This window comes from Eschrichtius robustus, chromosome 2 (genome assembly GCF_028021215.1).
Source record: "Eschrichtius robustus isolate mEscRob2 chromosome 2, mEscRob2.pri, whole genome shotgun sequence".
NCBI classification, from domain to species: domain Eukaryota; kingdom Metazoa; phylum Chordata; class Mammalia; order Artiodactyla; family Eschrichtiidae; genus Eschrichtius; species Eschrichtius robustus.
The window spans coordinates 165,366,113-165,510,291 of NC_090825.1; the positions used below are offsets into that span (position 1 = coordinate 165,366,113).

General features: G+C 39.4%; 4 protein-coding genes and 2 pseudogenes across 4 annotated transcripts; 2 read left to right on the forward strand and 4 right to left on the reverse strand.

Annotated features, from left to right (window-relative positions):
* Positions 1 to 9,546: 9,546 nt before the first annotated feature.
* Positions 9,547 to 10,515, reverse strand: LOC137758716 (heterogeneous nuclear ribonucleoproteins A2/B1 pseudogene; annotated as a pseudogene).
* Positions 10,516 to 33,936: 23,421 nt separating this feature from the next.
* ZNF14 (zinc finger protein 14) lies at positions 33,937 to 60,526 on the forward strand. Its single transcript, XM_068534711.1, has 4 exons — positions 33,937 to 34,027; positions 57,414 to 57,540; positions 58,469 to 58,529; positions 58,910 to 60,526. The coding sequence occupies exons 1-4, from the start codon at positions 33,989 to 33,991 to the stop codon at positions 60,387 to 60,389; spliced, it is 1,707 nt and encodes a 568-aa protein (XP_068390812.1). The 5' UTR covers positions 33,937 to 33,988; the 3' UTR covers positions 60,390 to 60,526.
* A 20,157-nt stretch (positions 60,527 to 80,683) lies between these two features.
* LOC137758718 (olfactory receptor 7A10-like) lies at positions 80,684 to 81,626 on the reverse strand (annotated as a pseudogene).
* A 10,889-nt stretch (positions 81,627 to 92,515) lies between these two features.
* LOC137758720 (olfactory receptor-like protein OLF4) lies at positions 92,516 to 93,484 on the reverse strand. The gene has a single exon (XM_068534712.1). The coding sequence runs from the start codon at positions 93,482 to 93,484 to the stop codon at positions 92,516 to 92,518; it is 969 nt and encodes a 322-aa protein (XP_068390813.1).
* An 8,937-nt stretch (positions 93,485 to 102,421) lies between these two features.
* Positions 102,422 to 103,147, reverse strand: LOC137758721 (olfactory receptor 7A10-like). Its single transcript, XM_068534713.1, has one exon. The coding sequence runs from the start codon at positions 103,145 to 103,147 to the stop codon at positions 102,422 to 102,424; it is 726 nt and encodes a 241-aa protein (XP_068390814.1).
* Positions 103,148 to 119,792: 16,645 nt separating this feature from the next.
* LOC137759031 (olfactory receptor 7C1-like) lies at positions 119,793 to 120,776 on the forward strand. The gene has a single exon (XM_068534953.1). It carries the CDS (start codon positions 119,814 to 119,816, stop codon positions 120,774 to 120,776), a length of 963 nt encoding a protein of 320 aa, XP_068391054.1. The 5' UTR covers positions 119,793 to 119,813.
* Positions 120,777 to 144,179: the final 23,403 nt, after the last annotated feature.

Consider the following 144,179-nt stretch of genomic DNA (forward strand, 5'->3'; position numbering starts at 1 on the left):
AAGGAAGAGCATTCAAGAAACAATAGTGCAGCCTTGGGGCAGGGTGCCTCCTGAAGGAATATATATAACAATATTGTTGAGTTCTTCTGCAGGAACTAAAGACCCCACCCAGGTGGAGGATGGTAACTTCAGCCTGAGCACAAGATTCCCATAACAGCGCACTGTTAACCACCAACCAACCAGAAAAAGTCACAAACCCTGCAGCCCTAGATTGGAATTGACATATATACACTAATATGTATAAAATGGATAACTAATAAGAACCTGCTGTATAAAAAAATAAATAAAATAAAATTCAAATTTTACCTATAAAAACTTCTCCCTGAAAACCATGTGGGAATTCAGGGTTTTTGAACATGAGCTACGCATTCTTCCTTGCTTGGTCCTGCAGTAAGACTTTCTCTGTTCCAAACTCTGGCGTTTCAGTTTGTTTGACCTGACTGTGCTTCAGGCACAGGAACTTATGTTCGGTAACAATAACATATCTTGTTCTGTTCTGGACTACATTTTGAAATGACAATAACTCGATTTCTTTGGTTAAATATAGATGTGATAGAAACAAGGGTCCCCTGTGTGGGTTTACTTTCCTTAATGTGTGTTCTCCAAATTTTAAAATTCCATAGGTCACATTGTTCTCTTTCTATTAGTGTTAGCTGGATAAAGCCATGGATGACAGCTAATTTTTTGTGTCAACTTGATTGAGCTGTGGGAAATCCAGATTGCTGGTTAAGCATTGTTTCTGGTTGTGTAATTAAGGATGTTTCTAGAAAAGATTAGCATTTGATTCCACAGACTGAGTAAAGAGATCCACTGTCACCAATGTGGTTGGGTGTTATGCGATTTGCTCAGGGCCCAAATGAAACAAAAAGTGAAGGAAGGATGAATGCATTCTCTCTTCCTGAGCTGGGACATCCATCTTTTCCTGCCTTTGGACTTCAGAACCCCTGGTTCTCAGGCATTCAGACTTGGAATCAAATATACTACTGGCTTTTCTGGTTCTCCAGTTTGGAGATGGTAGTTTCTGGGACTTCTCCATCTAATAAGCCTATGAGCCAATGCTTACAAAAATTTTCAGATATATATGAAACATTATGGTGAACAGATCAGATTTATGTTTTAAATGGATCATTGTGACTAGAATCTCATAACTGAATTAGTAGAGAAAGGATTAGGAATCTTAACCTGTCATTGCTAATTTACTAGAGGAGGTCACTCAAAAGATGACATCTTACATAAGTATAGTTAGTGGATGGATTTTAAATATATCAGGAGGTAAAGTTTTAGTGTTTGAATAATTTATTCTGTAAATTGGTCTGGATTTGGTGCTGGACAATGACCTTCTGCTTTCTGTCTTTGTCTCACATCAGCTTTGTAATGTCCCAGAATCCCTTTCTCAATGTGTGATGCCTGTACCAGCTGCATCAACATCACCTGGGAACCTCTTAGAAATGAAAATTCTCCATTCCCACCCTAGATAGACTTGGATTGACGTCTAGAAATCTGAGATTTTAAAACCCTCTAGATGATTGTGATGCACTCTAAATTTGAGACACATTTCTCCAGGGAGACAAAAGGGATAGAATATCCAAATGAGCTGAGACATTCGCCATGGATGGTGGTCTTTGTCCTCCATTTTATTCAAATTTCACATTTTAATTTTAAAAAGAAAGCTCCAAACAAATGCTGGAGAGGGTGTGGAGAAAAGGGAACCCTCCTGCACTGTTGGTGGGAATGTAAATTGATACAGCCACTATGGAGAACAGTATGGAGGTTCCTTTAAAAACTAAAAATAGAACTACCATACGACCCAGCAATCCCACTACTGGGCATATACCCTGAGAAAACCATAATTCAAAAAGAGTCATGTACCACAATGTTCATTGCAGCTCTATTTACAATAGCCAGACATGGAAGCAACCTAAGTGCCCATCGACAGATGAATGGATAAAGGAGATGTGGCACATATATACAATGGAATATTAGTCAGCCATAAATTGGCTGGGACATCTGATTCCCCCCAGAGAGTCAAAACAGGTCACTTCCCAAAGTCCTATGGTCACTTTCAAAGGCACTGTAGAGATCATAACCAAAGGACAGGTTGGGGAGTAGGTGGGGGTTCTTGTTGATCTCCTCAGTGGCCAGAGAGAGAAAGGCCAGAACATATTGGTAGTTCTTGAAGAACCGCCTAAACAGAGGGGAGAGTATTAGGCAGAATGGTTTAGTAATTCAGGGGTGAATCCTAAGCCAAGTTATGGGAAAAGAAAGGTTTTAAACTCGGGTTTCCCATTCAGGGATTCTCCTGTCTTGTCATATGGAGATGGTGTGAATACTGTTCTGAGGGCTCTGGAAGACACTGGCAAGGCTCTCTTATTCTAAGGAGGCAAATTGTGGCTGATCCACCTAGAGAGGGTTATAGGGCACTGTGAGTGGGGTGAGGTCATATTTAGCTGGATGATAGAGCTGTCAACGGGACAGATTTTCATGAGCTCTTTAAAGGTGAGGTGCACCAAGATAGCAAGATAAGGGACCTCCCTGGTGGTCCAGTGGTTAAGACTCTGTGCTTCCAATGCAGGGGGTGCTGGTCCGATCCCTGGTTAGGGAACATGCTGAGCTGCATGGACAAAAACTTTTTTTAAAGAAAGATAGCAAGATAATTCTCCTCTAGGTATGTGAATAAGGAGTGCACAGCCATCTCATAAACCATTTTTCAAAGATTTATTTGAGTCTCAAATGTCATATTCTTTTTCTTAGGACTGAAAGCCAAGATGCAAGCATTCCCCCTTCACCATACTTGGATTACTTTAAATAGTACCTGACTTAACCATTCCTAAAAATTTTGGAGAATTACTTTCTGACGCCATATTCGCCTGAGGCATTTCAAGGGATTTTCACTCTTATTTTCTATTCTAATTAGTCAGCTCTTATGAAGCCAATTTTGTTAAATTATATTTTCCTTAAAAATATACTCTTCATCCATTATTATAGTTTATATTCATGGATTTCAGCAAAATCTTTTCATATTTTTTCTTCTATAATTTATCATTTTATATGTGACTATTTTATGTTTCCTTAATTCCATTTAATAAATATTTATTTGATATTTAAAATAGCTCTTACATTTTTGTATTTCCTAAAGAATTAATGTTTGCTTTTTTTCTTTGTTAATCTTTGTCTTCTTCTTTCCTTGGAATTGTATTGGTGTTTTTCTAACTGTGTGAATTTCAAGGTTAATATAAGCACATTTAAAATCAACACTTATTTGTTAATACATTGTAATAAACTCAATATTTTCGTGTAAACAGTGCTTTGGCTGTTTTCCTGTGTTTTTTTTTTTAATTTAATTTATTTTATTTATTTATTTTTGGCTGCGTTGGGTCTTTGTTGCTGTGTGCAGGCTTTCTCTAGTTGCGGTGAGCGGGGGCTACTCCTCGTTGCAGTGTGCAGGCTTCTCATTGCGGTGGCTTCTTTTGTTGCAGAGCACGGGCTCTAGGCACGTGGGCTTCAGGAGTTGTGGCTCATGGCTTCTGGAGCACAGGCTCAGTAGTTGTGGTGCATGGGCTTAGTTGCTCTGCGGCATGTGGGATCTTCCCCGACCAGGGCTCGAAGCTGTGTCCCCGGCATTGGCAGGCGGGTTCTTAAGCACTGCGCCACGAGTGAAGCCCTTTCCTGTGTTTCTTACATGTTTCCAATGTTGGCATTTTCTAGATAACATGCAACTTTATTTTGGGTGAACTGTTTATCCAAATATTGTGAGATATTTTAAAAACAGTTCCCAAGTAGTGGCTTAATATTTCTAATTTTTAAAAATGTCATTACATTCTGCTCTAATAATTTTATGGTTTCTTTTTTTTTACTTTAGAATTTGAGTATTTTTCTGTTTTCAAAACGAATGGTCAGTTTTTCCCTCTCCATTAACTTTTGAAAGAAAACTGTATATACATCAAATAGCTCCTCCACACTGACGGTGTTCTTTAGAGATCTCTTCTTAATTTCAAGTATTTGAGCTGTCATAAACTGGGAAAAGTGAGTTCACTATTTTTTTTACTTTTAAGATTTACCTTATATCTTACTTTTATCCTTATGAAAGGATTTTTTTTGGTATTTGCTGTTGACGTATAACACTTGAGTCAGCTTTAAATTCGATGTATTTAATTATCTCTTACTTTAATTTTAACCTCTGAGATGATAAGCTCATCATCACAAACAAATGGGTAGAAAACCTGAAGAGATCATAAACATCAACAAAGTTAGATCTGTAACTTAATTTTAAACATAGCACACAAAGCCCCCGATATAGTTTGCTTAAGTCATCTCTCTGTAAACTTTAGGAAGCTTCAGGGTACATTTAAAGTGCAAGTCATAACATTTGTGCCAGAAAATAAAACAGAGGACTCCTCCAACCAACTCTCTTAAGGCTGAGGAACCAGTACACAAAGTTGGATATTGAGAAATCAATTTCTGTCCCATCCCATGGACAAATCTAAATGTAATTATTCTACACAAAATTTTACCTAATAAAATCCAGCAAGGCATTATAAAAGACAAAAAAAAAATTGTATGACATAGGACAATATGTCACAGCACCCAAAGTTTGGAAGAAAGGAAAATCTATGACTTCTCCCAAACATTTCATCTAGAGATCAGACCAGTTCTTTAAAAACTCTTCCAGAAAAGGAAGAAGATGTAACACTTTCAGAGTCATTCTGCACTACTTGCATTACCATAATAACAAAACAAGACAAGGATATTAGAAGAAAAAAATACTGCAGATGAATTAATCATAACTTATTTATTGTTACATAAAATTAATGAGAACAGCTACATAAATATTCCATGTCTATAATAATGACATTTGTAGACATTAACTAATAATGCAAATGTACATTTACTTATATTAAACTATGTTCATGATAAATTGTTATGTATGAGAAGCAGTTCACAGAACGAAGTTGACAGTATATGCCCACAGAGTAACCCACACAACTTAAGAAAACATTAGAGCTTGACAATTACATGATGCCTGCAGCTCCTCAGCCCAGAAAGGAGATGTCCATGTATTTCTCTGGCTGCAGTACAGAAAGTAGGCTGCAAATTTTGGCCTCCAGCCTTGTGACATTACTAAAGACTCTCACCACTCCCACCACAGTGACCTCATGGACAAAACAGGTTCTCTCTTTCCTAACACAGTGCCTGAGATCAGAGAGGTGCCTTCACTGGCTAATGGTCACTTCCTGCCACCCTAGCCTTGGTAGAGAGCAAATAATCAGTAGCTTCCACCAAACCAGAGAATGTACATACCTGAAATAATTTTCATAAAACATTCCACGTTATGTTTTGGTAAAAGATACAGAAGCAAACCGAGAGGAAAGGAAATATGAAATGAGACAGCTGGAAGGGACAAAGATTGGGCAGGCAGAGATCCTCTCACAGATGAGAGAAAAGGTCAGCAGCCCTCCACTGCAGCAGCACCTGCTCAAATGATCAGTGTTAAGGCATTCCAAAAGGAACCAGTAAGGAAACAAGCACATAGGTTCTAAACGTCTCTTCACTCTTCTGAAGACATGGGCATGTTGAGAAATGTTGCAGAAGCACTGCTTACTCTCTAAACCAACAAAGCACGAACAGAACATAGGATGCCTGATGTAAACCCATTTGTTAAGCATCAATACTGTAACTCAACCAGAGATATGCATGCCACACAATTAGATAAAGTCCAGATTTTAATACAGTGTCCATTTTTCCTGGAAAAGTTAATGATATGGATAAATATGAAGGGCTTTAGCCTCTTCTAAAATATTATCTACTTTTCTTCTTTTGGCTTCTAGGATATTGGGCTAAATACCTCATTCTTGATGGGACTAAATGAATGATATTTAGAGGAACTTACTTTTTAGGGTGGTGAATCAAAGCCATGTAGGGTCTCTCCAGGGGGGCACATTTCAGCAATGTCTTTGTCAGCAGTGAGCTTCAGGCTGAGCCACTTTCTCCTACGAGTGCCCTCAGGCCAAGGGGATCAGTGACTCAAAGGGATTGTGTGCTTCAGTCTAAGGGCCCTGGCAGTAGGAGGGGCAGGGGTTCAGCAGTCTCACTAATTCTAAGTCTTCCAAGAACTGATCTTGGGTATCCTGCTGATGGAGTGGACAGGAAAGATGCATAATTCTGTCCTCTGTCTTAAGAAAAGTGAGGAGAGGAGCTTCCCTGGTGGCGCAGTGGTTGAGAATCTGCCTGCCAATGCAGGGGACACGGGTTCGAGCCCTGGTCTGGGAAGATCCCACATGCCGCGGAGCAGCTAGGCCCATGAGCCACAATTGCTGAGCCTGCGCGTCTGGAGCCTGTGCTCCGCAACAAGAGAGGCCGCGATAGTGAGAGGCCCGCGCACCGCGATGAAGAGTGGCCCCCACTTGCCGCAAGTAGAGAAAGCCCTCGCACAGAAACGAAGACCCAACACAGCCATAAATAAATTAATTAATTAATTTTAAAAAAAAAGTAAAGGAAAATAATTAGCATAGTTTAAAAAAAAAAAGAAAAGTGAGGAGAAAAAAATTTTAAGGTAGTAAAGAGACAAAGAAAGGATAGAATATTCAGAATCCCACTGGTCTACATTTCTGACATTTCTGTGTGCACCTTAGATCATTTTCAGGGGGATGAAACACACACACACACATATGCAAACAAGAACTTACAAACTGGGTGACAGTTGTTTTGGCCTTCTCAGGAAGGAGAGCTGGAATTCGTCTGCTTCCTGATTCATGAAATAAAGGGGAAAAACCCACTCACTACCAGATTCCCATCTCTGTAGACACTTGGCTTCTAGTATAGCAAACAGTCCTCAAAATCCACTGTGCATGCACTGTGTAAAGGCTGCAGGAATAGGAAAAGGCAAATCAGAGAGAATGACATGGCACCACAGAGAGACAAAACCCTGTGTCTAAGCTGAGCTGAGGAGAAGATGGATCAGGGGCGAGTCTACAGGCTCTGCTTTAAGAAAGGAAAATTTCCCCTCGTGTACACCACAGCCTATGCCCACTACCACTCTGTCTCTCAGCCTGTGGAAACACTGCAGAGCATGTGCCAGGCTGGTGTGCCAGACAAGGGCACAGTCAGAATCATAAAGTAGGTATTTATAAGGGAGTCACAGTGCAGAGACCTCACCCTCAGTGTCACTGTGACGGGAGCAGCCTGGCTTCCCCTTCTTTTTACTGCTTCATATCAGTCCCAACAAGGACCTCTGGGAATGCTCCTGTCCTGGGGCTCTGCACCTGTCCCCCTCCATCTTGGAGAAAAACAATGAGAAAAAGATGTTTTTTCCCCTTGCCTCTATGATTTCATCATGAGTGTGACCACAAGACTTCATGGATGGGGAGGGAGTGGAGAGGGAGGTGTGGAGGAGACAAGCCCATCCTGACCCTGAGAGCTCTGTCATCCTGTGTCCATGATTGATGTCCCTGCAAGGAGCTCCTGGTGGTTGTGTCAGACACACCAAAGGGGAACTTTGTGCACGCTTGGTGAGAATGTCAATTGGTGCAGCCACTTTGAAAAACAGTATGAAGGTGTGTCAAAAAATTAAAAATAGAACCACAGTAGGAACCAGCAATTCCACTTCTGGGTATATATCTGAATAAAATAAAGCCACTGTCCCAAATAATCGTCTACACTCGCATGATCATTGCAGCATCACTTCCAACAGTCAAGACATGAGAAAATGACCTAAATATCTATCAAAAGCTGAGTATATCAAGAAAAAGTGATTTCATGGGACTTCCCTGGTGGTCCAGTGGTAAAGAATCCGCCTTACAATGCAGGGGACGCAGGTTCGATCCCTGGTCAGGGAACTAAGATCCCACACGCCGCAGGGCAACTAAGCCCATGCACCACAACTACCGAGCTCGCATGGCTCAACTAGACAGCCTGCGTGCCACAAACTACAGAGCCCACATGCTCTGGAACCCGTGCACCACAACTACGGAGCCCACGCGCCCTGGAGCCTGCGCGCCACAACTAGAGAGAGAAAACCCGCACGCCACAACTAGAGACAAGACCATGTGCCACAACTAGAGAGAGAAAACCCACACGCCACAAACAGAGAGAAGCCCGCACGCTGAAACAAGATCCTGTGTGCCTCAATGAAGATCCCACATGCCGCAACTAAGACCCAATGCAGCCTAAAATAAATAAATAATAAATAAACCTTTTAAAAAAGTGATTTCATATTTTATACATATGTAAATGTCTGTGTATATATACACACACATATTTTATATACAGATACAGACACATATATATATATATACACACATGCAATGGTATACTATTCAGCCATAAAGAAATCCTCCATTTGAAACAACATGGACGGCAGTTCTGATAAGTGAAATAAATCAAAGACAAATATTGTATGATCGTATTTATTTGTGAAATCCAAAAACAAAATAAACTCATGAAAAAAAAAATCATGCATCGTGCTCATGGTTCCCAGAAGCAGAGAACTGGTGGGAGGAAATACAGAATGGAGGTTGTCAAAAGGTACAAACTTCCAGTTATAAGATAAATAAATACAAAACAGGTAATGTACAACAAAAACTCATATACCACAATAGCAAATAATCAAACTATAATATGGACTAAGGAACTGAATAGACATTTATCCAAAAAAGATATACAAATGACCAATAGGTACGTGACAAGTTACTCAACATTACAAAAGATGTAAGGTACAGGATGACCAAAATTAGCACAGCTGTAGGGTGTATATCAAAGTTGTTAAGGCAGTAAATCCTACAAATATTCATCGCAAGAAGAAAAACTTTCTTCTGGTAATCATTTCATAATGTGTGTAAGTCATATCACTACCCTGCAAACTCTGATATCATAAAACAAGAAAAATATTTAAAAGGTAAAAATTAAAAGTGCAAAATTATCAAAGAGGACAAACTACTACTGCTTTACCTTTAGAATTATTTTATTAAATCTTAAAGGTGCAACAGTTTCTTAACTCTGCACATGAACTAATTTTCTTTAGAAGAATGATGTTATGTCTCATTACACCATGATTCTAGCTAATAGTTTTTCAAAATTTTGAGAAAAGTCTTGAAAAAGGATTCAAATATCATCCAAAACTTTGAAATTTAACATTATCAAAGAGGGGATGCTTCCACATTCTTACAGAGACCACTGGAGAGACAACAATTCAAAAGCTAAGAAACGGTCTCAAAAGCATTTTTTCATACAGTCTTTCCTCCACAGGAAGGTATTGTTCTTACATAATCGAGTCTACTCACACAATGGCTCTCTGTACCTGCTCTGGTGTCTTCTGCCATATCACTGCATATTTATGCATGACTGAGATAAGAGTTTCCTGAACGCTGTTATTTCGATAACCTAAAGCTCTTCTGTTACCTCTGGGCTCTCAACGTCTCCTATTTACACAGTCAAGCCCACGGCAAATAGAAGCTCAGAATTGGCTGGTCACTGCATAACGCCCACGTCTTCCACCGCCTCCTGGACCATAGTTTCCTCCACCGTATGATCCTCCCACGTTCCTGCTACCACTCATTTTCCAGTCTTCAGTAAATCGTACTTAGAAGGTTTCTGCTTATAATTTCCCAAATCATTGTAATTACGACTTCCATAATTTCTTCCTCCATAGCTGTCAAAACCACCTCTGGATCCCCCATCCAGGTCGCCATATCGAGATCCTCTACCACAGTATCCTCCTCGTCCTCCTCCATAACCAGGGCCAACCCCCAAATTGCCACCTGCAGATCCTCTTCCACACCCATGATAGCCATCCCCAAATGTATGTCCTCTTCCATATCCATCAGATCTTCCTCCAAGTTTCCTTCCTCGTCTTGGTCCTGCTCCAACATTTCCACCGCCACCAGGAGGGTCTCCAAAACCGACGTTGCCTCCTCTTCCACCTCTAGAACTTTGGACTCCCTGCATTTTAGGTCGAGACAAGGCCTTTCTTACTTCTGCATGATGACCATTGATGCTATGGTCTTTCTGCAACACAAGCTTATCCACGGGATCATGGTCATTAAAAGTAACAAATCCAAAGCCTCTTTTCTTTCCAGACTCCCTATCGGTAATTATCTCAATGGCATCGATTTTTCCATATTTCTCAAAGTAACCTCTAAGGTGATGCTCCTGAATATCTTCTTCAATTCCACCAACAAACAACTTCTTCACGGTGACAAGAGCCCCTGGCTTTCCATAGTCCTCTCTTGGGACAGCACGTTTGGGCACAACAGTTTTCCCATCAATGGAATGAGGTCTGGCAGCCATGGCAACATCCACCTCAGCCATGGATGAAAACGTGACAAAACCAAATCTTCCTGGTTTTTGGCTGGCAGGATCCCTTATTAACACACAGTCTGTAAGGTTTCCCCGTTGCTTGTAGTAGTTCCTCAGACTTTCTTCCGTGGTTTCAGAGTTTAAGCCACCAATAAAGAGTTTACAGAATTGTTCCTTTTCTTTCTTATTCCTCTCCAAAGCAACAGATGTCGAAGTTTTCTTCATCGCAGGCTTACTCGCTTGAGCCATTTTCCCGAAGCTGAGGGGGATGAGGGAGATCTCCGGAGACTAACATGAACCGGAGGGTCCCTGCCCCGCGGTGAGAACCGAACCTCCGCTGCTCCAGCAACAACACCTGTAGGAGCACCTCCACCGGGGACCTGGTGATGTGCTACTGCTCTGGAGCCGCTGCCGCCCTTGAACCAATCTTGAGCAACTTTCAGTTTTTCTGCACAACATCATTTTGAACCGAGTGACCTTTCCTGATCCAGTAATCAAACTTTTTATTACATTTCCTCTACATTGATTTTTTTTTCTGAACTTTTAATTTTCTCTGCATTGTTATCTCTTTTTGATACAGTTTTCCTCACTAAATTGGATATTCAATGAAGAGATCACTAATGTGGACTTTAAAGTTTTACACCAAAATACTTACCTATTGCTTTGCCCTTAAAATGAGTTCAGATATCTTTTTTGAAAGAAACTATTCAGACTACAAAAAGGATTTTTCTAAATTTTACAAATAAATTCACTTAACTACAATCATGTAATGATATAATCTCTTTTGTGGTAGACTGCAATCAATTGTCATTAGGATTCCAAATCCTTTCTCTGTCTAATCCACAAGACTCTATAATCAAAATAATATCTTTAAAATTTACATTTAATCAGTACACCTTTCCTCTTAAGTCTCTTATCTGTCCTCAAAGATATTTTTTAAAGGGAAAATCAGTTCATTCCTTTTCTTCTACCATAATTATTAATACTATCCTTTTCATTACTCAAGATATCCCAGTTTTCAGGGAAAAATTACTTGATCCTCCTAATGATAGAGCACCTAATATACGCGAAGTTGTGTCCAAAAACCCAGGGTTCAGAATTTCACTTAACAAAGTCATTGCCCCAGTTTATTTGGATCTTGGTGAGAGGAGAGGGGTAATATACTAATGAATGTCTAATCTAGTGTTAGGTATAAGAAGTGTTGTGGTAAATAGTAAGGTCCACATTGAGACAGAGAATGAGGGAAATATGGGGGAAGTGAAATAAGGGATAAAGGGAGGAAGAAATTAAATAAAATTACTGATGATGAAGAGCTTAGGGAAAACCTAACTGAGGACATATATGAGAAGAAAACTTAATTTCTAAAAAAAGAAAAAAAGATCAAGCACAGTGTGGCTAAAGAATTTTTCAGAGAACAACAGAGCAGAGACAAATATACTTCCACTTCCTAGTGATGTCAATATATTTTTTTAAATCTCTCCTGTTATTCCAAGAAAGCTTCAAATACAAAAATATACAAAACCTTGAGTATTTTGTAATATTAATACTTAGGATATAACTTTCAATAACATAACTTCTTTTAAGAGCTAACTTAAATAGATTTTACCAAAAAAAAACAAAAAACAAAAAAAACAAATGAACATTCTTGCCTCAATACAGATGCCACACTCACCAGAACAGGTTGATTTGTGAAAGAGGTCAATGCTAGTTCCCCCGGTTCCAAGAGCTGTCCTGTGACGCACTCCTGAGATGCAGACAGCCTGTGGCTTGCAGACAAAAGCAATGACTTCTGCCTCTGATTCCCCTTTTATAGAGCGAATGGGTAATCCAGTCCGTGGGTAATTCAGAGACACACCCTATCTCATATCAAAGGGATTTGAGAGATTCCTCAATCTTTATATACTAATGCAAAAATATGGGGTTATTAACACTGTCAGAAAGTATCCAAGGTGAAAAAATGTAATACATCTGTGTATGGGGTGGTATTTGCAGTTTCTATCAACGTGTTAACATTTCCTTTTCTCCCACTATGGACACAGTCAACAAAAATAGGAATGGAAATTCTATATATAAAGCTTTCCAGAAACGGATGTTTTAATAGCAAAAAAAAAAAAAAGAGAGACTGTTTAAATGTTTATCAATAATAGAATATCCACAATGTTTGTTGACAAGTCTGTAATGTCTATATCACACAGCCATTCTAAAAAACAAAAATTAATGTTTTGTGCATTTACCTTTCAACTAATTCCTGGTAAATTTGACATGAATTCAACTACCTTACTCTTTCCTTACCCTTTGACCTAAATAGTCTCTTCATTCCCTTTACTTCATTGACTAGGGTTTAACTCTTTTATTAATCCATTTTTTCTCTTGAAACTTGTTAGTCGAAATTATATACACATCATTGTGTAGTTATATTAGTGATTAAATGATGAATCCTTCCCTTAATAATCTAATACAGATAATTACTTTTAGCACCTTTCCCAAATGCTAATACCTTAGAACACTTTCAATACCATTTTAACTTTCCTGCATTTCTATTACTGTTGTCTTGCATTTTAATGCCACAAGTATTTTAATGTCCATGAGATGTATCTAGAATTGCTTTATAAAACAAAATTTATTCATATTTATTTCTAAATGAGCCTTTCCTTTCCTCTTCATTTCTTCCTGCATTCCTGGTTTTCAGTCTGGGATTATTTTCCTGTGGACTTAATAACTCACTCTAGTATTTTGTCTAATGCAATGCTGCTAACAATGAAATGTTTCATTTTACATTTTTTAAGACATCTTTATTTGGGGCAATATTGATGCTGGGTATAGAATTCTGGTTTGTCAGGAGTTTTTTCGGCACTTCAAAAATGGTGCCCTGTGGATATCAAATTTTTATTTATGTTTAGACATCACCAGTTAGCCTTTTTTGTGCTTATCTGGTCTCTGTAGTCTCTCAAATCTTTTACATTAATGTTGGTTTTTAGACCATAGTGTAGCATATCAATTCTTGTGTATTTACTTGACTCAGGGAATGTTGAGTTAGTTGCATCCGTGGGTTGATGTCTTTCATCAGTTTGAAGCACACTCATGTATTTTCACCTCTGATATCTGTTCCTCCCCCACTTTCTCTCTATTCCCCTTTTAATCACATCCCACTTCTCTTTTAGCTCTGTTCTTAGTTTTCCTATATTGCTCATTCTTGGCTTTTGCTGGCATATTTGCTCTTGAACTATCTTGCAGTTTAGTAATCTGGTCTATCGCTGGAATCAATACCTTCTTAATTACTAAATTCTTAATTTTAGTTCTAACAAAAACACTATACCCAGCTTTAAGTTTTGAAAAAGATAAGTTTTGTAATGAGGAGAAAATATATTCCCTTTAATACAATAAAACTCAAATACATAGGGGAAAATTGTAACTTAGATCATATTAAGATATATTAGGAATCAGTATTTATCAAAATTCACAAGAAGGACATAGGGGGTGGAAACCCTGTGTGTGGGGAGAGGTAAGCATTACATACATCTGGTAATATACATGAAGTCAAATAATGTAAATACAGTAGTTCTGTCAAATGAAACACACGACTGAAAACCCCCTGGAAAAATAGGTCAAACTCTATAATAAGTACTCCATAAAAGAGGATAAACTAATACTCTGTGTGAATGTTCTCTTGCAACTGTAAATCATATGAAATCTCCATAGAGATCAAATAAAACTGGGTCAAATTTAACTTTTAAATTGACATGTGCTGTAAGCATAAAACACTATATTTCAAGGCTCAGAAAGAAGAAAGGGATATAACATATCTTGTTCTTCGTTCTGATGTGGACTACATTTTGAAATGTTAATATATCAGTTTTTTTGGTTAAATATAAATGTTATAAAAACTAGTTTCCTCTGCTTATGTTTATATTCTTTAATGTGGGTTCTATAAAATTTTAAACTACGTAGGTCACTTTGTTATGTTTCTATTGGTGTTGGCTGGATAAAGCCATGTGTGATGGTCAGTATTTTGTGACTGTGCTAAGGGATACCCAGTTAGGTAATTAAGCATTATTTTGGGTGTGTTCTTGAGGGTTTTCTGGAAGAGGTTAGCATTTGATTGGGTAGACTGAGTAAACAGATCCACCCTGTCCAATATGAATATGTTTCACCCAGTTTTCTGAGGGCCCAAATGGAACAAAAAAGGTGAAGGAAGGGCGAATCCATTCACTCTTCCTTAGCTGGGACATCCATCTTTTCCTGACCTGGGAAATCAGATTTCCTAGTTCTCATGACTTCAGACTTAGACTCAATTATACCACCAGCTTTTCTGGTTCTCCAGCTTGGAGATGGCAGTTTCTGGGACTTCTCCACCTCATAACCCTGTGACCCAATTCATGTAATAAATTACCAGATATATACAAAAACTTTTGTTGAACTGATCAATTTTATATTTTAAACAGATGATTGAGACTAGAATCTTATAATTGGATTAGGTGGAGAAAGAATTTGGAATCTTAAGCTCTATTTGCCAACTTACTGTAGTGTATCACTGAAAAGATGACAGCTTTGCATAAATATAGGTAGCAGATGGATTTTTAAATCTTTGAGAAAGTAAATTTTAGTCTTTGAATAATTTATTACATAAATCTGTCTGGATTTGACCAGACACTGGATGATGACATTTATCTTTCTGTCCTTGTCTCACATCCGCTTCATAATGTCCCAAAATCCTGGTCTCAACGTGTGGTGCCTGTTGTGCTTCAACATCACCTGGGAATCTCTTAGAAATGAAAATTCTCCATTCCCACCCCAGACCTATTTGAGTTGAGGTCCAGTAACCTGAGGTTTAAAAACCCTCTAGACGATTGTGATGCACTCTATACTTTGAGACACATTTCTCCAGGGAGAGAAGAAGGGCAGAATATCCAAATGAGCTAAGAACATTCTCCATGGATGGCAGACTTTGTTCCCATTTTGCTCAAATTTCACATTTTATGTTATTTTTAGAAAGGTCAAAAAAAATGCCCCAACTTCACAGAGGATACAAAAGACCATGAAACTGAGGCAAAGCAGAAAAACATGGTTTGAGTTCTAGACACCTAGTAAGGCTGATGAGCTGCAGATTCCAGAGGTCAGTTAATGGAATAATTTCCCAGACCAACTTTTGTAGCTTTGATTTTGGAACCTTAACAATGGTCATACTCCAAGGAGGAGTGTTTTCCACTTGGAGAACCTTGACAGGAATCTCATTGCCTTCACTGCCACACTAGATCCAGAGTCAAGGAAATTCATTGACCTGGCTCACAGCATAGAACACAAAATAAACATGTTTACTCAATAAATGTTTACTCAGTAAACATGTGATAAGTGAATAATTGGTGGCTTCTTAATTCACAGAAGCCAGACAGAGAGGTAGCTTCACTAGGTCAGGAAAGCAAAGAATTCCTTTATATTTGCAATGTTTCATTTTTTTAGTATTGTAATGTGAACAGTTAGTATAATATTTTATTAAAATTGCATTCTGAAAATTTTTCAAAAACCTCCAAATCTGAAAGTATAGAAAACTAACTTCTGTGAACCCACCACTTCCTTCAAATATTGTCGACTAATCAACAGTCTGGCCTTGTTTATCCTTACATCCACTTCCCAATAATTAACAAGCTGCTTATTGCTGAGAGCACATCAGCAATATTTCACTGAAATATTTCAGTTTCTCTTCCAGATGAGAACTTTTGGAACACAAGCACAACAACATTATTGCACACAAAAATAAAAATAAGTTTTTTCCGTAATCAATCATCTAGTCAGTATACAGAGGTTCTAGTTTTTCAACGTTGTTTCTTGAGTTTACATTTTATCAACATTTGAGTCAGGATTTTATTAAAACCCATATCTTGCAATTGGCTGATCTGTTTCTGAAGTTATTTTTAATGTCTGTAGTTCATAATTCTTGGAGTACAGCTGGGATATCTGTGTGGGTGTGCACCAATGTGTGAATTATTAATTGAAGGAATCAAGGTGTCTTGCAAAGTTTACTGTAGTTTGGGTTTTGGTCCTTGCCACCCATTTACCTTTTTCCTCTGCCATTCACCATCTCATGAAAGTCATTGTTGAAATTAGAGGCTCATGTTCAGTTTGGGGGTTTTAGCTATATACACTCATATGTGGTGTTACAGCCATTCATCAGAAGACAATACAATGTCTTCATTGCAGTTTTTAAATTTTAGGAATTCCTGACAGTTTTACACATTTCCTAGTTCCTTGCTGTTCACAAACTGAAACATTCAAAATATATTATCCTATCTCCCTTTTTTATGTAGAATCACTATGTTCTTTTTAATTTATTTTATTGAAGTACAGTTGATTTACAATATTGTGTTAATTCCTGCTGTACAGCAAAGTGGTTCAGTTATACATATATATATATATTCTTTTTCATATTCTTTTCCTTATGGTTTATTACAGGATATTGAATATATTCAATAGTTCCCTGTGTTATACAGTAGGACCTTATTGTTTATCCATTCTCTGTATGATAGTTTGCATCTGCTAATCAGCAACTCCCAATCTATCCCTCCCCCACCCCCACTTCCCCTCGGCAACCACAAGTCTGCAAGTCTGTTCTCTATGTCTGTGAGTCTGTTTCCATTTCCCAGATAAGTTCATTTGTGTCATATTTTAGATTCCACATATAAGTGATATCATATGGTATTTGTCTTTCTCTTTCTGACTGACTTCGCTTAGTATGATAATCTCTAGGTCCATCCATGTTGCTGCAAATGGCATTATTTCATTCCTTTTTATGGCTGAGGAGTATTCCATTGTATATATGTACCACATCTTCTTTATCCATTTGTCTGTGAATGGACATTTAGGTTACTTCCATGTCTTGGCTATTGTGAATAGTGCTGCTATGATCACTGGGGTACATGTGTCTTTTTGAATTATAGTTTTGTCCAGATATATGCCCAGGAGTGGGATTGCTGGCTGGAATCATTATATTACTTACGCCTTCAAACTTCCATATTGGAAGCACATTAATCGCATAATACATACCCATAAAAATGGCCACAGTGAAAATTGCTGACGATACTAAAGGCTGTTTAAGCCATGGAGCAACTGGAGCTCTCATCCATTGCTGGTGGGAGTGCAAAATAGTACAATCACTTGAGATATTGGTACAGTATTTTCTTTTATACTATTATATCACACAACAATTGATGCAACTTTCCCACTCAAGATAGTTGCTTTTCAGGAATAAAAACTTACATTCATGAAACCTGCAGGTAGAAATGCTTCTTAGAAGCTCAATTTATAATTGCCAAAACCTGGATGGTACTCCAACATCCTTCACTGCATGAATGGATAATCAACAGGACCCGTTACTACAGTGGGATACCCCTCAAAAATAAATGCAACGTGGTTTTCTTTAAATCTAATTTCAATTTTAACAAGTGTAAATTTACTGTATGTATTGGAAAAATTATAACATGTAAACAATAATAATATTGGATTGGCCAAAATGTTCATTCTGTTTTTTCCATAAGATGGCTCTAGTAGCACTTGGTTGTCTTTAACTTCATTCAATACAGTTTTGTTAGATTGTATTGTGAAAGCCGTTATATCAGTGTGCATTCAAAAAAAACTTAACAAAATTGGTGAATTTTTGTGTAGCCATTTTAATATTGAAGATGGAAGAAAAAAGCAATATTTTCGGCATATTATGCTTTAATATTTCAAGAAAGGTAAAAAGCAACTGAAATGCAAAAAAAAAAAAAAGATTTGTGCAGTGTATGGAGAAGGTGCTGTGACTGATCGAACATGTCAAAAGTGGTTTGCAAAGTTTCGTGCTGGAGATTTCTCGCTGGATGATGCTCCAAGGCTGGGTAGACCGGTTGAAGTTGATAGTGATCAAATCAAGACATTAATTGAGAACAATCAATGTTATACCACGCAGGAGATACCCGACATACTCAAAATATCCAAATCACGTGTTGAAAATCATTTGCCCCAGCTTGGTTATGTTCATCACTTTGATGTTTGGGTTCCACATAAGTTAATCGAAAAAAACCTTCTTGACCATATTTCCACATGCGATTCTCCACTTAAACATAATGAAAATGTTCCGTTTTTAAAACACATTGTGACAGGTGATGAAAAGTGGATACTGTACAATAACATGGAATGGAAGAGATCATGGAGCAAGCGAAATGAACCAACCACACCAAAAGCCAGTCTTCATCCAAAGAAGGTGATGTTGTGCATATGGTGGGATTGTAAGGGAGTCCGCTATTATGAGCTCCTTCTGGAAAACCAAATGATTAATTCCAACAAGTACTGCTCCCAAGTAGACCAACTTAAAGCAGCACTTGTCGAAAATCGTCCAGAATTAGTCAACAGAAAATGCATAATCTTCCATCAGGATAACGCAAGACCGTATGTTTTTTTGATGACCAGGCAAAAACTGTTACAGCTTGGCTGGGAAGTTCTGATTCATCCACCGTATTCACCAGACATTACATCTTTGAATTTCCATTTACTTCGATCTTTACAAAATTCTCTTAATGGAAAAAATTTCAATTCCCTGGAAGACTGTAAAAGGCACCTGGAACAGTTCTTTGCTCAAAAAGATAAAAAGTTTTGGGAAGATGGAATTATGAAGTTGCCTGAAAATGGCAGAGGGTAGTGGAACAAAAAGATGAATACATTGTTCAATAAAGTCCTTGGTGAAAACGAAAAATGTGTCTTTTATTTTTACTTAAAAACCAAAGTCACTTTTTGGTCAACCCAATAGTAATAATAAAATCCCGAGTATCTGTATCCGTGAAATAAAGTATATTTTGTATCAAAAAAAATTACTAGGGACAAAAAAGCACATTACCTGATAATAAAAAGTCAATCCACCAAGAACATAGTGATTACAACAGAGAATCAAAATATTGGGTTGGCCAAAAAGTTCCTTCGGGTTTCTGTAAGCTCTTATGGAAAAACCTGAACGAACGGCCAACCCAATACATGAAACAAAAAAATGATATATCATGATATTGTGCATCTTAAAAAGAAAAGAAACCACATCGTGCAACCTAAGTAATATAATTTTAATTTGTCAATCCTACCTTAATAAAGCTGGAAAAAAAGAGTGAGACACATCAAAACATAACATGCTTTCCTTGATATATTGTTCATAGCTATGAGACAAAGCAAGTATTTAAAATGGTAAAATCTATGTTGTGAGTATGCAGGTGTTCACCTAAAATTCTTTGAGGTTTTCTGTACTTTTGAAAATATTCACGATAAAATCAAAATCTAAAAAAATAACTGACATAACTGAAAGTAAAAATAGAGTAATCCAAAATTATAACTGGGGACTTCAGTACCCCCCCCTCAGGAAGTGACAGTGTTACTCAACAAAAAGTCAACAAGAATATAGAAAAACTGAGCAACTATCAAACATCAGTATCATGTTGACATTTATAGAACACTGGATTGAAATTTATAGTACACTCCATTCAACAACATCAGAATACACGTTACCGTCAAGCCCCCATAAAACATCCACCAAAATAGAACATATTCTGGGCCATTAAAAAAACACTCAAGAAATATAAAAGAATTGAAATCATACAGAGGATGTTCACTGACCATGATGGAACCAATTTCAAAGCAATAACATAAAAATGACTAGAAAATCTCCAAATAATTGGAAATTATTCAACACACTTGTAAATAACCTATGGTAAACATTGAAACCCTCAAAAAAAATTTTTTTTAAATAGACAAAAGTAATGAACATGAAAATACAGCACTTCAAAGTTTGTAGAATGGAAATAAAATAGTGCCGAGAGGGAAACTTATTGCATTATATGCTTATGTTAGAAGAGAAGAAATGTCTGAAATCAATAATCTGAGCTCCGCCTCAGGAAATTTTAAAAAGAAGAGAAGAGTAAATTTGGAGGATTGGAAGGAAGGTAATCATAAAAATAATGACAAATCAATGAATTCTAAACAAATACAACAGGGACTTCCCTGGTGGCACAACGGATAAAGACTCTGTGCTCCCAATGCAGAGAGCCTGGGTTCAATCCCTGGTCAGGGAACTAGATCCCACATGCATGCCACAACTAAGAGTTTGCATGCCACAACTGGGGAGTCCATGTGCGGCAACTAAGGAGCCTTGGAGCTGCAACTAAGGAGCCCACCTGCCGCAGCTAAGACCCAGCAACCAAATAAATAAATATTTTTAAAATAAATTAACAAATACAATAGAGAAAAGGAAACACATTATGATGAAGTAATATGGCAGGAAATAAAATCCCTGATTAAGTAGAGATGTACCATCTTTATCAATGGTTACAGTATTGGAAATAGCTGATTTTCACCCAAAGTATTTGATTTAATGTAATATAGTTAAAACCATAATGTAATTTTTAGAAAGTAAAGACGTAGATTCTCAAATTCACAAGGAAGGGAGTTTTTCAAGGAGAACTAAGACATTTTGGGTGGGGGAACATGAGAGAGAATATGGAAAATAGTAATATACCAAAATAATCTCCAGAGTTCATTATCAGAGGAAAAAACCAAAATATTGAATAAGAATACAGAGGCTCTATAATCAATCCCTTGTTAGTATAGAGGCTTACTATTTGATAAAGTTGCCATTTCGTTTAGAATCTGCCTGCTTTGCATACCCTGTGAAACTGCACACAACATGTGATACCATAAAAAAGATAAACCCTGTGGCTGTAAAATGCCTTAATCCCTGCTGTCCTTTAGAGCTCTCTAAGACAGAGATCCCCACGAGGCTGCTGACTGACATCAACTAGACATGTAAGTTTCCTCACTGACCACCTCCCCTCTCTCTAGTGACAGTTCCCTTGCCCTTCTACCCTTCTGAGTAGTGATTTCCGTGCCATAACCTCTTCAAAATGTCATGCTCCCAGGTACCTCCCCTGCACACATACTGGTCCAAGTGTTGCCTAGTAAAGCTTGTGTGTGCTACTGCCACCTTGTGTGTGGTCATATCTTTTTTCTTGCTCAACCTTGAAATCTTTCAAAACCTTTATGCTGGGTTGGATTGGCATGGGAACATATGAGAAATAGGTAGTCAGGAAGAACAACTAGTCTTGGCTTGAGCCCATTTCTTCCTCCTACCAGGGCAACTTTGAGGACACTCCTGGACATGTTTATCCTTCAATGCCTCATTTGAGAACTTGCCTGAGGAGCAATTTGCCCACTAACATTTTTTTCCAATTTACCCAATTTTCTCATTTAATAAGACTTACTTTATGAATAATTCCTTTCAAGTATAGTTTTATTCAAGAGTATATTTAAAGCAAGCAAAGCCAGATTCTGTTCTGGCATCATTAAGGGTCAATGTCATAATAAAAAACAGGGGGGAGGGAGGTGAGGTTCTGAGTAGGACTAAATCAAAAGACACTAAAAAGTCAATAACCTAATTGATATAGGAAGGTGGATTGAATCCTAGTTTGAAAAAAGCCACCTACAAAAAGGAAATATTTGAAGACAGTTGGAATACAATAAGTCCCCTAAACACGAACCTTGAAGTTGCGAACTTTCAAAGATGCGAACATGGGTTTGCGTGTCCAGTCATGTAAGTTAGTTCACGTGTCTGGCGTACATTGTCATGTGCGTGTATCCTCTACAAGTGGTTGCGCTTTTGTGTACTTTACTGTACAGTACCGTATACAGTACAGTAGCACAGCATCTTTATTTCAAGCCCAGGATGTCTGGAAGCAAGTGTAAAAGCAGCGGTGATGTAGCTGGTACAGTGAAGAAGCACCAAGGGATAACAATGGAAAAAAAAGTGAAAATAATTGAGAGAGTGGAGGCAAAAAGACGTTTTTTATGTATTATTTGTGTGAAAAGTATTATAAATCTATTACAGTACAGTACTATGTAGCCAATTGTGTTAGTTGGGTACCTAGGCTAACTTTGTTGGACTTATCAACAAATTGGACTCCCCAGTGGCTTTAAGGGAAGTGTTTTATAGATAAAGTGAGGAAGAGGGTCACGCTGCACAATTCTCTGATTGGTGGATGGTGAGGTAACAGGGTGGTATTTCAGGAGTTAACAGCATCAACTTTCTGGTTCCAGCCACTCTGAGGTCCATGTGTTTGTGGTCAGCATGCAGTTAACTTCTTCCACCTGGTGGGAGTTTTATTATCAGAAAAACAACTCAAAGATACAGCTCAGATTATTATATATACCCTTGAGGAGGAACTCAGGTCCTTGACTTTGTTTTCTGGCTAAACTATTATTATTTTGTCTTGCTTGACCCTTTTCCTTTGTTTCAGCATTCTCCCCCTTCTCTTATTAAATTTGCTCTTTGGAACTCCAGGAAAGTCTAGGAGGCTAAAGATTTTCTACAATATAAACATCAGGTGGGGGATACAGGGGTCTGTCCCCTGTAAAGTCCCCACAGGCTCTGCTTGGCTTGATACGGACTGAATATTAGATGATACCAAAATAGTCTCAACTTTTGAAGCGTGGTATTGGTATTATGGTTACACAGGACAATGTCCCGATTCTGGGTGATTCATGCTGAAATATTTAATGGTGAAGTGTCATGATATTTTCAACTTTCAAATGGTTCAGAAAAAAATTATATCTACATCTACATGCAGTCAGTTCTGCTATAATGCTTGTTTGAAAACATGATATTTTTCTGGGTATTGATAAATTTGGAAACAATTTGAACATAATGTAAATTTCATGTTTGCTTATGTGCAATTACACCTGCAAGGCACACAAGAGAAACTGGAGTTAACTGCAGAAAACTGTACCCAGGTGCACCTAGCTGCTCAGAAATACACAGAACACATGCGCACAGCTCAAGACACCCCCAGCTCATTCAGTGCCTCTCAGGTGTTATGAGGGATCGCTATATCCATCTGGGTTCTGAATTTCTGTCTGATTTTAGGTAACTCTCCTTCCACCTCGTCATTATAACTCACAAGTGTCAATCCTTCTGATGATCACTTCTACAAGCAAAGGACAGGCCTCTTTCAAGGTAAAGTGCTCTGTTTCTTGTAGTGCTTTTGTATTTCTTAACCATTCAATATATGTAAAATGCTGTTTTATTAGATTCCTTTTTTTTTTTAATGTCAGTGACAAGTTTTGAGTGTTGAACCCCACCCAATCCCATTTTTCCCATAAGTCCTGTGGCTTTCACCGTGTGATTATGCATAGTATTGGTTAGGAACACCTATGAAAAAGTCTTGTTTAAAAGCAAACTTCCCTGGAGGGGGCAAGTTCCAGCCCACTGGCTGAAACTCATTATGTTCAACCACGTGACCTTCTGCCCTGTTGTCACTCAGGGAAAGGGGGTGGGTTCTCATGAATTGTCCAATCAGGGGCGCAGCACGGGAAGGTGGGTGGGGCAACACTTAGCCGACCGCTTAGAGGCTCCTGTAGGTGCTCAGCGTCGCGTTTCATCTGCTCTCCCGGTTCCCGGGTGTCTCTCTGCAGCGTATATGATGCTGTGAACTGCAGAGGCGGCAGGAGTGGAAGGGAGGACCCCAGGGGGACCCCAGAAGCCAGCAAATGGTGAGTTGAGGGGCCAGGTGTCCCAGACAGGGAGGAGGGGTTGAGTCGGAACCTGACACTGTGGGACCCGGACCCTGCTGCGGTCAACTCCGGAGTCTGCAGACCCAAGTCCGCCCGGGGCTCAGCTCAGACCTAAGCCCCCTCCAGCTCTCAGCGCGGGGGCTGGGCCAGCAGCCGAGACTTCGGGCGTCCTGTCCCATCACTGTGCGTGGTGACTTTGGCCGCGGAGCCTCTCTGGGCAGCTCTGCGCCCGCAACCCGTCTCTCCTCAGATTGTGCATTGACCTCGGGTAGAGTCTTCAGACTCTGTGTCTGGTCTTTAAGTGTGGGTGGAGCTTTAGTCTGTGGGGACCCCAGTGCCACCTTTCTCCCCAAGAGGACCCGTTTTCTCCGCAGTTTTCCAAATGTTTGGGGAAGCAGAGTCTCAAATCCACGAACCTGTCGCCCCAGCCTAGCTCTTCCTAGGGCTGGCATTCAATCCATAAATTCCAGGTCCCTCCCCGCCTTCCCAAAGCCAACTGCGTCTCTAATTCACAGCATCATTATCAACTATTTGTCCTCCGTGGTGCATGTCAAACAGACGCGGTATTTCTTTTTCCAGGGAGGAAAATTTATGCGTTCATTTATTTAATAATAAAATCAATAGTATTATTAATGGAAATAAAAAGTATTTAATGATCACCATATATCACGGACTGTGCAAACACCTTACCCAGATCTCATTTAATCCTAACACCTAATAAACATTAAGCTCACTTTTTAGAAGCAAACATTGAAGGATCCAAGAAGTTAAATCCTTACACAAGGTCCCACAGCTACTCTTTGGCAGAGGGGGATGCAGAATTTTGTCATTTTCCCACAGCCAATGAATGGCTCATGTTTAAAGGTGTAGTTTTTGGTTTGTGGATACTTTACCATGAGAGGAAAGCAGAGAATAACCACCTGTAACTAGGCTGTATGAAATCCTTGGGTGTCTCCCCCCAGAGTCTTTCCTGGGCACAGACATCCTGTATCCTATGGGAAGCCCATGGGCGTAGCTACCCCTTGAGAAATGTTCCTGCTTCTCCATGGGTTTGTCACCCTAAAAAGTTTTATTCACTTTTTAGTCACCGTTTTACAGTAACTGTAAACTAAAGAAAGAGGTGAATTTCAGAAAAGTAAAATGTAACATTAGTACATGGCCTGTGTTAAAAGTTGTATCCCTTTTTTCCTGCCCTTAGTGGGTGTTTCTGAAGTCTATTGCTTACTTTTGGGTGCTTTCGAATGTATCAATAATTCCAGGGCTTAGGCTTGCAGAGCAGAAGTGCTCAAGTATGATTGTTTACAAAGCAGTTTCTTGCCATGGAAATAATAACCAGCATCATTATTTTCTGGAATCAATAGATACTTGTGGCTTTTCTTGTTGAGCTAGCAGAATGCCTTACAATCTTCTTTTTTTTTTCCTTCTTCATTTTCCACGAAGTGTTGTGTTGCTGTCTTTGCATTTGAAGAAACAGTCACCTCCTCCAGTTTCTACTGACTGGCTTTGGGAGAGAAACACCTCTACCATTAAACCCAGATAGGATATTCTGAGCTTCTCTCAGGCTTTTTCTGTGGATACCCACTTCATGCCTCTTGTTCCCTCTTTTGGACAGAATTCTTAAGATTCTATGCCTTTCCTTGATCCCTCACATCCAGGCTGGATGCTGTGTTTGCTTCCCCTGAAATGCTCACGTTTGTATGTCTTCCCAATCCCACCTAGTCAAGCCGGCTACATGCGTGTGCTTATGAGCTACATGTGTGTGCTTATGAGCTACATGTGTGTGCTTACTGTGCAGTCTTGTGCTCGTTATCTGGGGGTCATGTGAGGAGCCAGACATAGGGTGGGGGTTGACATATATGGAGCACTGGGTGTGCCCATGGCCAGTTGGAAGAGTCTGCAGGCAGAGTATCCCAAGCAGCTGGTGTGCAAGGCTCCTGATGGATGCAGAGAGCAATTAGTAGGGTCTGCAGCCCTTTTTTGGATTTCCAAGCCCTGGTTGGTGTGAGTCCTCATGACTTCCTGGTACCAGCCTTCCAGCCACTCATCCATGCTGACCCCCTTGGTATTCTTTTTTTTTTTTAATTAAGTAATTAATTTTTGGCTGCGTTGGGTCTTCGTTGCTGCGCGTGGGCTTTCTCTAGTTGCGGCGAGCGGGGGCTACTCTTCGTTGCGGTGCGTGAGCTTCTCATTGCGGTGGCTTCTCTTGTTGCGGAGCAGGGGCTCTAGGGCACGTGGACTTCAGTAGCTGTGGCTCACGGGCTCTAGCGCGCAGGCTCAGTAGTTGTGGCGCACGGGCTTACTTGCTCCACGGCATGTGGGATCTTCCCCGACCAGGGCTCGAACCCATGTCCCCTGTATTGGCAGGTGGATTCTTAACCACTGTGCCACCAGGGAAGCCCAGCTTTGTGTTTTTTTTTTAATCCACTGTGACAGGTTTTATTTTGTTTCACTTATTGTATTTAGACCACTGATGTTTAAAGTGATTATTGATATAGCTGGATTAATATCTACCATATTTTTAACATTTTTTATTTGTTGCCCTTGTTCTTTGTTTCTTTTTTGTCTTCCACTTTTCTTCTGTCTTCTCTACCTTTTAGGGGACATTTTACTTGATTCCATTTTTTCTCTTCTATTAGCATATCATTATAACTTTTACATTTTAAGTCATTGCCCTTGAGTTTGTAGTATACATTTACAACTAACCCAACTCCTCTCTGAAGTAATACCATAGCATTTCACTGGATGTGCAAATTCTCTCCTTTGCCCCTTGTAACATTTCTGTCATTCATTTCACTCATCCAAAAGCTATAATTACTGAATATGTTGCTGCTGCTATTATTTTCAACAAAATGTTATGTCAGATTAATTAAGAATAACAAAAACAAATGATTTAATTATTACCTTCATTTGTTCCTTCTCTAACACTTAACCTTTATCATTTACCTTCTTCCTGATGAATTTCTTTTAACTTTTTTTGCAAAGCAGGGGTATTGGTGACACATTCCCTCAATTTTTTTGGAAGTCTTTATTTCTCCCTCACTTGAAAGATAATTTTGCTTGACACAAAATTCTAGTTGGGTGGTTTCTCTTTCAACACACTGTGTTTCACAAAACTCTCTTCCTGCTTGCATGGTTTCTGAAAAGAAAAGTCCAATTTACTTCTTATCCTTGTTTCTCTGTAACTAAGGTTTTTTTTCCCTGACTTCTTTCAAGATTTTTTTTGTTTTTGGTTTTTCTTGAGTTTGAGTATATATTTCTAAGTGTGCATTTTTAGGGTTTTTATCCTGTTTGGTGACCTCTGAGCGGCCTAGATCTGTATTTTGGTATCCATTATTAATCTGGGGGAAAATCTCACTCATTATTATTTTACGTATCCTGTTTATTTCTTCTCCTTCATGTATTCCCATTTTGTATATGTTACACCTTTTTAAATTGTCCCAAAGCTCTTGGATTTCTGTTCTGTCTTTTTACCCTTTTCTTATCTTTGCATTTCAGTTCAGAAGGTTCTAGTGACGGCTCCTCAAGGTTGCCGATTCTTTTTTCTCACACATTTCCACTGTAATGATAAGGTCCCCCCCAAAAGGAATTCTTTATTTTTGTTCTGTTCTTTTGGTTTTTTAAAATTTCTTTGATTTCCCTTTGGTTCTTTTTTAGAGTTTCCAGCTCTGCACATGTTACCTATCTGTTCTTGCAGGTCATCCATTATTTCCATTAGAGCACTTAGCATATGAATCATGGTTGCTTTAAATGACTGGTCTGATAATTCCAGCATATCTGCTACATCTGAATCAGGTTCTTTTGCTTGTCCTAATCCTGGAGATGTGTTGGGTTTTTTTTTTTTCTCTTTTTTTTCCCCCCTCTTTTTTTTGTTTTTTTTTTTTTAGGAGATGTGTTTTTTAAGTCTTTTATTGTGCCTTTTAATTTTTTGTTGAATACCAGACCTGACGTACTGTGAAAAGGAACTGAGGTTTTTAGGCCTGTAGTATGAGATTTTAGGTTTATCTGACTAGGGTTTGGACTTGTTTATTATTTGCTGTGGCTGTCAGAGACTAAAATATCTTCAGGTGTCCTTGCTTTTGTCTCCCATGTCATCTTTAGGAGTACTATAGAGACTTGTAAATAAGTTCTGAAATATACAGTTCTGTCGGTGTCTTATACTGTTATTAGGTGTCTTCTTGATGTGGTGGTACGTTGAGGGTGGAAAGGAAATGTTTTTTAGTCCCATAATTGGGTCTCAGTATGTGACCATGGACTGTGGCCCTTCTGTGGTATAAGAAAGATATTTGGTCTTTGTTCATTGTTCTTAGCAAAGACCTCCTAAAGCCCTTGGAATTTCCCATGTGATAAGGGTGATAGTAGCATCTTATGTTCTAATGAGGCAACTGTTTCCAGACCCATAGATGATTTCATGATGGGGGATGGTTACCAGGAAGAACAAGCTATGATTAGAGGCTTAGAACTTTCAGCTCAGCCCACCCTCAAGCCCCCAATGTTGAAAACTCCATCAAAACCCCTAAACCTCGGGATTCAGAGATACCTGAGTTGGTGAACACATCACTGTGCTGGGAGGCTGTCATGCCAGGAGAGGGCATGGAACCTTCCTACCCCTGTTCCCCTACTTTGCCCTGTGCACGCTTTCCATTTGGCTGTTCCTGACTTGTATCTTTTAAAATAAACTGATAATAATAAGTAAAGCATTTTTCTTAGTTCTAATAGTCATTCTATCAAATTAACAAACATGAGGGGTTATAGGGAACTTCCGAATTTGTAGCCAGCCATCCAGAAATGTGTGTGGCCTGGGCCTTGCATTTGCAGCTGGCATCTGACATGGGAGCAGTCTTGTGGTGTTGCAGGAAGGGGGACCCCTTCCTGGGCCTGAGAATGGGCTCCTGTCTACCACTCAGAAATGAATTGTCCAAGGAGACACACGTGCTGACAAAGTGAGAGATTTCATTGGGAAGGGGTGCCCAGGTGGAGAGCAGCAGGGTAAGGGAACCCAGAAGAACTGCTCTTCCACATGGCTCAAAGTCTCACGTTTTATAATAATGGGGTTCGTTTCTGGGTTGTCTCTGGCCGATCATTCTGACTCAGGGTCCTTCCTGGTGGCACGCCCATCACTCAGCCAAGATGCATTCCAGTGAGAAGGATTCTGGGAGGTTGGTAAGATATACGGACTGGCATCTCTTTCTCTCCTTTTGACCTTTCCCGAATTCTTACGGTTGGTGGTAGCTGTTAGTTCTGCATTCCTTACCAGAATCTCCTGTTGTAAGATAACTCATTGCAAGTGGTTACTATCATGTCTGGCCAGGGTGGGCAGTTTCGGTTAGAGGTTCCCCCAACAACAGGACTGGGCCCTTCAACTGTGGAATTTGATGTTAACTTTGGTTAGTGGTAGAATTGAGTTGTAAGACACCCAGTTGGAATTGGAGAGCTGGTGAAGTGGTTTCAGAAAACACACCACGTGTTTGCTGTTGGGGTTTAAACAAAACAAAACTCTCAACCTCACAAGTCTTTCTGAGGTCTCTCTCTCCCTCAACTTAGGTCAGGCAGAAAGGCTAGAGGGGACTCAAGTTAGCAATTTCCCCTGTTGCCAAAAAAACCTTGGCTCTCTGTGCACTGATGCTGAACAGAAATATGGAGACAGAGTTTTTGGAGGAAACGAAAGATAGCTTTTAATTCTTTGCCAGGCAAAGGGGAAAACACAGCAGGCTAGCACCTCAAGAACTGTGCCCTCACTTCCCGAGGAATCAGAGGAGATCTTATAGGTGGGGCTCGAAGTCCGGGGGTGTATGATAAGGATCGAAGTCATGAAGGTCTTACATTTTTCTTCTTGCATTATTTCAAAACAGTCACAGCTGGCGTCAGGCGGCCCCGCCGGTAACTGGGCCTGTTTGTCTCTGGTTTATTGGCCTGTGACCTTCTTTCTGAAATGCAAAAAGCGACAAGGGGTGACTTGTTACAAGGGAGTGCAGGGAGCTTAAACACCAGGTGCAGGATGTAATTTACATCACACAGAGTTAGGCGGTGATAGGTGCAGAATGTAATTCACCTAGTGAATTTGCTCAACTTGACAAACACCAGCTGTCTGGCCCAGGGGCCCATCTATCTCCTACTTCACCCTCCCACCATGTCAGTTAGGCACTGGTAAAACAGAATCTTTTGAGGACAGGCATTGTTAAGAGCAGAATATTGTGGGCATATTTCAAAATTGTTATTTTACTGTCTCTCCAATTTTGGAGACAGCAGTCGGCCCTGTGATTAATGGTTTGATAGATCCGAGTCGTTAATTTTAAGTTTGTTTGCTTTTTTCTGGTGAGGATTATAGGAATGTCACCTTCTAAGCTCTTTACATGCCAGATGAGAATCTAGAAGTCTGACTCCATTTTTTTATGTTTGACTGCTGACAACTTTTAAAGCCTCATCCTTCCTTCTCCTGGTGCCCCACATCTGTAGAAGATGACAAGAAGCCCTGGGTGCTTACTTCTTTGGTGCTGGTAAGAGATTAAATCCTTGGTAGCCCCTGCCTTTAGGTGCAAAATCTCATGCTAGCCCACCTCCTAATCTCAATGAAAACAAACAAACAAACAAAAAAAACCCTCAGGCCAAAATTTGCAGCAACATGGATGGACCTAGAGATTCTCATACTGAGTGAAGTAAGTCAGACAGAGAAAGACAAATATCATATTATATCGCTTATATGTGGAATCTTAAAAAATGGCACAAGTGAACTTATTTACAAAACAGAAATAGAGTCACAGATGTGAAAAACAAACATGGTTACTGGAGGGAAAGTGGGGTGGGGAAGGTTAAACTGGGAGATTGGGATTGACATATACACACTAACATATATAAAATAGAAGGACTTCCCTGGTGGTCCAGTGGTTAAGACTCTCCACTTCCAATGCAGGAGGCACAGGTTCAATCCCTGGTCCGGGAACTAAGATCCCATGTGCTGCATGGTGTGGCCAAAAAAATTTTTTAATTAAAATAAATAAAATAGATAACTAATAGGGACCTACTGTATAGCACAGGGAACCCTACTCAGTACTCTGTAATGACCTATATGGGAAAAGAATCTAAAAAAGAGTGGATATATGTTTATGTATAATTGATTCACTGTGCTGCACAGCAGAAGCTAACACAACATTGTAAATCAACTATACTCCAATAAAAATTAAAAAAAAAACAAAACAAAAACAGAAAAAACTCAGGCCAGGCTCCTTTCCTTGTTTTGTCAAGGCACTGCCCACCTGCTTAAGAGGCCTTCCCTGCCCTCCCCAGACACTTCCATTATGGAAGTAGTAAACTCTTTCATACGTTCCTGGCAGTAATGTGTTGTCAATCAAACCTAGGGTAGGGACCCCCCTAACACAGTAGGTTACCATAACAGTTATAGAAGGGGGTAAGGTATTGTCAACTGAAAAAAATATTCACAACCTGAAAGTTGAGAGTTGTGTTTTCTTCAGTGGACATACTGAGGACTTCAAGTCCGGGAGGCAGCATTTCAAGTAACCCTGAGAAAACTGCTCTGAGGAGGCGAGGCGGGGAGCTAGGATATATAGGAGTTTTGCAACAAAGGGCAGGTAGTAGGAACAAAAGATTACTGTTAATAAAAGAAAACTAGATACAGTAAGTCCCCTACATAAGAATGAGTTCTGAGTTCTGGTTCTGAGAGCACGTTCATCAGTCCAATTTGTTTGTAAGTCCAACAGAGTTAGTCTAGGTATCCAACTAACACAATCGGCTATATAGTACTGTACTGTAATAGGTTTATAATACTTTTCACACAAATAATACATAAAAAAACAATAAATAAAACATTTTTAATCTTACACTACAGTACCTTGAAAAGTACAGTAGTACAGTACAACAGCTGGCATACAGGGGCTGGCATCGAGTGAACAGGCAAGAAGAGTTACTGACTGGAGGAGAGGGAGGAGGTGGGAGATGGTAGAGCTGAAGGATGGTCAGCAATAGGAGGTGGAGAGCAAGCTGCAGTTTCACTCACGCATAACGTTGATGGAACGCTCATTTGCATCTTTGAAAGTTCGCAACTTGAAGGGTCATTTGCAGGGACTTACTGTATCTCAAGTTAAGTAATTTAGCACTTTTCTATGTATGGGAAGATGCAAGAGTCTGGGCTCACTGAAATCATTCCTTTGATATGCACCTCAGCTGTCTGGGGCCAGTATCCTGTGTTTTCACATCCTGAGTTTCCTCCGGGCTCACCGGCTTACCGTTTTGGCGCTGCAATCGCTGATGACTGTGACATCCTTTGCTTACTGATATGGCAGGCAATATTTTATTTCTCAGTATCTTTATCAATACACTTTGCTTAATTGTTCTATTGATAAATACTCCAGATTTTTACATATCAATGCATGCCACCCTTTATTTTTAAAAGGTACATATGATGATGAACTTATGTAATCCATTTTTTCTAAACATTGGGTTGGCCAAAATGTTCGTTTGGGTTTTTCCATAAGGTGGAAAAACCCAAATGAACTTTTTGACCAACCCAGTAGATACATGGCTTGTTACTGTGGATGAAAAATGCTGCCTGCCACATCAATAAACAAAGGATGTTGCAGCCATCAAGTCATCAGCCATCAAGCCATCCCCACTGTGCACCCTGAGGGGATTCAGGGTGGAAAAAAGGATACTGGCCCTAGATAGTTAAGGTGCATATCAAAGGAATGTTTTCGGTGAGCCCAGACTCTTGCATCTTCCCACATGTAGAAAAGCGCTAAATTCATTAACTTGAGATATCTGGTTTTCTTTAATTAACAATAGTCTTTTGATGTTCCACTACCTGGTTTTTATCGCAAAACTCCTGTATATCCTGGCTTCTCCCTTACCTCTTTGGAGCAGTCCCTCAGAGCTACCTGAGAGACGGCCTCCCAGGCTTGAGTCCTCAGGAAGTCCGCCAAATAAAACATAATTCTCAACTTTTATATTGTGCATTTTTTTCAGTCGATATTACTAATTTTTGCTGCCAAAACCATGAATGAAAACTCAGATTGCCACCTTACAGGGCAAACAAACATATACAAATTAGGTTATTTTCCAAACTGAATTTCTTCCTAAAATTTTTATCATAAAATATATTCAGGGAAAAAATGTACAAAATGTTTTGTGGTAAGATTTAGTAATAATATACACATCCTTGGAATCATCATGAAGATTCTTAAATGGCCTATGGGCAGTGGTGAGAGTGTCCGGACGTTCCCATCCCTGACTCATCTCCATCCTGCCCCATTCATGACCACTGTCCTGAGTTTTTTGCCTATCTACATACCCTTACCATCTAAATATTATTTTTCACTCAGCAGTGTTCTTTCAGTTTTACCTCCTTTGACCTTTCGACAAACGAGTATTAATGGAATTCCATTGAAAAGGTTTTCCGGTGGTTTCTCTGCCTGTGTTTCACACATGCTAGTGTCTGAGGCTTCAGGGCTGGTCTAGGACTGTGGGGTTCATCCTCCCACCAGAGCCAAGTGCCCCTGAGGCCAGGGGACTTTTTAAAGTACCACATGAGTAGGGGTGGGGAGGGAGGGCCAGAATTCTCCTAAAGGAAATGGTGAAAGATGAAAGTGGAACAGAGTCTTTTTTTGGGGGGGTAGAAGCTGCTCTGCGGGGCTTGCGGGACCTTAGTTGCCAGACCAGGGATCCAACCCGTGCCCCCTGCAGTGGAAGCACGGAGCCCTAACCACTGGACGGCCAGAGAATTCCTGGAACAGCCTCATTATTGCCGAATAGTGAGGACACAAAAGTGCCCATGTTTGTGGAGGGTCACAGTTCTGTGCCAGGCCTCAGTGGCCTTATGGTTTGACGATGTGTCCTTGGAGAGAACATTTCCCACCCACTGCCAGGACAAGGTCGGCTCAAAGACGCGACCTCCGACCTCCTGTCACTCAGGCACGGGGGGGCGGGGCCTTGTGAACTGTCCAATCAGGGGAGTCGCCGATATTTTACGTGGAGGCGCTGCTCCGATGACACCGGAGGCGTGGACTGCGTGCTCAGTGCGGCTGGCTCTGGCAGTGGCCGCCTCAGCTCCTGCTGCCCTTAAAGGCTCCAGGTGGTTATGCCGCATTCTGTGTCGCTGTGACCGGCACTTGCCGCGGCGGTCATGGGGTGGACAACCGGAAACTCCAGAAACCGAAAAATGGTGAGTGTGCGGGGTCTGGTGTGGGGAGAGGGGGGCGGTGGGACTGATGGAACCGGGCCTCCCCCGCGGCCAACTCCAGAGTCTGCGGACCCGAGTCAGCTGGTGGCGCGCCACACAGCCTAGGGGCGGGGTCGACAGCCGGGACCCCCGGGTGTCCTGTCCTGTCCCTGCGAACCCGAGTCTCCCCACACGGCGCGGTGGCCATAGGGAGGGACTCGGGGCAATCGTGACTCGGTCTCTGGGGTACACGTGTGGGAGCCGCTGTGGTCTGGGGGTGTCCGGTTCCCCCTTTCTCTCCAGGGGAATCATTTTACTCTCACTGTTTTAAATGTTTGAGGAGCAGGATCTGAAGTCCACAACCCTGTCCCCCCAGCCTAGCTCTTCCTAGGGCTGGCAATAAATCCCTAAATTTACAGATGTTTCCCCGCGTTCCCAAATCCCGTCATCCTCTCTGCAGTTCATAGTATCACTAGTAACTGTTTTTCTCCGTGGTAAGTTTCAAACGGATGCAGTATTTTAATTGTTTAATCATTTATCAACAGAGCCATGGATGGCTCTTTTAAAGATTTACTGTTATGGCTATTTTACTTGAGAGGAAAGCAGAGAACCACCACCTGGGATATGTTATGTGGAATGCTTGTGCCTCTCCTCTCAAAATCTTTCTTAGTCACGGACATCCTGTGGGAAGACCTTTGGGTGGAGGATCCTCTTGAGAAACTTTCCTGGGTGATCTTTTTTCAGCACTGCCTCCATTCCTGAGTTTCTCTCTTTGAAAAGATTTATTCACTTATTTGAGACTCAGTTTTTCAATAAGTGTAAATTTTATTTAAATTTACAATATTTAAATATACAATTTTTAAATTTATTTAAATTTACAGTAAGTGTAAATTTTATTTAAATTTAGACCTGGGGAGACAGTATAAAGTTTTTCCAAAGAGGCAAGAAAGGTGAATTTCAGAAAAAAATTTCATTATTACATTCCGTGTATTAAAATTTTTGTTTCCTTTTTTTTTTTTCCCCCACCCTGAGCGGATGTAGTAATATTCTGAGGTCTTTTGGGTGATTTCCAATGGCATATCAGGACTTCGACTTGCAAAATCTAGAAGTGTTCCAATACGATTGTTTACAAATCAGTTTCTTTTTTTGGAATTAATTCATTGACATCTTCATTTTCCGATAGGACTAGATGTTTTGGGATTTTCCTGTTGAACAAATAAAATTGCCTTACAGTCTTCTCTCTTCCTTTACACATAAACACTGGGTTGAGTGATTTTTCTGGATTATTGAAACACTGGGTTTATGTCATTTAAATTATCATTGGTGATCCAAAGTATTGTGACTGGAGCAGAGGCCTGAGGCCAGTGACTCCAAACTAAAGTTTCCATCTGGAGCCGGCAGTGGGGGGTTTTCTTTGGCCTAGATGTTTTATGTTTGAGTTCTGCATCCATGATATAGGTGCACTCGGAGTGTATTTTGTGTATTAAAAAAGTCTGTGGTCAGGAGTTCTGTCTCCTGGACAAAAAGTTTATGAATTTGGGAGTTTAAGTCGGATCTTAAACTGAATCTGCCTGAGAGTTTCCTCACTTGTGAGAATGTGAGGAGAGTTCTCTCCAGTGACTGCTCAGGTGTCCCTACCCTCCTTCACCAGGGACTGACCCACCTTAGGGGTTATATCTCAACCTGGGTATCTAGACCCCAAGCTTGGGAATGTGTTTAACTTTCTGAATGAGGGTTTTCATTCTTAACTGTGGGCAAGCAGGCTTCTTATCTGAGCTGATTTGAATATTTGTGTTTCTTTTCTTTAGATGCCTTTATCTATTGGATATTTCAGTCCTTTAACTCTAGTTTCCCTTAGCAGTTTACAATTTTATTTCCTTGGTGAGTGTATACGATTTTTGATTTCTTAGGCTTTGAAAAATATAAGTTGATTGAAAAATATTTGTGTAAGGCAAGAAAATCCTGGAACCAAACAGAATTTCTGCTCCTTTTAGGCACCGGAATCTTAAGCTGTGAGATGGGTATGTTTATGTTCTCAGGCACACTTTTCATTTTTAGATCAGTTTTTGTACGTGCTTGTCCCTAGAGAACTTTGTTATTTAAAAGGCTGTACAATTCTTAAGGCAAGTGAATTTCTACTTGTATTGATGAGTGAAAAAAACTATTGAATTTCTGTTTTAATTGATATGAGAAAAACTATTCAAACTTAGGAAATTCTTTGAAAATCCTAGTAGGTTTCTTCATGGATTAAATGCAAACCCCTAATGCATTATAATATGCTACTCATTCCTGACCATATCCTGAGTGTGAAATATAGTGGAGGGACAAACTATGATGTCGTTTGTCCTTTTAGTTAGACATTTGAAGTTTTTCACTTTCTACAGTTTGCAGTTTTATACCCAATAGTGTTTAAAGAATTAAATTTAGAATGATTTCCTATGTAGAAAAATTAAAATAAATTTAAAGTAGCAAAAGTTAATTACAAACAGACTACTAGGTAGGAAAGTATGGTGTATATAAATTTCTCTCAATTTTAAATAATGCTTGTAAAGGATTTAAAAAATTGTAAGGTATGAAACAGTGAGATTTCCGTTTTTTAGAACATTTTAGGCTTACAGAAAAATTGATCAGAAAGTACAGAGGGTTTCCACTTGACCCCTCTGCATCCACACAGTTTGTACTATTTTTTTACATCTCATATTATTATGGTATATTTGTTACAATTGATGGATCAATATCAATGCTATAAAGTCCACTGTTTATATTAACCTTGACTCTTTGTGTTATACAATGTAGGGATTTTGGCAAATGTATAATGACGTGTCCATCATTTCTGTATCATATAGAATAGTTTAACTTTGCTAAGGATACCCTGTGCTTCACCTGTCCATTCATCCCTCCCTCAAACCCCCAAATCCTTCCCAAGCAAAGATCTTTTTACTGGCTCATAGTTTTATCTCTTCCAGAATGTCCTGTACTTGGAATCATACAGTATGTAGCCTCGTAAGAGTGTCTTCTTTCGCTTAGCGATATGCTTCTAAGTTTCCTGTTTCGTTCAGGCAAATTATGCTCAGAGACTGAGACTGTCTTTGCCAGTAATTTATTTAACACAGGTTCACTGCGGGAATTATAATTTATATTTCACAAGTCAATAGCAAATAGGATAATGTCTCTTAATAAGCCCGTAAAGACATAACATACCTCAAACCAATGATAGTTTAATTACACTGTTGTTCCAGCCAAAGGGAAGATGAAAGAAATAAAGTCCAAATTTAGTTGAGTTGCACCTTTATATGAATTGGTTCTTGATAGCGTCAGTCCTTCCAACTAAAAGCTGGGTATCAGATGCCCGCTTAGATCCCTCCCTGCTGGGCAAAGGCACTAGTGTTGGCAGGCAAGGTAGGCTGCTTGGTCCAGGGGCCATTTCATGGCTTGCACCACTGCCTATGAGGAGTAGGCTCGCCAAGGCAGAAACAAATATGTCTCTTCTCTTCCTGAGACTGCTGCTTGGTTTAACGCCACTGCTATCCAAGAGTAACCTGGCCACAGCAGGAGCAAGTGTCTCATAATCTTCTGAGAGTTTTTTAGATTAGCAAAGAGTAGCCTTACCCAGACTGAACACTCAAATTAAGTCGTCACAAATTCTTGGTGTTTAAAGTTTAAATAAATGTCCATCATATAATTGTCACTCCTCCACATGTTCATAATGATAAGCACAATTTTGATGGCGTCATCCTGACATGGCCTCCCAAAGTAAACAAATTCACTCTTGGACCAAAATATCTTTACTTGACCCATAAACAAGTAGATCAAAACAACTTCACTTAAGCCATAAATGCATAGATCTGAAATTATAACAAACCAGTACACATCAGTTTCCTCCTTGTCTGTTCATGGCTTGATAGCTCATTTCTTTTTATCACTGAACAATATTTCATCATATGGATATACCACTGGTTGTTTATTCATTCTACTATTGAAGGATATCTTGCTTAACTCTAAGTCTTGACAATTATGCGTAAAACACCTATAAACACTGATTTGCATATTTCTGTGTGAAGACAAGTTTTCAACTCATTTGGGTAAATATAAGTATACAAGGAGTATAATCTAGGAGCTAGATCCTATGATACGGGTATGTTTAGTTTTGTGAAAAAACCGCCTGTCTTCCAAAGTAGGCATACCATTTTCCATTCCCATCAGCAATGAGTAAGGATTCCTGTAGCTTTACATCTTCATCAATATTTGGTATTCTGAGTGTTTTGTATTTTACCTGTTGTAATAAGCGTTTAGTGGTATCTGTTTGTTTTATTTGCAATTTTCTAATGACATTTGATGTTGAGCTTCTTTTCATATGCTTATTTAACATCTGTATATCTTTATTTTATTTTATTTTATTTATTTATTTGTTTATTTATTTTTGGCTGTGTTGGGTCTTCGTTACTGTACGAGGGTTTTCTCTAGTTGCGGCGAGTGGGGGCCACTCTTCATCGCGGTGCGCGGGCCTCTCACTGTCGCGGCCTCTCTCGTTGTGGAGCACAGGCTCCAGACGCGCAGGCTCAGTAGTTGTGGCTCACGGGCCTAGTTGCTCCGCGGCATGTGGGATCTTCCCAGACCAGGGCTCGAACCCGTGTCCCCTGCATTGGCAGGCAGATTCTCAACCACTGTGCCACCAGGGAAGCCCTGTATATCTTCTTTATTGATGTGTGTGCAAATCTTTTGCCCATTTTTTTCCTCATGTTTGGGACTTTATTTTTTTTCCCCAGGGATTCTTGCTTTATTTTCAATTTTGGCCCTTTTTTTTTTTTTTTTGGCTGTGCCACACAGCATGTGGGACCTTAGTTCCCCAAACAGGGATCAAACCCGTGCCCCCTGCATTGGAAGCGTGGAGTCTTAACCACTGGACCACCAGGGAAGTGTCCCGAATTTTGCCCATTTTTAAACTGGATTGTTTGTCATCTTACTGTTGCATTTTAAGAGTTCTTTAGATATGTTGGATACCAGTCCTTTGTCAGATAAGTGTTCTGCAAAGATTTTTTTCCCAATCTGTGACTGTCTTTATATTCTCTTACCACTGTCTTTTGTAGCACAGGGGATTTTAATGAAGTGAAGCTTATTGTTTTCTTTCTTGGATCTTGCTTTTGGTGTTGTATCTTAAAATTCATCAGTTAACACAAGATCACCTTGATTTTCTTCTATGTTATCTTCTAGAAGTTTTTTACTTTTGCATTTTACATTTAGAGCTATGGTCTATTTTAAGTTTTGTGTAAGGTCTGTGTCTAGGTTTACTTATTTGTTTTTGCATGTGGATATCCACTATTTCCAGCACTGTTTGTTGAAAAGACTTTCTTTTTCCCATTGAATTGCCTTTTAGTCCTTTATTGAAGATCAGTTGGCTATATTTCTCTGGGTCTATAAGAAAGCAGTTGACTTCTGTATTCTCAGTCTTGCTATACTCTCATTAATTCCTGGAGTGATCTCTAGTGTTATGGTTTCTTTCAGATATTTTACATAGAAAATCATGTCATACACAACAAAGACAGTTTTATTTCTTTCTTCCCAATCTGTATACATTTTATTTCCTTTTCTTGCCTTATTGCATTAGCTAGGTCTTCCAGTACAGAGTTGAATAGGAGTGGTGAGAGGAGACTTCCTTACCTAGTTTCTTATCTTTCAAAAAAAAAGCATCTAGTTTCTCACTATTGTGATGTTGCCTGCAAGTTTCATGAAGATGTTCTATCTCAAGAGCCTGAACTCCCCTCTATTCCTAGTGTGTTATCATAAGTGGATGTTAGATTCTGTCAAATGCTTTTCCATTTTACTTACACTCCTTTCATTCCTGATATTACTAACTTCTGTCTACCCTTTTTTCTCAGTTAGCTTGACTAGACCTTTATCAATTTTACTGATTATTTCAAAGCACACCAGCTTTTGGTTTTGTTGATAGTCTGTATTTCTGCAATTTTTATGTCTTCCCTAATTATTTCTTTTTTTGGTCATTTTACTTATTTTTATTGAGATATAATTGATATATTACTTTCAAGTGTACAACATAACGATTTAATATTTGTATACATTGTGAAGTATTACCACAATAAGTCTAGTTAACTAGACTAACATCATCACACATAGTTACAGTTTTTTTTTCTTGTGATGAAAATTTTTGAAATTTCCTCTCAGCAACTTTCCAATATGCAATAAAGTATTATTAATTATAGTCACAATGCTGCACATTATATCCCCTGACTTATTTTATAACTGAAAGTTTGTAACTTTTGATCTGCCTTCACCTATTTCACCCACCCCTCAACACCCCCCTCCCCCACACACACACCTTCACGTCCCACCTCTGGCAGCCACCAATCTATTCTCCATATCTGTGAACTTGGGTTTTTTGGGTTTTTTGTTTGTTTGTTTTGCTGCGTGGCTTGCAGGATCTTAGTTCCCTGAACAGGGATTGAACCCAGGCCCACGGCCGTGAAAGCACCACATCCCAATCATTGGACTGCCAGGGAATTCTCAGGGTTTTCTTTCTTTGTTTCAGATTCCATATATAGGTGAGATCATATAGTATTTTTCGTTCTGACTATTTCACTTAGCATAATACCCTTAAGGTCCATCCATGTCACAAATGGCAAGATTTCCTTTTTAATGACTGACTAATATTCCATTATATATATATGTGTGTGTGTGTGTGTGTACACATTTTTAAAATCCATTCATCCATCATTGGGCACTTAGGTTGTTTCCATGTCTTGGCTATTGTAAATAGTGTTGCAGAGAACATGGGGGTGCAAATATTGGGTTGACCAAAAAGTTTGTTTGGATTTTTTAATTTTTTGAGGAACCTCCACACTGGTTTCCATAGTGGCTTCATCAATTTACATTCCCACCAACAATGCACAAGAGTTGCCTTCTCTGCACTTCCTCACCAACACTTGTTAGTTTTTGTCTTTTTGATAATAGTCATTCTAACAGGTGTGAGGTGATATCTCATTGTGGTAGTAATGTTGAGCACATTTCATGTACCTACCGGCCATCTGTATGACTTTGGATGAGTATCAGTTCAGATCTTCTGTTCATTTTTTTAAATCAGATTGTTTTTGTGCTGTTGAGTTGTATGAGTTCTTTATATATTTTGGATAGTAATTCCTTATCAGATATGATTGCAAGTATTTTCTCCCACTCAGTAGTTTGCCTTTTCATTTTGTTGATGGTTTCCATTGCTGTGAGAAGCTTTTTAGTTTGATGTAGTCCCACTTGTTCACTTTTGCTTTTTTTGCTTTTGTCTTTGGTGTCAAAACCAAAAAAATCATCTCCAAGACTGATGTCAAAGAGGTTACTGCCTGTGTTTTCTTCTCGGATTCTTATGGTATCAAGGCTTATGTCAAGTCTTATGCCATTTAAAAAATTTTTTTAATTGGAGTATAGTTGATTTACAATGTTGTGTTAGTTTCAGGTGTACAGCAAAGTAAATCAGTTATACACATATCCACTCTTTTTTAGATTCTTTTCCCATATACGTCATTTCAGAGTATTGAGTAGAGTTCCCTGTGCTATACATACAGTAGGTCCTTACTATCTTTTTTTTTTGAATAAATTTATTTATTTATTTTTGGCTGTGTTGGGTCTTCGTTGCTGCATGCGGGCTTTCTCTAGTTGCAACAAGTGGGGGCTACTCTTCGTTGTGGTGCACGGGCTTCTCATTGCGGTGGCTTCTCTTATTGTGGAGCATGGGCTCTAGGTGTGCAGGCTTCAGTAGTTGTGGCACGTGGGCTCAGTAGTTGTGGCTCACGGGCTCTACAGCGCAGGCTCAGTAGTTGTGGTGCATGGGCTTAGTTGCTCTGTGGCATGTGCAATCTTCCCGGACCAGGGATGGAACCTGTGTCCCCTGTATTGGCAGTCAGATTCTTAACCACTGCACCACCAGGGAAGTCCTCTATTTTTTATATATTAGTGTGTGTATGTCTATCCCAATCTTCCAATTTAGTTAATCCATTTTGAGTTGATTTTTGTGTATGGTGTAAGATAGTGGTCCAGTTTCATTTTTTTGCATGTAACTATCCAGTTTTCCCAAACCGTTTATTGAAGAAACTGTCCTTTCCCCATTGTATATTCTGGGTTCCTTTGCCAAAAATTAATTGACTATATAAGCATGGGGTTTTTCCTTAGACTTTTTATTCTGTTCCACTAATCTATATATGTCTGTTTTATGCCAATACCATACTGTTTTGATTACTTTAGCTTTGTAATATAGTTTGAAATCAGGAAGCATTATGTTACCAGATTTGTTCTTTCTCAAGATTACTTTGGCTATTCAGGGTCTTTGTGGTTCCATACAAGTTTTAGTATTGTTTGTTCTATTTTGTGGAAAATGCCATTGAAATTTTGATAGGGATTGCATTGAATTGTTCATTGCCTTGGGTAGTATGGACATTTTTGCAATCCAAGAGGGCAAAATATCTTTCCATTTATTTGTATCTTCAATTTCTTTCATCAACACCTTATAAATTTCAGTATACAAGTTTTTCACGTCCTTGGTTAAATTTATTCTCGGGTATTTTATTCTTTTTAATGCAGTTGTAAATAGGATTGTTTTCTCTTTTTTTTTGTCATTGAAGTAGAGAATTTTTTGGTTTTTTTTTTTTACAAAAGATAAAATTTAAGTTTAGACTGATGTTTCCACAGGACTACAGGATTTTAGTCTGTCTAGTAAATGTGTATCTCTTTTCTCTCAGACTGAAATTCCTGGTTTTCAAGAGTTTGATCTAATTAGAATATGATCTGATTTGCTAATTACTAGTTTGCTTTTTTTTAAATTGAAGTATACTTGATTTACAATGTTGTATTAGTTTCAGGTATACAGCAAAAGTGATTCAGTTATATATAATCCTTTTTCAGATTATTTTCCATCATAGGTTATTACAAGATATTGAATATAGCTCCTTGTGCTAAATAATAGGTCCTTATTTATATCTATTTTATATATAGTAGTGTGTAACTGTTAATACCAAACTCCTAATTAGTATAGTTTTCTTAATTTCTCTTTTTGATAATTCATTGTTAGTGTATAGAGATAGATTTTTGTATATTGTTATTGTATCCTGCAGCTTAACTGAATTTGCTTATTGGTTCCAACAGATATGATGGAGTCTTTAGGGCTTTCTATATATAATGTCATGTCATCTGCAAATAGTGATGGTTTTACTTCTTTCTTTCCAATTTGGATGCCTTTTGTTTCTTTTTCTTGCCGAATTGTTGTAGCTTATCATCCAGTACTATGTAGTGGGCATCTTTGTCTTGTTCCTGATCTTAGAAGAAAAGCTTTCAGCTTTTCTGTATATTAATTTTGTATCCTGCAACTGTACCAAATTCATTAATGAGCCCTAGTAGTTTTTTGGTGATGTCGCTAGGATTTTCTATGCATAGAAATTTTACTTCTTCCTTTCCAATTTGGATTCTCTCTCTCTCTCTCTCTCTCTCTCTGATTGCTGTGGCTAGGACTTCCAATACTATGTTGAATAAAAGTGGCAAGAGTGGGCATCCTTGCCTTGTTCCTGATCTTAGAGGGAATACTTTCAGCTTTTCACTGATGAGTATGATGTTAACTGTGGGCTTGTAATATATGGTCTTTATTATGTTGAGGTACATTCCCTCTATACCCACTTTATTGAGAATTTTTATCATAAATGGATGTTGGATTTTGTCAAATGCTTTTCCTGCATCATTCGAGATGACCATGTGATTATTTTCCTTCATTTTGTTAATGTGGTGTATCACATTGATTGATACGCAGCTGTTGAACCATCCTTGCATCCTTGGAATAAATCCCACATGAACATGGTGTGTGATCCCTTTAATTTTTTGTTGAACTTTGTATAATAATAGTTTCTTCAGGATTTTTATATCTACATTCTTCCTGGCCTGTAATTTTCTTGTGGAGTCCTTGTCTGGTTTTGGTATGAGCAGAATGTTGGCCTTGTAAAATGAGTTTCAAGTGTTCTGTCCTATTTTTTGGAAGAGTTTGCAAAGGATTAATATTAGTTTTCTCTAAATGTTTGTTAGAATTCACCAGTGAAGCCAGCTGGCCCTAGACTTTTCTTTGATGGGAGGTTTTAGATTACTGATTGCATCACCTTACTAGTAATTGGTCTGTTCAGATTTTCTATTTTTTCATGATTCAGTCTTGGGAGGTTGTATGTTTCTAGGAATTTCTTATAGGTTGTCCAATTTTGGGGGTGTGTAATTGTTCATAGAAGTCTCTTCTGATCCTTTGTATTTCTGTGGTACCAGTTGTAACATTTCTCATTCCTGATTTTTTAATTTAATTAATTAATTAATTTTTAAATTTATGGCTATGTTGGGTCTTGGTTTCTATGTGAGGGCTTTCTCTAGTTGCGGCAAGTGGGGGCCACTCTTCATCGTGGTGCGCGGGCCTCTCACTATCGCGGCCTCTCTTGTTGCAGAGCACAGGCTCCAGACGTGCAGGCTCAGCAATTGTGGCTCACGGGCCTAGTCGCTCCGCGGCACGTGGGATCTTCCCGGACCAGGGCTCGAACCCGTGTCCCCTGCATTGGCAGGCAGATTCTCAACCACTGCGCCACCAGGGAAGCCCTTCATTCCTGATTTTATTTATTTGGATCTTCTCTTTTTTGTCTTCGTGAGTCTAGCTAAAGGTTTTCCAGTTTATCTTTTATTTTTTTAACATCTTTATTGAAGTATAATTGCTTTACAATGTTATGTTAGTTTCTTCTGTATAACAAAGTGAATCAGCTATATGTATACATATATTCCTGTATCCCCTCCCTCTTGCATCTCCCTCCCACCCTCCCTATCCCACCCCTCTAGGTGGACACAAAGCATGGAGCTGATCTCCCTGTGCTATGTGGTTGCTTCCCACTAGCTATCTGTTTTACATTTCGTAGTGTATATATGTCATTGCCACTCTCTCACTTCATCCCAGCTTACCCTTCCCCCTCCCCGTGTCCTCAAGTCCATTCTCTACGTCTGCTTTTTTATTCCTGTCCTGCCCCTAGGTTCATCAGAACCTTTTATTTTTAGATTCCATACATGTGTGTTAGCATACGGTATTTGTTTTTCTCTTTCTGACTTACTTCACTCTGTATGACAAACTCTAGGTTCATACACCTCGTGACAAATAACTCAATTTCATTTCTTTTTATGGCTGAGTAATATTCCATTGTATATATGTGCCACATCTTTTTTTTCCATTCATCTGTCGATGGACATTTAGGTTGCTTCCATGTCCTGGCTATTGTAAATAGTGCTGCAGTAAACATTGTGGTACATGACTCTTTTTGAATTATGGTTTTCTCAGGGTATATGCCCAGTAGTGGGATTGCTGGGTCGTATGGTAGCTCTATTTTTAGTTTTTTAAGGATCTTCCATACTGTTCTCCATAGTGGCTGTATCAATTTACACTCCCACCAACAGTGCAAGAGGGTTCCCTTTTCTCCACACCCTCTTCAGCATTTATTGTTTGTAGATTTTTTGATGATGGCTATTCTGAACGGTGTGAGATGATATCTCATTGTAGTTTTGATGTGCATTTGTCTAACGATTAGTGATGTTGAGCATCCTTTCATGTGTTTGTTGGCAATCTGTATATCTTCTTTGGAGAAATGTCTATTTAGGTCTTCTGCCCATTTTTGGATTGGGTTGTTTGTTTTTTTGATATTGAGCTGCATGAGCTGCTTGTATATTTTGGAAGTAAATCCTTTCTCCGTTACTTTGTTTGCAAATATTTTCTCCCATTCTGAGGGTTGTCTTTTCGTCTTGTTTATGGTTTCCTTTGCTGTGCAAAGGTTTTTAAGTTTCATTAGGTCCCATTTGTTTAATTTTGTTTTTATTTCCATTTCTAGGAGGTGGGTCAAAAAGGATCTTGCTGTGATTTACGTCATAGAGTGTTCTGCCTTTGTTTTCCTCTAAGAGTTTTATAGTGTTTGGCCTTACATTTAGGTCTTTAATCCATTTTGAGTTTATTTTTGTGTATCGTGTTAGGGAGTGTTCTAATTTCATACTTTTACAGGTAGCTGTCCAGTTTTCCTAGCTCCACTTATTGAAGAGGGCTGTCTTTTCTCCATGGTATATTCTTGCCTCCTTTATCAAAGACAGGGTGACCATAGGTGCGTGGGTTTATCTTTGGACTTTCTATCCTGTTCCATTGATCTATATTTCTGTTTTTGTGCCAGTACCATATTGTCTTGATTACTGTAGCTTTGTAGTATAGTCTGAAGTCAGGGAGCCTGATTCCTTAGCTCCGTTTTTCTTTCTCATGATTGCTTTGCCTCTTCGGGATCTTTTGTGTTTCCATAGTAATTGTAAAATTTTTTGTTCTAGTTCTGTGAAAAATGCCACTGGTAGTTTGATAGGGATTGCATTGAATCTGTAGGTTTCTTTGGGTAGTATAGTCATTTTCAAAATGTTGATTTTTCAAATCCAAGAACATGGTATATATATATCTCCATCTGTTTGTATCATCTTTAATTTATTTCCTCAGTGTCTTACACTTTTCTGCATACAGGTCTTTTCTCTCCTTAGATAGGTTTATTCCTAGGTATTTTACTCTTTTTGTTGCAGTGGTAAATGGGAGTGTTTCCTTAATTTCTCTTTCACATTTTTCATCGTTAGTATATAGGAATGCCAGAGATTTCTGTGTATTGATTTTGCATCCTGCTACTTTACCAAATTCACTGATTAGCTCTAGTAGTTTTCTGGAAGCATCTTTAGGATTCTCTATGTATAGTACCATGTCATCTGCAAGCAGGGAGGGACAGTTTTACTTCTTTTCCGATTTGGATTCTTTTTATTTCTTCTTCTTCTCTTATTGCTGTGTCTAAAACTTCCAAATCTATGTTGAATAATAGTGGTGAGAGTGGGCAACCTTGTCTTGTTCCTGATCTTAGAGGAAATGGATTCAGTTTTTCACCGTTGAGAACGATGTTCGCTGTGGGTTTGTCATATATGGCCTTTATTATGTTGCGGTAAGTTCCCTCAATGCCTACTTTCTGGAGAGATTTTATCATAAATGAATTTTGTTGAAAGCTTTTTCTGCATCTGTTGAGATTATCATATGGTTTTTATCCTTCAGTTTGTTAAAATGGTGTATCACATTGGTTGATTTGCGTATACTCAAGAATCCTTGCATTCCTGGGATAAACCCCACTTGATCATGGTGTATGATCCTTTTAAAGTGCTTTTGGATTCTGTTTGCTGGTATTTTGTTGAGGATTTTTGCTTCTATGGTCATCAGTGATATTGGCCTGTAGTTTTCTTTTTTTGTGACATCTTTGTCTGGTTTTGGTATCGGGGTCCTCCCCTCTGCTATGTTTTGGAAGAGTTGGAGAAGGATAGGTGTTAGCTCTTCTCTAAATATTGGATAGAATTCCTCTGTGAAGCCATCTGGTCCTGGGCTTTTGTTTGTTGGAAGATTTTTAGTCACAATTTCAATTTCAGTGCTTGTGAGTGGCCTGTTTATATTTTCTCTTTCTTCCTGGTTCAGTCTTGGAAGGTTGTGCTTTTCTAAGAATTTGTCCATTTCTTCCAGCTTGTCCATTTTATTCACATATAGTTGCTTGCAGTAGTCTCTCATGATCCTTTGTATTTCTGCAGTGTCAGTTGTTACTTTTCCTTTTTCATTTCTAATTCTGTTAATTTGAGTTTTCTCCCTTTTTTTCTTGATGAGTCTGGCTAATGGTTTATCAATTTTGTTTATTTTCTCAAAGAACCAGCTTTTAGTTTTATTGATCTTTGCTATCGTTTCCTTCATTTCTTTTTCATTTATTTCTGATCTGATCTTTATGATTTCTTTCCTTCTGCTAACTTTGGGTTTTTTTTTTTTTCTTCTTTCTCTAATTGCTTTAGGTGTAAGATTAGGTTGTTTTATTTGAGGTAGGATTGTATTGCTTGTTTCTTGTTTCTTGAGGTAGGATTGTATTGCTATAAACTTCCCTCTTAGAATTGCTTTTTCTGCATCCCATAGGTTTTGGGTCGTCGTGTTTTCATTGTCATTTGTTTCTAGGTATTTTTTGATTTCCTCTTTGACTTCTTCAGAGATCTCTTGGTTATCAAGTAGTGTATTGTTTAGCCTCCATGTGTTTGTATTTTTTACAGATTTTTTCCTGTAATTGATATCTAGTCTCATAGCATTGTGGTCGGAAAAGACACTTGATACGATTTCAGTTTCCTATATTTACCAAGGCTTGATTTGTGATCCAAGGTATGATCTATCCTGGAGAATGTTCCTTGAGCACTTGAGAAGAAAGTGTATTCTGTTGTTTTTGGATGGAATGTCCTATAAATATCAATTTAGTCCATCTTGTTTAATGTATCATTTGAAGCTTGTGTTTCCTTATGTATTTTCATTTTGGATGATCTGTCCATTGGTGAAAGTGGGGCGTTAAAGTCCCCTACTATGATTGTGTTACTGTCGATTTCCCCTTTTATGGTTGTTAGCATTTGCCGTATGTATGTATTGAGGTGCTCCTATGTTGGGTGTGTAAATATTTACAATTGTTATATTTTCTTCTTGGATTGATCCCTTGATCATTATGTAGTGTCCTTCTTTTTCTCTTGTAATAGTCTTTATTTTAAAGTCTTTTTTGTCTGATATGAGAATTGCTACTCCAGCTTTCTTTTGATTTCCCTTTGCATGGAATATCTTTTTCCATCCCCTCACTTTCTGTCTGTATGTGTCCCTAGGTCTGAATTGGGTCTCTTGTAGACAGCATATAAACGGGTCTTGTTTTCGTATCCATTCAGCCAGTCTGTGTCTTTTGGTTGGAACATTCAATCCATTTACATTTAAGGTAATTATCAATATGTATGTTCCCATTACCATTTTCTTAACTGTTTCGGGTTTGTTTTTTAGGTCTTTTCCTTCTCTTGTGTTTCCTGCCTAGAGAAGTTCCTTTAACATTTGTTGTAAACCTGGTTTGGTGGTGCTGAATTCTCTTAGCTTTTGGTTATCTGTAAAGGTTTTAATTTCTCTGTCTAATCTGAATGAGATCCTTGCTGGGTACAGTAATCTTGGTTGTAGGTTTTTCCCTTTCATCACTTTAAATATGTCCTGCCACTCCTTTCTGGCTTGCAGAGTTTCTGCTGAAAGATCAGCTGTTAAGCTTATGGGGATTCCCTTGTATGTTATTTGTTGTTTTTCCGTTGCTGCTTTTAATATTTTTTCTTTGTATTTAATTTTTGATCGTTTGATTAATATGTGTCTTGGCATGTTTCTCCTTGGATTTATCCTGTATGGGACTCTCTCTGCTTCCTGGACTTGATTGACTTTTCTTTCCCATGTTAGGGAAGTTTTCAACTATAATCTCTTCAAATATTTTCTCAAACCCTTTTTCTCTTCTTCTGGGACCCCTATAATTCGAATGTTGGTACATTTAATGTTGTCCCAGAGGTCTCTGAGACTGTCCTCAATTCTTTTCATTCTTTTTTCTTTATTCTGCTCTGCAGCAGTTATTTCCACTATTTTGTCTTCCAGGTCACTTATCCTTTCTTCTGCCTCATTTATTCTGCTATTGATTATTTCTAGAGAATTTTAAATTTCATTTATTGTGTTGTTCATCGTTGTTTGTTTGCTCTTTAGTCCTTCTAGGTCCTTGTTAAACATTTCTTGTATTTTCTTCATTCTGTTTCCAAGATTTTTGGATCATCTTTTCTATCATTACTTTGAATTCTTTTTCAGGTAGGCTGCCTGTTTCCTCTTCCTTTGTTTGGTCTGGTGTGTTTTTACCTTGCTCCTTCATATGCTGCATATTTCTCTGTCTTCTCGTTTTGTTTAACTTACTGTGTTTAGTGTCTCTTTTTTGCAGGCTACAGGTTCGAGTTCCCATTGTTTTTGGTGTCTGCCCCCAGTGGTTAAGGTTGGTTCAGGGGCTTGTGTAGGCTTCCTGGTAAAGAAGACTGGTGCCTGTGTTCTGGTGGGTGGGGCTGTATCTTGTCTTTCTGGTGGGCAGGGCCGTGTCCAGTGGTGTGTTTTGGGGTGTCTGTGAACTTAGTATGATTTTAGGCAGTCTCTCTGCTAATGGGTTGGGTTGTGTTCCTGTCTTGCTAGTTGTTTGGCATGGGGTGTCCAGCACTGGAGCTTGCTGGCTGTTGAGTGGAGCTGTGTCTTAGGGTTGAGACAGAGATCTCTGGGAGAGCTCTCGCCGATTGATATTACATGGGGCCGGGAGGTCTCTGGTGGTCCAGTGTACTGAACTCGGCTCTCCCACCTCAGAGGCTCAGGCCTGGCACCAGGCTGGAGCACCAAGACCCTGTCAGCCACCTGGCCAGGTACGTGGGGAGTTTCTTGCCCTCTGGGAAGTCTGAGGTCTTCTGCCAGCGTTTAGTAGGTGTTCTGTAGGAGTTGTTCCACATGTAGATGTATTTTTGGTGTATTTGTGCGGTGGAAGGTGATCTCCACATCTTATCCCTCTGCCATCTCTACTGGATATCTGTCTTATATTTTAAAAGCTCTTAGTTTCATTGATTTTTTTTTTTTACTCTCTTTTTAGTCTTTTTCATTTATTTCCACTATGATCTTTGTTATTTCCTTCATTTTATTAACTTTGGCATTTGTTTTTTCTTCTTTTTCTAATTCCTTGAGGTGTAAAGTTAGGTTTTTTGAGATCTTTTTTGTTTCTTGATTTATCAGTGTCACTATGAACTTCCCTCGTGGAAATGCTTTTGCTGCATCCTGTAAGTTTCAGTATGTTGCACAATAGTCCCCCTTTATCTGCAGTTTTGCTTTTTACAGTTTCAGTTACCTGAAGTCAACTGTGCTCTGAAAATATTAAATGGAAAATTACAGAAATAAACATTTTTTAAATACTTTAAACATTTTTTTAAATAAAGTTTTGAATTGTGCATTGTCCTGAGGAGTGTGATAAAACTTTGTGCCATCCTGCTCCATCTTGCCTGGGATATGAATCATCCCTTTGTTCGTTGTATCCACACTGTGTGTGCATGTGTATGTATAGGAAAAAACATTATATTTGTGGGGTTAAGTACTATTCATGGTTTCAGGCATCCACTCAGTGTCTTGGAATGTATCCCTCACAGATAATGGGGTTCTACTATATTTCCAGTTCATTTGTCTCATGGTACTTTTTAAAATTTCTCTTTTGATTTCTTTAACGTATTGGTTGTTCAGTATCATGTTTAATCTCCACATGTGAATTTTCCAGTTTTCTTCTCATAATTGATTTCTAGTTGTATTGCATTGTGGTCGGGAAATATGCTTAATATGACTTTAATCTTAAATTTATTAAGACTTGTTTTGTGGCCTAACATATGCTCTCTCCTGGAGAATGTTCCATGTGCCCTTGAGAAGACTGTGTATTTTGTTGCTTTTGGCCGGAATGACTGGCCTAATATGTCACTGAAGGCCAATGTTTCTTTATTGATTTTCTGTCTGAATGATGTATCCACTGATGAAATTGGGGTATTAAAGTCCCTTTCTGTTATTGTATGGCTTTCTACTTCTCCCTTTAGATCTGTTAAATTTTGTTTTTTATATTCAGATGTTTCTATTTTGAGTGCATAAATGTCTACAAATGTTATATCCTCTTTTTGGATTTACTCCTTTATCATTATATAATGACCTTTTTTGTCCCTTATAACAGTCTTTGTCTTAAATCTATTTTGACTGTTACAAGTATAGCTACCCCAGCTTTCTTCTGGTTTCCATTTGCAAGGAATATATTTTTTCCATTCTTTCAGTCTTTGTGTGCACTTTTATCTCAGGTGAGGTTTTTGTAGCCAGTATATAGGTGAGTCTTTTTTTCTTTAATCCATTCAGCCACTCTTGTGTTTTGATGGGAGAATTTATTATTTCTTTTACACTTAAAGTAATTATTGATAGGTATGTCCTTATTGCTATTTTGTTCACTGTCTTCTGGCTGTTTTGTAATTCCTATTTTCCTGTCTTCTTCACTTGCTTAGATTCCTGTCTTTTTCGGTATGCTTAGATTCCTTTACCTTTATGTTTTGTGTATCTACCACAGGCATACCTCAGAGATATTGCAGGTTCAGTCCACTGCAATAAAGCAGTTATCACAATGAAGCAATTATCACATGAATTTTGGTTTCCTAGTGTATATAAATCTATGTTTACCCTATATTAAGGTCTATTAAGTGTATAATAGCATTATGTATAAAAAGTGTACATACCTTACTTTTAAAATACTTTAGAGCTAAAAAATACCAACCATCATCTGAGCCTTCAGTGAGTCATTGTAGTAACATCAAAGATCATTGATCACAGATCACCATAACAAATAGTATAATAATTTAATAATTTGAAAGGAGAAAGGGGAATCAAGATGACAGGGTAGGGGGATGTGGAACTCACCTACCCCTACAAACACATCAAAAATACTTCTACAGTTCTCACAGAAAATTAACTGGAACCTGGCAGAAGAACGTTTTTGGTTTTTTTTTGGCCCACGCCGCACAGCTTGCAGGATCTTAGTTCCCCAACCAGGAATCGAACCCATGCCCCCTACAGTGGAAGTGCAGAGTCTTAACCACTGGACCACCAGGGAGGTCCCCAGAACTTCTGTACAACCAAAGCTGCAAGAAAGATCTCCATGTAACTGGGTAGGACAGAAAAAAAGACATCAGGTTGGGATCTGTGCTCCTGAGAGGGATCTGAAAGGAAGAGAAGGTCCACACGGGCAGCCCCTCACCTTGGGGAGCAAGCAGGTGGAGGCACAATCTGTGCGTCCCAGTCCTGGCATCCTGTGGAGAGGAGACTAGCCCCCTTGGCTGTTCGGAGAACTACTGGGACAGTCAGAAGGGCTGGAGAATCCAAGACACTACTCGCAAGGAGTGTGCACATGCTGACTTGTCCACAATCAGGGCAGAGAGAGCCTGGCACTGGCAGCTGCTGCCTCACCACTCCCCAGTCTGAATCGGGCGAATACCCCGGCCCTGCACACTCCACGCCACAGCCTGGTGGGAGATATGGGCCAACTGGGCCCTGGGAAAAGACTCGGTCTGGACACAAAGATCAAGGGTCTTGAGTGTGATCTTGGTGGGGCAGCTGGAAGCAACCATTGTCCTTGTGCACACAGGGCGGCACCCCAGGAATCCCGGGCAGACAGGCCCTGGGAGAGGACTCAGTCAAGCTGTGCAGAGACAGCCCGGAGAGCCCGGGGTGTGATCCGGTAGGGCAGCAGCAGACATTGTCATGCGTACAGGAACATGCAGCAGCTCATCTCTCGTTGCCCATAACTGGCGATTCCCTATGCATAGGGCAAATGAGAACACCCACATCAAAGTGGGTGGAAGCTGAGGCACAGTCTTACCATAACCACCCCCCCTCCGCATGGCACTCCACCTTCAGGAAGGGACTCAAAACTCCAGGCTTCTCCTTGAGGAGCAAAGGGTTTAGATCCCACACTTGGCACCCCAGCTTTTACGAGTCACACATGAAGACAAGCCCCCCAAACATCTAGCCTTTCAGGGGTCAGGGGCACAACTGCACAGCATGTGGGATCTTAGTTCCCTGATCAGGGATGGAACCCGTGCCACGCCCCCTGCAGTGGAAGGGCAGAATCCACTGGACCACCAGGGAAGTCCAAAAACATCTAGCTTTGAAAACCAGTGGGGCTTGTGTCCATGAGACCAACAAGGCTATAGTGAACTGAGAACAGTTCTTAAAGGGTCTTTTCTAATGTTTCACCTGTTTATATCTTTTTCAGACATAGCTTATTTTATTGCAATTCACTTTATTGCACTTTACAGATAATGCATTTTTTGCAAGTTGAAGGTTGGTTGTAACCCTGTGTGAAGCAAATCTATTGGCACCTTTTTTTCAATGGCATTTGCTCACTTTGTGTGTCTGTCACATTTTGGTAATTCTCACAATATTTCAAATTTTTGTTACATTTGTTATGGTGGTCTGTGATCAGTAATCTTTGATGTTACTGCCACCACTTGCTGAAGGCTCTGATGATGGTTAGCATTTTTTAGCAATAAAGTATTTTTTTAACATCTTTATTGGAGTATAATCGCTTCACAATGGTGTGTTAGTTTCTGCTTTATAACAAAGTGAATCAGTTATACATACACATATGTTCCCATATCTCCTCCCTCTTGCATCTCCCTCCTTCCCACCCTCCCTATCCCAGCAGTAAAGTATTTTTAAATTAAGGTATGTACATTGTATTTTTATACATAATGCTAGTGCACACTTAACAGAGTACAGAATAGTATAAATATAACTTTTACATGCACTGGCAAACCAAAAAATTCATGTGATTTGCTTTATTGTGGTAGTCTGGAACTGAACCCTCATTGTCTCCAAGGTATGCCTGTACCTTCTAATGAATTTCTTTTACTGTTTCTTGTAAAACCAGGTGTATTGATGTCAGAGTCCCTCAACTTTTCTCAGAAAGTATTTCTCTGTCACTTTTTTTTCCTGAGATGCAGCAGTCCTAGAGATTATTTTTTTATTACAAAGGCTTATCGGCTTTTTACATTTTTTTATTGAAGTTTAGTTGATTTATAGTGTGTGTTCATTTCAGGTATACAGCAAAGTTATTCAGTTATTATATATATATTCAGTTATTTTATTTATATATATATAATTATTTTCCAGATTCTTTTCCCATATAGGTTATTATAAAATATTCTCCCTCACTTTTTTTTAAAGTATTTATTTATTTACTTATGGCTGTGTTGGGTCTTCGTTTCTGTGCGAGGGCTTTCTCTAGTTGTGGCAAGCGGGGGCCACTCTTCATCGCGGTGCGCGGGCCTCTCACTATCGCGGCCTCTCTTGTTGCGGAGCACAGGCTCCAGACGCGCAGGCTCAGTAATTGTGGCTCATGGGCCCAGCTGCTCCACGGCACGTGGGATCTTCCCAGACCAGGGCTCGAACCCGTGTCCCCTGCATTGGCAGGCAGATTCTCACCCACTGCGCCACCAGGGAAGCCCCTCCCTCACTTTTGAAGAATAATTTTGCTTGACACAGAGTTGTAGGACGGTGTTTTTTACCTTGTGCACTTTAAATATTTCATTCCATTCTCTTCTTGCTTGCATAGTTGGGGTTTTTTTGTTGTTTTGTTTGTTTTTGGTATGTGAATGTTTACAGCAGCTTTATTCATAATCACCAAAACCTGGAAACAACTCAGATGTCATCTGGTGAATGAATAAATTATAGTGCATCTGTACAATGCAATCCTACTCAGCAATAAAAAGTAATGAACTATTTAATATATGCAACAACATGGATAAATCTTATATATATATTTATTGCTAAGTGAAAGAACCCAGATTCCAAAGGATAAATACAGTGTGATTCCAGTTATATGATATTTCTTGCTTGCATAGTTTTTGAAAAGAGGTCTGATTTAATTCTTATCCTTAAGTAAAACTAAGGTTTGTTTTTTCCCTCTGGCTTCTTTCAGAATGTTCCCTTTGTCTTTGATTTTTCTCCAGTTGAAAATGATGTGCTTGGCAGTGCAGTTTTTGGCGTTCTTTTTTTGTTTTTCATGTTTTGTGTTTTTCTTAGCTTCCTGGATCTGCAGTTTGCTGTCTATCACTAATGTTAGGAAAATCTCAGTGATGATTGCTTCACTTATTTTTTTGTTCCTTTCTGCTTTTCTATCAGGTATTCTCATTGTGTGTATTTTACACCTGCTGTCATTGTTCCAAAGTTCTTAGATGTTGTATTCTTTTTTGTCTTTGCATTAGGCCCTGGTGGAATAGTCTCTTTTGAGGATAGACCTTGTTAAGAATAGCTGTTTCAAAATAGCTTCTTTCTGTCTTTCCAATTTTGGAAACAGTGGTTTGCTCTGTGTCTTCAGTTCTTTGTTTTTTTTTCTTGTGAGGTTAGGAATGATGGTTTCTAAGTTCATTATACAATGAACAAGAAAAGAGAAGTCTCTGTCTCCAGTTTTTTATGTTTGACTGCTGACAGCTTTGAAGCCTCATCCCTCCTTCCTCCTCTTGTGACCCACATGTATCCATGATGATAGGAAAGCCTTAGTTATCCTTCCTTTGGCAGTGACAAGAGATTCAATTCATGCCTGCTCCTGCCCTTGTACGTGAACTCTCTCTTCAGTCCACCCACAACATCAACTAAAAAATAAGTCCATGTACTTTTCCTTACACTCTCAAGCCATTTCATGCCTTCTTGAGAGGCCTGCCTTACTCCCCAGAGACCTCAATTATGGAAGTAATAAACCCTTTTGTACACTATTGGCAGTGTGTGGTGTCATCAACTTACGTATTCCTATACTCGGGGCTGGGCTGTTATGCTTCTGTGCACCATATGGGAGCTCAGAAATGAGAGATGTTGGGAGGATTGCCTCTGGAGTGGCTGGCCAGGAAACTTCCACCTGAAATTAGAGAATGGAGGTTTTACATTCTTTGGAGGAAAGTGCTGTGAATCCTTTATGTGTTATATAATCATGGGCAGATTCACCATCAGACCTTTGTGGAGTGTAGTGAATTCCTGTGCAATATGCAGCTCTTAACCTGTTCCTCAAGGTTATTTAGCAAGGGCTTTGACCAAAAAGAAATCTTTTAGCACTTTATCATTTCATTATGTGTGCCTGTGTGTGCTAAAAACTGGTGAGAAGCAGCCCTGAGGCTCATTGTGTATAGGGTTTTGTGGAGGTCTAAGTAATTTTGTCTTTTTAGCATGTCATATCATGTGAAGTTGTCTGAGCCTTAAGTTCTGAATATTCCTAGCTCCATGAATGGGACAGAGAGAGAATGGAGAAAATGAGTCTGCAATAAATTTTACACAAGCTAAAAGTACTACTTCTTTACAAGAATATTTTAATCTAGCCAGTTGCACCTGGCTATTTCTAATCACCTGGAGTAATTCTCAGGCCAGTATGGCAAACTGATCCTTGTCACAAGTTGGATTTCCACAGGCCTCCTGGACTCTCATGTTTGGTGATGGGAATAGAAGAAAAAGCTTCCAGTTCTTCACTGTGTTTTATTCCTTAAAAACTCCTGCAGATTTGACCTCATACATCAATGGAGTGTACTGAGTTAAATGGTGTGTAATAACAAAGGAGATGAGTTTTTTTCACAAGAGACTGATTTGTTTAAAATGATATTTGATTCATTTGTGTAGCATTTCTCTCATTTCTCCAAGGTGCTCTAGACCCTGACATCAGAGAGCAATAACATTTAAAGTGATCACAGTGAAAATGAATAAATAATTTGCATGTGTTCATTATGCTGTTAAATTCATGAAGAAGTAAGTAAGGACATAGAGTCAGTTTCTGATGACCAAGACATAAAATAAATGTTTGAAGGTGACAGAATCATATGTAATCTTCCTGTAAATTGAGTATAAATCCCCAGTTCTGTCAGACTCGCATGTCTTACTGGAAACATATTTGGGATGTTTTAGGACCCAGTGACCTTCGAGGATGTGGCTGTGAACTTCACCCAGGAGGAGTGGGCTTTACTGAATCCTTCGCAGAAGAAACTTTACAGAGATGTGATGCAGGAAACCTTGAGGAACCTGGCCTCAGTAGGTAAGCATGACAACATTCCTTCACTTCTTCAGTTAGGGAACAAGTATTTCTTGCCCATCAACACTGTTCCAAGATGTGGAATATGGAAAAGGAATACAGTAGTCCCCCCTTATCTGCAGGGGATACATTCCAAGACCACCAATGGATGCCTGAAACTGCAGATAGTACTGAATCCTATACATACATACCTATGATAATAAGTTTAATTTAGAAGTTTGGTGCACAGTAAGAGATTGATAACAATAAGTAAGACTAGAACACGTATAATAGACATGAACTTAACAGGCCTAAGTGTTAAGTGTCCATAACTTTTGCAGTTTGAGATCAGACAGCAAAACTAAGATCAATTTCTTTTTCCTTCTTCACAATTTCACGATAGAAGATTCATTTTTCCTATAGATCTTAGCAACATCAGTGTATGATTTTTTTCTTCCCTCAAATTAAGAACTTTCATCTTTTCACTTGAAGCACTTTATAACTTTTCTTTGGCATATCCTAATTACCAACATCACTATTCTTGCACTTTGGGGCCATCATTAATTAAAATAAGGATTACTTGAACACAAGCACTGCAATACCACCACAGTGATCTGAAAACTGAGATGGCTGCTAAGTGACTGATGGGCAGGTAGCATATGCAGCATGGATACACTGAACAAAGGGATGATTCACATCCTGGACAGGACAGAGCGGGACGTTGCAAGATTTCATCATACTACTTGGAAGGGTGCACAGTTTAAATTAATATTTTCAGACTGCAATTGACCGTAGGTAACTGACACCACAGAAAGCAAAACTGTGGGTAAGGGGGGACTGCTGTACATTGGTAAATAAACTAAGCATGGTCACAGCTCATCGTGGACCTAGAATCTAATATTTTTCTATAATTTCCAATAATTTGCATTATTTTTCTGGGTTTGCATTTTAGGAAAAAAATGGGACAATCATAACATTGAAGATTGGTACAAAACCCAAGGGAGAAAACTAAGGTGAGTCACACACACAATAGATAGCAATGTGCCACATGAGAATCCTGGTATGTCATAAACTTTTTAAAATAAGCAAAAAAACAACCCCAGCTTCAAAGTTATCCTTAAATTTTTTTCACCAAAAACATTTACTTAAACATGACATAGATGTCCAGTGTTTTTGGAAACAATATTAAGAAACCCAATATATTAATATTATTGTTTTCATAATAGCTATGTCAAGTCCTCTTACAGAGCTTTCAGTATAAATCACCCTCAAAAAATTCAGAAGAGCAAAAAACCTTCCCTTTTGCTATAAAATATAAAAATGTAATTCTAATACCCTACTAATAAATGTGAAATTGTTAAAGAAATCATTAATAATTTCTCATTTTTTACAGAAGTCATATGGTAGAAAAACTCTGTGAGAGCAAAGAAGGTAATCAAGATGGAGAAACTGTCAGCCAGATTCCAAATCTTAAGCTGAACCAGAAAACTCTTCCTGGAGTAAAACCATGTGAATGTAATGTGTGTGGGAAAGTCTTCATGCGTCATTCATTCCTTAATAGGCACATCAGATCTCACAGTGGACACAAAGCATATGAGTATCATGAATATGAGGAGAAGCCATATAAATGCAAGGAATGTGGGAAAGCCTTCAGTTACTGCAAATCTGTTCACAGACATGAAAGGACTCACACTGGAGAGAAACCCTATGAATGTAAGGAATGTGGGAAAGCCTTCACATGGCTCACAACCTTTCGAAGACACATGATAACACACACTGGAGAAGGACCCTATAAATGTAAGGAATGTGGGAAAGCCTTTAGTTGTTCCACTTCATTTCGAGCACATGAAAGAACTCACACTGGAGAGAAACCCTTCATATGTAAACAGTGTGGTAAATCCCTCAGGTCTCCTCTAGGTTTGCGAATACATGAAAGAAGTCACACTGGAGAAAAACCCTATGAATGTAAGCAGTGTGGTAAAGCTCTCAGTTGTCCCAGTTCCTTTCGAAGACATGAAAGGATTCACACTGCAGAGAAACAATATGAATGTAAACAATGTAAGAAAACCTTCAGTTCTCCTCTAGGTTTGCGAATACATGAAAGAATTCACACTGGAGAGAAACCCTATGAATGTAAGGAATGTGGTAAAGCCTTCATTTCTCTTTCAAGCATTCGTACACACATGATAACACACACTGGAGACGGACCTTATAAATGTAAGGAATGTGGGAAAGCCTTCATTTGTCCCAGTTCGTTTCGATCACATGAAAGGACTCACACTGGAGAGAAGCCATATGAATGTAAACAGTGTGGTAAAACTTTCAGTTGGCCCAGTTCCTTTCGAATACATGAAAGAACTCACACTGGAGAGAAACCCTATGAATGTACAGAATGTGGGAAAACCTTCATTTATCGCACAACCTTTCAAGGACATGTGAGAAAGCACACTGGAGAGAAACCCTATAAATGTAAAGAATGTGGGAAAGCCTTCATTTCTCCCTCAAGTGTTCGAACACACATGATAATGCACACTGGAGATGGACCTTATAAGTGTAAGGAATGTGGGAAAGCGTTCAATTTTCCCAGTTCATTTCGAATACATCAAAGAACTCACACAGGAGAGAAACCCTACGAATGTAAACAATGTGGCAGAGCCTTCAGTTGTTACACATCCTTTCGAACACATGAAAAAACTCACACTGGAGAGAAACCTTATGAATGTACAGAATGTGGGAAAGCCTTCATTTATCGCACTACCTTTCGAGGGCACGTGAGAATACACACTGGTGAGAAACCCTACAAATGTAGAGAATGTGGGAAAGCCTTCAGTCGACCCAATTCCTTTCGAAGGCATGAAAGATCTCATACTTAATAGAAACCTCTTGAATGTAAGCAATGTGGGGAAAACATCAGTCGGTCTTCATTCTTACATGTGAAAACTCCCACTGGAAAGAAACCCTATATGTGTAAGAAATCTGAGAAAGCCTGATACAAATTAATCCATGTATAATGTTCCAGAAAAAAATAACATGAAAATAATTCTTAGAGTTATATTGTTTTTATCAGTGCCTCATTCTTAAAGGGGATCTCTCGACTGGATATTTACTACTTACGTTCCGAAATGAACACTGAAGTGAGAGAATACTGTGAGTACTCTGTAAGCAGTACTACATAATGATTAACAGGTATTGTTTTGCCCTTAAATCAGTTAACATTTTTTTCTTTTCATTTTGAAGCCTGTTTGATCCATGGTTGAATTGACATGTATTTCTAATATGCAGGTTGGTTTAATTTTTATGTTTTGATTGTTTTGTGTGGGGATATTGATAAATGACATTTTGGTACTTGTTGGGATTTTCGTACTGGCCTCCTGTAGTGTCAGGTATTGGATATTCCTTACCCATATATAGTCCATCCTCCTTATGAGAAAATCTACTCTTGTTTTGGCCAGAAGAGCCTTATTTCATTTTCCTTGCTAGTAAAAGATGGCATAAATTTGTAAATATCATAGTGTATATAGTCTCATGTGAATTATTTCTATGTTTTGCCCTTTGCTCTTTGTCATTCCTTCTGGCTAGGATTTGAATAATAAAGAGTTTGCATTAACACATCATTGACCAGGGGATTTTTGCAGAAACTAACACCTGTGGCCGGTGATTTGTTATGTAAATGAATATTGAAACACCCACGTTTGAGTAAATATCAACAACTTTTTTTTGCACTTAATGTATTTATTTGAAACTTCGTACCTGTCTTACTTAAAGCAGTCTAATATTTCTTTAGAGTGTGATAGGCAGTATAGCAAGCACCTCTGTGCAGGGGAACAAAACATCTATTACAAACATAGTGTGTTTCACTGCGCTTTCCCCTGGAAGAGCAGACTTTCTGGCGGCATTTTTTTTTTGGTCTTATGGGTATTATTTTCTCTAAAATATGTTCTTTTATTTTACCTGATAGTCAACAGGTGGATCTTTGCGGGGTACTCTTTTAAAAAACGCCACAAGAAGGACCAGGTGCGGGACTACCGCTGCATTCACCAGAATGGTCAGTTACCCATTCTCTAGCTACTGCTAACAAAAATTGCTTGTAAGTCATTTTATTCTGTGCATTAAGGCTACAATAAATTTTAAATGCATTGAATAAACCACAGTTACTCAAATGGAAACCCACTTTCTTATACCATTTTCAAGTTTTCCAGAGGATATTGAAGTTTGCCAGATACTGATCAGATCGATCAACTCCTTTCATATATTTATTATACTCTAATATACAAGTGGGCTTAGTTATCTGATGGCCAGTCCTCCTGTCTTCCTTTCCTGTAGATGCTCTGATGCGTCATGAATAGTTGTCACCCTGCGGACTAGCCTCTTGTCTTTCCATGTAAGAAGAATCACTTCTCCTTTCTGTAAGAATGTCATTTTTCCCCTCTGTAGATTTTTAGATTTCTCCTTTAATTGGTTTGGTAGACCATGATTCTCTCTTATAGTGCCACAAACTCTGGTTTTAGTTTTCAACAATATTTCAGATGTGGACACACTGTTGTAATAATTGTCTTGGTAAATATGGTGCCATGAACCAAGATAAGGTTGTAGGACTGATAATATTGTTTCTTGCAGTTTCTTTACTTCACCCATGTAAATCTCAAGGTTGCATATATACCCAGTTTCACTTTCACTAACAATCCTGACCAAAATTCCATATTTTGTAAGTTTTCCAGGATTTGAATCTGAGTTGTCCTTTCCACTTTATCATTCTCTCATCAAGTTATAGCTCTTGTTTGGGTATACAGATTGATTGAAATTTTGGTAGAAAATAGTCCAAAAGAGGTTTAACTTTTGAAATTCTGCAGGAAGTGGAATTTTCCGAATTATCATTAAAGTAAACAAATGTCATTATTTGTTCGAATCTTCTTCTCATCATAATCTTTGGGAAGATAGGTGTTTCAATTAAGGGATCAGTTGACCAATATTCTTTCCAGTGAGATTTTCTTATTTGTCCCATCGAAAGTATTAACCCAAGAAACTTCTTCGTGTCACTATTGGTTACATCAGTCCATTTTAAAGTCTTATCATAATTTTTATATGATTTTTCATTCTGTTGGTGATACAAGTTTGTTTGAGAAGGAACCAGCTCAAAAAAGTTGTTACCAAAAATTAATTCTGTTATTTCACTAACGCTTTGTGGGTTATTTGCACCTGGCACACCTGTAAAGTCTTCTGATTTTTGTGAAATGTTGTCTTCAATCCACTCTTCTGTAGAAGCAAAGGAGCATTCTCCAGCACTGTGAGTTTCATTTTCATTTCCTGTATCAGAATCAATCACTAAAGTTTTTTGTCTTTTTTTGGTCTAACATTCACATTGTCTGAATCAGAACTATATTCTGAGACAGTAGTATATATGTCACGTGGACAATCAGAGAAAGTATCTGCATAAAATTCACCAAAAAATTCTTCACTCAAAATCTCACGATGTGTCATTTTTGAAAATTTTATGGTCATAAACTTGCATTTATAATATATACAAGATTGGAACAAAAACCTAACGGAGCGGGCTTCTCTGGTGGCGCAGTGGTTGGGGGTCTGCCTGCTGGTGCGGGGGGCACGGGTTCGGGCCCTGGTCTGGGAGGATCCCGCGTTTCGCGGAGCGGCCTGGGCCCGTGGGCCACGGTTGCTGGGCCTGCGCGTCTGGAGCCTGTGGTCCGCGGCGGGTGGGGCCGCGGTGGTGGGGGGCCCGCGCGCCGCGGTGGGGTGTGGCCCCCACTCGCCGCAGCTGGGGGGGGCCCTCGCGCAGAGGCGAGGACCCGGCACAGCCATAAATAAATAAATAAATACATACATACATACATACATACATACACCTAACGGAGCAAAATGTGAATGATAATGACAATCACAAGTTGTATAATGAACCTTGATCAATTTTAAGCTCTAACAACTTTGCACAGTGCTGTTAATTGTATCACTGTCTAAAAACTTATTGGTACACCTCTGGTCAATAACATTCAGGTAACGAAAGATGTATTAATACATCTCCTGTCAATATTGTGGACTTCCCTGGTGATCCAGTGGCTAAGACTCCGCACTGCCAATGCCGGGGGGCTGGGTTCAATCCCTGGTCAGGGAACTAGATCCCACATGCTGCAACTAAGAGTTCACATGCTACAACTAAAAAAAAAAAAATTCCAGATGCTGCAACTAAGATCCAGTGCAGCCAAATAAGTAACTACTAAAAAAAATAATTGTTAAGACAGACCTGTCACTGAACAATAAAATGTAGAATTGGAGTTGGCTCTCCAGATTGTTTTGTCACCTGGGTAATGTGACATTTTCTATAATCCATTTCTCTTATGGTTCCATGTGAGAATTCACATGTAGCCTCACTCGCATGGGATTTGGAATTCAGAAATACAGGAGGCATTAGTCAGATTTCAGCACCGTGCAGGGAGACAGACATGTGTAGGAACTTTGAGAACACTTGTTCTAGCCTGTTTTCCTGATTCCGTAACCTGCCAATCCAGAGTATCCTGGAAACGACAATCAGCTGGTTGACTTCCATTTTCTCAGACATGTAGGTTTCCACACATCTTCTCAAGTTCCACATCAAAAATCCATCATATTTTGGATTTTCCTGCAAGTTTCCATGAGTCCACCAGGCAACTAATTCTAACTTTTATGGTTCAGAGTATTCTCTGATGCTTGGACTTCCATCTTCTCTAGATCATATTCATATAAGGTCTAATTTGTGTAGTGAACACCTAATTCTGGTAATACTGCTAGTGACCATGTGTTCCTGATTCCACTATGACAGCTATGGTTGCACAGTCCAAAAGAACCACATTGGAGTTTGTTCCACTGCTGCACTGTGCAGTGACTGCCCTGGCCCAGTCCCTCCATGTGAGAATTGGCACCTTCCTCATATCAGGCAGATTGTGGGTGCTTCCTATTGCTCACAGCTGTATGCAATTCCTCAGTACATTTTCAATTATGTTTGATTGTGATTACAAACAATACATTTTTGTTGAACAAAGTCTTCTGTTGTCTCTTAGAAATATTTTCATTAATTGTTTTCATACAATTTGCATACTAATGTGTTTTTCATTTCCTGAGCACGTATATTAAAATATTCTGTTGTAACTATAGATTTTCAGGTGAACTTTGTAATTTGGTCAAGTTAATTGCTACACATTCTCATTCAATTATCCCTTGTATATACATGTTTGGGTATTTTTTTCCTCTGGTAAATTTTATTTTTATTTCTACATAGTTATGATTTTTGTCTTGAAATGAATTTCTCATTTGTTTTGTCAGCATGATGTGGCCAGAACCCACTGGGATCACAGCAGCAGTCAACAAGAGTGGTGTCATAAATTGTAGTACTCAGAATGACCACAAACCCTAAATGACTGGATTTATCAGTAAGAGGGTGCTCAAAAGGATTTACGATTTGGGCTTTTGCTGGGTGATTTGATTACTCTTCAGGGAAGCAGGATGTTTCTGGATGTACTGGATGCTGCAAGGTGAACTTAATTCTATCATAGGTGATCATAATCAATGTTTTCTAGAAGACAAAAACAGTGTAGTGAAGCTAAATTTAATTCACAGGAAGCTCCGCAGTCAGTCATATTATTAAGAAGAGCAGAATCTTGGTCATTTTTATGATTTGGAATTGTCTCATCATTTTTAGTAATATGGTTACAAAATACCCTTATTTTTTTCTTGATCCATTTGTGATCACTGAACAGCTTTGTCTGATGATGGAAGTGTTTGACATTTTTCTCTTCAACATGATAAAAGAACACAAGGCCAGCATCCAGTCCCCCGGTGTCGCTTTTTGCCTTTCCTGCTCATTATCTAAACACTCTTACACTTCCTGTGTTATACTGGATGGATAGTGTTTACCATAAAGTACCTCAGTGAAAATATATAAATTCACTTTTTAGTAAAGTATACGATACCTTTTAATATCTCCTTTATAACTCAGCTGAGACCTATATTTTCAGGTAAATTGTGAGGGAACACAAACCTAGCAAGAGAGAAAGACAGGATCACTGTTCCAGTTAAGCATTTCTTGCTCAGAGACTATACTCTTGATGCTGTTTCAACATGCCTGGCACTAGATTCAACACCTACCCAATTTAGCACAAATAAGCCACTCTAGGATTTGGATATAAAGGCATGAAACAAGTTCTTACAGTCCTGGTGCTCATATTTTGTGGGAAAAGGGAGATAGTTAACAAATGATAAAGCTTTGGTTTATAAGATGGAAATGAGAGCTTTGAAGGAAAGTAAACAATGACGTGTGAGACAATAGAGAGGCTGGGAGTGTGTGTATATCTTTCTTATGAGGGTAGGAGCCTCAAGTGAGTGAGGATGTCATTATTGATCACTTGTGTTTCTATTAACTTACAGGAACTGCTTGGGTGTGGAAGTAAATAGAGGGCAGCAATGTAGAAAGTCCTGCTTGCTTTGATTACTGGTAAAGATTCCCGATAAAGGTAAAGATATAGATATGGTTCATCTTCATTTTTGCAGTTCCCTGTATACAACATGTGACCATGAGTTTGGACATAGGTTTCTGGGACTTGAGACTTTCCTTTGATCTGGCCATAGACATTTGTGGCATCTTTTTGTTTAACATCCTTTAAGAAACTATTTAACTATTTCAAGTTTCATATTTGGCATTTTCATTTTGCTTGTATACTGACTGACACAGTATATACTCTGTTTAACCCTGGAGTTCCCCCCAGTCTGAGAAAAGGTTATGTTCATCTGCACTGTTCTAGCCCATCCTGAGTTTATCCTGTGAGTAGAGTGATATTTATGTAAGTCTACTGTGATTTCCTGGTGGAAAAAAACAAAAAGAGCTATGGATGTTTAGAAGGCAATTATCCAAGGAATTACTGAGGTGAGCTACAGAGAGAGGGTATCATTTTGAGTAATATCCTAATTTAATGTGAAAGGAGATAGCAGAAATTTTTAATGCCTTTCTATAAGAGAATTAGTTGAAAGCTTTTTTTTTTCAGTGACCCACAAAGCCTCATATCCCATCTTGCTGTTCACAGGTATCATTTCCATATGCTTAGACTTCCAGCACATATTCTAGAGTAGGAGGATACAAAAGTAACAGCTCTGAGTTTTATTAAAGAGCAAAGGAAAGCCAAATTCTGTCCATTTTTAGTGCTAACTTACATTTTCTTACCACTGTAAAGATTGTCATTTCATAATTATTAGTCTCCCTTTTGACGTCCCTGCCAATCATTCCTTCCATCATTCCTAACAACGAGAAGGTTAACCATGGTAGAAGAGGTTATTACCCAAACTTACAGAGCTCACAGTAATGGAATCTCAGTTTTGAAAACCTAATGTATGCCACCAACTTAACTGAACACTTGTCAAAATTTTAAACTCAGAAGAACACTGCAAGGGACTTCCCTGGTGGTCCAGTGGCTAAGACTCTGCGCTTCTAATGCAAGGGGCCCAGGTTCAATCCCTGGTCATTGAACTAGATCCCACGTGCCGCAACTAAAGATCCTGCGTGCTGCAACTGAAGAGCCCATATGCTGCAACTAAGACCTGACACAGCCAAATAAATAAATACTTTTAAAAAGAAGAATAACACTGAAAGAAATTACTCACTTCGAAAGAAAATATGGCATCAAATTTCACAGATGACTCAAGTGGCAGTATGTTCTATTTATGGTACATTCTGGAAAGGTATACATAGGGACCGAAAACATCAGTCAGTGTTGAAGGGGTTTGGTAGAAAGGGGCATCACAAAAATGTTCTTTTGGGGTGATGGAGTATAACCCATCCTTTGGTGGTAGCGTTACTGTACATTTGTGAGAACTCACAACTACACTTAAAATATGGTATATATACGTATTTAAAATAATTAACAAGAAACAAAGACAATGCTTTCACATGCTAGGAAAATGTTAAACTTTGCTGAATCTTGGTTTTTACATGTGCAACAGTTATTTCCACCACCTTTTGGTACTATTTACGAAGAATTGAAGGGCCAGGAAGAAGAACTCAGTCCTCAACAGGCTTCTCTTGAAATCTCATTTTAGAAAACACCCTATAGGGCTGCACTGGCCCTCATCTCATAACAGGAGTGGAGTGAGAGGGCTCCCAGATCTTTTGAGTTTAAGTTAGGTTCCACGGTCAGATCTTTGGAAGTACTATGGTTCTGAAACATAAAGGTGTATCCCACAGTCTCCCCAAGTGGAATCTGCCTGGGAACATCCTAATTCATGATCATCAGCATCATATCTTTTCCAGGCTCATCTTAAGGCCATTTCCAGCTCTACATTTTCCAGCTCAAGCCTACTCTGTGCCTCCTACTGGCAAACATTTTTAGAAGTCCACACCTGCCCCACTCTGGAAAATTTCTCTGTGGCAACACCAGGGGGCTGTGAGCTGAGATGGTGGAAGAAACAGCGGTCAAACCCATGTCATGGGCACATACCTCTCAGCTGCAACAATCCCAGGTGTCCCATAATTATCGTCTCTACTTGCTTACTTACTTTGTACTTGCTTACTTGCTTACTTTCTAGCCAGCTTTCCATTTTGTCTTGGGTCATGAAGCCAGGATCCCTCAGGCTTTTTTCACCACAGAGGCTTCCTCATTGTAAAGACAATGGTACCTACAGGATAAAGCCAAAATTGGGACCTCTGGCACATCTCAACTACAGGAGGAAGTGTGTTCCCTTCTGAGTAATGCAGTTGTTCTGGAGGAGGTCACCCCTTTTCTAGACTCATTGGCCATTTGAAGAGTCGCTTAGGATCACATGAAGGACCATGAGAGTTCATATACTTTATAGACCATGTGCTACCACCACACCTGATGTAGTCCACTGGAGAGAATGGCAGGTTCTGCCCCTGATCAAACAAGATATCCCTGATAAAAACTGCACCCAAGCATCCGCTCAAATTCCAGCAAGCACACTAGCACTACAGGATGCCCTGGCAAATAGTCAAACTCATCTGCACATTTTCACAGATCCTGTGACCGTTGTCAGTGATCTTGCTATCCAGTCCCACCAGTAGTGACAAGAACTCCTTATCTAACTCCTTATCACTGCTCTGGAATAAAGAACTCTGGGAATATCTTGCCTCACATTTACCCAATCAAGGTCACTCCTAACTGCACGTATGAAACCTTTCAGACCTGATGGTATTAATCTTGGCCCTGTGGGCCCATGAAATGTGAAACCATTGAGAGACCTCTACCCTAAAGCTCTAGGCAGAATGCAAGGGACTCCCCTCCTCTGCCATGGCTAACTTACTAACTGCCAAGTTTACCTGATAAGGAAAAAAAATGCCCCTAGTAGTATAATCAGTGGACATAATTTCCAGGCTGAGGAAGGGGTCCCTACAGCTGATGGAAAATAGACTTAATAGGACCCTTCATCCCCTCAGCAGGACTACCTGCTATGCTCTGACCATGGTATATACTTATATAGACATATTCCTCACTTATCCTATTAGACATGCCACTGGTGAAGCCAAAACGGAAGGACTCACCAAGACACTGATGTGACCTACTCATTTCTCAAAAACAAATTAAAAAAACCCTCAAGACACTGGGCTCTAGAAAAAGGCATTCAGCGGCACTTTTACTTCTTATGACCCCAGGATACAGCCCTCATAGAAGCTAGAATGGCTTCCTTAGACAAACCGTGTTAACTTCTAAATGAGTCTTCCTGCTGTTTGAGGCATTAGTTAGACCCTCCCACCCACCCACCTCGGTACATGGGCCCATTACTTTGTTCTGATCCTCAGGCTTAGTGACACCTTATAAATAGAGGCCTTTCTGCACGAGACTTTTCTGTCAAATGGTCATTCTCAACAATCCTTTTGTTTACTGTAAGAGTTTCCAGTAACAAACACTCATATCCCACCACCAGACCTTCCTCCTAACACCACCTATACTCTGTACCCTGGATGTCAATATTTTATTTGGGGCATCCTCCTTCATAACACAATGTGGCCCTTCCCAACACAAACGTGCCATTTTCCTACCAATTTCACTCACTGTCCTGAGAGTCACTGGCATTGCCCAGGGTACACACAATGCCATTCAACAAACTCATATCACTGATCTCAGTCAAGAAATGTCTGAAACATTCTAAACACATGCAGCAGGCAACTAACATTTTAGAGACTTTCCATGAAGAGGAACTCCCTGGCAGCCATGGTGGCTGATGACTAGTTGGCTTTAGACTATTGGCCACCCAGGGAAAGTTCTGTTCCCTTAAAGGATTGCTTGCTGCCTGTGGGTAAACAACATGGCAAGGGGCCACCAATAGGTCAACACATGAGAAAACAAATGAAAATGATGAATAACATTACTAAGGTAATTGAATTGAGTTCTGGAACCCCACTGACATATTTTCCTGGATTTCTCCAACTCCTTAGGATGACTGGAATTGGAATGCTTTTTTCAAGACTTCCTCGTCTTAATTATAACATGTTGCTTGTGCTTTTCAAATGGCTATTCAAACTCTTGTGAGATGTGGCATAATTCAGTCAACAATCATCAGAAGTGAACTTTTAATAAAGACACTGATTCCATTTTTGATGTGTGAGTGTTAATTGGTTTTAGATACCCACTCACCCTTCCTGGTATGCAATAGGCAATCAAGTTACAAAGGTAGTCACATGCCTCTTTTCTCTTTTTTTTTTTTTTTTTTTTTGGGTCGTCGTGTTTTCATTGTCATTTGTCTCTAGGTATTTTTTTATTTCCTCTTTGATTTCTTCAGTGATCTCTTGGTTATTTAGTAACGTATTGTTTAGCCTCCATGTGTTTGTGTTTTTTACGTTTTTTTCCCTGTAATTCATTTCTAATCTCATAGCATTGTGGTCAGAAAAGATGCTTGATATGATTTCAATTTTCTTAAATTTACTGAGGCTTGATTTGTGACCCAAGATGTGATCTATCCTGGAGAATGTTCCGTACGCACTTGAGAAGAACGTGTAATCTGCTGTTTTTGGATGGAATGTCCTATATATTTCAATTAAATCTATCTGGTCTATTGTGTCATTTAAAGCTTCTGTTTCCTTATTTATTTTCATTTTGGATGATCTGTCCATTGGTGTAAGTGAGGTGTTAAAGTCCCCCACTATGATTGTGTTACTGTCAATTTCCTCTTTTATAGCTGTTAGCAGTTGCCTTATGTATTGAGGTGCTCCTATGTTGGGTGCATATATATTTATAATTGTTATATCTTCTTCTTGGATTGATCCCTTGATCATTATGTAGTGTCCTTCCTTGTCTCTTGTAACATTCTTTATTTTAAAGTCTATTTTATCTGATATGAGTATAGCTACTCCAGCTTTCTTTTGATTTCCATTTGCATGGAATATCTTTTTCCATCCCCTCACTTTCAGTCTGTATGTGTCCCTAGGTCTAAAGTGGGTCTCTTGTAGACAGCATATATATGGGTCTTGTTTTTGTATCCATTCAGCCAGTCTATGTCTTTTGGTTGGGGCATTTTTTTTTAAATTTTTTTTTGGGGGGTTTATTTATTTAGTTATTTAGTTATTATTTATGGCTGTGTTGGGTCTTCGTTTCTGTGAGAGGGCTTTCTCTAGTTGCGGCAAGTGGGGGCCACTCTTCATCGCAGTGCGCGGGCCTCTCATTATCGCGGCCTCTCTTGTTGCGGAGCACAGGCTCCAGACGCGCAGGCTCAGTAATTGTGGCTCACGGGCCTAGTTGCTCCGAGGCATGTGGGATCTTCCCAGACCAGGGCTCGAACCCGTGTCCCCTGCATTGGCAGGCAGATTCTCAACCACTGCGCCACCAGGGAAGCCCCTTGGTTGGGGCATTTAATCCATTCACGTTTAAGGTAATTATCGATATGTATGTTCCTATGACCATTTTCTTAATTGTTTTGGGTTTGTTTTTGTAGGTCCTTTACTTCTCTTGTGTTTCCCACTTAGAGAAGTTCCTTTAGCATTTGTTGTAGAGCTGGTTTGGTGGTGCTGAATTCTCTTAGCTTTTGCTTGTCTGTAAAGCTTTTGATTTCTCCATCAAATCTAAATGAGATCCTTGCCGGGTAGAGTAATCTTGGTTGTAGGTTCTTCCCTTTCATCACTTTAAGTATATCATGCCACTCCCTTCTGGCTTGCAGAGTTTCTGCTGAGAAATCAGCTGTTAACCTTACGGGAGTTCCCTTGTATGTTATTTGTCGTTTTTCCCTTGCTGCTTTCAATAATTTTTCTTTGTCTTTAATTTTTGCCACTTTGATTACTATGTGTCTCGGCGTGTTTCTCCTTGGGTTTATCCTGTATGGGACTCTCTGCGCTTCCTGGACTTGGTGGCTATTTTCTTTCCCATGTTAGGGAAGTTTTCAACTATAATCTCTTCAAATATTTTCTCTGGTCCTTTCTCTCTCTCTTCACCTTCTGGGACCCCTATAATGCGAATGTTGTTGTGTTTAATGTTGTCCCAGAGGTCTCTTAAGCTGTCTTCATTTCTTTTCATTCTTTTTTCTTTAGTCTGTTCCGCAGCAGTGAATTCCACCCTTCTGTCTTCCAGGTCACTTATCCGTTCTTCTGCCTCAGTTATTCTGCTATTGATTCCTTCGAGTGTAGTTTTCATTTCAGTTATTGTATTGGTCATCTCTGTTTGTTTGTTCTTTAATTCTTCTAGGTCTTTGTTAATCATTTCTTGCATCTTCTCAGTCTTTGCCTCCATTCTTATTCCGAGGTCCTGGATCATCTTCACTATCATTATTCTGAATTCTTTTTCTGGAAGGTTGCCTATCTCCACTTCATTTAGTTGTTTTTCTGGGGTTTTTTCTTGTTCCTTCATCTGGTACATAGCCCTCTGCCTTTTCATCTTGTCTATCTTTCTGTAACTGTGGTTTTTGGTCCACAGGCTGCAGGATTGTAGTTTTTCTTGCTTCTGCTGTCTGCCCTCTGGTGGTTGAGGCTATCTAAGAGGCTTGATGGGAGGCTCTGGTCCCTCTTTTCTCTTTGTGCCAGTGGATAGGAGGGTCAAACCTTGAATGCCCAAACTCAACTCCTTGAAACATTAAAGGCCCAACCCACTCTCCTCTTTGCTGCAGCCACCTGCACCCACTTACACTTGCCCTACTCTCCTAAAAATTGCCTTTGCGGAATAAACCAGGAGCAGAAGGCACTCGAGCCAGTAAACTGTAGGAACACATAAATTGCTGAAGACACAGTGTAAACTAGCTTGAGAATTAAAAGGTCTGCAGAACCCAGTCTTAGCGGGCCACCCACAATTCATGAATTCTTCCTGCAGGAACCAAACCATGTTCTTACCATAAAGATTAAAAAAAAAAAATTGCCTCATGCTTCATGCAGCAAACAGGGAAATATTTTGATATATACACAGTGCATTTTGTTCTTTGTATCTTAGGCTATTTCTCAAAGGAAACTAGCTTGCCAAAGCTGTATCTGATTAGAGAAAGAGCAATTATGCAACTCCAGCCCTTTTCAGCTTTCCTCTCTGATTAAAAAAAAAAAGGAAAAAAAGAAAGGCTGAGAACTTTCTCTGATTTTCATAGTCCAGTCCATAGAAACAGTCCTATGCACAGTCTGTTCCACCAAAACTTTGCAGGCTTAATCATAACGTAATAGAACATATTCCATCCCAAATACCTTACCACCATATATCATAAGAGTCCCAATATAGTAACAGTGGATTAAAACAGAGCTGCAAGACATAGACTCTACTCAAGAATGAGCTTCTGGGGGCTTCCCTGGTGGTGCAGTGGTTGAGAGTCTGCCTGCCAATGCAGGGGACACGGGTTCGAGCCCTGGTCTGGGAGGATCCCACATGCCGCGGAGCAACTGGGCCCGTGAGCCACAATTGCTGAGCCTGTGCGTCTGGAGCCTGTGCTCCACAACAGGAGAGGCCGCAATAGTGAGAGGCCCGCGCACCGTGATGAGGAGTGGCCCCCACTTGCCGCAACTGGAGAGAGCCCTCGCACGGAAGCGAAGACCCAACACAGCCATAAATAAATAAATTAAACCTTAAAAAAAAAAAAAAAAAGAATGAGCTTCTGGGACTACTCAAACACCAGGAAGAAAAATTCAAGGGCACTAGAGGTTATTGAAGCTCCTGATACTTACAGCTATGACAAGCATTAAACATACTGTAACTCCTGTTTAAGAACACATAAAACCTCACACTAAAGACCTCTTTGCCTCAAATTACCTGATACATCTGGTTTTCAACCAAAAATTAGACGGCATACTAAAAGGTAAGAGAAAACACATTGTGAAGAGAGAAAGCAATCATCAAAACAATTCTCAGGTACAGGAGAGATTCTTGAATGACCAGGCTATTAATTTAAAATAACTATTAATATCACACAAAGCTGACTTCAGAACAAGGAAAATTATCAGGGAGAAAGAGGGGCATTACATACAGATAAAAAGTGCCAATTCTCCAGGAAGACATAATAACCCTTTATTATACATGTGCTGAAACAGATTGACAGAATAAGTGATGCAAAAATGTACAAAACTGCAATATGAGAAGGAGGAGCTTCAAGATGGTGGAAGAGTGAGACGTGGAGATCACCTTCCTCCCCACAAATACATCAGAAATACATCTACATGTGGAACAACCCCTACAGAACACGTACTGAATGCTGGCAGAAGAACTCAGACCTCCCAAAAGGCAAGAAACTTCCCACGTACCTGGCTAGGGCAAAAGAAAAAAAACAGACAAAAGAATAGGGATGGGACCTGCACCTCTGGGAGGGAGCTGTGGAGGAGGAAAGGTTTCCACACACTAGGAAACCCCTTCACAGGTGGAGACTGCGGGTGGTGGAGGGGGGAAGCTTCGGAGCCATGGAGGAGAGTGCATCAACGGGTGCGGAGGGCAAAGCGGAGAGATTCCCGCACAGAGGATTGGTGCCGACCTACACTCATCAGCCCGAGAAGCTTGTCTGCTCACCCGCTGGGGCGGGTGGGGGCTGGGAGCTGAGGCTCGGGCTTCGGTCGGATGCAGGGAGAGGACTGGGGTTGGCTGTGTGAACACAGCCTAAAGGGGGCTAGTGCGCCACAGCTAGCCAGGAGGGAGTCTGGGAAAAAGTCTGGAGCTGCTGAAGAAGCAGGAGACTTTTTCTTGCCTCTTTGTTTCCTGGTGCGCGAGGAGAGGAGATTAAGAGCACTGCTTAAAGGAGCTCCAGAGACGGGCGCGAGCTGCGTCTATCAGCGCGGACCCCAGAGATGGGCATGAGACGCTAAGGCTGCTGCTGCCGCTACCAAGAAGCCTGTGTGCAAGCACAGGTCACTATCCACACCTCCCCTCCCGGGAGCCTGTGCAGCCTGCCACTGCCAGGGTCCCGTGATCCAGGGACAACTTCTCCGGGAGAATACACAGCGTGCCTCAGGCTGGTGCAATGTCACGCCAGCCTCTGCCGCCACAGGCTCACCCTGCACTCCGTACCCCTCCCTCCCCCCAGCCTGAGGGAGCCAGAGCCCCCAAATCAGCTGATCCTTTAACCCCGTCCTGTCTGAGCAAAGAACAGATGCCTTCAGGCGACCTACACGCAGAGGCGGGGCCAAATCCGAAGCTGAATCCCGGGAGCTGTGAGAACAAAGAAGAGAAAGGGAAACCTCTCCCAGCAGCCTCAGGAGCAGCTGATTAAATCTCCACAGTCAACTTGATGTACCCTGCATCTGTGGAATACCTGAACAGACAACGAATCACCGGAAATTGAGGAGGTGGACTTTGGGAGCAACGATATATGTTTTTTTTTTTTCCTTTTTCTCTTTTTGTGAGTGTGTATGTGTATGCTTCTGTGTGTGATTTTGTCTGTATAGCTTTGCTTTTACCATTTGTCCTAGGGTTCTGTCAGTCCGGTTTTTTTTTGTTCAGTTTTGTTTTGTTTAGTATAGTTTTCAGCGCTTGTTATCATTGGTGGATTTATTTTTTGGTTTGGTTGTTCTTTCTTTTTTAAAAACTACTTTAAATTATTTTTTAATAATTATTTTTTGTTTTTAATTTTAATTATTTTATTTTATCTTTTTCTTTCTTTTTTTTTTCTCTCTTTTATTCTGAGCCGTGTGGATGACAGGCTCTTGGTGCTCCAGCCAGGCGTCAGGGCTGTGCCTCTGAGGTGGGAGCATCTAGTTCAGGACATTGGTCCACCAGACACCTCCCAGCTCCACGTAATATCAAACAGCGAAAATCTCCCAGAGATCTCCATCTCAATACCAAGACCCAGCTCCACTCAAGGACCAGCAGGCTACAGTGCTGGACACCCTATGCCAAACAACTAGCAAGACAGGAACACAACCCCACCCATTAGCAGAGAGGCTGCCTAAAATCATAATAAGGTCACAGACACCCCAACACACACCACCAGACATGGACCTGCCCACCAGAAAGACAAGATCCAGCCTCATCCACCATAACACAGGCACTAGTCCCCTCCACCAGGAAGCCTACACAACCCATTGAACCAACCTTAGCCACTGTGGGCAGACACCAAAAACAACGGGAACTACGAACCTGCAGCCTGCAAAAAGGAGACCCTAAACACAGTAAGTTAAGCAAAATGAGAAGACAAAGAAACACACAGCAGATGAAGGAGCAAGGTAAAAACCCACCAGGCCTACCAAATGAAGGGGAAATAGGCAGTCTACCTGAAAAAGAATTCAGAATAATGATAGTAAACATGATCCAAAATCTTGGAAATAGAATGGAGAAAATACAAGAGACTTTTAACAAGGACCTAGAAGAACTAAAGAGCAAACAATCATGAACAACACAATAAATGAAATTAAAAATGCTCTAGAAGGAATCAATAGCAGAATAACTGAGGCAGAAGAACGGATAAGTGACCTGGAAGATAAAATAGTGGAAATAACTACTGCAGAGCAGAATAAAGGAAAAAGAATGAAAAGAATTGCGGACAGTCTCAGAGACCACTGGGACAATATTAAATGCACCAACATTCGAATTATAGGGGTCCCAGAAGAAGAAGAGAAAAAGAAAGGGACTGAGAAAATATTTGAAGAGATTATAGTTGAAAATTTCCCTAAGATGGGTAAGGAAATAGTCAATCAAGTCCAGGAAGCACAGAGAGTCCCATACAGGATAAATCCAAGGAGAAACACACGAAGACACCTATTAATCAAACAATCAAAAACTAAATACAAAGAAAAAATATTAAAAGCAGCAAGGGAAAAACAACAAATAACATACAAGGCAATCGCCATAAGGTTAACAGCTGATCTTTCAGCAGAAACTCTGCAAGCCAGAAGGGAGTGGCAGGACATATTTAAAGTGATGAAAGAGAAAAACCTACAACCAATATTACTCTATCCAGCAAGGATCTCATTCAGATTTGACAGAGAAATTAAAAACTTTACAGATAATCAAAAGCTAAGAGAATTCAGCACCACCAAACCAGCTTTACAACAAATGCTAGAGGAATTTCTCTAGGCAGGAAACACAAGAGAAGGAAAAGACCTACAATAACAAACCCAAAACAATTAAGAAAACGGTAATAGGAACATACATATTGATAATTACCTTAAATGTAAATGGATTAAATGCTCCAACCAAAAGACATAGACTGGCTGAATGGATACAAAAATAAAACCCATATATATGCTGTCTACAAGGGACCCACTTCAGACCTAGGGACACAACACAGACTGAAAGTGAGGGATGGAAAAAGATATTCCATGCAAAGGGAAATCAAAAGAAAGCTGGAGTAGCAATTCTCATATCAGACAAAATAGACTTTAAAACAAAGACTATTACAAGAGACAAAGAAGGACACTACATAATGATCAAGGGATCAATCCAAGAAGAAGATATAACAATTGTAAATATTTATGCCCCCAACATAGGAGCACCTCAATACATAAGGCAAATACTAACAGCCATAAAAGGGGAAATCGACAGTAACACAATCATAGTAGGGGACTTTAACACCCCACTTTCACAAATGGACGGATCATCCAAAATGAAAAATAAATAAGGAAACACAAGCTTTAAATGACACATTAAACAAGATGGACTTAATTGATATTTATAGGACATTCCATCCAAAAACAACAGAATACACTTTCTTCTCAAGTGCTCATGGAACATTCTCCAGGATAGATCATAGCTTGGGTCACAAATCAAGCCTTGGTAAATTTAAGAAAATTAAAATCCTATCAGGTATCTTTTCTGACCACAATGCTATGAGACTAGATATCAATTACAGGAAAAAATCTGTAAAAAATACAAACACATAGAGGCTAAACAATACACTACTTAATAACCAAGAGATCACTGAAGAAATCAAAGAAGAAATCAAAAAATACCTAGAAACAAATGACAATGAAAACACGATGACCCAAAACCTATGGGATGCAGCAAAAGCAGTTCTAAGAGGGAAGTTTATAGCAATACAATCCTACCTTAAGAAACAAGAAACATCTCAAATAAACAACCTAACCTTACACCTAAAGCAATTAGAGAAAGAAGAACAAAAAAACCCCAAAGTTAGCAGAAGGAAAGAAATCATAAAGATCAGATCAGAAATAAATGAAAAAGAAATGAAACAATAACAAAGATCAATAAAACTAAAAGCTCGTTCTCTGAGAAGATAAACAAAATTTAAAAACTCGTACAACTCAATGGCAAAATCCTAAACAATCTGATTAACCATGGGAAGCATATCTGAATTTTTCCAATGAAGACATACAGAAGGTCAATGGGTACCTGAAACGATGCTAAACATCACTAGCCATCAGGTAAATGTAAATCAAAACCATGATGAAATATCACCTCACACCTGTTCGAATGGCTAATATAAAAACATAAGCACTGGGCTTCCCTGGTGGCGCAGTGGTTAAGAATCTGCCTGCCAATGCAGGGGACACGGGTTCGAGCCCTGGTCTGGGAGGATCCCATATGCCGTGGAGCAACGAAGCCCGTGAGCCACGACTGCTGAGCCTGTGCGTCTGGAGCCTGTGCTCCACAACGGGAGAGGCCACTACAGTGAGAGGCCCGCGCACCGCGATGAAGAGTGTCCCCCACTCGCCACAGCTGGAGAAAGCCCTCGCACAGAAACGAAGACCCAACACAGCCAAAAATAAATTAATTAATTAATTAATTTTAAAAAAAACAAAAAACATAAGCACTAACAAGTATTGGTGAGAATGGGTATAAAAGGAAACACTTGTGCACTCTTGGAAGGAATGTAAATTCCTGTAGTCACTATGGAAAACTATATGGAGGTTCTTCAATACATTAAAACAAAACCAGTATATGATCCAGCAATCCAATTTCTGGGTATTTCTCCAAAGGAAAAAAAAGTGCTAATTTTTTTCATTTATTCATTTTTTAAATTTTTTAAAACATTTTTATCGAAGTAGAGTTGATTTACAATATTGTGTTAGTTATAGGTGTATAGTAAAGTGAATCAGTTATACATATACATACGGCCACTCTTTAGATTCTTTTCCAATATAGGTCATTACAGAGTATCAAGTAGAGTTCCCTGTGCTGTAGAGTAGGTCCTTATTAGTTATCCATTTTACATATAGTAGTGTGTATATATCAATCCCAATCTCCCAATTTATCCCTCACCCCTCTTCCCCCTGGTAACCATAACTTTGTTTTCACCATCTGTGACTCTATTTCGTTTTGTAGAGAAGTTCATTTGTACCATTTTTTTAGATTTCACTATAAGCAATATCATATGCTATTTGTCTTTCTTTGTATTACTCAACTATATAAAAGAATGAAATAATACCATTTGTAGCAACATGGATGAACCTAGAGATTGTCATACTGAGTGAAGTAAAAAACGCTCGTTTTGAAAAGATATGTGTACCCCCATGATCACTGCAGCTTTATTTACAATGGGTAAACTGGAAAACAAACAATGTCCATAGGTAGATGAATGGATAAAGGTGTTTTATATTTATATATGTATATGTGTGTGTGTGTATATATATATAATATATATATAATATATATATGTATATATATATTATGTGTATATATATATATATAAAATTCGGCCATAAGAAAGAATGAATACCTTGCCATTTGCAACACATGAGTGGATCTTAGGGCATTTAGCTAAGTGAAGTAAGTCAGACAGAAAAAGATAAACACCATATGATCTCACTTTTATGTGGAATCTAAAAGAAAAAAACAAAAGCACAAGCATGTGGAAATAATAGAGAACAGATTAATAGTTGCCTAAGCTGGGAGGTGGGGAGTGGGCAAACATGGGTAAATGGTGTCACAAGGTACAAACTTCAGTTATAAAATGAGCAAGTCATGGGAATGTAATGTGCAGCATGGGGGTTATCATCAATAAAACTGTATCTTATGTTTTAACGTAGCCAGGAGAGGGGATCTTGAAAATACTTATCATGTGAAAAATGTGTAACTATGTATGGTGATGAATGCTAACTTGATTTATTGTGGTGATTAGTTTGTGATATACAGAAATATCAAATAACTACTGTTGTACACCTGAAACTAATATAATGTCATGTCAATTAAATTGAAGTTAAAACAACAGCGACAACAGCACAAGGGCTGGTTCAGCCAAAATGTTGGCTCAGACAAGAATCAAAAGCATTATGGACCCAGGCAAGTGCCCCAGGAATTCCTAGCCTATAGCATCACTATCAATAGGCTGGGGCTAAAGGGGTCCATGATACAGTCTACATTATCAAGAAGAGCAGTTAAGGTAGTGATGTAAAACAGAATAAAAGTCCCAAAGTGAAATTCCTCCACAATTAAATTACATAAATGGACTTATATGCCAAAAGTAATTTTATTCATATGAGTAAGACAACTCATGATTATTCTTTCAGGAAAACGAGGAAAAATTATGGGGCATGATATATATGTCATTTGAGAATAAATTATTTTTAAGCAATCCAAGTTGTCCCATGAAAGATATGGAAATTTCCAAATATTTCTGATCCAAGGTTGAGAAAACTTTGGGAATGGAATGTAGGAAAATGGACCAAAAGAAAAACTTCCTATATATCAGACAGAGCAGAAAGCTTAATAAAGTGAGTTACCAAAATTGTATAGAAGAGTTGAATTCAAAGAAATAGAAATCCCAGGAAATAAATGGGAGAAAATTCTATTCCACACTCATCAAAAAATCACAATTTCTTGTTCCAAGGCTTTGAGTCCTACAATCAAGGGCACTTCTTCACCTCCAGAACAGTTTTCCACTTTATACCTGTCATCCCATAGAATCTCTTCAGAGCCCCTTTTATGTCTTTGTTCCACAGACTGTAGATGAAGCATGGGTGTGACAACACTGTACATCACTGAGGCTACTGCTACTGAGTGTGAGCTGTGGGTAGCAGCATAGATAAGGTACACTCCTAGGAACGAACAATAAACAGGGAGGCAACTGAGAGGTGAGATGCACAGGTGGAAATGCTTTATACGTCGCATGAGCTGATGAGATTCTAGAAAGAAACAATCTTAGAGTAAGAGTAAAGGATACTAGAGGACCACCAGCCAGCAGCCCAGTAGAAAAATACAACACGATGTCATTAAGAAAAGTATCAGAACAAGCAAATTTGACCATCTGGTGGAGATCACAGAAAAAGTGGGGGATTTCCAAGTATGTATAGAAGGACAGCCACAACAACATTAAGCTTTGTAACAAGGAATTTAAGACACTCTAGATCCAGGACATCAACAACAGCAGTCCATAGAGCCAGGGGTTCATGATGACATTGTAGTGCAGGGGGTGACATATGACCAAGAACTGTTCTTCAGCCACCACAGCCTGAAGAAAGTTGTCACAACCTCTAAAGAGTGTGGAAAAATACATCTGGGTGATGCAACCTGTATAGGTTATAACATTGCTTTCTGTGTGTATATTCACAGCATCTTTGGGATAGTGGTAGCGATGAGACAGATGTCTACAAAGGACAGGTTGGACAGGAAGAAGTACATCGGTGTGTGGAGGTGGGAGTCTGAGCTGACGGCCAGGATGATGAGCAGGTTTTCAAACACAGTGATCAGGTACATGGAGAGGAAAAGCCCAAATATGAGGGGCTGAAATTCTTGTTCATTTGATAACACCAGAAGAAGAAAATTTGAAATTTGGATATCATTCCTTGGTCCCAAGTGGTGGTGGTGGTAGCTAGGAATGAAAATTTTAAATAATATGATTAAATGTTAGGAGAGTGAGCATTAGTGACATGCTACAATTACAATACTATGTGGGAAAAAAAGCAAGTATAAAAAATGGATGGGTGTGTTATTTTTACTGGGAGTTCAGGACGACCTAAAAACAAGGTGACATTTGAGCAAAGGCCTCATGCCAAACTGCGTGGAAGACAGGAGGCTATCTGGGTATGTGCTCTGCAGAGGAAAGATCCAGTGCAAAAGCCCCGAGGAAGGTGTTGTTTCAGATGTTCAAGGCTCAAAATGTAGCCAGTGTGGTGAGCAATGAGTACAGGGGGAGTGGTGAGAGATGGTGTCAGAGAGGACTGAAGAAAGAGGTTCCCTCCCTGCTGCTGCTGAGACTTTAAGACACAGGAAGTCCATTGTTCACATTCTGTTCCTTGTATTTTATTAATTTTCATTTCAAAGAATCTTGTGAATACACATAGATCCCCTCCTTATCTTCACGTGTTGGGTAACATTTTGTCCTCTATTTTTTTTTTCTGCACATATCTTTTATTTTTTCTTTTTTTAACATCTGTATTGGAGTATAATTGCTTTACATTGTTGTGTTAGTTTCTGCTGTACAACAAAGTGAATTAACGATATGTATACATATATCCCCATATCCCCTCCCTCTTGCATCTCCCTCCCACCCTCCCTATCCCACCCCTCTAGGTGGTCACAAAGCACCCAGCTGATCTCCCTGTGCTATGTGGCTGCTTCCCACTAGCTATCTATTTTACATTTGGTAGTGTATATATGTCCATGCCACTCTCTGACTTCGTCTCAGCTTACACTTCCCCCTCCCCATGTCCTCAAGTCCATCCTCTAGGTCTGCATCTTTATTCCTGTCCTTTGCCTGTGTTCTTCAGAACCTTTTTTTTTAGATTCGATATATATGTGTTAGCTTACGGTATTTGTTTTTCTCTTTCTGACTTACCTCACTCTGTTTGACAGACTCTAGGTCCATCTACCTCACTACAAATAACTCAATTTCGTTCCTTTTCATGGCTGAGTAATATTTCATTGTATATATGTGCCACATCTTCTTTATCCAGTCATCTGTCGATGGACACTTGCTTCCATGTCCTAGCTATTGTAAATAGTGCTGTAATGAACATTGTGGTACATGACTCTTTTTGAACGATGATTTTTTCTGGGTATATGCCCAGCAGTGGGATTGCTGGTCATATGACAGTTCTATTTTTAGTTTTTTAAGGAAGCTCCATACTGTTCTCCATAGTGGCTGTATCAATTTACATTCTCACCAACAGTGCAAGAGGGTTCCCTTTTCTGCACACCCTCTCCAGCATTTATTGTTTGTAGATTTTTTGATGATGGCTATTCTGACCGGTGTGAGGTGACACCTCATTGTAGTTTTGATTTGCATTTCTCTAATGATTAGTGATGTTGAGCATCCTTTCATGTGTTTGTTGGTAATCTGTATATCTTCTTTGGAGAATTGTCTAGTTAGGTCTTCTGCCCATTTTTGGATTGGGTTGTTTGTTTTTTGATATTGAGCTGCTTGTATATTTTGGAGATTAATCATTTGTCAGTTTCTTCATTTGCAAATATTTTCTCCCATTCTGAGGGTTGTCTTTTCATCTTGTTTATGATTTCCTTTGCTGTGCAAAAGCTTTTATGTTTCATTAGATCCCATTTGTTTATTTTTGTTTTTATTTCTATTTCTCTAGGAGTTGGGTCAAAAAGGATCTTGCTGTGATTTATGTCATAGAGTGTTCTGCCTAAGTTTTCCTCTAAGAGTTTTATAGTGTCTGGCTTTACATTTAGGTCTTTAATCCATTTTGAGTTTATTTTTGTGTATGATGTTAGGGAGTTCTAATTTCATTCTTTTACATGTAGCTGTCCAGTTTTCCCAGCACCACTTATTGAAGAGGCTGTCTTTTCTCCATTGTATATTCTTGCCTCCTTTGTCAAAGATAAGGTGACCATATGTGCATGGGTTTATCTCCGGGCTTTCTATCCTGTTCCATTGATCTATATTTCTGTTTTTGTGCCAGTACCATACTGTCTGATTACTGTAGCTTTGTGGTATAGTCTGAAGTCAGGGAACCTGATTCCTCCAGCTCCGTTTTTCATTATCAAGATTGCTTTGGCTATTTGGGGTCTTTTGTGTTTCCATACAAATTGTGAATTTTTTTGTTCTAGTTCTGTGAAAAATGTCATTGGTAGTTTGATAGGGATTGCTTTGAATCTGTAGATTGCTTTGGGTAATATGGTCAGTTTCATAATGTTGATTCTTCCAGTCCAACAACATGGTATATCTCTCCATCTGTTCGTATCATCTTTAATTTCAATGACACATTAAACAAGATGGACTCAATTGATATTTATAGGACATTCCATCCAAAAACAACAGAATACACTTTCTTCTCAAGTGCTCATGGAACATTCTCCAGGATAGATCATAGCTTGGGTCACAAATCAAGCCTTGGTAAATTTAAGAAAATTGAAATTGTATCAAGTATCTTTTCTGACCACAACGCTATGAGACTAGATATCAATTACAGGAAAAAATCTGTAAAAAATGCAAACACATGGAGGCAAAACAATACACTACTAAATAACCAAGAGATCACTGATGAAATCAAACAGGAAATAAAAAAATACCTAGATACAAGTGACAATGAAAACACGATGACCCAAAACCTGGGATGGGATGCAGCAAAAGCAGTTCTAAGAGGGAAGTTTATAGCAATACAGTCCTACCTCAAGAAACAAGAAACATCTCAAATAAACAACCTAACCTTACACCTAAAACAATTAGAGAAAGAAGAACAAAAAAACCCCAAAGTTAGCAGACGGAAAGAAATCATAAAGATCAGATCAGAAATAAATGAAAAAGAAATGAAGGAAACAATAGCAAAGATCAATAAAACTAAAAGCTGGTTCTTTGAGAAGATAAACAAAATTGATAAACCATTAGCCAGACTCATCAAGAAAAAAAGGGAGAAGACTCAAATTAATAGAATTAGAAATGAAAAAGGAGAAGTAACAACTGACACTGCAGAAATACAAAGGATCGTGAGAGATTACTACAAGCAACTGTAAGCTAATAAAATGGACAAGCTGGAAGAAATGGACAAATTTTTAGAAAAGTCACCTTTGTCAAATATTAGTTGACCGTATATGTTTGGGTTTATTTCTGGGTTCTCAATTACATGCCATTGGTTTATGTGTATGCTTTTATGCAAGTACCATATTGTTTTGATTACTATAGCTTTGTAGTATGGTTTGAAATCAGGAAGTGTGATGACTCCATCTCTTTTCCTCACCGCTCAGGATTTCTTTGGCTACGCAAGGATATTGGTGTTCCATACAAAATTTAGAATTGATTTTTTTCTATTTCAATGAAAAGTGCCATTGGAATTTTGATAAGGATTGTATTGGAACTATACATTCTTTGAGTAATATGAACTTTTAACAATATTAATTCTTCTGACCCATGAACATATGACTTTCACTTATTTGTGCCTTCTTCAACATCTTTAATGAACTGCCTTAAACTTTTAGGTGTACAGATGTATGAATTTATTGATTAAATTGATTCCTAAGTATATTTTCTTTCATTTTTATGCTCTTGTAATTAAGATTGTTTTCTTAATTTCTTTTCTATATTGTTCATTTTTAGTATATACAAACACAACTGATTTTTACATATTGATTTTCCTCCCTGCAACTTTCTTTGTTTATTAGTTCTAATGATTTTTGAAGAAGAATTTATTTCCTATATATAATACCATATCATCTGCAATCAAGGACAATTTTATTTATTTCTTTTCAATTTGGCTGCCTTTATTTTCTTGCCTAATTATGCTGTCTAGGACTTTCAGTACTATATTGAATAGAAGTGGTGAGAGTGGGCACTCCTGTCTTGTTTCTGATCATAAAGTAAAAGCTTTCAACATTTCAACATTTCATCATTCAGTATGATGTTAGTTGTGGACTTGTCATATACTGTCTTTTTACTGTTGAGGTACATTATTCTATACTGACTTTGGTAGAGTTGTCATAAAAAGAGGTTGAATTTTTGTCAAATGCTTTTTCTGCATCTATTGTGATGACCATATATTTACCTTTAATTCAATAACTGTTGTGTATTGCATTTATTGATTTGCCTATGTTGGACCATCCTTGTATCACAGGAATAAACCCCATGTGACTATGTGGAAAGGGGTTTCTGAGCAGGGCAGGGGCAATCATTGGTGATGCTTACACAGGCAGTACATCAGAGGCAGTCTTTATCTCAGGACCTGCTCAGGCCAAGAGGGTCCATGCCCCAGCCCATGCAGAGTGCCCCACACCAGCCTCTCTTGCTCCAGCACTGCTCCCCTCTGGGGCGAGGGTGCTGGTGCTGAGATGGAGGGACCACACACTGAAGGGGAACAGAATCAGCTCAGACCTGACCCTCAGGACTTCTTTTCTAGCAACTTGGGACCTGGCCCCATCCCTGTTAGACCAGTAATGGCCACTAAGGAAAGGTGAAGCCCTATCCCACATCTGGTTCCAGCCCTAACCCCTCCACCTCCAGCCTCACCTCCTATCAAGATGATCACTACCAGTACACCCTAAGGAAAGGCATGAATTGTGATACCTTCAAATCCAGTTCTTCCGCCAAAGCCACTGGGCACACACCAACTTTATATGGCTGCACCCACAGAATGACACCACTTCAACACTGTGAAAGGTAACCATGGCACATAGTCGCATACAGAGAGAGAAAGTTAAGCAAAATTAAAAGACAGAGAAATGTGTCTAAATTGAAAGAGCTGTGATTTATGTCAGAGTGTTCTGCTTATGTTTTCCTCTAAGAGTTTTATAGTGTCAGGCCTTACATTTAGGACTTTAATCCATTTTGAGTTTATTCTTGTGTATGGTGTTAGGGAGTGTTCTAATTTCATTCTTTTACATGTAGCTGTCCAGTTTTCCCAGCAGCACTTATTGAAGAGGCTGTCTTTTCTCCATTGTATATTCTTGCCTCCTTTATCAAAGATAAGGTGACCATATGTGTGTGGGTTTATCTCCAGGCTTTCTATCCTGTTCCATTGATCTATATTTATGTTTTTGTGCCAGAACCATACTGTCTTTATTACTGTAGCTTTGTAGTATAGTCTGAAGTCAGGGAGCCTGATTCCTCCAGCTCTGGTTTTCATGATCAAGATTGCTTTTGTTATTTGGGGTCTTTTGTGTCTCCATACAAATTGTGAAATTTTTTGTTCTAGTTCTGTGAAAAATGCCATTGGTAGTTTGAAAGGGATTGCCTTGAATCTGTAGATTGCTTTGGGTAGTATAGTCATTTTCACAATGTTGATTCTTCCAATCCAAGAACATGGTATATCTCTCCATCTGTTTGTATCATCTTTAATTTCATTCATCAGTGTCTTATAGTTTTCTGCATTCAGGTCTTTTGTCTCCTTAGGTAGGTTTATTCCTAGGTATTTTATTCTTTTTGTTGCAATGGTAAATGGGAGTGTTTCCTTAATTTCACTTTCAGATTTTTCATCACTAGTGTATATGAATGCAAGAGGTTTCTGTGCATGAATTTTGTATCCTGCTACTTTACCAAATTCATTGATTAGCTCTAGTAGTTTTCTGGTAGCATCTTTAGGATTCTGTATGTATAGTATCATGTCATCTGCAACCAGTGAGTTTTACTTCTTCTTTTCCGATTTGGATTCCTTTTATTTGTTTTTCTTCTCTTATTGCTGTGGCTAAAACTTCCAAATCTATGTTGAATAATAGTGGTGAGAGTGGGCAACCTTGTCTTGTTCCTGATCTTAGAGGAAATGGATTCAGTTTTTCACTGTTGAGAACGATGTTCGCTGTGGGTTTGTCATATATGGCCTTTATTATGTTGAGGTAAGTTCCCTCTATGCCTACTTTCTGGACAGTTTTTATCATCAGTAGGTGTTGAATTTTGTCAAAAGCTTTTTCTGCATCTATTGAGATGATCATATTGTTTTTCTCCTTCAATCTGTTAATATGGTGACCCACCTCCTAGAGAAATGGAAATAAAAACAAAAATAAACAAATGGGACCTAATGAAACTTAAAAGCTTTTTTGCACAACAAAGGAAACCCTTAACAAGATGAAAAGAAAACACTCAGAATGGGAAAAAATATTTGCAAACAAAACAAATGACAAAGGATTAATCTCCAAAATATACAAGCAGGTCATGCAGCTCAATATGAAAAAAACAACCCAATCCAAAAATGGGCAGGAGACGTAAATAGACATTTCTCCAGAGAAGATATACAGATTTCGAATAAACACATGAAAGCCTGCTCAACATCACTAATAATTAGAGAAATGCAAATCAAAACTACAATGAGGTATCACCACACACTGATCAGAATGACCATCATCAAAAAATCTACAAACACTAAATGCTGGAGTGGGTGTGAAGAAAAGGGAGCCCTCTTGCACTGTTGGTGGGAATGTAAATTGATACAGCCACTATGGAGAACAGCATGGAGGTTCCTTAAAAAACTAAAAATAGAATTACCATATGACCCATCAATCCCACTACTGGACATATATCCTGAGAAAACCGTAATTCTAAAAGAGTCTTGTACCACAATGTTCATTGCAGCACTATCTACAATAGCCAGGACATGGAAGCAACCTAAGTGTCCATCGACAGATAAATGGATAAAAAAGATGTGGCACATATATACAACGGAATATTACTCAGCCATAAAAGGAAAGGAAATTGAGTTATTTGTAGTGAGGTGGATGGACCTAGAGTCTGTCTTACAGAGTGAAGTAAGTCAGAAAGAGAAAAACAAATACCATATGCTAACACATATCTCTCCATTCTGATGAACTTAGGGGCAGGACAGAAATAAAGACAAAGACATAGAGAATGGACTTGAGGACACGGGGAAGGGGAAGAGTAAGCTGGGACAAAGTGAGAGAGTAGCTTTGTCATATTTACACTACCAAATGTAAAATAGATAGCTAGTGGGAAGCAGCTGCATAGCACAGGGAGATCAGCTCAGTGCTTTGTGACCACTTAGGGGGTGGGATAGGGAAGGTGGGAGGGAGGGAGATGCAAGAGGGCAGAGATATGGGGATATATGTATATGTATAACTGATTCACTTTGTTATACAGCAGAAACTAACACACCATTGTTAAGCAATTATACTCCAATAAAGATGTTAAAAAAAAAAAGAAGATGTGGCACATATGTACAATGGAATATTACTCAGCCATGAAAAGAAACGAAATTGAGTTATTTGCAGTGAGGTGGATGGACCTAGAGTCTGTCATACAGAGTGAAGTAAGTCAGAAAGAGAAAAACAAATACCATATGCTGACATATATATGTGGAATCTAAAAAAAAAAAATGGTTGTGAAGAACCTAAGAGCAGGACAGGAATAAAGATGCAGACGTAGAGAATGGATCTGAGGGCACAGGGAGGGGGAAGGGTAAGCTGGGACAAAGTGAGAGAGTGACACTGATATATATACACTACAAAATGTAAAATAGATAGCTAGTGGGAAGCAGTCTCATAGCACAGGGAGATCAGCTCTGTGCTTTGTGACCACCTAGAGGAGTGGGATAGGGAGGGTGGGAGGGAGATGCAAGGAGGGGATATGGGGATATATTTATATGTATAGCTGATTCACTTTGTTATACAGTGGAAAATAACACAACATTGTAAAGCAATTATACTCCAATAAAGATGTTAAAAAATAAATAAATAAATAGATTGAAAGAGCAAGAGAACAGCAGTGAAAAAACAACTAGCGAAACAAATAAACGATTTACTGATAAAAAATTCAGTGCATTAGTAATAAGATTGCTAACTAATTAGGGAAAGAATTAATGAACATAGTGATAATTTTAACACAGAACTAGAAAATACTAAAATAGTAGAACTAAAGAATACAATAACTGAAATGAAACAACTAGAAGTATTTAATAGCACACCAGGTGATACAGAAGAATGCATAAGTTATCTGGAATATAAAATAATGGAAATCACCCATACAGTCAGCAAAGTGAAAACAAATTAAAAATGAGAATAGTTTGAGGGATCTATTGGACTACACTAAGAATACCAATATTCACATAATTTGGGGGTCCCAAAAAAAGAAGAGAGAGAGAGAAGGTGGTCAAAATGTATTTGATGAAATTATGGCTGAAAACCTCCCAAACCTGAATAAGGAAGCAGATATTCAGGTACTGGAAGCAAATAGGTCTCCCCAAAAAAATGACAGCAACTGGACCTGCACCAAGATATATCAATTAAAATGGGAAAATTAAAGATATATGTTTCTAAAGGCAGCACAAGAAAACTGTTGTGTACAAGGGAGTCCCAAAAGTCTATCAGCTAATTTTTTTTTTTTTTTTTTTTTTGCAGAAACTTTGCAGGTGAGAATGGAGTGGCATGATATATTTAAAGTGCTGAGAGGGAAAAACCTGCAAACTAGGGCACTCTACGGAGCAAGATTATCATTTAGAATTGAAGGAGAGATAAAGAAATTTTCAGACAAGCAAAGACTAAATAATTTATCAATACTAAACCTACCCTAAAAAAATGATATAGGGTTTTTTTTAAGAAGGAAAGAAAAAGTCATAACAAATGGTAAGAATCTGTAAGAACGAGAAAATCTCACTGGTAAAGGCAAACATATAGAAAAGGATGAGGATCAACCACTTCAGCTAGTATGAAGATTTAAAAGGCAAAAAATAATTGCAAAATTAACTATAACTACAATAAGAAGTAAGGGAATGAACAGGGAGATGGCAAATATGACATTAAAAACACAAAATGTGGAGGAAGGGAGTAAAAATGTAGTCCTATTAGAATGTGTTTCAACTTAAAGGACAACCTGTTTTAAAAAGTAGATATAGTCATAGGTCAACATATACAAACCTCTTGGTAACCATACATCAAAAACCTACAATAGATACACAAAAACTAGGGAGAAAGGAACACAAGCGTATCGCTAAAAATCATCAAATCACAAAGGAAGAAACAAAATGAATAAGAGAAGAACTATAAAAAACAAACAGAAAGCAAGTAACAAAATGGCAATAAGTACATGCTTATCAATAATCACCTTAACTTTCAGTGGACTAAATGGTCCAATAAAAAGACATAGGGTAACTGATTGGATTAAAAAAAAAAAGACCCTTCAATATGCTGCTTTCAAGAGACTTCAGAGCTAAAGACACACACAGACTGAAAGTGAGGGGATGAAAAAAGATATTTAATGTAAACGGAAACAACAAGAAAGTGGGGATAACAATACTCATATCAGAAAAAAATAGACTTTAAACAAAGTCTATAAGAAAAGACCAAGAAGGGCATTCTCAAATGATAAAGAGATCAATATAAGAGGAGAATATTACACTTTTTAACATATATGTACTAAATACAGGAGCATCTAAATATACAACACAAATATTAACAGACATAAAGGGAGAAATTGACAATAATTGAATTATTGTAGGGGACTTTAACACCCCTCTTACATTTATGGACAGATCATCTAGGCTTAAAATCAGTACAGCGACAGAGGTCTTAAATGGAACAACAGACCATTTGACTTAATAATTATCTATGGGACACCACATCCCAAAACGGCAGAATACACAGTCTTTTCCAGTGAACATCTGTATGTCTTCCTTAGAAAAATGTCTATTGAGTGTCTTCTGCCCATTTTTATTAGGGTTGTTTGTTTTTTAATATTGAATTGATTGAATCATTTCTATTTTTGGATAACAACCCATTATTGGATATATAATTTGTAAATATCTTTTCCCATGAGTAGGTTGTCTTTTCGTTTTGTTGGTGGTTTCCTTCACTGTGCAAAGATTTTAGTTTGATGTAGTCCATTTATTTATTTTTATTTCCCTTGCCTGAGGAGATATATACAAAAATATTGCTAAGACCAGTGTCAAAGACGTATTGCCTATCTTTTTTGCAGCTTGTTGAGTAACTTCCTGACATTATCTCGAATTCTCTACTTGTCTGATCACAATCTTCCATGTCATTAAGATTGGTTTCTGGAAAACTGTCATTTTCTTTTCTTAAAACAAATTATTATAGTTGATTTACAATATTGTGTTAGTTTCTGATGTACAGCAAAATGTATCATATATATATGGATATATATATATATCTGTTCTTTTTTAGATTCTTTTCCCATATAGATCATTACAGAGTATTGAGAAGAGTTCCCTGTGCTATTATTTTCTTTCTCTGATTTCAGGTGACTGTGGTTTTCATGGGTTGCTCCTCTGCCAGTGCATTTGAGAAAAAAAAAAAAAAAATATATATATATATATATACACACACACACAAGCTGACCCTTGAACAACAAGAGGGTTAGGGCCTCCAACCCTCTGTATAGCCAAAAATCCTCCTATAACTTTAAAGTAATTTTTCTATATCTCTGGATAAACTAACCGTAATAAAAATAATATAAATTGTCTTGGTTGTTAAGTGTATTTTTTATATGAGTAATGCAACTCATGACTATTCCTTCAGGGAAACAGGAGAAAATTACTTGGGATGACACATGTCATTTGAGAAGTAACTATTATTAATAAATCTATGATCTCCATCCAAGAAATGGAATTTCCAAACATTTTTGATCCAAAGGTAGGAAAATTTAGAAGTAGAAAAAACAAAAACTGCCTATATATCAGACTGAGGATAAAGCTTAATAGAGTTACTAAAATTGTATAAAGAAGCTGAATCAAAAAAATAATAAATCCCAGGAAATAAGTAGAAGGAGCAAATTTTATTTTACAATGATCAAAGAATCACAATTTCTCGTTCCAAGGCTTTGAGTTATGCAATCAAGGGCACTTCTTCACCCCTAGTACAATTGGCCATTTTATACTTGGCATCAAATAGAATCTCTTCAGAGCCCTCTTTATGTCTTTATTTCTCAGACTGTAGATGAAGGGGTTCAGCATGGGTGTGACCACAGTGTACATCACCGAGGCTGTTGCACTTGAGAGTGAGCTGTGGGTAGCAGCAGAGCTAAGGTACACTCCTAAGGCCGTACAATAAAATAAGGAGACAACCGAGAGGTGAGACACACAGGTGGCAAATGCTTTATACTTCCCCTGAGCTGATGAGATTCCTCGTATGCAGAAAACTATTTTAGAATAAGAGTAAAGGATACAAGCAAAAGGACCAACACCCATCAGGACAGCTGCAAAATAGATCACCATGTTATTTAAAAAGTTGTCAGAATTGGAAAGTTGTACCACCTGATTCAGTTCACAGAAAAAGTGGGGGATTTGCACATCTGGACAGAAGGACAATTGCAACACCATTAAGCTGTGTAACAAGGAATACATAGCAATCATTACCCAGAATATCAGAACCAGCAGTCCACAGAACCGGGGGTTCATGATGACCATGTAGTGCAAAGGGTGGCAGATGGCCACAAAGCAGTCATAGGCCATCACTGTCAGGAGGAAGTCATCTAATTCTCCAAAGAAAATGTAAAAATACATCTGGGTGATGCAGCCTTCATAGGTTATGACTTTGCTCTGGGTCTGAATATTCCACAACATCTTTGGGATGGTGGTAGAGGTGAAACAGATGTCTACAAAGGACAGATTGGAGAGGAAAAAGTACATGGGGGTGTGGAGGTGGGAGTCTGAGCTGACAGCCAAGATAATGAGCAGGTTTCCAAACACAATGATCAGATACATGGAGAGAAAAATCCCAAATATGAGGGGCTGCAGTTTTGGTTCCTCTGAAAGTCCCAGAAGAAGAAATTCTGAAATTTGTGTATTGTTACCTGGTCCCATGGGGTAGAGGCGACTATCAGGAAAAAGGAAAATAACATGACTAATTTTCACACAAACTGGCATAACTCACATAGCTGAAATACTGCAATTTCTATTTATCCCTCAAGAAATTAATGTTAATATTTTATTTATAGGTAAGTTCTCTTTGAGGGTATAATCCATTTCATCTCTGACTAGGAATTTTTGTCCCATTCTCAGCATATTTCCAAAGAGGTCATATATTCTAGAGTTTTAATGTATTCTTTCATACATTTGAGAACTATATATTGAGTACCAACCATGTTCCCAGCACATAAAGGCAATAAGTTGAGAGTGCTAAAAAACCAATCTCCCACAATACAAGAATGGTGAAAGATGACATGCAAATAAAATATTATATAATATGTCATATGGTGATAGATGCTATGAAGAAAAGAAAACCAGGTATAAAGGAGAGAGTAGTAGGAGGTGTTATTTTGTACTGAGTGCTGGTAAAGGCAACAAACAAGGTGATAATTGAACAGATAGCTCAAGAAAGAAAAAGAAGGAGCTAGTAAGATAATAGGAGAAGTGTGTGCCTCGCAGAAGGAAAGGACATGAGGAAAATGCTTGTTCCATGTATTCAGATCCAAACAAGGAAGCCAGTGGGGCAGAGAAATAAGCAAAAGGGGGAGTAATTAGAGATGGTGTCAGAGGATGCTGAGGAAAAAGTGGCCTCCCTGCTACAGTTAAAACTTCAATACACAGAGAATCTCTCCTTCCATGTTGTTCCATGCACATGAATTGAGCTGCAAAGACTTCCTGTGAATTATATCAGATCACCTTCTTAGTTCCATCTGTTGATTGAATTCTGGCCTCTGTATTATAAGTCATCTTAATATTTGAGTCCAGGTGCCTCTACTTTAAGAACTGCTCTCACTCCACAAGGCACAGGCACAGACATACACCATGGCCTCCTGAGCTGTGTTATTACTATGCATTTCTCACCCAGATCCACCCTCCTTAGGCCATAAGTGATTGCAACTCAAGCTGGTCAGATCAGATTATCCTTCTCCTCAAGAATGTATAAATGGTCCCCAGAAATTCCAGTTCATAAGCTTCCCATGGAACAATAAACTTGGGGTTTCTTTTTGGTATGGCCACTTTCTGTTCCATATTTAAAGAACTATAAAAAGCATGAGAGAGAGGGAAAGAGAGAGAGAGAGAGAGGGATGGAGAGGAATGAAATGGACATTAAGGGGAAAAATATCCAACAAACTCAAATGGCCCCTGAGACAATGCAATGAAGAAAAGCTTCCTTGGTTAGTCAACATTCCAACTCCAGTGACATCTCCTTGATGCACAGGAAAAATAATTTTAAAATATCTTTTTGCCAAGGACATAAACAGTGATATCTTTATGATGTGAAACACCTTACAGTTTGAATAGCCCAAGAGGAAAATAAGCAAAGGGAATAAACTAACAATTCAAAACCATCAATTTACAAAATACAACAAAAGTTGCATATGTTTTATAGGAAGCAGTAGAAGACTTCATTTTCCTGAGGCTTTTCCCTATTTGTTCACTCCTGTTAATAAATAAGATGCTTAGACTTACTGTCCTCTTTTACTGGAAGCATTTTATGCCTGCCATTCCTTCTTCTAATTGAGCTTCCATTAATACCGTTTAATTGTCAACACTGACACTTGCATTTCCAAGTGCAATGTTCACTTTATTTTTAGACCATAAATAAATACATTAATTTAGGAAAGCCAGCAAACAACCACAGTGATCTCTGGCATCTGGGCTATGCTAGATTGGCTCTCAGGTGACCTCAGATACAAGTTCTTGGCTTCCATCCTATCTGATTCTCTCCTGTGGTGTCTGTGGAGCTCTCAGACTCACCTGCATGCAGATTCATAGAGGAAGCTTTCCCTGTAGATGTCAAAATTCCCCCCTAAATGACTGATGATGCAGACAGAAGTTTTGTCCTCAAATAAGACAACAGGAAGAAATACAATCAAGCATTGATCTCCCAGCCAGATTTAGGACTGCAAAAGCAAGGACCATGTCTTGTCCAACCAAAGTTGCACAGGCTGAGGGATGGCAGCAGAGGTGATATTTAGAGCTTCATATTTCAGCTTATTAGGCATGTTTTCCTCTTGTTACTCCAATGACTAAGTGCATGATTTCCCTTGGAGACACTGGTCTGGGCAGAATGGAACTTTTTTCTGCTGATTCTTTGTTCCTAGGAGACTATATTATAAGTTAGGTGAGTTCAGTTTTTATTACTTCTTCTCCATTAACTCTCCTGATTCCAAAGTGCTAAGCCTCCCAGACTGCCTCATCAACTGAGTTCAAATTTTCTCTAAAGTGTAATATTGAGGATTTGTCTTGAGTAGGTCACGTGGGTTTTCAAAGCTTTCATTCGTGGTGGGGACACAACCTCTGAAGTCTCTAAAACTTACTATTCCCCTCTTCAAAAACAGGGGTAACTTTGCTCCTGTAATATAAAATCTTGGGCATTATATTCCCTGGATTCATGATATTTTTCCCAGGACGATTAGGAATGTTCTACTTATATCAGAAGTAAAGAGCTGTCCTTTTGTCTCTCATCATAAAATGTTTGTAACTATAAGAGACATATTTAGATATTGTTATGCCCCATAAACTAGCTTAGCATATTACAGAAGTTGTCAAATTTAGTTTTAAAAGCAGTGCATTCTATGAGGTAGTACTTTTATAAACTCCTTTCTCCATTGTAGGAATGGGACTCAGAAGGATTTAATGTTCTGCTTAAAGGTATAAACCAAGTGAGGGATGGAGTCTGATTAGAATATCTCAGTTCTGGAACTCTGGGGCAGTGATTCTCAACCAGAGATGATTTAGCCCCTAGGGTTATTTGGCAATATCTGTAGGGATGTTACTAATCTCCTATAAACCACAGAACAGCACACAACACAAATACTCTCCTCCAAAAGTCATCATTACGATGGTGAGAAACTATTCTAGACCAGAACATCTATAAATTCACTGTGCATACAAATCACCACGGTTTGTAGTTGAAATGCAAATTCTGATTCATCAGGTCTCTGTTGGGTCCAGGGACTGCATTTCTAACAAGTTCCCAGGTGTAGTTGATGCTGCAGATCTTGGTCTGTGTATCACATTTGAGTAGCAAGGCTGTGGTCCTGTCTTTGAGTCAGGTATACACAGGTTTAGTCTTCTCCACCAAGAATCTTTTATGCGTGTGAACTTGAAAGAAATGTTTTTCACTCACTTTATAGGTGATTACACATAATGTATCACTATAATCCCAACAAACATTCCTTCACCCTAATGAAAATAGGAACCTTTCACATGGACACCAAAACCCATACATCAATGAATACATATAGAGCATGAAAATGAAATATTTTGCCTAGTAATACAAAGTGTAGTTTAAATTTTCATCTTATTTATGTTTTTCCCTAACTCAAAAGCCATGTTAATTGTATGTATTCAAATCTGTGTTTCTGTGTAGACTCCACTTGGAAACCTGTAGTTGATTATCATTTGTCAGTGACTAGGGTAGTCACTGCAGACACAGCTGAGTAAGAGAACATTATCCTAAAGCGAAGAATAAAACTGAATAACCACCTGTAAAACAAACTATAGGTTAAAGTCTCCATTTGCAAGAAGAGCAGTTAAGGCAGTGATTTACAAAGGAATGGTGTATACAAAATCAAAAACTGTAGTCTTAGTTTTCCTCTATTATAAGGTTATATAAAATGCCTTGGCTAGTAAGTGTAGTTTTGCTTTTGCACGGTAGTTTTATTACTTACGACAATTCTTTCAGTGGCACAAGAGAAAAATTATTTGGGATGATATATATCATTTGAGAAAAAATTATTCTTAAGAAATCCATGTTGCCCCATGATGTAAATGGGAATTGTAAATATTTTGAATCAAGTTTGGGAAAAAATTTGAGAAGGTAGAAAATGGACAAAGGGGGAAATTGTTTATAAATCAGGGAAGGAAACTTATAAATGTGAGTTGCTTCAATGTTACAAAGAAGTAGAGTCAAAGAAGTGAAAATTTCAGGAAATAGAGAGAGGGAGCAAGTTTTACTTCCACACTCTGATCAAAGAATATCAAATTCCGGCTCAAATGCTTTGCACCCTTCAAAAATGGGGATTCTTTAACCCTGTGACAGTTGGTCCTTTTATAGCTGCCATCCCAAAGAATCTTTTCAGAGACCTCTTTATGCCTTTTTACCTTAGACTGTAGATGAAGGGGTTCAGCATGGGTGTGACCATGGTGAACATCATAGAGGCTGTTGCACTTGACTGTGAGGAGAAGGGCTTGAGTAGTAGCAGAGCTGAGGTACACTCAAAGCCCATAAAATAAAATAAGGATACAAGTGAGAGGTGAGATGCACAGGTGGAAAACGCTGTTGTCCAAATATACTAAGAGTAGGTAAATGTATACCTGTTTGATGGAGACTTCATAGGTCATGACTTTGCCTTCTTTGGGATGGTGGTGAAGGTGAAATATATCTAAAAAGAACAGATTGGAGAAGAATTACACAGATGTGTGGAGGTGGGAGTCTAAGATGGTGGCCAGGATGATGAGCAGGTTTTCCAGCACAGTGATGAGGTACATGGAGAAGAGAAGCCCTGTTATGAAGGACTGCAATTCTGATTCCTCTGATAATCCCAGAAGAAGAAATTGTGAAATTTGGGTATCATTTACTGGTCCCATCTGGTCCTCACCAACACTTGCTGATTTTTTTCTCTTTGATAATACCCATTCTAGCTGGTGGGAATTGTATCTCACTGTGGTTTTGGTTTCCATTCCTCTGATGATTAATGATGTCGAGCCCCTTGTCTGTGCTTCTTGACCATCTGTGTGTCTTTCTTGGGAAAAAAAATGTCTATTGAGGGTCCTCTGCCCATTTACTGATTTTTTTTTATATTAAGTTGATTGAATTCTTTATATTTTTGGATAACAACCCCTTATCAGATATATAATTTGCAAATACCTTTCCCCATGAGTAGGTTTCCTTTTAGTGTTGGTGGTGGTTTCCTTCACTGTGCAAAGCTTTTTCGTTTGATGTATTCTCCTTTGTTTACTTTTATCTTCCTTGTCTGAGGACATATATCCCCAAAGATACTTCTAAGATCAATGTCAAAGAGGTGCTGCCTATTTTTATTTATGATTTGTAACTTTTCATGTCTTACATTTATGTCTTTAATCTATTTTGAGTTTATTTTTTGTATGTAGTGTAATAGAGCAATTCAACTTCATTCTTTTGCCTGAAGTTGTCCATTTCAGAAAATATTCCTTTTCATGTTGTGATTCAGTTACCAAATGAAGTAGCTAAAGTTATTTTAATGTTTTTTTTTAACATTTTACTATAATTGTTTAACAACCTACTCTGATATAGAGTTTCAATTTTTGATTTCTGTCTATCACCTTACTCAACGTTTTGTGTACTTTTGCCTTTACATTTCAGGTAGAAGAGTTCATTTCAACATCCTTATAAGACGGTTCTGGGTGCTGAACTCCCTTAACCTTTGTTTGTCTGGGAAAGGCTTTATTTATCCTTCATACCTGAGGGATTATTTTGCTGGATAGAGTATTCTTGGATGATAGTTTTCATGTTTCAATATTTTAAGTATATCTTTCCATTCTCTCTTGGCCTTTTGAGTTTCTGCTGAGAAATCTACTCATAGCTTAACGATGATACCTTTGTAGGTTACTCTCCATTTTTTCTGGCTGCCTATAACTGTCTTTCTTTGTCATTGACTTTTGACAGTTTTAATATAATGTGTCTTGGAGAAGGTCTTTTGCATTGATATACTTAGGTCTTCTATTAGTTCTTCCCCAGACTTGGAAAGATCTCAGCTATTATTTCTTCAAATAAACTCTCTCTTTCTCGCTCTCTTCTCCTTCTGGGATACCAATTATGCTTGTTACCTTTTCTAATGGAGTCATATAGCTCTTGTAGAGTTGCTTCATTTAAAAAAAAAAAAGGGTTCTCTCTTCTCTTCTTCCTAAATCATTCTATCTTTGAGCTCACTATTTCTATCCTCCATATGGTGTACTCTACTTCTAGTGCTATCTAATGCATCCTTCATCTAATTTATTGAATTCTTTAGCTCCAGAATTTCTGTGTGGTTATGTTTAACAGTTTTCATCTCTTTGGAAATTGTTCCTCACGTTCATTATTTTTATTCCTGAACTTATTTAAGTGCCTTTGTGAATTTTCTTGTATCTTGTTGAGTTTCTTCCTGAAACTGTTTTGAATTCTCTACTTGTTTGATCACAATCTTCCATGACTTTAAGATTGGTTTCTGGAAAATTGTCATTTCCTTTTTATGATTCCATGTTACTGTGGTTTTTCACTGGGCTCAATGGGTTGCTCCTCTGCCAGCGTGTTTGAAATTGAAAGCAGCTTTCTTATTTAAGTAAAACCTTGTTTACTTTGATTCTAACAATTCAACAGAGTGGGAACAAGAGGCTCTTCTATGTTTTGCAGTTAGATGACTCTGTAGCACAAGTATTTGGTTTCTTTTACCTGAGCTGCATGTGGCTATATTGGAGAAACTATATTTATTGCATTTCATGGCCTCTGCCAGAGGTGTCATCAGTGCCCTTGTCATCACTGTTTGTGCCTCCAGGGTCACTGGTGCCTTGGTTCTGCCACTGTCCCTGCTGTGGTTGGTATCTCTGCTGGGGGAACCAGGATGGTGGGCACTATTGCCATATCCAGGGTGACCTAGGTCAAAGGCTGCACCATCTGTGCTGCCTGATTTCCTGTGGCTGTAGGTGCTGCTGCATCCAGGAGGCCAGGGCCATGTGTGCCACCCCCACTGGTGCTACCAGGTTCTCTGGGCTATGGGCTCAGCTGCCTCAGCCGTGGGGCTGGGACCAGGGGCACTGCCTCTGCTGTTCCCCTGATTCCACGTCCTCTATGTATTCTAATCCACCCACCTTCAGATATACAACTATGTGAGTCTCTGGAGGTCTGGCGTTTTGGGCAGAGAAACATTTGTTTAGTTATAGATGTTTTGCTACTAGTAGATTGAAGGGGTGGGACAAAGGGAGAGTCTTCTGCCACCATGATGCTGATGTCACCAATGATAAACTATTTTTTCCACAAACTATAAGATTAAAATACATATATAAATGGAGTAGACTATCATATATTAGTGAAGAAAGAATTGCAACATGGCTGCATACAACCTCATGGATGAGCTTTAGAGTTACAACATATAGAATTACAGGTGAATATAGACTCATGAGGAGCCCAGCAGAGATCAAAACAACTCCTCAGTATTAAATCTCATTTGATAATAAAGGCATTATATTAAAACCTTTACTATTAGGACGAGTGGTTATGCAGCAATAACTAACTGAATAAAATATTAAATAGTATGGAAGTGAGAGCAATTATAATAATCTTCTCATTCTATGCATTTATTCTGATATTTAAAGATAGCATTCAATATTACTCTGTTTTTGAATTTTATTATAGATAATTATATTAAAAAGTTACTCCATTGCAGTTTCCTCCCAGGTAAGCAGGAGATTGGCAGACACGTTAGTTTGCACAAATTGTAACCCTGAACCGCATGACTAGTTAGGTGTTCCAGCTCTCTAGTGAGTCATCTTTTGATCATGAGATATATACACATACATATACATGTATAAAGAGTTGACCCTTGAACAGTGCTGGGGTTGGGGCAATGACACCCTCTGCAGTTGAAAATCTGCATATAACCTTGCAGTCAACCCTCTTTAACCACAGTTTCACACCCGCTGATTCTGCCAACCCTTTTATAAAGTTATATAAATTGTCTTTGTTTTCAGCTGTACATTTTTTTATATGAGTAATTCATCTCATGACTATTCTTTCAGGAAAACAACGTAAAAATTACTTGGGATGATATATGTCATTTAAGAAGAAATTATTCCTAAGAAACTATTGTCAGTCCATGAAAAATTGAGAATGCCCAAGTATTTCATATCCAAAGTTTGGAAAATTTTGAAGTAGAAAGAAAGCACATTTTAAAAAATGCTTATATAATAGACTTAGGAGAAAGCGTAATAAAGTGAGTTACTGGATTTGTATAGAGAACTTAACTTAAAAATAACATGGAAATCACAGGAAACAAAGAGAAGGAGCAAATTGTATTCCACAATTAACAAAGAACCACAATTTCTGGTTGTGGGACTTTGTGCCATGCAATCAAGGGCATTTCATCACCCTTAGGGCAATTGACCCTTTTGTGACTGCCATCCCATTGAATCTCTTCAGAGTCTCCTTTATGTCTTTCTTGCTCAGAGAGCAGATAAAGGGGTTCAGCATGGATGTAGTAGTGATGAACAAAGAAATGAAGAAGAAAAAATTGATAAACTGTGATTTCATATTTTACTGTCTTATGAAATTGTGGAAATGGCTTTGGTTGCCAAGTTGTTTTTTCTTTTTCCAAAGGAATAGTACAAGTCATGATTATTCTGTTAGTAAAATGAAAGAAAAATTGCTCAGTATAAAATATTTTACTTCAGAAGAAATTATTCTTAAGAAATGCATGAAGTGTCATGAGATAAATGGGAATTTCAATATATTTCACTTAAGGTTGCAAATCAATTTAGGGAAGTAGAAAAATGACAAAGAAAAAAATTAGATAGCAGAGAGCATAAAGCTTAGTGAAGTGAGTTAGGTAACTTGTATAGAGAAGTTGAAATCAAATAAATGGAAATACCAGAGAGTAAATTGAAGGAGCAAGTGTTCTTTCCACAATCTGATCAGGGAATCACAATGTCAGCCTCTAATGCTTTAAGCCCTGCAATAACTGACACTTCTTCACCCCAGGACAATTGGCCCTTTTATAACTGCCACCCCAAAGAATTTTCTTAGAGCACTCTTTATGTCTTTATTCCTCAGACTGTAGATGAAGGGGTTCAGCATGGGTGTGAGCACAGTGTACATCATTGAGGCTGCTGCACTTGAGTGTGAGTGTGGGTAATAGCAGGGGTAAAATACACTCTAAACACTGTACAATAAAATGAGGAGACAGTGCAGAGATGTGATGCACAGGTGGAAAATGCTTTATACTTCCCCTGAGATGATGAGATTCCTCCTATGGAGGAAACTATCTTAGAGTATGAGTAACATATCCCAGCGAATGGACCACCGCCAAACAGCCCAACTGCAAAATACATCATGGTGTTAAGAAAGGTGTTAGAACGGGGAAGTTGGATTACCTCTTTGAATTCACAGAAGAAGTGGGGAATTTCCGAGACTGTACAGAAAGACAGCTGCAATGCCAGTAAGGCTTGTAACAAGGAATTCAGGGCACCTATCACCCAGGATATCAGCACCAGCAGTCCACAGAGAAGAGGATTCATGATGACTGTGTAGTGCAGGGGGTGGCAGATGGCTATGAAGCAGTCATAGGCCATCACTGTCAGAAGGAAGTCACCCAACTGTGCAAATAATAGGAAAAAATATATCTGTGTGAGGCAGTCTTCATAGGAAATGACTTTGTTTTGAGTCTGTATATTCACCAGCATCTTTGGAATGGTGATGGAGGTGAAACAAATGTCTAGAAAGGACAGGTTGGAGAGGAAGAAGGACATGGGGGTGTGGAGGTGGGAGTCTGAGCTGACGGCCAGGATGGTGAGTAGGTTCCCAAACACAGTGATCAGGTACATGGACAGGAACAGCCCAAATATGAGGGGCTACAGTTCTGGGTCATTTGATAATCCCAGAAGAATAAATTCTGAAATTTGTGTATTGTTGCCTTGTGCCATGTGGCGGTGATCACTACTAGGAAAGAAAAAAGAACATGATTAATTTTTACACATGTGGGCATTAGTATAGTGAAAAACTTTAAATTATATATTTCGGTCATTTTTTTTTTAATTTTATTTATTTATTTATTTATTTATTTATTTATGTGTTGTGTCTTCGTTTCTGTGCGAGGGCTTCCTCTAGTTGCGGCAAGCGGGGGCCACTCTTCATCGCGGTGCACGGGCCTCTCACTGTCGCGGCCTCTCTTGTTGCGGAGCACAGGCTCCAGACACGCAGGCTCAGTAGTTGTGGCTCACGGGCCTAGTCGCTCCGTGGCATGTGGGATCTTCCCAGACCTGGGCTCGAACCCGTGTCCCCTGCATTGGCAGGCAGATTCTCAACCACTGCGCCACCAGGGAAGCCCCGGTCATTTTTAAGGGATATTCTGGGATAATCTGTAATTAGAAATTCCTGTCCCACACTCAGGCTTTCCACCAATAGGTCATCTATTACACAGTTTAAATGCAAGTTTATCTCATGCATTTGAGCAGTTTATGTTGAGTACTGACTATCTTCTGGGGTAAAAGTACAGGATTCTGAGAACAAAACTCCCTAAATCGAATAATGGATAAAAATATAAATTAACAAATACAAAAACATATTACCATGTCTTATGGTGACAGATGCTATGGGGAAAAAAAGCAGGTATAAAATAGAGTGAATGGAGGTGTTATATTTTACTGGGAGTTCAAGAAGACCTGCAAATAAGGAGAAAGTTGAACTGAGACCTGAAGGAAGACAAAGCAGAGACTCCAGATTATCTGGGGGAACGAGTGTGCTCTGTGAGGAAAGAGTCAGTGTAAAGGCCCTGAGGATGACACTTGTTTCAAATATTCAAGACTCAGAGGGGAGCCAAAGTGTCAAGGGGAATGAACAAGAGGGAGAGTGATGAGAGATGGTGTCAGAGGATGCTGAGGAACAAGGTGGACTTTCTGCCGATGCTGAAACTTCAAGACCCAAGGAGGGAGTCACTCATTCACATATTGGTCCTTTCACATTTAAAATTTTTCTTTTAAAATTTAAAAGGATTCCTGTGAATAGAAAAGGATCCCTTCCTTATTTCCAACTGCTGGTTAATATTATTGTATCTGTCTTTTAAGGGTCACATTTTGGAGTAAACTTAAGTACCACTGCCCAGAGAAGTGCTCATTCCCCACAACACACACACACACACACACACACACACACACACACATTATTACTCCCTGCCTCTTCTCAATTCCAGCCACAATAGGTAGGGAAGGAATGATACAAGGCAAGTGGTCAACATCAAATTATCTTTACCATAGAGAATATAGAAAATAGTACCCAAATTCAAGTTGGTAAGCCACCTGTGGAGCTTCATTTCGATATGACCATTTTGTGTCCTGTATTAAAAGAAAAATTTTTTAAGTACTTGAAAAACTGAGAAGAAAGAAAAGGGCATTGTGGAGGAAAACAAGATCCACCTGTAGGTCTCACCCCTTGGTGGCTGCCTTGTTCTAGGGCACAGGCGTTGGGGTATGTATACCTCAGTTCTGCAGGCACTTCATCCTCTAGGAGAGTCTGATGACCTCAGTGATGTACACCATGGTCACCCCCATACTGAACCTCTTCATCTACAAAATAAGATCTAATAAGTTCTGGTGGTCCCTGAGAGATTGCGATGAGGATAAAGCTTCATTAGTTCTGGCAGCATTCCACCCCCATTTATACCCCCTTGACGTCCAGAATACCTAATAAAGTAGCCTAAAGCAATTTATCAAAGGAAAAATGAGTCATTATCTTTATGCTGACAAGATATCTTACTGGTTGAACATCGACCTAGAAAATTAACAACAATTAATTATTCTTAGAAAATTATTAGACTGTCATACACAGTGAAGTAAGAAAGAGAAAAACAAATATCATATATTAATGCATATATGTGGAATCTGAAAAAATTGGTATAGAAGATCTTATTTACAGAGCAGAAATGGAGACAGACGTAGAGAACAAAGGAATGAATACCAAGAGGGAAAAGGGGGGGGGGATGAATTGGGAGATTGGGATGGACATATATACACTATTGATACTATGTATAAAATAGATAACTAGTGAGAACCTAAAAATAAAGCACAAATGAAAAAAGAAAATTATTAGAAATTATTAGGAGCCATTGTTATTTTAGAAAAATTAACAACAGAAAATATACAATGTTCAACATTAGATGAGGATTTAAAACATAAATGGTAAAAGACTTTTCTAAATCATTGTAAATACAAAAAAAAAGTGAATCAGAAAACAAATGTGTGAATCTCGGATCTATCACGTATTAGCTGTTTGAACTTAAGTGGGATTACGGATCCATTTAAACGTTAATATCCTTACTCAAATCATGGGGATAGTGGTATCCATCCTCCTAATTGGTATACAAATCTAGTCGATATAAAAAGCTTAGCATAGTTCTTTCATGTTACTACGTGAATGATTATCACTGGTGATGAGATTTGGCTGATTTTTTTCTTCTATCTCACAAATGTCTCCATTGCTTTCCCACCTCTTCCTAATGAAGAATTACAAATTAAAGTTCAATAGGATACTAGTTTTGCATATTAAATCAAATATTTTCATGTGAATACCCAGCATGAGAGAAGATATTGTGAAAAGTATGTCTCAAGAACTCTGTTGCAAGCTAGTATCTACCTCCACGGGTCTGTGTCTTTCTAATAAATACACAACATGCTTAAAAGCATCGCATCTTTAACAAATACCTTTAGTTCACTGAACATACCTCTAAACCTACTTTTCTTACTCCCCTTAACTAGGAAAATCCTCTAATGCTCTCTAACTTTACTGGAACCACTTTATGCTCCCAATTACTTCATTAGCCTCATCCAACTGGACTTCAATTCCCATCACGTAATCATCAACAATGACTCTTGTGCTGCTGAGTTCATCAAACACTTCTCTGTTTAACATATTAAATAAATGAATTATAAGTTAATTAGGAAACCTAGAAAACAAACATGGCAAATATCTCAACTCTGGATTAGACTAATTAGGCTCTCAGGTGACTTCAGATAAAAGTTTTCCACTTGCATTCTCTCTGAACCTTTCCTGAAGTACCTATTGAACTCTCAGACTCACCTGGATGGGGTCTATGAGAGGAAAGTCCCTGTGTGTATATCTGAGTTCCTCCCTGGATGGTTGATGATGAAGACTGAAGCTCTGTTCCCAGGCACATCAGAAGAAAGGAGTGAAGCATTAGCCCCCCAACCAGAGTTATGACTCCAAAAGCATCAACCAAGTCCTGTGCAGTTCAAGGATGTACAGCCAGAGGGACTGTAACAGAGGAGATATCTACAGCTCCCCATGTCTGTTAATTAGGTACTGTTTCCTTTGTTACTCCCATCTCTGAGCACAACACTTCCCTGTCGGATGCTGGAAACAAAGCAAAATATTCCTGCTGATACTCTGTTCCCAGGAGACACGGTTAGAAGTCAGGTGAATCCAGTCTGTGTTACTTCCTCTCATGAACTCTCCAGCCTTTCCTAATCTGCAAATGAGGAACCTATTCTGACTAGTTTCCATGGGCCTCCAAATTACTGTCTTGTTCCAGGGATCAACAGCTCCTGATAGCTCCAGAATATTGGTAAGCCCTCTGCAACAAGAGAGTGAGGTGTGTTGTTTGCTGCAAAACCACATATAATCCTTGGCTTCATGTGACTTTTTTACAAATCAGGGAATTCATGCTTGTATCTCCAATTTAGAGCTGTCACTCCTTCTCTGTGAAAAAAGTTTAATTATAAGACATGTTTAGATATTTTTAAAAACCACACACATAAGATATAATTTTATTTGGATTGTCCTATTTTATTTTTACAAAAGTCCGTTCTGCATGGTCAGTACAAATATGTATCTCATCTGAAATTTGCAGAATTTGGACTCACAAGGGTTAAGTGATCTGCCCAGTTATGAGCTGAGAAATGGATTGGCTTTGATTGGAACCTCCTCAAGGTATTTCTAGTTCTCATGCTCTAGGCCAGTGGGTCTCAAACGGGGTGATTTTCCTCCAGGGAACACCTGACACTGTCTGAATTTTTGTTGTCAGAACCTGGGAGTTGCTACTGCCACCTAGTGGATTGAGGCCAGGGATGCTGCTACACAACCTATGATGCTCAGGATGGCCCCCACCACAAAGAATTATCCAGCACAAGGGTCAACAGTGAGGAGGTGACAAACAGATCATGACTTCTCCAACATCAACTTATATTGGAATTACCTGGGGGTCTTATTCTGATTCAGATTCGGATTTGGCAGGTCTAACATGGGCCCAGAGATTCTGCACTGGTAACTAGCTCTCAAATGATTTTTTTTTTTTTTTAAACATTTATCCTCCTACAGTTTCCTTTTTTTTTTTTTTTTTTAATTTTTATTTATTTATTTATATTTTTGGCTGTGTTGGGTCTTCGTTTCTGTGCGAGGGCTTTCTCTACTTGTGGCAAGTGGGGGCCACTCTTCATCGCGGTGCGCGGGCCTCTCATCATCGCGGCCTCTCTTGTTGCGGAGCACAGGCTCCAGATGCGCAAGCTCAGTAGTTGTGGCTCACGGGCCCAGTTGCTCCGTGGCATGTGGGATCTTCCTGGACCAGGGCTCGAACCCGTGTCTCCTGCATTGGCAGGCGGATTCTCAACCACTGCACCACCAGGGAAGCCCTCAAATGATATTGATTCTGCAAATTGGTCTGTGGACCATTCTTTGATTCCCAAGGCTATGGTCCAGTGCTAGAGTCAGGTGAGGGATTTTGAAGCCTTCTCCACCAAGCATCCTGAGTCTGAGAATAGCCCTTAAGAGACCTTGCATATTTCCACTGTGCTCTAAAGACTCTGCCATTTTAGTGAGAAGAACTCGCCCTGGTAAGCCCGTTGATGACACATGGAGCAGAGCTCCTCCAGGGCAGCCACAGCAGGAAGCAGAGCTGCCCCACTTACTGCAGTAGTTGCTGAACAATACCCATCAACTAGCTGGAAGAATGGCACCTACTTCCCACAAACTTAAAATAGTAAATAATTTAGTGAATGCTGATAATGTGCTAGGCACTGCTCAAACAATTTTACTAGTGCATCTTTGCTGAAACTCACATTTACCTTAATTAATAGATAAGGAAACAGGCTCAGAGGTTACAACCATCTCCAAAGATACACAGGTGTCAGTGTTGCCATAAATTAAATCAGGTGTTCTGGGCTCCATACACTATGCTGCGGTGGTCTGAAGGGCTACACCCAGGTGCTTTAGTGAGAGAATTGCTTGTTAGGCTGTTGGAACCACCAGCACAAGAACCTAAGAACAGCTTATGGCTGGGCCTCCATCATACCTCTCCTAGACTTAATATTTGACATATTTTAGATTGACTTTAATGGGGTACATTGGCATAGGGAGCAGCTATGTTGGGAAGAGGGTCAGGATGGTGGATGGGTCTGACAGATCAGCCATGGTCTGGGGAGACTGTGCAGAGCCTGAGTGATATAAATCTCCTGGATCTTCTGTTACCAAACCGAACCCAGGTTTGCTCACCCGCTGCACAACAAAGCCAGTCTATTGACACCAGGTAGTGGTGAACAAAAGTACAGCGTTTATTTTCAGGGTGCCAAGCAAGGAGAATGAGCAGCTAATGCTCAAAGACCAGAACTCCCCAGTGGATTTCAGACAAGAGTTTTTAAAATCAGTGTTAGAAGTGAGGGTCGCAGGGTATGTGATCATGGACATTCTTCTGAATGGTTGGTGGTGAGGTAACAGGGTGATGTTTTGGGAATCTTAACCATCAGGCTTCCGGTTCCAACCTTGTGGGGTCTACATGCTTGTGCTCAACATGTAGTCAACATCCTCCTCCACTTCTCTAATCATTAACTGAGTCTACTCTCTGGAATATGGGAAAGTCCTGCAAGATGAAGGCTTTTTTCTACAAACAAGAAGCAAGTGACATGAAGGGGCTTGTCCCTGGGAGAGCCCTCAGGGTCCTGCTCAGTTTCACATCTAGTAGGTGAAACCCACTAGCAGAAGGGAAACCATATTTAATGTTCTTTCTGTTTTAGTGTTGTCTCTCATTTACTTACTCCCTTTGTCTGAATCTACACTCTAAATCATGGTTAAGAAAACTGTTAACCACAGAATAAATTCCACTCACAACCTGTTTTTTTAAAAAGGCTTTATTGGAACACAGCATAGTGGGTTGAATAGTGCCCCCCTCCCAAAAGATATATCCACATCCTAACCCCCAGTACCTGTGAATGTGACCTTATTTGGGGAAAAAAAAGTCTTTTTACAGATATAATCAAGGATCTCGTGGTGCGATCAACCTAGATTTTCCAAGTGGACCCTAGATCCAATGACAAGTGTCCTTAAAAGAGGCACAGAGCAGAGAGACAGACAGAGATAAGACCATGTGATTATGGAAGCAGAGATTGAAGGCATGCACACACAAAATCCAGGAATGCTTGGAGTCACTAAAAGCAGGAAGAGACAAGGAATGGCATCTCCCATAGAGCCTTTGGAGGGAGGGCAACCCTTCTGATATCTTGATTTTAGACTTCCAGCCTCCAGAACTGTGATAAAATAAATTCCCGTTGTTTTAAGCCATCCAGTTAGTGGTTAGTTGTTACAGCATCCACAGAAAATGAACACCTACAGCCAAGTCCATTTGTGTAGGTATTGCCTACAACTGCTTTCACACTAAAATAGGGGAGACTTAACGTCCCTGAAACGGACTTAACTCCATTGCAACTGTTTCCCCACAACGCCTAAAATATGCATTATCTAGTCCTTTATAAATATGTTTGCCAATGCCTGTTCTAAGTCACTATTGGTACTGATTTTATATACAAAGTACTCTTTCTCATTGGAAAGGAATGCTCTGAATAGCCCACCTGGTTATATAGCTAGAAAAATTACCCATGTGAGTTTAAAGATGTGAATGCATTTACCCCTGATGAAAAAAACTGAATAACTGGGTCTGTACAAAGAAAACTCTACCTCTGCAGCCAAAAAATTTACTCTCCATCAAGTGAAATAGCCCATGCATTTTCTTCAAAATCTATCTCCAGTTTTCAAAACATGGCAGGTTGAAGTTCCAGGGAGGATCTTATTTGGGATGTGTGTGGTCAGGCAACAGCTATGTCTGGAGACTCAGTGTCACTCACAGGCAGCACAGAAGCTCATGGGATGATCTTTTCAATATACCCTGCATGGGAGGTTATATACATGGGGGAGATATTCATTCCAGGGGAGATGGACGCATTGGTAGGAAGGGAATATGTACCTGGCCCCCCAAGGTGAACCCATGGAGACTGAACTGGCAGAAAAGTTTCCTTTTTATGGGCTCTTGGCTTCAAGAGAGCTGAATTGCTTAGGGAATTGAGCAACAATAAAACAATTTATTTAACGAAGAGCTCTGAGTATTCAGCCTCTGCAGAGCTCACCTGCAGCTCATTATCCCCAGGCTAAGAGCATTCTCTCTGTGCCTCTCTGAGATGTGCAATCACTCCAGAGAACCAGCGCAGGAAACCCACTGCCTGCCCTTTCTGCACCCATTGTCCAAGGAGAGAAGGGCCAGTAGGACCAAATTCTTCAAGTGATGTCATTAAGGGATGCCAGAGTAGTCCAGTAAGTACTGTGGGAAAGCGGTGTGGATAGAAGGAAATATTTTATTAACTGTGTCTTCTGGGGAAACAGGTTAATGAGATTGTGAAACAGATAAATCAATATCCTTCACAGTTCATATCCCTGCCTCTGAATGGAATTCTTGCAGTGCATTCCTTCTGAGCTCCTTTCTTCTCACTTCCCATCTTAGAGCACAATTTTAAGCCCTCTCTCTCCTCCCCTAGAAGGAACTGGCCCTCCCTTATGTCTGCTCAACTCCAAGCCTTCTGCTCTGTTTCAACGTTAACATTTACTATTATTTGAGAAGCATGACTGAGTGAGGAAGCCCTGCAGAGTGAGAAAGGACCTGACTTGGAGTCAGGGAGGTGTGATTCTAATTCAGTCCTTTCTATCTAGCACATGGTGGAGTCTGGAAATATTTCTTACATTTTGCAGACGATTTCTCATCAGCACAAGAGTGAGTATAAGGAGATTTGAGAGAATTCTTTTGGAACTATGAACAGAATGGGACAAGTGTCTAGGACCTAGTGTCATTTTAAAAACATCATGTATTTATTCACTCATTCACATAACATGATTTAAAAGAATTTTAAGGAAACTACACAGTACATGAAACAAAGCAAAACACTTAAATGTATATGACAAGAGAAATATTGTGGCAGAAGTAAGAAAAGGGGAAATAAAACTAGGTGATAACTACATAAGCAAACAAAATATATACTATGAAATGTTACATAGTTGCCAAAATTGGGCTCCTGATATGACTCTGAGGATTCCGGTGAAGACAAAGGACTCTGTTTGTACTGTTAGGATAAAATTTGGCTACATAAATGGAAAAAGTAAATGAAAAAGTGTTACTATCCAATGAGGGTTTAACTTATCTCCCTCATAAAAAGGGTGGCCAGCACGATGTCTCCATGCTAACAAGAGGTTCAGGGTTCATTCTAACTCTCTGCTCCCACATCCATAGTGTATGGTTTTCCAAGATATGTCAGCTGCAAGAGTCTCATTGTCTTGTGCAAATTCCAGACAAAAAGGAGATAGAAAGGGGAAAGGCTTCTACAGAGCATTTCAATATTCCTACCCAATAATTTAACTTACTATCCATGACTGTCCATGATTGAAGAGAATGTGGAAAATATGGTATCTTTGCTGGGCACATGACCACTTCCAAATATAATCAGGTTCTGTTAATAGGGAAGAGGGGAATGGAAAAGTTGTGCAGCCAATCTATAATGAGCAATCATAAGATTGCCAGTATCCATAACACTAAAACAAACAATTGCTTGATAGGAGCATGACCTTTTTGACACTAAAGCCAAAAGGACATTGATCTTCCTAACTCTTGTAAAACAGTCACATTGTGTGGTGAAGGGAGCACTGTCTCCAGCCAATTCTCTTCAAGGAATCCAAAAACACTTTAAGGTTCTTGAAGTATTTCTTAACGTAGGCTAGAGACATCACATGTGATAATACCCACACTGGGGTAGAGCTGTGGCAGAGACATTACATCATGGCTCAGGTATTAAGATATTTTGGAAAAAATCAGCAGTAAACCTTGATCAGAGTTACAAGTTCAGATCCCATCTGAATGACAAGAGCTTTCAGACTCCTGAGTAGTAAAGACTTACTGCACTGCCTTAGAGGACAATTTCCTGTATTAACATTAATTTGGTGACTCCAATTAACACGTCTCCATCTGATCCTGCTTTAATACTCAAATTAAGATTTTGGAATGACCTGTCTCTGTATATTTCCTGGAGCGTTGTTATTTTTACATACCAATCTTATATGCGCTTGATAAGAAAAATCTCTGCCCCCCCCCCCACCCTGCAAAGTTGGTAACCTGAAACCATTATTACCAGATTCCAGATGAGTGGTACACCTCATTTGGGAGGTCCTAAGAGACTTCCAGTGAATCCAGCCAATGTCTCCCCCCCCCCCACCCTGCAAAGTTGGTAACCTGAAACCATTATTACCAGATTCCAGATGAGTGGTACACCTCATTTGGGAGGTCCTAAGAGACTTCCAGTGAATCCAGCCAATGTCTCACACCTGAAACGATTTCCCTGTTTTGGGAGTCCTCCCTCTGTGGATCAACATGAAGACATGGGGATGCTCTTGGGATTGTCTCAGGTGAGGTTGGGTGTGTTCAGGAGGCATTGCCATATCTTTGAATGAAGGCATCAGAGTCTCAATGATCTTTGAACCAATGTGTGTCTCCTTCCTCTCGAGTGTGGAGAAACACCAGGTCAGGGACTCTGAGATTGTTTCTTTGGGCACTCTTAAGAGTGGAGGTCAAAACTAAAGAAGTGATGCCTATAAAATAAAGAACCTCGTGCTTGTGGATTTACACATGTAAGTAGAAGAATTCAATGAGTAACCAAACTTCCTGCCTGCTTAGGTCCACTTGCTCCCCATAAGCTACATTACTCAACATCTATCATAACACTAGGACAAGTTATTTGCTTGGTAGAAGAGAGAATGTAACTACAGAAGCCCTAAAACTGCAAATATGACCCCATGCCCTTGTTCTGCAGACTGCAAATCCAATAATGAGAATTAACATACTTGTGCCTTTCAGAGACACCACTGTGGTCCAGCTAAAGCCTGCCTTCCCTCATCGCCTTCCCTTCCTGAGGGCAGAGCTCTATACCCACCAACAAACACCCCCCACACACACACATTTACCAATGAAATGCATTCCTTGAATTATGTGATGGAATTATTGGGCTGGAAAGGCCCAACAAGTGCTGTGCCAAGAACACGCATTCTTAATGAAGGTGAAACCACCCCAAGGAGGCAAAAGTATATTTTTCCACAGAGTGAAAAAAAACATAGGTATTACAATGATTTGTGGCTCTCTAGAGCACTACTGTACATTAACAGATAAATGATGTATCTGTGGTTAACATTTCAAGAATGGGGAGATGGGGAGGCATTTTGGGAAAAAAATGCCTAAAAAGTTTCCTGAAGGGGCAAAAATGAAAAAGGATAGAGAAACACTGGTGTACACATATTGAGTTAGAGGAAGTTCTGGTAAGCACTAACTCCCATAAGACAGAGGAGTGCAAAAAGAGAGGGAAAGTCCATTTGCAAGAATCCTGTACCATTTAAGTCTTTAGCTATGAGTGGATCTTTGCATTCATGACATCCTCTCTCCATCCTCTCTCTCTCTTTTTTTAAAATAAGTTTATTTATTTATTTATGACTGCTTTGGGTCCTCGTTGCTGCGCACAGTCTTCCTCTAGTTGCGGTGAACGGGGGCTACTCTTCGTTGCGGTGCGCGGGCTTCTTGTTGCGGAGCACAGGCTCTAGGCGCGCGGGCTTCAGTAGTTGTGGCTCGCGGGCTCTAGAATGCAGGCTCAGTAGTTGTGGTGCATGGGCTTAGCTGCTCCGCGGCATGTGGGATCTTCCCGGGCCAGGGCTCGAACCCATGTCCCCTGCATTGGCAGGCGGACTCTTAACCACTGAGCCACCAGGGAAGCCCTCCATTCTCTCTTGACACCTGTTTTATGCCTCTCTCATTCACAATTTCAATTCTAGGAGCTTTTTTTCATGATCTAGAACTTCCGTTCTCTAGAGTGTTTCTACTCTTCCTACAAGAGCCAGCTTCTCATCTCTCTCTTATCATTTCATCTCCTGTACTCATAAGTGAGGAGTTACTATGCAACAATACAATAATACTGACTTCCATGTTTACTTATATGTTTATCAGTGTTATTTATTTCTTCATATGGTTTCCAGTTACTGCCCAGTGTTCTTTCCTTTCAGCCTGAAGGACTCCCTTTAGCATTATGTATAGGGTAGGTCTACCAACAACAAACTCCTTCAACTTGTTTATCTAGGAATGTCTTAATTTCTTCTTCTTTTTTTTTTTTTAAACCAGATTTTATATTTTATTCAAATCACATTTATTTTAAATTTATTTATTTATTTATTTATGGCTGTGTTGGGTCTTCGTTTCTGTGCGAGGGCTTTCTCCAGTTGCGGCAAGCGGGGGCCACTCTTCATCGCGATGCGCGGGCCTCTCACTGTCGCGGCCTCTCTTGTTGCGGAGCACAGGCTCCAGACGCGCAGGCTCAGTAATTGTGGCTCACGGGCCTAGTTGCTCCGCGGCATGTGGGATCTTCCCAGACCAGGGCTCGAACCCATGTCCCCTGCATTGGCAGGCAGATTCTCAACCACTGCGCCACCAGGGAAGCCCTTAATTTCTTCTTCTTTAAAAAAATAATTTGAGTTGAAATTCACATAACATAAAGTTAACCGTTTTTAGGCAAACAGTTGTATTGTGCAGCCACTACCTCTACCTAGTCTAAAACATTTCCATCATTCCAAAGTAAAATCATTTATACATTATAAGAGCAGTTTCTCTCCATTACCTCCTGCCCTAGTCCCTGTGTATGTACTCATGTGTATGTCTCTATGGATTTATGTATTCTATATATTTTATATACGTGGAATCATACAATATGTGGTCTTTGTGTTGAATTTCCTTCACTTAGCATAATATTTTGCATTTTCACCCAAGTTGTAACGTGTATTTCTTTTCATGGCTTAATTCTTTTTCATGGATTATATTCTTCATTTTTGAAGGACAGTTTTGCTGGATATACAATTCTTGGTTGATGTCTTCCCCCACACACAGCCCAACACTTTAAATATGACACCCCCACTACCTTCTGACTGCCATATTTCTCATGAGAAATCAACTGTTAATCTTACTAAGATTCCCTCTTATGTTATGAGTCACTTATCTTTTGCTGCTTTCAAGATCCTCTCTTTGTCTTTAAGGTTTTTGACAGTTTGATTACAATGTGTCTCAGTATAGATCTCTTTGAGTTTATCCTGCTTGGAGTTTGTTGAGCTTCCTGAACATGTAGATTCATATCTTTTATCAAATGGGAAATTTTTAAATTTTTCAGTCATTATTTTTTCAAATATTTGTTCTACCCCTTTCCCTCCCCTATCCTTTGGGGACTCCAATTATACATATGTTGCTATATTTGATGGATTTCGTAGGTTTCTTAGGTTCTGTTCATTTTTCTCATTCTTTTTCCTTCTTGCTCCTCAGAATACATAATCTCCACTGACTTACCTTCAGGTACTAATACTTTCTTCCACTTGACCATATATGTTAATGAAGACTAGTAGTGAATTTCTCATTTCAGTTACAGCACTTGTAATTAGAATTCTATTAGGTTGCTTTCATAATTTTTTTCTGTTTATATATGTTCTCTATTTGGTGAGACAGCCAGGTTTCCTTTAACTCTTTGTGCATGGCTTCCTTTAGTTCTGTAAGCATATTTAAGAAAGTTCACATTAAGTCTTTCTCTGGTAAGTACAAGGTCTGGGCCACCTCAAATTCAGGTTCTACTATTTTATTTTTCCTGTGAATGAACCATACATTCTTGTTTCTCTGCATGCATTATATTTTTTTCTTGTTATTCTTGAAAACTAAATATTTTGAATTTTAAATTGTCATAATTCTGGAAATCAGATTTTCCCCTCCTCATTGGGGTATGTTGTTACTGCTTATTGTGGATAGTATTTGTTTGTTTGCTTAATGACTTCTATAAACTAATTTTTTAAGATTGTATTTTTTGTCATGTGTGATCACTGAAGTCTCTGTTCTTTTATCTTGTTGGTCAGCTAGTGGTAGAGAGATTTCCTTAAACTCTGGAATCAAAGACTAAAATTTCCCAATCTTTACTGTTTGGCTGTGTGTGTGTGTGTGTGTGGACATTCTTTTAATACTCAGCTGGGCATTTTATATCTCTCTGCTTTTGTCTTCACTTGTTGCTTGCCCAGAACCTTGAATATCAGTCAGAGGTGAGAGATCAGGGCTTTTTGATGTTTTCTGAGCAGGCTTTCTACCTTGGATATGTGCCAGGCCTTTTAAATTCCAAATAACATGTGAACACTTTTATAGTTATATATCCAAACCATCTCACTCCCCAGCATTTTCTCCCAGGCATTTCAGTGTACCTATCGTTTGCCTCAACTCATATGTTTTGCCCCAGACACCAGCAGATAGTTCATCTGTCTTTAATTATGCTTGACAATTGCACTCCACATAGCTTCTTTCCCACCTTGAGAGAAGTTTCAAGTTAGGCAAAGTAAATGTAAAGACTTTTTTTAGTCCTTCAAGGAGCCATAAGACAGGTCAAAACAGAAAACACATTTTTGCTGCTCCAGCAGTAGGAATCCACACAGGGACTGTGGGTTGCCTTATTCAACACTGCCACTGTGCCAGGAAGGGGATGTTAGGGAAATAATAAGTTAAATTACCAAAAAGTTTTCTAACCTGATTTCAGTCACATTTTTCTTGATTAAGGGTTCACTTCTTTTTATAAACCATCAGTTATTTTTCATATTCATGATAAAGTTGATACTGACAGTTTCCCCAGGAGTTTCAGTGTTTTTGTGGAGTGTTGGGGCATTGGAGTTTCCTACTCCACTATTTTCTCTGACATCAGTCCCTAACTAGCTTGTAAGCCTTTTTTAAAGTATGCATGTACAGATATGCTCATGTACAAAAACTCTGAATCCTAACCTTAAAAAAGTTTCCTAATATACCATTAGCCTAATATGCAGTACTTATATTAATGTTTTAAACTGTACTTTCAGAAATCCTACTGAAAGATAAGCAAAAGGCCATAATGTGTAACAGGATTTCCAATGACACAGAACAGAGTGTCACCAAATAAAAATGTAAAATGATGTAATATATGATTATATAAGCAATGCAAATTGTGAATATTATAGATATTTGCACTGAAAATTAAACGTTGGGTATATAAACAATGTTTGGAATAGATAATACCAATGTATGAACTTATTAACTCCACATACATGGCATTAAAAAAACATAATTACTGACTTTCTATTTTTGCCTACATGTTAAATAATGAGGTTTGAGGGAATGTGTAGAGGAAAATAAAAGTGAGGCCATAAAAGCTAAAGGACTATATAGATCAATGGAACAGGATAGAAGGTCCAAAGATAAACCCATGCACATATGGTCTCCTTATCTTTGATGAAGGAGGCAAGAATATACAATGGAGAAAAGGCCGCCTCTTCAATAAGTGGTGCTGAGAAAACTGGATAGCTACATACGAAAGAATGAAATTAGAACACTTCCTAACACCATACACAAAAATAAACTCAAAATGGATTAAAGACCTAAATGTGAGGTCAGTCACTATAAAACTCTTAGAGGAAAACATAGGAAGAACACTCTATGATGTAAATTACAGCAAGATCCTTTTTGACCCACCTCCTAGAGAAATGGAAATAAAAAACAAAATAAATGGGACCCAATGAAACTTAAAAGCTTTTGCACAGCAAAAGAAACCATAAACAAGATGAAAAGACAACCCTCAGAATAGGAGAAAATATTTGCAAATGAAACAACTGACAAGAATTAATCTCCAAAATATACAAGCAGCTCATGCAGCTCAATATCAAAAAAAACAAACAACCCAATCCAAAAATGGGCAGAAGACCTAAACAGACATTTCTCCAAAGAAGATATACAGATTGCCAACAAACACATGAAAGGATGCTCAACATCACTAATCATTAGAGACATGCAAATCAAAACTACCATGAGGTATCACCTCACACCAGTCAGAATGGCCATGATCAAAAATCTACAAACAATAATAGCTGGAGAGGGTGTGGAGAAAGGGAACCCTCTTGCACTGTTGGTGAGAATGTAAATTGATACAGCCACTATGGAGAACAGTATGGAGGTTCCTTAAAAAACTATAAATAGAACTACCATATGACCCAGCAATCCCACTACTGGGCATATACCCTGAGAAAACCATAATTCAAAAAGAGTCATGTACCACAATGTTCATTGCAGCACTATTTACAATAGCCAGGACATGGAAGCAACCTATGTGTCCATCAAGAGATGAATGGATAAAGAAGATGTGGCACATATATACAATGGAATATTACTCAGCCATAAAAAGAAACGAAATTGAGTTATTTGTAGTGTGATGGGTGGACCTAGAGTCTGTCATACACAGTGAAGTAAGTCAGAAAGAGAAAAACAAATACTGTATGCTAACACATATATATGGGATCTAAAAAAAAAAAAATGGTTCTGAAGAACCTAGGAGCAGGAGAGGAATAATGACGCAGACGTAGAGAATGGACTTGAGGACACAGGGAGGGGGAAGGGTAAGCTGGGACGAAGTGAGAGAGTACCATTGACATATATACACTACCAAATGTAAAATACATAGCTAGTGGGAAGCAGCTGCATAGCACAGGGAGATCAGCTCGGTGCTTTGTGACCACCTAGAGGGGTGGGATAGGGAGGGTGGGAGGGAGATGCAAGAGGGAGGGGATATGGGGATATATGTATACATATAGCTGATTCACTTTGTTATATAGCAGAACCTAACACAACATTGTAAAGCAGTTATACTCCAATAATGTTAAAAAAAATAAAATAAAAAATAAAAGCTAAAGGACTAGAAGGCATAGATGCTCTAGACCAACACTAATTTTGACAATTAATCAAACATTAATGCACATGTGAAACTCCAGGTGATCTTGTTAAAATGTAGATTCTGATTCAGCAGGTCTGAGTGGGGCCTTGGATTCTGCATTCAAAGAAGCTCTTGAGTAATGTGACCTGCTGGTCTACATGCCACACTTTCAGTAGACAGGTTATAAAGCATATGACAACTTTGAAATTAAGACTACATTTCCAGATAGTAGTGACAGCAAAGAAAAGGATGGAAGCTAAACTAAAGGCAGTTAGAAAAAGGCAGTACTTTATTATTTCTTTCACCTGAATTTAAAGGTAACCACATTTCTGTGCTGCTTTTATTATGAGATAATTGAATGTTGCTTTTTTTGCTATATCCTGGCAGTTATTTCATCTACATGGAATCAGGAAATCAAACACATGCTTTGGAATTTCTCCTCTTGGGATTTTCAGCAAAGTCGGAGATTCAGTTCATTCTCTTTGGGCTGTTCCTGTCCATGTACCTGGTGACATTCACTGGGAATCTGCTCATCATCCTGACCATCGTCTCAGACTCTCACCTCCACACCCCCATGTACTTCTTTCTCTCCAACCTGTCCTTTGCTGACATCTGTTTCACCTCCACCACCATCCCAAAGATGCTGCTGAACCTCCAGACACAGAGCAAAGTCATAACATATAAAGCCTGCCTCAGCCAGATATTTTTTTTCATTGTGTTTGGGTGCCTGGACAATTTATTCCTGACCGTGATGGCCTATGATCGCTTTGTGGCGATCTGTCACCCCCTGCACTACACAGTCATCATGAATTCCCAGGTGTGTGGACTGCTGGCTCTGGGCTCCTGGTGCCTCAGTGTCATGGGTTCCTTAATTGAAACCTTGACCATTTTGAGGCTCTCCTTCTGCACAAATCTGGAAATCCCACACTTTTTTTGTGATCTTCCTGAAGTCCTGAAACTCACCTGTTCTGACACTCTCATCAATAACATAGTGGTGTATTTTGCAACTGGCCTTCTGGCCGTGATTCCTTTCAGTGGAATACTTTTCTCTTACTATCAAATTGTTTCCTCCATACTGAGGATTTCCTCAGCTGGGGGCAAGTTCAAAGCTTTTTCCACCTGTGGGGCTCACCTCTTAGTGGTTTTCTTGTTCTACGGCACAGGCCTTGGGGTCTACCTTAGTTCTGCAGGCACTTCATCCTCTAGGACAAGTCTGGTGGCCTCAGTGATGTACACCATGGTCACCCCCATGTTAAACCCTTTCATCTACAGTCTGAGGAACAGGGACATGAAGGGGGCTCTGGGGAGACTCCTCAGCAGGGCAACATCCCTCAGTGACAGGACTGTTGCAGGACTCCCATAAGTAGCAAGGTTCAAACCTTGCAGGCATTTTTCATGGATCTTGGATGTATCCAAACATCAGTTTATTCTCTTCTAGTCCTGGAATCATTATATCTTACTGTATCTTGATTTTGACCACATTTAAAGACAATGTATTATATTTCTAGGGTTGCCATGACAAAGTACCACAAACCAGGTGGCTTAAATAACCACCTTTATTGTCTTACAGTTCTAGAGACTAGAATTCTGAAATCAAGGAGTCAGCAGGGTCCATTCCTCCCAGGGGCTCTGATGAAAAATCTGTTCCATATCTAGCTTCTTTTGGTTTGCTGGTCATCTTTGGAATTCCTTAGCAAGTAAATCGCCACTTCAATCTCTGCATTTATCTTCATATGGTGTTCTCCCTGTGTGTGTGTGAGCGAGTGTGTGTGTGTTTGTGTTTGTATATGTATGAGCGGCTATGTCCAAATTTCCCCTTTTTTTGAGAATGCCAGTCATATTAATTACAGACCTAATCTACTCCTCTATAGACCTTGTCTTAATTTGACTAATTATATCCACGACAATCCTATTTCCAAATAAGGGTAAATTCTGAGGTTCTAGATGTTAGGACATCAGAGTATGAATTTCTGGAGGACATAACTCATCTCATAAAGCACAGTTTTATCATGTTTAGCTTCAAATGTAAAGTATGGCCAACACACCAAATCCTGCCCTTTTTCTGGTTTTCTAAATAAAGTTTTATTGGAATAAAGCCACACCCATCTGTGTACATATTTTATATAGCTACTTTCATGCTACAACAGCATATTTGAGTAGTTGTCTGAAAAGCCTAATGTTTACTACCTGGCCCTTCACTGTAAAATTTGCTGGCCTCTGAATTAAACTATTGCTTTCACTTCAGTTTGGTAGCTAGACTTTTAAGCATCTCAGGACACCATCAAAATCCCCACAAACCATCATTATTGTTATTAATGTATATGGTTAGAAGGGTTTTTATGAGATGCTAAATCAAACAAAATGTGATCCTTTTCCTAATAATCTAATTAGTAATATCATAATGCCAAGAACTTTGTCTTCTCTTAATCTTCATATCTCCTCTGCCTAGGGAAAAAAAATCTTACACAGAAAGAAAGTACATTCAGTTCTTCTTGAGTGAGTAGGTCTAAACAAGTCTATGCAAATACTGACTAAAAACATGGAATTAGTAAAGCTAGTAAAGCTCTTAGGTATTGTGTGGTTAAACTTTACATTGATTATTAGTAATGCCATTATGTGAAAGCCTTGTTGCAAGACTATGAACTTGCCATCCTGCACATGTTAAGGCAAAGGCAATGTTATCAGCCCCAAGTGGACCTGTGTATGATGGGAAGGACTGGAACAATGGTCAACGTTTTATGCAACCTATTCAATTAGTGAAAATGATCCTTCTCTCCCTACCTGAAAAGGAAGAGTTATGGTAGAATCTAGTCTATTGTTGGAAAGTTCTCAACATTAAAGACCTTCCATTATTCTAAGTCTACAATATCCATGATTGGTTTAGTTTTCTTGAAGGCACAGATAATGGCCTGTAATATTCTTTTTTTTTTTTTTTTCTGTATTGTCTTTGGTTTTGGTATCAGGGTTATGGCAGCCTCATAGAATGAACATGGGAGTGTTCCATGCTCTTCAATTTTTTGGAGTTGTTTGTGAAGGATAGGTATTAGTTCTCCTTTATGTGTTTGGTAGAATTCCGTTGGGAAGCTGTCCAGTCCTGGACTTTTGTTTGCTAGGAGTTTTTTGTTTGTCTGTTTTCTTTTATTTTTTATTACAAATTCAATTTCACTTCTAGTGATTGATCTGTTCAAATTCTCTTATTTTTTCTTGACTCAGTCTTGACAGTTTGTATGGTTCTAGAAATTTGTCTATTTCTTCTAGGTTTTCTAATTCGTTGGCATGTAACTGTTCATAGTATTCTCTTATGACTTTTTTATTTCTGTGTTATTTGTTATTATTTCTCCTCTTTCATTTCTTATTTTGTTGATTGGGTGCACTTTCTTTTATTCTATGTGAGCCTGGATAAAGGTTTATCAGTGTTGTTTACCCTTTCAAAAAACCAATTACTGGTTTCATTAATCTTTTCTTTTTTATCTCTATTTTATTTATTTCCTCTCTGATCTTCATTATTTCCTTCCTTCTGATGACTTTGGGCTCTGTTCTTATTTCTGATTCTTTTTGGCAGTGGGTTGGATTGTTTATTTGAGGTTTTTCTGTTGTTGTTTTGTTTTTGTTTTTGTTTGTTTTGTTTTTGTTTGTTTTTGGTTTCTTGAGGAAGACCTGTATCATTATAAGCTTCCCTTTTAGAATTATTTTTGCTGCATCCCATAGATTTTGGAGTGTTGTGTTTCCATTTTTATTTTTCCATACTGTTTTGATTACTGTAACTTTGTAGTATAGTCTGAAATCAGGGAGCCTGATTCCTCCAGCTCCGTTTTTCTTTCTCAAGATTGTTTTGGCTTTTCAGGGTCTTCTGTGTTTCCATACAAATTGTAAACCTTTTTGTTCTAATTCTGTGAAAAATGCCATTGATAATTTGATAGAGATTGCATTGAATCTGAGATTGCTTTGGATGGTATAGTCATTTTCACAATGTTGATTCTTCCAATCCAAGAACATGGTATATTTCTCCATCTGTTTATGTCATCTTTGATTTCTTTCATCAGTGTTTTATAGTTTTCTGCATACAGGTCTTTTGCCTCCTTAGGTAGGTTTATTCCTAGGTATTTTATTCTTTTTGTTGCAATGGTAAATGAGATTGTTTCTTTAATCTCTCTTTTTGATCTTTCATTGTTAGAGTATAGGAGTGCAAGAGATTTCTGTGCATTAATTTTGTATACTGCAACTTTACCAAATTCACTGATGAGTTCTAGTAGTTTTCTGGTAGCATCTTTAGGATTTTCTATGTATAGTATCATGTCTTCTGCAAACAGTGACAGTTTTACTTCTTCTTTTCCAATGTGGATTCCTTTTATTTCTTTTTCTCCTTTTATTGCTGTGGCTAGGACTCCCAAAACTTTGTCAAATAAAAGGGGTGAGAATAGGCATCCTTGTATTGTTCCTGATCTTAGAGGAAATGATTTTAGCTTTTCACCATTGAGTATGATGTTTGTTAGTTGTGGGTTTGTCATACATGGCCTTTGTAATGTTGAGGTATGTTCCCTCTATGCCCTGTTTCTGGAGAGTTTTTATCATAAATGGATGTTGAATTTACAAAAGCTTTTTCTGCATCTATTGAGATGATCATATGTTTTTTATTCTTCACTTTGTTAATGTGGTGTATCAAATTGCTTGATATATGACTATCAAAAAATCTTTGCATCCCTGAGATAAATTCCACTTGATCATGGTGTATGATCCTTTTAAAGTATTGTTGGTTTTGGTTTTGCTAGTATTTTTTTGAAGATTTTTGTACCTATTTTCATCAGTGATATTGGCCTGTGATTTTTGTGTGTTTGGTTTCTTTGTCTGGCTTCGTATTAGAGTGATGGTGGCCTCATTGAATGAGTTTGAAAGTGTTCCTTCCTCTGCAATTTTTTGGAATAGTTTTAGAAAGAGGTGCTTTCCATCCCCTCACTTTCAGTCTGTATGTGTCCCTAGATCTGAAGTGGGTCTCTTGTAGACAGCATATATATGGGTCTTGTTTTTGTATCCATTCAGCCAATCTATGCCTTTCGGTTGGAGTATTTAATCCATTTACCTTTAAGGTAATTATCGATATGTATGTCCTTATTGCCATTTTGTTAAATGTTTTGGATTTGTTTTTGTAGGTCTTTTTTCTTCCTTCCCTCTTTTATTCTCTTCTCTTGTGATTTGATGACTATCATTAGTGTTGTGTTTGGATTCTATTTTCTTTCTTGTTTGTATATCTATTATAGATTTTGAGGTTTTGATATAGTAGTCTATATATATACACATATATATAGTGCTGTATATATGTATGTAGTATGTATATATATGTGTATATATACATACATATATATGTTTTAAGTTGTTGACCTCAATTTCAAATGCATTTCAAATATCCTGCATTTGTACTCTCCTCCTCTCATGATTACTGGTTTAGATTTCATATTTGTGTGTGGATGACTTCCTACCTTTATTCTATGTTTGCCTTTACTGGAGAGATTTCCCATTTCATAATTTTCTTGTTTCTAGTTATGGCCTTTTCCTTTCCTCTTAGAGAAGTTCCTTTAGCATTTGTTGTAAAACTGATTTGGTGTTGCTGAATTCTTTAGCTTTTGCTTGTCTCTAAAACTTTTGATTTCTCTGTCAAATCTGAATGAGAGCCTTGCTGGGTAGAGTATTCTTGGTTGTAGGTTCTTCCCTTTCATCACTTTAAATATATCATGCCACTCCTTTCTGTCCTGCAGAGCTTCTGCTGAAAAATCAGCTGATAATTTTATGGGAATGCTCTTGTATGTCACTTGTTGCTTTTCCCTTGTTGCTTTTAATATTTTCACTTTTTGTCAATTTGATCGCTATGTGTCTCAGCATGTTCCTCCCTGGGTTAATCCTGTATGGGACTCTCTGTGCTTCCTGAACTTGGGTGACTGTTTCCTTTCCTATGTTAGGGAAGTTTTCAGCTATTATCTCTTCAAGTATTTTCTCAGACCCTATCTGTCTCTCTTCTTCTTCTGGGACCACTATAATGTGAATGTTGGTGTTTGACGTTGTCCCAGAAGTCTCTTAAACTGTCCTCATTTCTTTGCATTCTTTTTTCTTTATTCTGTTCCATGGCAGTGATTTCCACCACTCTGTCTTCCAGCTCACTTATCTGTCCTTCTGCCTCATTAATTCTGCTATCGATTCCTTCTAGTGTATTTTTCGTTTCAGTTCTTATATTCTTCATCTCTGATTGTTCTTTATGTTTTCTAACTCTTTATTAAAAACTTCTTGTAACTTGTCACTCTGTGCATCCATTCTTTTCCCAAGTTCTTGGATCATCTTTATGATCATTACTCTGACACTTTCTCAGGTAGATTGCTTATCTACATGTCACTTCGTTTTTCTTCAGAGTTTTATCTTGTTCCTTTGTCTGGAACATATTCCTCTGCTCTCTCATTTTGTCTAAATTTCTACTTGTATGTTTATGTATGTGGAAGGTTAGTTATGTTTCTCAACCTTGGAGAAGTGGTCCTCTGTAGGGGACGTCCTATATATCCAGCAGTACACTACCTTCTCATCGCCCAAGGGCCAGGGACCATCTGGTCCCAAGGTTGGTTCTGAACTGTTTGTGGACTCAGTTCCACAGGCTGCAGGACTGTAGTTTTCTTGCTTCTGGTATCTGTCCCCTGATGAGTGAGGCTGGTCTAGAGGCTTGTGCAGGCTTCCTGGTGGAAGTGGCTGGTGCCTGTCCACTGATAGTTGGAGCTGATTCTTGGCCATCTGGTGGACAGGGCCATGTCAAGCAGCATGTCTAGAGGTGGCTGTGGGCTTAGGAAGTCTTTAGGCAGCCTGTCTGCTGATGGGTGGGGTTGTGTTCACACCCTTTTTTTGTTTGGCCTAAGGCGTCCCAGCACTGGAGCCTACAGACTGTTGGAGGGGCCAGGTCTTGGTGCCAAATACCAAAGATGTCTGCCTCCAGCCAGAATTCACATAGATGAATGCTCCCTGCTATGTCTACCACCAGGTTTTATGATGCCAGAGAGAGCCACAGCTGGCCCCCATCTCCCCAGGAGACCCTCCAATACCAAGTAGGTCTGGTCCAGGCTCCTATGAAGTCACTGCTTTTGCCCTGGGTCCTTGTGCATGCAAGACCTTGTGTGTGCCCTCCACGAGTGGAGTCCTGTGGAGCTTCAGCCATCAAGACCCACTGGCCTTCAAAAGCTAAATGCTCTGGGTGCTCCTCCTCCCATTGCCAGACACTCAGGCCGGGAGCCTGACATGGAGCTCAGAACCCTCACTCCTATGGGAGAACTTCTGCAATATAATTATTCTCCAGTTTGTTGGTTGCACACCTGTGGGGTTTGGGATTTGATTATATTGCAAGTGTGCCCCTCCTACCATCTCATTGTGGTTTCTTCTTTGTCTTTGGATGTAGAATATCTTTTTTGGTAGGTTCTGGTCTTTTTTATTGATGGTTGTTCCACCATTAGTTGTGATTTTGGTGTTCTCGTGAGAGGAGGTGAGCTCAAGGTTCCTCTACTCCACCATCTTGTCTTGACCACCATGTAAATCTTCAATCTTCCACCCCAAGTGTTTCCATCTTCTTTTTCTTGTCCTGTCAGGAATACCTAGCCTCTTATTAGTTCTATAAACATATAGAATATTTGCAACATGTTGATAATTAAACCAGAGTTGGGATGTACATGCCAAAACTGCCCAGTTGTTTGTGTGGTCACTTCTAAAGAACTGTTCTGCTTCATCCTCGATCTGACTAGCAGCCAAGCTGCCAAAGGGCAAGAGCAATGACCCTGCCAGGACACTCAAACCCTGGCTGAGAAAATAGGTGTCGACCATATTTTTCTTGTTGATGTTTTAATCACTTTAACCCTGCTAGTCTTCTCACCTCCATCACCAATGAAGTCAACTTCTCATGGCTCACCAAAGATTCTTATTTAAAAGGCAATAATGGCAAATATTGTTCTCCCTACGCTACAGCAACTTCCATTGATATTGTTGAGGTAGCACCTTTACCTATGACTACTTTTCCCAAAGAGGCTGAATTATGTACTCTGATATGATTTTGTACTTCAGCCAAGGACAAAACTGCCAATGCCTATATTGATAGTACATAAGCTTTTGGAGTGGCTCATGACTTTGGAAAGTTTTAGAAGCAACGTGGCTCCTTACTTCCAGGGAAAATAAAATTTTAAATGGCCCCTATGTTCAGGAATTATTGGATGCAGCACTTCAAACTGACACTTCAGCTATTATTAATATTTCAGGTCATCCTAAACTTGACTCTCTGAAAGCTAGGGAAATCACCTTGCTGACATTTCCACAAGGAATGCTGCCCTTTAAGGACCCAACAGCAGCCAAAACTCTCATGGTCCAAAGGGATATTTCTCTAAATTATAACTCAGAAAATCTCGCTAGAGAAGGCCAGCAATGATCCTCAGAAAAGGAAAAGCAAGATGGAAATTCAACAACTGTTGGTTTGATAAAAGAGAAAACTAGGTTTGGACCTAACACTCTAAAATTCTCATTCCTCACCCGTGTGCCTGCATTAAACCATAGGTTTATTGACAAGATAACAATGTTCATGAATCAATATTTGTGGGGAATTATTTAAAATCCTGCAAAAATGCCTAACTCAGTTGATCCACTTGTCCAAAGCTCAACCCAGGGAAGCTTGTTCATACTGTTTCCTGATTTTTTAAACAGATTAATTAACCATTTGAGGTCTGGCACATGAATTTCATACAACTTCCCCAGTCTTGTGCATATAAATATGTTTTAGTCATGGCCTGTTCAACACTGAACTGAAGCCTTCCCTTGCAGACAGGTTACTCCCTCTTTTGTGGCTTAAAACCTTTAGGAAAAGATTGTCCCCACCTGGGAAACTCTTCTCTAACTGCATAAAGGTCAAAGAATCCTTTTTAGTGGTCAAGTACTTCAACACATCTGTGCTGTTTGGTCAGTTTTACAAAACTGTCACTGCACTTACCACCCTCATTCCTCTGGTTTACTTGAAGGCATGAAGTCCCAATTGGAAAAAATTGTAGAGGCCCTCCAAATAACCTGGCCAAAGGCATTGCTATAAATTCTTCTAAACATCACATCCACCCTCTTGGAACTCATAAATGCTCATTGTTTGAGATAGCCACAGGATACCCAATGCACTTGACTCTTGCCTCTTTTGACCCACAACTGATAAATGGAGAGGTACTACAATATTGTGAAGTCCTAATTTCTTCTACTAAAAGTAAGCATGTTTTGGTAAAGCGATCTTTTCACAGTGCACTCATGGGAGACAAAGATCTTAAGCCTCACACTTGCAACCTGGATATTTGGGGATTTTAGAAATGAAACCTCCAGAACAGGGGTGCCCAACTCCCGGGCCACAGACCAGTACCGGTCTGCAACCTGTTAGGAACCAGGCCAAAGAGCAGGAGGTGAGCGGCGGGTGGGCGAGCAAGCGAAGATTCATCTGACGTTCCCCATCACTCGCATTACCGCCTGAACCATCCCCCTGCCCCCGATCCGTCCGCGGAAAAATTGTCTTCCACGAAACAGTCCCTGGTGCCAAAAAAGTTGGGGACAGCTGCTCCAGAAGGACTATCTTCAAACTCACTTGTAAGGCCTCTATCAGGTACTGATAACCAACCTTTGTGTCACCAAATTTCAGGAAATAGACTCTTGATTCACAAACACACCTAAAGAAAGCACAAAACTTTGACTCAAACTGACAGCCATCTGTTGACCTGAAAGTAAAGATTTCCCAGAACTGAAGCAGCTGACATCTGATGAGATAGCTTTCCCAAGATATATAGACCATGTCTGTTGGAAGTTCCTCTTTGATGATGACACAATGCTAAAGATGATCACCAGTCTCTGTAATCTTGTTAACTTAGGGACTTCACGTAATAAGTACTTCAGGTTCTCCTTCGTACAACTCCCTGTGATTCAGATGTGAACGTCAATAGGTTTCAAATCTGTGCAATTTCCATTTGATGTAGGACAGTACATCCAGGAATGTCCTTCTTTGCACTGAGGGATTAAAAGTCACTGGAACCAGAAAACCTGACTCTCAATCAGTGATGCTTTCAGAGAACAATCTTGATCAAAAGGGAGAAATTGTCAAAAAATAATAAAAGGAAATCTCACTTAAGATAGTCTGGATGTCAGACAGGGAAGTTTTCACACCTTATAACAATAACAGAGCCCAAAACGAAAAAGACTTCCTCTTCCTTCCTTCAAGAGCTCAGCCAATAAGAAACTGTCACAACTTACCCAATGAAAAGCTACTGTACTCTTAATTTTTCCAATGGACTCTGTTTACTAGAGCTATCTCAACTTCATTTGCCCCTATTTGAAACAGTTCTCCTCTCCATTTTTTGTTGGGGACATGCACATGTCTCGCCATGGTTGCAAATCTGGAAATGCAGTTTTTTCTTGATCTTGAATAACCCCATGTTTGCTAAAGAAACAACTAGTCATCTATTTGTTTTATGTCAACAGAATATAAAGCAAACTAGTATTTGTGAGGGAAACAAGAAAAAATTACCTTATTGGTGTCATGAAACCAATTGAAACTATATACAAAAATTTTATCATTGTGGCTGTGTCAGTTTGGTCCAACACTCACTGCTTATTTTAATATCACAGTCACTATTGTCTCATCATATTCCATGCCAGGGGGAATTAATTTATCACATCAACTACCATATCTCAGTTTTCGTTTCATTTTTATTATCACTTGATTTTTTCTCTCATTGTTCCTACACTAATCAAGAGTGTACCAATTAAGAGTGGATATCTAAGTGAAATAGAAACTATAGGCTTCCTAGATAAATATTTAATTAATGGGATCAAGTGAAGCACCTAAAAGACCTTAATGTGCTTTTAGGCTACTTCCATCTAGTTTTTGCATTCTTTGTGGCTTTGGATTTACATTTAAATCATTTACATTATTTTATACATCAGGAAATTTGAGTTCTCATTGTTTGGAATTGTTAGAAAAACCTATGAATTAGTAGGGACTATTATGTAAAAATTGACTAATTTTTGTCCATCTGTTTTGGCAATATAGAGAGAATACTTGATTCTATTTCAGTTGCTATGAAATAAGCAGATGGTGAAAATAATGTCAGCTCAGGAGAAGACATTATCTTAGTTGACTTCTCAGAGTATCCCCAGGTTGAGTTCATCCTTTCTTTGTTTCTGGGTTCTACGTGATGACACTCACAGGCAATGCAGCCATCATCTTAACTTCCCTCCTGGATAGCAGGCGCCACACCCCAATGTACTTCTTCTTCCCAAACCTCTCAATTTTGGACATGTGTTTTACTAACTGCATTGTTCCTCAGATAATGGTAAGCTTGGAGAGAAGTTAAGTTAAGAATATCAGCTACATAAGCTGCATTGTTCAGTATTCTGTGGCTTTGGCTTTTGGCTCCATGGAGTGTGTGCTTTTTACTGTATTGGTTGTTGACCATTATGTTGTCATCTGCTGGTCCCTCCACTCTGCTACAATCATGCACCAACAGATCTGTCACCTTCTTGTAGCCATGTCCTTGTTTACAGGGCTTGCCAACTCTCCTTCAGGCTTCACTGTCCATTGTTTGGCCTCTATGTGACCACTGCTGTGTGGATTATTTTCTTTTTGATGTCCTGGGCATTATCAAGCTCCTGTGGACACTGATCCAACTGAATTGAAGATGTTATGTTAATCACTCACTGATCACTCATTGAATATCCTTACTATTCTAGCCTGCATCATCATTACTTCCTATGCCTGAACAACCATGTATGTGGTGGGAATGCCCTCTGCTGGCAAATAAATTATGGAACTTGTGCATCCCACCTGAGGGGCATCTTGCTGTTCCCTAGAACCATCATGTTCATGTATTTTCAGCCTAAAAGAGAGGAGAAAGGAGAAAAATAATACTTGCAGTAATAACAGCTGAAAATGTTCTAATTTGGTAAAAGATATGAATCTCCATATCTAAAGGGTCAATGGACTCTAATTAGGATAAACTAGGAAATCAAAGCCAGGACATATTATCATCAAACAGTCAAAATACAAAGACAAAAGCAGAATCTGAAGCAGCAAGTGAAAAACTAATTGTCACATATAATTGTTCATCAATAAGATTAGCAGCTTATTTCTCATTAGCAATGACAAAGGACAGGATGCACTGAAAAGCCTGATTTAAATGCCATATTTAAAGTACTAAGAGAAAAAAATATTTCAAACCGGGCTCTACATATAGTAAAACTATCTTTAAATATGAATGATAAAGATGTTCCAAAGATAAGCAAAAGTTGAGGGAGATAATCATTAGCAGATCTCACTGACAAGAAATGCTAAAGGGAACCCTGCAAGGTGAAAAAAATGTCACTTGAGAACTACTCAGTGTCATATGAAGAATAAATGCTGGTAAAGGAAACTGTGTAGATAAATATAAAAGCCAGTATGATTGTATTTAGGTTCATAGGTTCTCTTTTTTTCCTATATTATTTAAAAGTCAAATGAGTAAAACTTTAACATAAATCTATGTTAATAGACACAAGTATATAAAGGTAGAGTTGTGACAGTAAGAATATAAAAGATATATGTTTAATACATAGGTTTTTTTAAACATCTTTATTGGAGTATAATTGCTTTACAATGTTGTGTTAGTTTAGGCTGTATAACAAAGTGAATCAGCTATACGTATACATATATCCCCATATCCCCTTCCTCTTGCCTCTCCCTCCCACCCTCCTTTTCCCACCCCTCTAGGCGGTCACAAAGCACCGAGCTGATCTCCCTGTGCTATGCAGCTGCTTCCCACTAGCTAGCTATTTTACATTTGGCAGTATTACATAGTTTCTTATACTATAGAAACTATGTTGATATTAATTCAAACTAGATTATTCTAAGTTTAAGGTGTTAGTTTTGACCCTCAGGGTAGCCATTAAGAAAATAACTAAAATAAGTGAGAAGAGAATTAAATGGTACACTACCAAAATAAAAACAATTAATTTCCAATTAAAAGGCAGAGAGAGACAATAATTTTTTTAAAAAAATGTAATTTAACTACATATCATCTACAAGAAACACACTTTAGATCCAAGACACAAGTAGGATAAAAATGAGAGGATGGAAATAGATTCTATATAAATAGTAAACAAAAGAATGCTGAGGTGGCAATCCTAATCTCAGACAACATAGAAACTCAGGTTAATTTCTTAAATAAGACAAACTAGGAGATTGTATATTGACAAAAGGACAAATCCATCAAACAATAGTTTGTGGTATTTGGTAGCTTATTCAGGGGAACAGTTAAAATACCCACTGTACAGGGCTTCCCTGGTGCCACAGTGGCTAAGAATCCACCTGCCAATGCAGGGGACACGAGTTCGAGCCCTGGTCCGGGAAGATCCCACATGCCACGGAGCAACTAAGCCCACGCGCCACAACTACTGAGCCTGCGCTCTAGAACCCATGAGCCACAACTACTAAAGCCCACGCACCTGGAGCCCGTGCTCCGTGACAAGAGAAGCCACCACAATGAGAAGCTCGCCCACCGCAACGAAGAGTAGCCCCCGCTCGCCACAACTATATAAAGCCCGCGTGCAGCAATCAAGACCCAACGCAGCCAAAAATAATATAATTAATTAATCAATTAATTAATTATTTTTTAAAAATACCACTGTACAGAGTGTACAAAGAGTGGCTTGTGCAGGATCCAAATCATTTGGTGATTTGGCAGACATCTGTACCAAAAAGGGTAGTGCTAGAGTCGTTTACAATCTCCCAGAGAGGTTTGAAGTTGCCACTTGTGGAATCTACAGAGTTTGTTACAATATTTTCCTAGTATGTCACCAAGGGAAGTTCCAAGGTCATGTTTGTTTTCAACGCAAAGAGAATATTTTTCATTAATTGTCTTTATCTGGTCAAGGGCCGGTCCTTGAACTTCTATACAGGCGGTCTGGGCCCCAAATAACTCACCAGAAGAAAATAATGCAGTGATTATTTTTCAGTCTTGAATACCATAGCTTGTCATTCATCCATATTTTCTACTTTAGTCCACCAGGTGTTCAATCAGCAGGAATGAAGACCAGTTCTGGTTCTTCTGCTCTATCTAGATTTGATATAACCAACAGTCAGATTGATTAGTTAACCTGACCAGTGTTTAGTAAACAGGCATAAGGGAGGGTTTGGTTTGTGCTCAGCATGCTGAAAAAGTAAGGGTTAATAAGAGCAACACACAGTTTGAAAAAGAGTCTATAGTGGAGACCTAGAGAGTGAAGTAGGACAGTGAGAGACAAGTACTCTCCAGGCAGTTTTCTAATACATGATTGATAAATATGGGTAATGTGTTCATTATTCAGAAAATGCTTGTTTGTTTGTTTGTTTGTTAATATGTACACCATATTAGTCTACTAATGGAAAAGTTAATTTTTCTTCCAGATAACATATACAGTCACTTCATATATCAATAGTAGCAATGCAAATTCATTTGCCTGTGTGGCCCAGACATTTATTGGGACATCTATTAAAGGTCCATCCAATTCAGAAGAATTTAAATCAGGCTGACTTTCCAGTAAGGAAAGTAGGAGGTGTTGTAACAGGGAAGAACAACTCTGACTCCACATTAGATCTGTTCCTCTTTACTTTAAACTTTGTGCCTTGTTGCCTGTGCTTAGTCATGCTGGCTCTGCACTTTTTGAATGTTGCCTATAGCCTTAAGTATACAGGATAGTCTATTCTCAGGGCTCTAACCCTTAAGAGTCCATTCATACAGAGATAAAAAGTTGCAGAACAGAGAATAGCATTTGTCTTGTTGGGGGGTTACAGGAACATCGTGACCTGACTTACATGGACAGCTGCAAGAACAAAAGAGTTCAACACCAAGAAGTTTGCCACAACCACATTAGGCATAGCAGAACAACCCTGCCATCATTGCCAGCCGCCTGAAACTCTGACTCAGGCCATAAAGGCCAGATTCAATTCCATTCCAGGGACACCCAGAGCTCTGGAGGAGCCACATAAAGGCAAAAGCCAGTAAACTCCCAATAGCCATCTTGAGCAGGAATAGTCCTATTCCAGGTCCTTGTGTCAGGGCAAGAGCTCTGCCACTTACCTGGCCTCATCCCAATTCCCCTCATAATCTTGGCCTGGGAAGGCTGAAGTGGCTGACTTGGGATAGTACCTCTTCTGAAGGGAGAACTAGAAAAAATTTCAACATGTACATGTAGCAACCATGCCCCGTGTGGTCTCATGGCAGTGTTAGGGTACTCTTCTTGGGCCTCTAGCCATCTCCACAAAGGTGAACTTAGAAGAAATTTTAGGAAGCACATCCAGCAACTGAGTCCCATGAGGAGCCACAGCAGGGCCAAGCATTTGGAGAATTCACATTTCCTGATTTTAAAACTTATTACAAAGCTACAGTAATCAAAACAATGTGGTACTGGAATTTAAAAAGACATGTAGACCAATGGAATAGAATAGAGAGCTCAGAGATAAACTCTCACATATATGGTCAAGTGATTTTTAACAAGGGTGCCAAGGCCATTCAATAGTGAAAAGGACAGTCTTTTCAACAAATGGTGCTAGAAAATCTAGATCTTCACATGCAAAAGAACGAAGTTGAACCCTTACCTAACACCAAATATAAAAATTAACTCAAAATGGATCAAAGAACTAAACAGGAGACCTAAAATTATTAAGCTCTTAGAAGAAAACATAGTTGAAAATGTTCATGACATTATATTTAGCAATGATTTCTTGGATATGACACCAAAACATAAGCAACAAAAATTAAAATAGGTAAATTGGACTACATCAAAACTTTAAACTCTTGTGCATCAAAGAATATAATCAATGGAGTGAAAATGCAATCCACAGAAAGAGAGAAATATTTGCAAATCATATATTTGATGAGTTTAATATCCAGAATATATAAAGAACTCCTATAGCTCAACAACAAAAAAACCAAATAACTTGATTTAAATATTGACAAAAGACTTGAATAGACATTTCTCCAAAGATGATGTTACAAATGACCAACAACCATATAAAAAGAAGCTCAACATTACTAATCATTAGGGAAATACAAATCAAAACCACAATGAGATATCACTGCACACCCACTAGGATGGCTGCTATCAAAAAAAAAAACAACAGAAAATAACAAGTGTTCGTGAGGAAACAGAGATATTGGAACGTTCCCGCACTGCTGGTAGGAAGGTAAAATAGTGCGGCCATTATGAAAAACAGTCTGGCAGTTTCTCAGAAAAATAAAAATATAATTACCATATGAGCCAGCAATTTCCCTTTGTGTATATGGCCAAAAGAATTAAATACAAGATTTCAAAGAGATATCTGTACATCCACGTTCATAGCAGCATTGCTCAAAATAGCCAAAAAGGAGAAGCAACCCAAGCGATTGATGAATGAATTAACAAATGTGGTATAGCCATACAATGGAATATTATTCAGCCTTAAAAATTAATGAAATTCTGACACATGCTAAAACATGGGTGAAACTTAAAGACATTATATGTTATAGCAGGAAAAATAAGGCACAGACCAACATCAGAGAGACCTGAGACATCCAGTAGTAACCCACAGGGTCCTTTCTCAGTCTCACAGAACATATTTCATCTTCAGATCATGAATCACCAAAATTGTGTGAGACATCTTGGTCTCAGTGGAGCCACAGCCTCATCTGAGGAAGAGTTTGTAATGCCTTTCTGAGCACACCACCAAAGGCAGGTTGCATAACCGGTCTCAACAGTAGAAATCAAAGAACATAACTGAAACCAACTGCAAACCATCAATCTGTACGTTTTCTAAAACCAATACTGATAAACTGCTAAGGCTGCACCCTCATGTTTTGCAGACCTTAGCACAGATCTATATCGATCACTAGCTAGCCACATTTCATTCCGTTTTTGCCAAGAGTCAGAACCAAGACACTGGTGTTTCAAAGATAAACCAGGGTTGAAACAGAGTACTTGAGATTAGACCTGTACTTACATGGTCCAAGCCTCTGACCATTAGTCAAGCATTCTGAATTACAAATCACTGTTATTATCCTTCCTTCTGAATCATTCAACATTTATAGAACAAAAGAAGTAGAAAGATATTACTAATGATTTGTATCTTGCAATGAAGGATAGATATTGCTTGAAAGAAACATTTCAGTTTACCAAATATTGCAAAACAGACTTATTCATAACCAAGTACAAACATGACAACTCTTTTACCTCCTTCCATTAACTATGAACTTTATGAAAAGTATCGATAGACTGATGTAATGAAACAGTTAACTGATTATTAACAAAACCTGTTCTTTCTCTAGCCAATCAGCTTTCCTCAGAAGAACAGCCTGCGGGGGTTTTAATTCATTCTCCCAATAAATTTGATCACTGATATCAGTTTAATAGTAAAATCAAATTTACCTTATTAATTATACCAGTATTACACCAAAATGTGGTTCACTATAAGTAAAGAGTCTTACAAAATAAATCAGTTAAATTACAGTAGTATTTTTTTCAGCCTTCTCAGCAAAATCAGTCTTTGTACATATGTTGTCGTGGATCAGGGTATAAGTTACAGGTCAAGTCTCAGTTAATTATGGATTCCAGAGCTCTCATAGGCAGAACTATTGCCCTGTTTCATATACTTAACACTACTGAAGTGTACACTTTTAAATTATTAGGATTATAAATTTTATGTTATGTGTATTTTAAAATAAATAAATAAATTTTTAAAAAACATTTTCAATTCCCCCTCCAGAGGAAGGGCACTGACTTGGGATGGGGAGAATGCCCTGAGAAGGTGCCCAGGGCCTGGCAGCATCCCACATGGGGCCCAGTTGTTGAATAAGCACCACCCCCCCCAAATCTTTCTGTCTCCCTCCAGAGGAGGCAACTATCCAGAGCCATCCAGGGAGGCATCCTGTGCCAACATGGGACCCCACATGAGCACCATTCATCACGTTCACCTCACAGAAATGCCTTTCAATCCCCCTTTCATGGTGAGGACCAGCCAGTCACAGAGGTCTGGGGAGAAGGCCTTGGGCCTGACCAAAGTCCCAGGCAGGTCCTAATTGTTAGATATGCCTCCCAAAAGATTTTCAAATCACTCTTGAAACGTGGACTGTACAAAAGGATAAAGGCCAGGGACTTCCCTGGTGACGCAGTGGGTAAGAATCCGCCTGCCAATGCAGGGGACACAGGTTCGATCCCTGGTCCGGGAAGATTCCACATGCTGCAGAGCAACGAAGCCCATGCACCACAACTACTGAGCCTGCGCTCTAGAGCCCACGTGCCACAACTACTGAAGCCTGCACGCCTAGAGCCCGTGCTCCGCAACAAGAGAAGCCACCGCAATGAGAAACCCGTGCACCGCAACAAAGAGTAGCCACCGCTCACCACGACTAGAGAAAGCCCACGCGCAGCAACGAAGACCCAATGCAGCCAAAAATAAATAAAATTAAATCTTAAAAAAAAAAAGGATAAAGGCCAGACCATACATGACAAGGGATCTCTGACTTACAAACTCTGCAGCAATTGGTCCAGAGAGTCAAGACTTGATTGATGACTGCAGCTTCCCTAATATTTGCCCCCCAAAAGCCAAATATGCCCCCCAACAAATCGCATAGGACACCTGCTTCTCATCAGCCACCCCTGGCTTCCTCAAACCAACAGCCTCCAGTGGGCACACCTGAGTCTTCCCTTCTCCACAATAAAATTCTCCCTCTCCACTGCCTGCCTTTGAGTCTCTGCCAAATGCAGCTGACCCCCTGGCTCTAGCAAGCTCTGAATAAGCAGCCTCTGTTGTTCTCATTTGGGTGGTCTTTGATTACTTCCATATCCTCTAGAATGGGCACATCAGCACAGGCCAGGAGCCCAGGAATGTGCCCGGAGCCGAACCTTGGTTCCCCATGGGCCCTGGTCATTGGGAACACCTCCTGAAAAGTCTTCTCCGTCTCTCTCCTGAGACCTGGACCAGCCCAAACCAGACACTGAGGCCCAAGGAGTGTCCCGTGGGGGCCCAGTCACCAAATAAACCTCTCAAAATACTTTGTCTCCTTCCACAGTGGGGATCAGCTCAAACCAGTGAGGGAAATCCAGGAGGGTGCCTCTGGCTCCAGCCGCAGCCCCACACAGGTCCTAGTGGTAGGAGGCAACCCCAAAAAATCTTCCTAAATCCCATTCTGAAGGAGGGACCTGGCCCTGCCCAGTCAGGAGGCAGGAAAGTGTCCTGAGCTTGGCCACCTATTGCTTGGGCACTGGGCATCAGATGAACCTCCCAGAAACATTCAAAGTCTCCCTCCAGTGAAGGGACCTGGCTCAGGCCAGCTTGGGAGGTCCAGAGGGGGCATTCCTGGCCCAGCTATAGTCTCGTATAGGGCCCATCATTGGAAGTTCTCCCACAGAATATCCCTAAACCCCGTTCCTGTGGCAGGAACCAGCCTGGTTTGGACAGGGCAGCCAGGGAGGTTGTTTCCAGCACTGTTTCAGGCCTGCATTGTGCCCAATTTCAGGAGGTACTCCCCAACATCTTTCAAAGTTCCACTCTGGTTGCAGGGAACACGCTAGGGCAGTCACGGAGGGGACCCAAGTCCCAAGCAGTCCTGGGTGGGCCCAGTTTGGGGGGTGAGGTGGGGGAAGAGAATGTAGGGGAAGTCAGGCAATTCCTGGCATCAAAGCATGAAATGTGCTGTATCCATCAAGCTAGGCCAAACCCCCCATGCTTCATGCAGGCCTGGGGAGTTGTCTTATGCAGCAGCTGCAGGAATGTCATGGACAACAAAAAATATGACACATGCCCGGTCCCTCTCCTGGCCTCCCTTGGAAATTTTGGGTGCAAATATTCACGCCAAGCAGCATCAGGACTCTAAGCCGGCGAGCATCTTAGCTCAGCCCAACAGGACCATTCACTGTCTAGACTGATACAATGATCTCGCAGTGCTCTCCTCAGCCCCTCTCACAGTGGGACATGCTCTCGAGGTCCTGCTGCCACCTGTCAAGGTGGGGATCTCCTCTCACACAACACATAGCGGGGATTGGCGGGACCCTGAGAGCAAGAAAGACCCTCGGTGAGGGCGCCTGATGGATGGCCTGGAGCTCCCGGGGCTGTGAAGGGCAGTGCAGGTGACAACAGGATGATCCTCCTGCCCCAGGGAGGGCTGAGCACAAGAGACACAAAGGGTCAGGGATGACTAACTCACTGAAGCCACATCAGAGAGAGCAGAAGCAGGGATAGGGTGGTGGGAGGGGGTGCATGCGGCCCTCAGGCATAGCAGGAAGAGCAGCCCCAATGTCCACGTACTCTGGGACATCCTAGGCCCTGCCCAGGAGAGCACAGAGTCACTGCATCCATTGGAGGCACCAAGCAGAGAGCATCCATCAGAGGCATCTATTATAGGGCACTGATGGTCTTGAAAGCCCCAAGGAGGGACATAACTGCCATCAACCCCCAGGAATGGGGGTGGTCAACGTATGACCTGGAGCCCATGGGGAATTTACTGCAGCCAAGCCTGGTGTGGCCTCTCAGGGCTATTGGAGAGAGACTTGAAAATGTTTTCAGGGGCACCTCCAGCAAGTGGGCGCCACAACATTCCTGTGGTGGTGGGGAAGGTGGGTAGCCTTAAAAATTCTAAAAAGCTGGGATGACCTCAGTAGTAGTGTTTGTTGCCTTGAAACGCAAAGCCCTGGGTGTTGGTGTGCACCCCATGAACAAGGAGCACTTCTTGCCATCTAGCACCTCTTTAATGGTGGCTGCTGAACCAGTTGAAGGGGGCCATGCAGCCCTGTAATTAGAGACCATATGATGCTGTCCAGGTCATACCAACTTCAAGAGAAACACACAATATGAGACCTGTGACTTAAGTCACAAGACTTGTGACTTAAGTCACAATTCAGGACTTAAATTACTGAGTAATTTCTATAGGACTGAGACTGATGACTATAACCCAGGAGACAGCCACTCAATAGCTCTGAGTAAACTGCTCCAAAGAGGTAGGGAAGGAGCCAGTATATATATATACTGGATGGATGGCTACCATCACAAAGTACCACAAACTGGGACTTCCCTGGTGGCACAGTGGTTAAGACTCCATGTTCCCAATGCAGGGGGCCCAGGTTCGATCCCTGGTCAGGGAACTAGATCCCACATGCGTGCCACAACTAAGGAGCCCTCGCACCGCAACTAAAGGAGCCCACCTGCCACACTAAGGAGCCCATGTGCCGCAAGTAAGGAGCCGGCAAGCCGCAACTAGGGAGCCCTTGAGCCACCACTACAGGAGCCCACCTGCTGCAACTAAGGAGCCCACGTGCCACAACTAAGAGCTGGTGAGTGGCAACTAAGCAGCCGGCGAGCCGCAACTAAGGAGCCCACCTGCCACAACTAAGACTCAACACAACCAAATAAATAAATATTTTTTAATAAATAAATAAGAAGCCAAGCATATTTTTTTAAAAAAAACAGGGACTTCCTTCGTGGTGCAGTGGTTAAGAATCTGCCTGCCAATGCAGGGGACACAGGTTCGAGCCCTGGTCTGGGAAGATCCCACATGCCACGGAGCAACTAAGCCCGTGCGCCACAACTACTGAGCCTGCACTCTAGAGCCCGCAAGCCACAACTACTGAGCCCGCATGCCACAGCTACTGAAGCCCGTGTTTCTAGAGCCCATGCCCCGCAACAAGAGAAGCCACCATAATGAGAAGCCCACTCACCACAACGAAGAGTCACCCCCGCTCGCCGCAACTAGAGAAAGCCCGCGTGCAGCAACGAAGACCCAACGCAGCCAAAAATAAATACATAAATAAATAAATTTATAAAAAGAAAAAAAAATTACCACAAACTGTGTGGCTTAAAAGAACAGAACTTTATTCTTTCACAGTTCTGGAGGCCAGAAGTCTGAAACCAAGCTGTCAACAGGGCTGTGCTCCCTACACAGACTCCGAGGGAAAATCCTTTCTTATTTCTTCCAGCTTCTGGCATTCCTTGGCTTGTGGCTGCATCACTCTGCCTCCATCTTTACATGGCCTCATCCTCTTCTCTTCTCTGTGTATCTCTAATACTTGTCATTGGATTTAGGGCCTACCCTAAATCCAAGATGATCTCATCTCAAGATCCTTGTGTTAATTACATCTGCAAAGACCCTTTTTCCAAATAAGGTCACACTCACAGGTTCCAGGGATTAGGACTTGGACATATCTCCTAGTGGAAGTACGGGAGAGCACCATTCAGCCCATTACAGGGTGCTTGGCAAAGTAATATATCCATTAAACCATGCCAGTTTACCTGATCAGCAAGCACATGCGTGAGGCAGAAGGGGAAAGGGGAGTTTGAATGCTGTCAATGGTTAGAAGAAAAAAATTACACCCTTTATTCCAGTAGAATTTGTAGAAACTAGCTCACAGTCACATTCTGAGGAGTAACGCCTTATTTCAAGTTAAGCACATGAAGATTAAGGCATTTTTTGTGGAAATGTGCTAAGTTAAACAGTGCTCTCCAAACAAAGTTCTCCTTTCAGGTTAGAGCAAATCACAGTGCAGCTAAGCAACAATGAAACAAGCTCAGAGTCACATAGTGCAAAAAAAAAATACTGTGTTATTTCAGTTTAGAATAAATGAAGAAGAATCAATGCATTATTTGAGAAAATGTGCTGTATTAGACTTCTCTAGAGAAAGAAAACCAATAAGATGCATGCATGTAAAGATAGATCCATACCTATCTACATAGATGATAGAGAGATAGAGAGATAGATAGATAGATAGATACATACATACATACATACATACATACATACATACAGAGAGAGAGATTGACTGATGTTGAGGTATTGGTTCACATGATTGTGGAGGTTGACAGGTACAAAATCTGCAGGGCAGTCTGGCAGGCAGAAGACTCAGGGAAGAGTTGATGTTGTAGCTTGAGTCCAAAGGCAGTCTGGAGACAGAATTCCTTCTTCCCTGGGGGAGGTCAGTCTTTTTTCTCTTAAGTCCTTCAACTGATTGGATGCGGCCCACTCACATTATGGAGGATAGTCTACTTTACTTGAAGTCTACTGATCTAAATGTTAATTACATCTAAAAAATATCTTCACAGCAACGTCTAAACTAGTGTTTGACCAAATATCTAGGTACCATAGCCTAGCCAGGTTGACCCATGAAATTATGCATCACACATGCTCTGAGTTATAAAGAGCTCACAAAACTAAAATATTATTTTGACTTAGAGACTTAGAACAAATGAAGATGAACCAATGTATTGTTTGTGAAAAGGAAGAGTCACACAATCATGCAAAACCAACATCAAATGAGAACAAATGAAAATGACCGTAATTGTAATTGTGAAAATGAACATGCAGCCACACTCAGAGGGTCATGGAGAAGTCGCCTGGGCACAGCTGCAGTCCTACATGGACGCTGATAGTCAAAGGAGCCACCAAAAAATACTTCTAAGTCCCCCTCCAGTAGCAGCCACCAGCACAGGCCAGCCTGTGATAACCTGGGAAGGTGCCCTGGGCTTAGTGGCAGTCGACGTGGGGCCCAATTGCTGGATAGGCTTCCCCAAAATTTTTCTAAGTCTCCCACTGGAGGCTAGGACTGGCCCAGGCTATGCAAGAAAGCCTGAGAAGGGAATCCCAGGCCTGGCCATAGTCTTGCATGGGGCCTGAATATGTGGAGAATCTCCCAGAAAGTTTTTTAAAGAGGGAAACTGGTGAAGGGCATTCTGGGTTCATCCCCAGCCCTGTGTCACACAAAAATTTTTCTAGGTCACCCTCCCAACCAGGGAGGCTCTAGGAGGGTATCCTGGGTCTGCCCACAGCTGAAACTAAGGACAATTATCATTCATAATAGCCAAAAGATGAAAGCAGCCCAACTGTCCATCAACTAATGAATGGAAAAACTAAATGCAGTCCATCCATACAATGGAATATTATTCAGCCATAAAAAGGAATGAAGTACTGATTCATGCTACAATGTAAGCGAGCCTTGAAATCATTACACTAAGCAGTGATGGTTGCACACATCTATGAATGTACTAAAACCATCGATTCATCACTTTAAGTGGGGAACTGTACAGTAGGTGAAATATGTCTTAATAAAGCTGTCATTTGAAAACAAGTTGGGTTTTCCAGTTTCTGCATGTCAGTTTGGAAGTCACGACTCTGTCCTAACAAATAAAAAGATAAACAGACTGAAACATCAACAACTCTTCTAGGATCTGGAAGGACAAACCACTGCCCCCAAGACTGGGGAGACAAACAGGTGAATACAGGGAGTCACAGCTTATCAGAGCAGAGACTCATCAGCAGAAACTGCTGCAGGAACCAGTGCCAAAATAGGAAAACCTGAACTGTAACTGATGAGTTGCTGGAGGCTCAGTGTGGACAAGTGTGACAATTTAAAACTCCAAGGAAGGGCTTCCCTGGGGCTTCCCTGGTGGCGCAGTGGTTGAGAATCTGCCTGCTAATACAGGGGACATGGGTTCGAGCCCTGGTCCGGGAAGATCCCACATGCCGCGGAGCAACTGGGCCCGTGAGCCACAACTACTGAGCCTGCGCGTCTGGAGCCTGTGCTCCGCAACAAGAGAGGCCGCGATAGTGAGAGGCCTGCGCACTGCGATGAGGAGTGGCCCGCGCTCGCCGCAACTAGAGAAAGCCCTCGCACAGAAACGAAGACCCAACACAGCCATAAATAAATAAATAAATAAATAAAAACTCCAAGGAGACCCAGTCATAGCGGAGCCTCCACAATTTTTTGAGAT

Bases quoted from the DNA above. Each gene is read 5' to 3' on its own strand.
- ZNF14 (XM_068534711.1), top strand. From the start codon at position 33,989: ATGGGGTGGACAACCGGAAACTCCAGAAACCGAAAAATG. The intron at 57,541-58,468 runs GTAAGCATGACA...TTTGCATTTTAG, and splicing joins GAGGAACCTGGCCTCAGTAG to GAAAAAAATGGGACAATCAT. The intron at 58,530-58,909 runs GTGAGTCACACA...CATTTTTTACAG, and splicing joins ACCCAAGGGAGAAAACTAAG to AAGTCATATGGTAGAAAAAC.
- LOC137758720 (XM_068534712.1), bottom strand. From the start codon at position 93,484: ATGGGACCAGGTAACAATACACAAATTTCAGAATTTCTTCTTCTGGGA.
- LOC137758721 (XM_068534713.1), bottom strand. From the start codon at position 103,147: ATGTACCTGATCACTGTGTTTGGGAACCTACTCACCATCCTGGCCGTC.
- LOC137759031 (XM_068534953.1), top strand. From the start codon at position 119,814: ATGGAATCAGGAAATCAAACACATGCTTTGGAATTTCTCCTCTTGGGA.